Consider the following 114,735-nt stretch of genomic DNA (forward strand, 5'->3'; position numbering starts at 1 on the left):
GACCATGACCACCATGACAAAGTTGTAATTTTTTATTTCTTTTATTTTCAAATAATTGAAACAAAAATTTAATTTCAGCTGGAAATGGAAGACGAGGACACCATCGACGTGTTCACCCAGCAGACCGGAGGAAATTAAAAAAAAAATCAAAAACTTGTTGTACATATCACGCCCGGATGATAGACCAAACTTTTTCTCTCGTTTGAAGTTTACAAGGAGTCCTTCGCGCGATCTCAACTTTTCCCGCGAACTTTTTTCTACATTTCTCTCGTGTTCTCGTGTGTATTTTTTATAAACTAAAAGTAGAAATAATGTCCAACTCTCTTTCGTTATAAAATATTTTTCTCGGAAAATTATTAGTGTAAACTTTTTGTTCTTCGTTTAATTCTTGTTCTTTTCTAGCTTAAACGAAATAAATTTGAACACAGTAGTGATTTTTTGCGCTGTTCTTTTATGTAGAACAGTTTTGTCTTGTGTAAAAAATTGTCTTGTGTTATTTAAAATTTACATTAAAAATGTTCAGATGTTAAGTGATTTTCTCGTGAAAATTCAGATTATTATTTTTTGATAAATCAGGTTTTAAATTTGGTTTTTATTCTTCAAACTTACTTGATGAGGAGTTCTAAAATATTGTTTTTTTTTTATAAAATATTCACAAGAAATTTGATTAAGATTGATTGTAAACTTAAGGATACTTATTAAGTTGTTGAGTTTAATGATTACAACTTTAATATAGTAATATTGAGAGTGGTTGCAGACAAAACTAGTAAATTAAGATGTAGTTAAAAATCAATAAATTCAATTAAGTATAAAACATCAAGATTTTGATTTAAGTTAACCAGAAGACCCTGATGAAAAAAGTTGACGTATTTAGCGATACTAAGTTACTGTAAGAGCAAAGTTACATCGCTGCCAGGAGTTCGTATAAATTTATAATAGTTTATTATGCCGTTATGTTTAAGATTTATTCTTTGTACCAGTAGCCATATGGAGTTTTGCAGTCTCATATAATATCTGGGTCGCCATAAGGTCCGGAAAATCTAAAAAAGACAGAGGTTAGGAAAAAATGGGCTTTTTGAAAGAAGGTCAGGAAATTTAAGAAAAAGTTAGGTATTGGTTGTTCAAATTTACAAAACTTCTTATTTTCTAAATCCTTCAAATGGTAAAAATCATTTAAATTTTTTTATTTTAGACTAAAAATGAAAGTTTTCCTAGAAATCTACTTAATTTCCAATGCTTTCATCTGGTATAAATTAATAAAATATCCTTTATAAAACTGCCAACTTTTACTATTAACGTATTGAACAACTACCCTACTTGAACAAGCATTTTATTGTATGCTTTTTGGTATTGCCTATCTGTGCAGGGTTGCCAAGAAACCTGGAATTTTTAATATAAGTTAAGTAGTAGTGAAATTTAGTTTTGAATCAAAAAATCTATCATATTGAAAAAATTTGATATATCAGTTTGACAAAATTTGTTTGTCATCATAAAATTTTTTTTTTATTAAAAAACACATTTGTAGAAACATTAGATATCTTTTTAAATTGTTATACTAATTAACACAGTTTATAGCTTAAACTTAATTTCAAACTTAAAATAGACCCTAAAACGTGTAATTTTAAAAACTTGGAGGAAATTTGACAAAAACATTCGGCAACCCCGTCTGTGGCAAGGAAACTTAAATAGTGAAACTGATATATACCCAAAAGTTTATACTGCAGAGTTTTAGAATTGAAGTGTTTTTTGTTTATGTAAGTAAAAAAGTTCTTTAATAATTAAGCACTAAGTTCAGTATTTTATGTAACAAGTTTATGTGTATAATATACCTCTTCATAATTTTTTTAGTTGTTTAAACTTGAAAGAGAGGTATATTCCATTGTAAATTTTATAGAACATCTTAAATTTGTTTCAAGTTTTATAATAAGTGATAAGAGGAAATATATTGTATAACAGATATATAGTTAACATTTTTATGTTTTTTTTACAGTTACTGAAGTATATTGTTTTCTAATTAATTTTTAATTTTCAAATTTTATAATACTTGGTTTAGGTAGTATTTTATTAAACTAAGTGAACAATTTATATAAGTTTACATGCTTAAGATAAGTATTTTTTATTATTAGATCTAATTACTTTTAAGTTATTTTACAACTTTTATTCATAGTCTGACTATATTTTGCTGATAGAACTGTTTATTGAAAATACATTAATCATACTCAAATGATGTGATGGAAGTTAGATGATTGAGTTCATCAAAAAAACAGTTGTTATAACCTGCATAAAAATAAGATTGATAGCGTTATATAGTTTCAAGTGTTTAATTATGTATTTTAGAAAGTTTAAACTAAGAGCTTGTTTTAGAAAATTCAGGAAAATGTTAATAAAAAGTCAGGACATTTTTTCAGCTTAATCTGTGGCAACCATGTAATACATTTTAAATAGTCTATTAAATAAAAATTGTCTCCAAAAACATAGAGGACCAAAAACAATCTATCCATACTTTTGTAAAGGTTCGACTATCTAAACCAGTATTTTTCCGGACTCATTTTGGTTGAATCACACTTTTGGCAGAACTACAAAAACCTCATTTATTTTTTATATTGTTGCTTAACTAGATGATAACCCGTTTCCTTTTTTTCTACCTTAAATCAAATATCGCTAACTTGGAAAACCCTCTTCTAAAGGAAATAAAGCATGTCATTTACTAATTCTGAATTTAGATTACAATTAAAAAAGAATTATGTTATAAAGCAATGGTTGACTTTATAAAAGATCTTAATTAACAATTTAGACCTATGGCTGTCTGCTGGCTTATTTTAATTTTGTTACAGAAAGCATTTTTGTTTAAAAATATAATTTTAGGTTCCAGACTTGGCTTTGGGGGTGGCAGTTTTCTGATCACTAGTATAGACGAACAGAACAACTAGCATGGATTTTTTTTACACGAAGTTTTTAAATGATAGAAAGAGAATTACTGACATCAATATAGAGTATAAACAGGTTTTTATGGTTCGTGAAAACAGATAAGTTAAAAATAATTAAGACATCGTTAGTGATCATCAGGGGTATTTTTAAACTTGTTTTTACTAACAACGGGTACTGAGACCGACTTGACCTTTTCCATGCTAATTTCAAACAAAAGGCTATAAGGCTACTTAAATCATAAATAAATAATCATAGCTGTCGTGAGACTGTTCAAAGTGTTCAAGCTCCTCTAGTACCGCCGAATAAACCTAAAGCTAAAATACCTAAAAATGATGTTTCCAAAATTTTTGTCGTTCTATTCTACATTTAATAGGAAACAAGTGCAAACACTCATGAAAGCGAGCAATAAGATTCAGTTGATCAAGAGATTGAGACAGAAATTAAGTTTTTCTTTTGACTGAAGAAAGTTTATCTGCAGAAGCCTTGAAGACAAACAATAAAAAATACACACGTCTTGCCAGGTTTGCAAGAAGGTATCTTTCGGCACCACCATCTTCTATTTATTCTGAAAGGATATTTCCAGAAGCTGGTAACTTGTTCGAACAAAAGCGAAATCGATTGCTTCCAAAAAGCGTCGAAAAACTTTTATTTCTTCATCACAACTTAAAAAAAAAACAGTAAGTTTCTTTGTAGCTTAATGGCATTGATATGAGTAAATATTGTTTACTAAATTACTTACTTTTATATATTCAAACAGTTGCTAAAGAAATTGTTGTTCATCTTATAGTTCGAATTTTTGTAAAAAAAAGTATAATGTAAAGCTTAACATAAAAAAATAAATAAAGATCGTTTTTTTAAAGCATTGTAACATTTAATTTCTTTTACGTCATACAACGTACAAATTCAAGTTTAGTTGTATAAATAACTTGAAATTTAACATTTAAACTGAGATTTCGTATAGGTAGTTTTTTTTACAACGTTCTTTTTCCTAGTGTTCAAATGAAATATTTAGACATTAACATTGTTTTTTTTAAACAAAATATTTGTATTAATTTTTTTTTACTAATTAATGGTATTGTAATACTTAATTTGGTTTTTGTTGAAACTACAAAAAAATTCAAACAATTAGGGATCCGACCAGATCTTAATTTCTAAAAATAAACCCGGATCCGACCGGATCCTAAATAGTGGGTCCAGTAGATCACTACAAAAAACCCTCTTAAAGTTTTCTTATATAGCATGGTTTTGGTTAGAGCCAAATTGTTATACTAAGAACTATTTTTAGAACTTGAACTAATTACTGATAAAATCAATACTATAGACTTTCAACCTATCTTGTAGTAAATATTACTTCTAATATTTTTTTTGCTAGCCACAATTTTTCAAATTAATTGTACATGGGACACAAACAACAATCTACAGCTTATACAGAAAAATAAAATGAAAAAGCTATTCACGTTGTACAAATATATGCCAATACTCAAGACCAAGCCGGAGTCCATAAAAAGGTTAGTGCATGCAATTTTACAAAAAAAAAATTGTAAACTATTTTTTTTTTAAATAAATTTAATTTTACGAAATAAAAAAAACACGATCACAAAAAAATAAGAAAACAGACACAAACAAAATTTCACTTATGATTGTTGCTAAACAGTCCATCGAGCTAGATACAGCCTAAATATTTGAAGACCTGCAAAAATAACTGTTATAAAAAAGTTTGTTTGGAAAAATTAATGTTAAATGCGTTAAAATGCATGAACGAATCTGAGTATAAATGAAGAGTTGAACAAAAAAAATACAGCTAAAAAACCTATTTTGTTTAAAGCTATGTAGCTAAAATCTACCGATACATTAATTAACATTAGTTGAAAAAATCTAACCTGCCCCAAGAATTATGCTGGTGATTTATTTTAGCATCATCGACTGTTAAATGGTTTGTAGCAGAATGATTTGCTAAATTTAACGGGTAGATTCCCTTACCTGAAAAACAAAATGTAAAAGTTAATCTGACGGAAAATGAAATTAAAAAACTGTATGATCAAAAGAAGCTAAACTTGGGCTTAATAATCTGGGTAGTATATTGATATCTGCAATATGCAAATATTATGTGTCAGGTTGTTTTTTGAATTAAAAAACATTTTGTTTATAAAACTCATTTATCATTGTGCACATACAAGAATGCATCAAAACTTTGTTAATTTGCTAAATTAAGTAGAACCGGTTATATCTAAACGTTTTACTTTTAAGTTGGTTCATGAATAATTAGATCATTTCTACTAAAGCTGATCTAACTTAGTGAATTTTAACTTTTCTATTTTAAACATATACGTTTTTAACTATAGTTTAAACTTAAAATCAATAATGAAGCAATTGTAACCTAAAATAAAAACAAAAAAAAATTATTTTGATTTAAAAATAGAATTAAAGTTTTAGGATAGTACAACTTTTATTATTAAATTATTTTTAGTTTAGGATTTATTTAATTCAGTCATAAAATAATTCAAAATATAGAGTATTTTAACTTAAACTTAGTTAAATTTTAATATTATATTCGCATATTTCTAACGAAAGTTGAAGTAAATTAATTGATAATAACTTAAGTAATAAAATATATGATCATAAGTACGTTGGAGTACAACAACAACAACTTTTAAAGTACTCAGTTTATTTAAAACAAACGGCGTTTTTCTGTGTTTTTTTATTTAACAAAATTTATCAACTACTCTTTATATTTAACTCTTTAAAGTACTTATATTTCTGAGAATTCCGTAGAACTGTGCTAGTTACACAGAGAATCGACGTTGGTTATTAATATATTGAATACTTTTAGTTTTTTTTATCTTGTTGTGATAAATTTTATTAAATTCTAATGTAAATTCAAATGAATAAAATAATAGTTTGTAAAAAAACTCGAATTTTGCATTTAACTTACAGATAAAAAAAAAACTAAGAACGTACGAAGTTAAATATAATAAAATGTTTAACAAAAAAAAAACGAGTAAAAATATCAAATAAGAAAAATATTGAGCCAAAAATGTGAAGAGTTAGAATTGATTGAGTTAGGAAAGTAAAATTTATAAATTAACAAGGTAAAAAGTAAAAAAAAAATTATACATGAAATAGATATAACCAATATCAATTTCGGCCATCATTGTAGGACGTGTGAAGTTCATTATTTATTATATGAAAAAGATATGAAAGTGTCAGAAACGTTAGAAATTATATTAGACAGTAAAAATATTATACCTCCACTTATAGTTTAAAAAAACATAAATATTTTTGACTAAAACTTTAAAGCGTTTTGGTAAAGTGGGTTAGGTTACAAAGGCTGTTAACATACGTTTGAATAAGTGTACGTCTGTACCTACTTTACCAAAAATTTCAAACTTAAAAGCTTAACTCACACCCATCTTATCCAAAAAGTTATAAAATAACAATTTCAAAAATCAAAGCATTTAGTACATTAGTAGCAGGTAATCTAATATTATTGAAAAATTAAATACAATAAATTTAAATGCAGATTAATAATATTTTTATGCTCATTTAAGCGCTTAAAAGCACGCCTGTAAAGAAACCCTTCACAAAACGAAAAAGCATAATAATATAAGTACAAATAAAATGAACCACCAACCAGTAATGCCGTTGAGTATGGCGGGCTTATCTTGACTTTTGTGGCAATAAGAAGAGTTCTTCAACAGCCGCTTGCTGAAGTTCGATGAAGTCATAACGTGGTTTGATGACGTAGGAGGTAGGAGGAGGTTGTTGTGGTGCGGCGGTTGTCTTTTGGCGAGATTAGACAAACTCGCGTTCATTGACTGCTTGTCGGCATGCTGAGAATACAAAAGAAATATTTATGAAAATGTTGAAAATAAATACTGTTCATAAGCTGCTTACTTAGGTCTGGTGAAAAAATATATAAACAGTTGTTTTTAAGTTTTTCAAAAGAGAAAACATTTTACACCGTATTGATTTTGTAAAGCATCTTACAGTTTGATAAATCGGTTTTAATTAAGTATTTTTAAAATTTTTTAAAAACTATTTGTTTACTTACGAGAAAAAAAAAACTAAACTGTCAAGTTGATCAAAGCTATTGAATATTTTTTATAATATTTTTTCTTATTATATATATTTTTAATTACAAACACAAAACTAATACTCACTCGAAACGAATGTGTTGTGTTGGGTCTGGAATAATTTGATGGAAAATTTTTACTCATTTTAGGAATTGTTTTGTTGTCATCGACCAAGGCGCTGGATATTCTTGTAAAGACATTACTGCCCACAAATCTTCGTTGCTGTTCAAAAAAAAGATGTAAAAATACATAAAACTTTTAGTTATTTGAGATTAAATTATGTTCATACATATAAGTTTGCATTAATGTTTTTTTTTCCTAAAATAAAATTTCCTATAGTTGCAAGATTATCTTATGTATGTTAAATTTAATTAGACATTTGAACAAATTTGTATATTATAACTTAAAACTAGAAAGTTATAAACCATGATACACTTGTAGTAGTTAATAAAATCATTAGTAGATCAAGATATATTCTTAAAACTTTTGATAAATAAAATAAAACATCAGAGATTACATTTTTAGTTAGAAACTCTTTTATTTTTTTAACTTTTCATTGTTTTGGTGATTTAAAAATGTTCACCGCATTATAAAAAATAAAACAATTTGAGAGAACTTTTGTAGGAGATAAAACATTAGTTCAATTTTAAAACTTTTCAAAACCCATACAAAAATAAAAAAGCTTTAACAATAAGCTAGTACTACATATACTTCATTATATGGACTATATTTTTTTCATAAAACATGTTTTAAACTCTTCAAAATTCAAAATAAAACAAATTTTCAATATTATTATAAAATAAATAAAACAGATTGCACTTTTAAGTATTTGAACTATTGTCAAAATAAAACATATGTTTTAGACGTAAAGAATTCTTTAAACATGAGAGAACATTGACTATTTGTCATTTTTAAAAAATCCTTAGCAAAAAAAAATTAAAAATTAAAATAGAATATTTAAAAAATTATCTGCAAAAATTACGCGTTCCAACAACCAAATAAACGAGTCACGGACCTGGTCGACGGACAAGTTGGCGAAATCGAGCGTTGAGTTCTCGTGGAGGGACTGGAGGTGTTGGTTGATGGGCGGGAGACGGTTGTTCACCACCCAACCGTCGTTCAACCTTCCTCCTTGGTGGTTTACTCCTGACTGCCTCCTCACCTGAACTCCTCCTCCCGCGCTCCTCTGTCTCCTCTTCCTGAAAGTTTTGTTGTTGTTTTCAGTGTTTGTTGGATTTGATGTGTAAATAAATGATAATGTGCTTGAAATAAAGACTCGGTTATTTTTTTAAAGTGTATTTTTCTATACATGGTAGTGGTTTATAAGAAGGTTAGGTAATGTTGTTAAGTAAAAACAAAATGTTTATTATAAGAATGTATAGAGTCAATGCAATTCTGCTGGTAGAATATCCTTTTAGAGGTGAAACTGCAATTTCTGAGGTGATTAATCGGGTATTAAAATAAATATACCCCAGTTTTGGTTATATGCTTGCCTTTTAACTTTGTTTATAAACCTCGTAAAAAATCCGAAAACAGACTGAGGTGGTGATATAAGGTGTTGTTTTAAAATATTGTGTAACATATTAACGAAGTTGAAACAAATAAATGTAAACACTAAAATCTAACAGTATTCTTTATATTTTATATAAAATCAAAAAAAAAAAAATCAAAAGCAAAAGAATACTAAATTATTAAATTTTTCAGTTTTTTTCATATAACTGAACTAACGCAAAAGCGAACTGGTCGTTCTGCTTCCTGCCGTTCGGGCTCAGCAGCGCCCTCCCGTGGTGGCCCCCGGACGGCGTCAGCAGCCGGCTTCCCGCCATCCCGTGGTTGAGGAAGCGCTGGGAGTTGACGGTGGACGGCCGCTTGGTGGCGTGGTTGTACCTGGCGTTGGGATCGTTCAGATCCCTGAGGAGCGCCGAAGACGGAAACAATCTGGTCGCCTCGTCACTGAAAGAAAATCAAATATTTATGCTAATTTCTTAACTAAGTTAGTAAGTATTTAAACAATTTTTTTAAATTTTTTGAAATTGTGACTTTCGTTGAAAAACATTCTAAAACAGTAAATCGTAAAATTGTGTAACCAATTAAATAATAATTAAACTATTCTTTACTAAACAATAAATAAAAACTTCAATTTACGCAAAGTAACTTGTTGTAAGTTTTAAACATATACCTATTCTAATTTAAAAAATATTTTAGAAGAAAAAAAAATCAAAACAAGTGATTTATTAAACTAGAAAAGCTCATTTAAAAAAATATAGTTCAATCACGAACACATGTTTGTTTTTGAAAGCTTAAATACACATTTCGCAATAACAAAAGCAATCAAATTTTTCCTTATTGACTCAAACAGACAGTGTAACGTTTAATCAGCAAAACAAATGTTTATTTCCTCCACAAATAACACCAAAATCTCACCTGCTGTCGCCGTCAAACCCGATACTTTTCTCGTTCTGAATGTTCCTCATCTGCAGCTTCTTCTGGCTGATCGTCATCAGGTCGTGCAGTTGCTGCCTGCCCTCACTTCCGCCGTACAGTGACGTCATAAAGGAGCTGCTAGAGTTGGACGGCGCCGTTGGTGTCCGCTTTTGAAGAAAGTGACAGTTAAATTCGTTGTAAACATTACTGTTTAAAGTTAAACACTAAAGTTGTGTTACATTTATTATTTTTATAAGGTCTTATTACTAGTTAATGTTGTTACAGCAATTTAAGCACGAGTTAAATACTGATGAGCGTTGTCGAAACGTACTTCTATTTATTTGCTTATAACTAATAAATATTAATAGTATCGGGTTTCGTATTATTATAATAAAACCATTGCTTCAACATTATAAATATAAGTAAAATGACTATGGATCAAACAATCAACATGCTTTCGTTGATCAAAATAAGGAATACATAGGTCGATCCTATGGATGATTTATCTCGTACAGCATGAATTAAACATTTATAAATTTTTATAAAATAGGCTAATATTTCTAAAGAAGTATTTAGTACACTGTGGACTTTTTTGTGCTTGATGATTTAACTTTTAAGATAATAAACGTTTCGTCAATTCAAAAAAAAATTCAATGTACTTTGTAATGAATGTGTCTGGATCTGGTGTATAACTTAAAATATAAGCTTTTACAAAAATCTTTTGTATGCTTCAACTTTAAAAAAATTAATAAACTAAATTGATTGCATAAATTCCATAAAAATTAAAATATTTTAAAAAGTCTACAATTATAGAATCAATTGTAAACAACAATACAACCAAAAGTTAGGTGCAAAAAAAAACAGCAGTGCTTTCATTAAAAGATTTTAATCCCAAAAAGTTAATAACAAAAAGACTTAAATTTTTTTGTAGTGAAATAGCTAAATACAACTTTAAAAAATATAAACCTCGTAATTATATGTATAGATACTAAGAAAAAAACAATTTAGAATAGAATATGTTGCTCTAAACCTAGTTGTTTTTTTAAGTTCGAGTTTAATATCATTATCAGCTTAAAAATTAGGAAATATTAGTAATAATGTTTAATGCAATACTTGTAAATTAATGTGAAGAAATTATTCACTTTTAATACTTTATTTGCGACATAAAGTTAAAAAAATAATTCAGTGAAAACTAATATGCATTAAATTAAAAAAAAAAAGTTATTTATAAACTCACATATTTTTATTAAAAAACATTATTTAAAAGCCGTATATGTTTAACAAAACTCAAAACTTTCATAGTAGAACTGTGTAAAAACAAAAGTATGTACTAAGTTTTATTTTGTAACTACTAAAATATTAGTTTTGTCGTTTTAGCAACTTATAAATCATCTGTAAGAGTAGTCATTAACATTTAGAAAGCAAACATATAGGCACGTAAATAAAATATAATTGTCCGATTTAGATGAATTACGACTAAAACAAAAAACAAATACATTCTTAGTAAAGAAAACATTCTAAACAATCTTCTGGTTTAAGCCACATACTTTTATGTTGACACAGTTACGTTTTCAGTGTTAACCGTTAAATAAGTTTAAGGGTTCGTTTTAATTTACATACAAAATAATACTAAACTAAATAAATGCATTACCACTATACAACTTAACTAATTTAATTACTTTAAGTTTACTAACTTTTGTAATTTTATTGATTGTTCTTAAAATCTTACTTCAAACTTAAATTAAATACATTTTAGCTAATTTAGTTAACTGTTTGTTCACAACAAATGAAAATTACCGATATAAAAAGTGGATAAAAACAATTTTTAAGTTTAAATACTTTTAAATGTTTTTTTATAATTTAACTGTAAGTTTTTATCATACTAGTATAGTATAAGTTTAAATTTTATACACTTAAAAATATAAAGCAACATATTTTGAGTAGTTTCAAGTTATGTAAACATAATTTTTGTTTTGAAAATATTCAATAAAAACTCATAAAAATTTAATTTAAAAGTAAAAAAAAAGTCCTCAAATGGTTTAAAAACAGATAATCACTTTAATTTAATGGTGTGAGAGTCAAACTTACACGGAGCGTCATTTTAGCAAGGTGACACTATTTCATTCCTAATTAACAAGTATTTAACAAATAGCTAATGGAATCTCTAATGTTTTTTATTTACAACTGAAATAAATATTTTAAATTTAAATAAACTAAAAACAATGCTAATTTAAAGAAAGACTTAGGCTTTATCAGATAAACTAATTCATCTGGCGTAAAACAACTTTTGAATAAAACCAACCATAAGAAAATCGGGGGGCTGCAAATTTCGATTGTTGGTGCGATGAACCGACGTTTGCTGGTCGAATTTCGCCAGCAGAAGTGAATTAAGCGGAGGAATATCTTCGAAACTGTTGTCATTTGTAATGAAACCTGCAAACATAAGTAGAAAGTTTTCGGCTCAAGTTAATATGATCATTTACAAACACTCAAAAAATTACTTGCTATCAGTTTGTTAAAAAAGATCTTAATGAAGCAACCTCGTTGGAGTATACAATATCTACAACAATTTGTACAGTGCTTATTTTATTTAAGTGACGTGGAACTAAATTAATTGTTTAAAACAGAGAAACGTTAGCCAGTTAAATGAATATAAGTAATGTGCAAATGTTGTTGTTATTATTATCACTTTTATGATCTTTCTTACAAAAATACTACTTTGCTAAAGACTACACATTTATAAATTTAAATATGTATTAAGAATATTTTTTATATACCATTTGCAACTTATTATTAACAAATTACTCATTTTGACATATTACCTTCCTATAATATTATTAAGAATAGTTTAAAAATAATAATAAAATTAATTTTATACTAGTTTTAATAAGAACAAAACTGAACTATTTATGTAATCTGCTGCAAATAAACTAAAATATCTAATAATACTATATATTTTTGATACTATGTCATAATAAATCAAAAAATTAAGGTTTGAAATATAAAAGTCCTATATGAATTGTCTTTTTTTAACACATTTAAAGTACTAGTTATATAAAGTATAAGAATAAAATTTTTATATCTAAGATTGCACAAATGAGGTTTTAAATAATACTGAATTGTCACTCTATGATGCAAAAAAAAAAAAAAAGCCTGAGTGACAAAAATCTATACTGAGTCGGCTGAGTTTATGAGAAAATTTTAAATGTAATTAATGTAAGCAAAAGATTTGTATCAAAATAATGAGAAAAGAAACTAATAAAACAACATTTATATTAAAAAAAACATTCAAATTATAAAAAGTAGTATGAGAATCGGGAATTTTATCCAAACTAGCTTAAGTTTTTAAATTTTTAAAACTATCCTGAGTTATTGTGAGTGTGTGGCAACCCTACTAATAGCTCTATGTTAAACAAATAGCATAAAATAATAACTCTTGTTTAAGAGAACAAAACATGAAAACCATAACAGTGTACACTAAATACTTATTAATAAAATAATTTAGTAAAAACTTTTAAAAGTGCAAAATAAAGTAAAGGGTACAGTTCTTTTTAGCTTAAAAATATTATCAAAATTACTCTTTTCTCTCCAAACTAAAGTAACATTCGTTATAAACCTTCTTTGTTAATAACTTAAAACAAAAAAGTTAAATAACTTTTATTAAATTTTTTTTAATGATCAAATAAGATGCAATAGTTAAGCTTCATTGCGCGGAAAAGGAAAAATTCAGAGGTTACAAAGCTCTTTAAAGTGATCGAGTCTTTATTTTAACATTATATGAAAACATTTAAGGAGCTTGGTACATTTAAAAACCGTCCAAGAAAAAGGAAGACCCTCCTCGATCGAAGAATATGATTAAAATTTCCTAAGAAAGGGTAAGGAGTAATCTGAAGAGATCTGAAGGAAAATGGCTAATATAAAATATGAGTGTGACCTCAGTATAAAGAACCATCAAAAATGATCTCAAACTGCAAGATACCGTAGAAATTTTCTTTCGCACCTGTCAAAAAGAAAAAAAAAGTATTCTCAATGATTTCAAGACTGGCAAAGCGAGATATCACTTTATTCAAAAAAACTATTCACAATTGAAGTTTCTTATAACTATTAGAACGAGTGTATGCAACTTTTCAGCAGTCATTGCTGAGTCCGTGAGAAGAGCCTGCCGCCTACCAAAATATTTTCACACATGGTATCGGCTGCACTTAAAACTTTAGAAGCAGTTTACATTGCTAGCCTCAAGCATGACTTATGTAAACAGAAGATATTTGTTTGTTTATACAACCGATTTGATTAAGTCTATAAACTTTGTTGTTGTAATTATTTATAAATGTAACTAACTTAATTTTATTAGTACTAACCCGCTTAAGTTTTAAATGACGTGGTTTTGATTATTATGTAATTTTGTTACGATCTTTATTAACTTAAATACTTATAGTGTAACTCCACTGATAGTAACATAGAACAAGAGTGGCGAAAAAAATTTATAATACATTTAAAACTGTTTAGAAATTGAATTACTATAAAACAAAATCTACAGTTTAATGTAAATTATTAATTAGTTTAATGGATAACATTTATCCAACTTTAGTATCTTTTATGACTTTCTTTAAAGTTAAAAATATGATACTAAAATAATACAGCGTCAAACAAAGTTACACAAAATTTATTAAACTTTATTTCATGCTGTTTTTCTTTCATGATCAAAAAATAAAAAGTATAAACTATAAAGAGCATGTTAAAAAACAAACCTAGTATTATACCACCAGTATTTCAAAGTAACCTGAAGTTTAACTAAAAAGAAATGATAAGAATAACTGAGTGCATTTTAAAGCAATTTACTTCATATAGGATTTAGTATAAACTAGAACACTAAAAAGTTTATGTTGAAAAACGCTTGAATAAAAATTAACAAAAAAAAGTAAAAAAAAAACTCTAAAATAAACTAATATCTATGTTGTTTGGTAAACAACTATAATATAAAATTTGATTATTTAAAAACCCGAAAATATAGTAAACTATTATTTTTCACTTTTTATATCATCAATTAATACTATATATATCACATATATATAATTCTACCATTAAATTGTAATGTAAATTTAAAATCATTTTTTGCTATTTATAATAATAAAAGTAGATAAACTAAAATATTAATTTTGTAAAAAAATAAAATCTGTAAAAACTTATCGCTTTTTACAAAAAAAAAATTAGCCATCTGATTAAATTTAACTTTTTAAATGAAAACTTTATAAGTTGTTTTATTCTTTATTAGCGTTAAAAATTTAGTTACTTTGTTTCGTATACAGCTTAAATTATTTATGATTTTTTTTATCACATTTTGACACTTTGTACAAACTTTTTTATCTAATCTAAGAATACTTTTTGTGTATATGTGGTTTAGTTTTAAACACTAGAATATTAAAAAAACTGTAAAAATACTAATAAAAAAATATTTGTTCAGCAAAGGATAAATTGAAAATAAAAACTTTACGTTAACATATTTAAATTAAGTAAAGTTTCCATTAGAAACTAAGTAAATTTATAAAAGGTTTTCAACTTTAAAAAAGTATTTTATGATCATTAATGTACAATGTACATACTTATTATCTAAGTATTTTTGACACTATTTATCTATAATTAATGGCTAAATTTAACTTCTTGGTCAGTAAAAACGTTTTTATAGATGAATAAAATGTTGTTTTATTTAAATCAATACATATAAATCATGCATGACAACTAATAAATAAATTAGCTGTACCACAAGCTCTAAAATAAAAAAATATATACGTCTTGCAAAACATAACAATTCAATACGATCTGTTTAAAGCAGTTAAAGTTGAAAGTATTACAAATAATATAGTAGCAAAACAACAAACCGTTGTCGTCAATATCGGTTTTTTCAAAGAACTGCTTGCTTGCCACGCTCAACACGTCATCTTTGGGTGAATTTTGCGAGCTGTCCTTGTTGTATGCGGCCTGGCTCTTTCGCAAGCAACACGTTAAACGCTTTAAAAGAAAAAAAAAGTGGTAAACCGACCACAAATATTTAAATTTGCAGTAAAAAATAATTAAAATAGAAAGAAAATACATACTATACGCTCTAAAAACATTGCTGTAAGGGAGTGAGTGAGTTTTTTTTTCCATTTTTTATTACTCATTGCAGTTTTTACTTAAAAATCCTGCCTTAAAAATGTGTATCAAACCTATATAAAAAAATTGAAAACACCGAAGTTTACAGCTTCCTAAAATCAAACGTGACAACTCACAAAATTATGCAACAAACATAGGCGGAACCGAGCCACTTAATAAAATTTAAGAATAACTAAAAAACTATAAACAAAAAAACTTTTTTTTGAAACTAGTTTCCACGTTACTAAAAAACTCATCGAATTACTTCAAATTAAAATAACAGTGAAACAAAAACCGTTTAATTAATTTCGAACCTGGAGCAGTGACGTCACGTCTTGTTCGGAAACGGGAGTGGAGGTCAACTTGTTGATGACGTTGGACCAAATGACGTCGAACAATTGCTGCAGGACCGTCTCTCTGGCGCACCTGACGGGAGTGACGGGGGGAAATCCCTGCTTCCGGCGGTGGGGGACGTGGTACCTCCGACCCTCCTCCTCACTTTTGCAAGAAAAAAAGAAAGAAAGTGAGCAATTAAAAAAAAACATTAATTCCTTGTAAAAACTTTGCTTGAATGCAATCTTTGATTTTTTGGAAATCTGAACAAACTTCAAAGAAAGTTAGAAAAACTTTAAAAATTAATGCAGTTTGAAGCTCTTTGTATAAAAGTTATAAGTTGTTTAAATCTAAATGTTATAACAAAAACCGGATAAAATTTAAATAAGACTAAAAATTAAATAATATTTGAGATAAAATTGAAAACACTGAAAACAAGTTATATTGTGAATTAAAAGTATTAGTAGTTAGGCATAATAGAAACATGAACGGATTACAAGTGTAAAAGAAAAGATTTATAAATAAACAAATAAAATTTGTAATTGTAAAAAAAATTAAGTTAAATTTTTTATACAAAATATTTATTAAAATTAGCAAATAAAGTAATTGGTGATAAAAAAATGTTGATCTAGCAATTTTAAAAAGTTTATGTTAATAATTGTTAAAACATAGACTTTGTATTACGATATAAGTCCTTAAACTGATTTTGATACTTAAAGCTTAATTAAGTTATTTAAAAACTTATTAAATTCTAAATGTTTGATATTGCTTTAAAATAATACATTTTTTATATAAAGGGATTGAGTGTTTACTATTTTTCATTATAAATCAAAACTGTTGAAGTTATTTTTTAATTACTAATTTGGTACTATAATTAACTAGTTTTTTGATTTTTTTTAATTATTATTGTTATAACTATTACTGCATCAAACTTACATTTCAGTAACATTGTAAGCAATGAGTTCTTCCACAACTCCGTCTTTCACAAAGACCTCCTCATCATTTTGAAGAAGCTGATCTTTTGAGGGACTCAGTATTATTTGCTTCCCACAAATATTCAACCTGTAAAAATAGTCGATAAAGCTCTGTATTTTATTAAACAAGTAGAAACATGTAAACATGAAAAGTATAGATTAGCAAATATTTATAGTGTATCTTTATAAAGCACTATAATGTTTAAAAGCTGCAAAAAAATTGACAGACACATTGAATCAATTTTTAAAATTTTTATTCTAGGATAAATAAAAGCTACTAGTAAATACAGATGTATGTATTAATTTATATTATCGTAACAACATTATAAACATGATATTTAACAATAAATAAATCATTTTCGTCCTATTGAAATAATTTATTAAACAGTTAACTCTAGGTTTAAAAAGGTAAAGGTCTTGTAAGAAGTTATTAGATTTATCAAATTTATACAAGGATTTTTCGTTGTATAAAAAGTAGAACTTATTTTTGTATGAATAAAAACCTTTCATTTTAACTTTGATTTAAAAACATAAGATTTAAAAATTGGCATTATTAAATCTTATTTATTTATTTTCAAACTAGAAATTAAACATTTAAATGTTTATTGTTTTGTTGAATTAAAAATTATCAGATGATCAAAAAAATCATTAACTTAATTGGATAAACTTTAAAACATACAACATAAATTTATTGGTCAAAATTACACTGTAGTGAAAATAAATAAGCTTTATTTATACAGTGACCACAAAAAGTTTTACGGTCCACTTATATTCATAGGATTATAACTGATAAAGCGAAAGCTAAAAAGATACAAACAATCAAATGCGAATTTTCAAAAAACTTCATGGTCTTATTCAAACACAATTGATAAACCTCAACTTTTTGCCTCTTGTTTTCTAACAAAAAAATACCTCTCCATATTGATTATATTGTTTCCAATAAGTATTTTATACAGTTATACTAAAAAAGATTGCTCGGTTTACTGAAATGTAAAGAGCTTATTTAAATAAAGATGTGCAAACTAAATATTTTATTTACAGCCAGGTTTCGCTTACAACCAGGTTTACAATTAGTATTTCATAAAATTATTAAACTAAATATATAACATTAGCATACACTTTGCAGATTTTCAGAAATATCCTACAAGCAACAGATTGTTTATTTTCTACCAAGTAAAACGTGGAAGTTTTTGAAACAAGGCTTGAGAATTAATTGGAATAAATTATATCATAATAAGAAAAATCTTGACCTTTGTAAACTTTTTTAATAAGCACATTTCATTTGAATTATGTCTATAATTGCATTTCAGTTAATCAGTTACAGTTTTTTGAGATAATACTACAAAACTCTGAATAAATAAAGATGCGTTTATTTTTATAGACTGTGATTAACATATGATTTCTGGAAAAACTCAACCAAAATTAATACCAAAGAGTAATCTCGAAACAGGATATTAATGTAAAAGTTTATAACTTAAAAATTTTTGAAAAGAAATATCCCTTAAAATAGTTCACAAGAAGACAGCAAAATTAAAGACTAGGAAACAAATCTACTGATATAAGAAAACAATACATTAAGTACTGATTAAAACTTTGTTTAGTTAAAATGATAAGCAAAACATTTTTTATTTTTTATTTATACATATTAATTATTAATATGCTACCTTACTTTACGTATCTTTTATTTTTTGTTATTTATTCTATATTTTATCCACATTGTTAGTTCCATTTATCAGGCATCTATTCCTGACTTATAAAACGATCTCGCTCGTAAGTATGGTGCAAAACTTTTATGTTTTAACTACATAGCTTGAGCTCGATATTTTACTAATTGGGTTAAGGTTTGTTTTTGATTAATTTTTACCTGGATAGAGCGTCTTAAAAAATATAATCTAAATATAGAAATTTAGAATTTTTTAACTTCTAACTAAAAATATTTTTTCTCAAGAAAAAAAAGAGGATAACTTTTACCATTTTGGTCATGATTTTTATCTAATCCGCTTCCTACAAACTGTTTGTATTATTGAAAAGAAAATTTACAAATTTACAAAACTGTACATTTTGAATTCACACTTATTAAAACTAATCGGAGAACTTATTTAATCTTAATTGAAGTAAAACATAAATGCAATTATTAAAGGGCATAGAGGAATAATATAATTTTTTCACAACTTGATCTTATTTTCTAGAGTTTTAACTAAGATACAAGGTGCTTTTTACAGACTTTTAAAATTCAAAATATTAGTTGAAATATAGTCGATTAAATTTGAACAGTACAATAGGTTCCTTATGGGAGGAGAAAACTAAATCGGCGAATAAATAGAAACCACTAAAGATACGCCTCATACGTTTTTTGAGATAGATACCTCGAATTTTAAGGAAAGTTTCCTTGCAATATTTAAAAAAATCTACTGCAACAAATTTTGAAAAAAAAAAAACTAAAATTTTATGAGAAAAAAAATACAGACTAGTATTTTGGCTACCCCTATACTAATGTATTAACTCTTTTGAAGATTTTTTGTTGACATTGTTTTAATCTTTTAAGTTAAACGCAAGAAATGTTCTTTAGTTGCACAGTAACAAGTTAGTTTTAAAATTTATATTAATCGCCACCAACTTAAAAATTTTACAAACTACTTTAGAATTTCTGTTAAAAGTGTTACAATAGATGTTGCTTGATATGAAATAAATAGATTAATATCTTTATAAAATATTGTAAACCTACAAAAAAAGAACTTTTAAAATAAAGTATTTCAGTGTAGTAATCAAAGTCAATCAGTATGTTTTTCTCAAATTAATATTGTGCCGATTTTTTTGCATAAAATTAAAAAAAAGTCAAATATCAATGGAGTTAAAATAAAAATGGTTAATTGTGCGTTTATTTTAGAAATGTACTATTTTTTATTCACAAAAACAATTTCCTAATCCATTTAAGTTTGAAAGGAATTCAGGCTTTTATCCTAATAATTTGGATTGTACAAAAATTAAAGATTCTAAAATAATATTTTCTCTTTTTATTATTTCGTGATTTTCATGGAACGATATGTATTCTTTTTTTTGTTTTTAGCACATTTTAAGTCAAAACAATCTCTAATCTAGTCTTTAAAATATAATAACTTAGATCAAACCGTAGAGTACCATGAAAAACAAACTTCACATTAAAGTGAAAACCAGACTATGTTTATATGTAATTAAAAACTTTGTATAAAATAATTAATAATTACTCAACTATAAGAGTTTATAATTCTCTCAAATTTTATTTTTCCCTTGTGACATCACAATAAACTCTCTCATTCTTCTAAGCAACAATAAGACTCGCAGCAAACTGTGGCTTGCAATTATTGTTTATATACTCAACAGTTCGTGGCAATGTCCAGATCATACTTTTAAGGATCATTTCTAAAGTGTGTGTCTCACGAACGTTATTTAACAATGACGGTCAACCAATCACGATGAAGAATTGTGGAGTGGTTCTCTGAGCAGGAAAATGACTTCAGCTAGCTGAGTGTCGTAATGACTATTCTGCTGCTGTCAAGGCAACAGTTGAGGGGAATCACTTTTTCTGAGTGACTAGCAACAAGCTTTGAGGGGCTCTTTAATACTAGAAATAATCAATTGAATCGTAACTCTTTATGAAGCTTCTTTAAACTAATGTTTAAAACTTCAAAGTTCTTGTTCCTTTTAACAAACTTAACAAAGTTTTCTGAACACTTGGACGGTGATCAGAATAATGTTTTTAAAATGAGTGTACTCACTTTGATGTACGTTTGGCTAAAAAAATACGCTTGTTATTTAAACGATGATCCCCAGGCTACATAAAGTATTTGATGAGTGTGCATTAAACTTAACCACCTACTTTTAGAACTCCAATCTACCAACAAAACTATTACTGAAATTCAGAAGGCTTTATCAGCTTTGAGTAAAAAAAGTTTCTAAAGAACAGGAACTTTGGATGTTCATTGCTTTAGGTCAGGTGATTATGATGCTGCATTTTAGATCAATGGTAGTTGTATAAAATGATGATTATCGGCTAACAAATTAGAAACTTGCAACATTGTCACTGTATTAATTTCATATCTTAAAACATTTTTTTAAAACAAAGAAGGTGAGATTTGTGTATGTCCTAAAGTGTCTGAGATTCTTAAAAATGAACTAGTAATTGATAGGTTTCTCATACTTTTGTTCAAATCAAAAGTTGTATAGCTGATGAAGCCAATTTAAGTTAAAAAAAGAAGTAGAAAGGAAAACTGAATTTGTTTAATTCTATATACCGTCTAAGAACTTTAATATCAGCACTGTTATTTTAGTTTGTTTTCAATATGTGAATACTATCGCTATACTGTAATTTTATTGTTTGCTATTAATGTTCTTGTTGTAAATACTATATTTTTAATGTCAGATAATAAATTTGGGCGTATAAAATGGTGTTACACCATATTTTGGAATTATTTTTAACTCAAAACTTTTAGCAACTTTTCTGTCGCAAGCTTTATAGATGAGTCAACCCAACCAAAATATTTTGTAAAGTTAAATACAATTTAAAAAAAACTGTAGTCAAAAATCGAAAAGAACGTAACACCTAATGGTAAACATATTTATGCAGAAGAAAATAAATAAAAAAGTTATACTACAGGGATGTATTTTTTTAATATCATAGTTTTATTGTTTTTGTTATATAAGTTTAATAAAATATAGTTTTTTGAATACATTTCGCTTTTAGTGAAACCACAAAAAAGAAGTGGAAAGTAGGAAAACAAAGGATTACGTAAGAGTTGAATTTCCGAAATTCGTAACTTAACCTCATTTATTGTTATTACACTTATAAGTATACTAAAAAGCCCCTCAAGACTTGTTGCTGGTCACTCAGAAAGAGTGATTCCCCTCCACTGTTGCCTTGACAACAGCAGAACAGTCATTACGACACTCAGCAAGCTGAAGTCATTTTCCTGCTCAGAGAACCACTCCACAACTCTTCATCGTGATTGGTTGACCGTCATTGTTAAATAACGTTCGTGAGAAACACACTTTAGAAATGATCCCTAAAAGTATGATCTGGACGAGACAGTGAACTGCTGAGTATATAAACAATAATTGCAAGCCACAGTTTGCTGCGAGTCTTATTGTTGCTTAGAAGAATGAGAGAGTTTATTGTGATGTCACAAGGGAAAAATAAAATTCAAATTAAGAGAATGTATGTTCTCATACTATTTTGCATATTAAACTTTAATACTTTATTTTTAAATACTAACAACCATGTTCATGCACACACCTTAAAGTAGGAGACTGCTAAAAATATATCAAGGTTTTGTTGTGTGCAAAAGTAAATACTGAATCGTTAATTAATATACAAAAGCTACAAAACTCTTAAAATAGACAATTTAATCAATATTGCTTGCATGTATATTTACAGTTCCGAATAAAATTCTCTTTAAACTAAATTTTCTTAAATTGAACAACTCTTAAAAAAAATATACAGCTTTAGAAATTACGCCTCAATGTATTATTTCTATAAAAGAACTCATACCTTGCATATATCTTTTAAGGTTTTTTTTTCAATTAGCTTACAAAAAGAGTGGCAGATATACAAGCTCTGATTGCTAAAAATTATAAACTTGTTTTATTTTAATTGTGCAGCAAAAATAACTGAAACATCATAACATAAGAGAGTGTATGTGCAAGCAAAATAGTTTCAAGTGCAATGCAAATATTTTAACTCATTTGCTAAAAGTACTAAATAAACTTTAAAACAGTAACAGTGAAAATTTTGAGCTTAGTCAGTGGCTTTAGCCTTGAATATTTTTGCCAAAAAAAAAGAAGATGAGCTCAGAAACAGCTTGAAACATAGAAAATTATTATTACTTTCGCTAATGCTTCACAACGTTTTATAATTAACGAACAATTATTACCGTTAATAAGTTTTATTAATGGTCTTTCGAAAATTTTCAAAACTAAATTCATGGATTTTCCTGAGTTATATGAATTCTGTGATGACATAGGTAATAGATAACATATAAGGTTGGAGTAGATTAAGTTTCTTTAGAAACTTTCACACATAACTTTATTTTGACAATTTTGTAGTGTAATAGCCTTTGTTTATTTTCAATGAACTTTACTTTACAATAATATTTTCAGGAAATTTTAATAAAAAATTAAGTGATACAAAGCAAGCCTCGTATGTTAAACTTGTTTTGTAACACCATAAATCTAGAATAACAAACGTTTCACTGGCGTATGGTGAACTCATTGCATCCAAGTCGTTTATTTTTTCAAAACTATCAGTGAGTTTGGATACTTCGTTTGGTTTGCTTATGTACTGAAACCCTTCTTCCTTCGAAGAGATGACCTAAAAAAAATAATGTTAATAAACGAGCAAAATAAAACTAAAATACAAAAACGTTTTCAAAACTGCTGACTGTAGTAGTATTCGTCAAAATTGGTTTCTGTTTTTTCTTAATTTAATTAAATTCTAAGTTTTACTTAATTAATTAAAAGTACTATTATTTGTAGTTTGCTTGGGTAGGTGGGTTAAAAATATAAGTTTAAATGTTATTACAGCACTGAAAATTTACAAATGTATTTATTATTTGCACAGATGTGCTTTACATAAAATGTCTGAAACGAACGCCCAATACAGTACAACTGCAGACATCTCTTTTCTACAATTATCATTTTGCTTAACAAAAAAGATCTTTAAGATGATAAAAAAAAAACTTTTAAGTAACACCTGAGAGGCGCTCAACCGCCATTATTTTATGTTATAATATAGACCCGTTAGATTCCTTGGCAACAATAAACTACTTTGCCAAGTACTGAAAAATTCTAAAGTAACATTTTAAAAACCTGAGAGCCGCTCAGCCGAAGGTGTGGAAAGGACTTCATCCAGAGCCGGCACTCTTTCTGCAGCGGAACCGACACTCCTACCACCTTGCCACCGAAAATCATATTGTCTATCTGGTGGAGCATCTCGCTGACCACTTGCGAAGTTTGCTGGTCCAACTCCTGTTTGTTGTTAACATCTTGGCTTAAATTTCTTGGCCCAAAAGTATTTTGTTAGAAAACTGGAGTTGTATAAACTCCTGTTTATATTGTTGTGTGTAACTGGGATTTTTGTAAACATTTTAGAAAATTGCTTAGCATATAAGCAATAAATGAAGTTAGTGTAGCAACTTGCTTAGGGATGCAGTTTTTTTAATGAAAATAGCTAATTATTGTATTATTTAACTTTTCAGTTGTTTAAAAAAATAAAAACTCTTGTTTGTTTTGTTGTGTGGATTTTAAGCATTTTGTTGAATTCTTAGCATAACAGCTATTTACTTGAGAACTAAGTTTTTTTTTATATAAACATATTGCTTTATTGTTCTTTTATAAACTTTTCAATGGGTACAAAAAAAGTATATGATCAAAAACTCTTTTAGCAAGATGATAAATTAATTTAATGATTAGTAAAAATTACTTTGACTCTTTTTATTGGTTGATATTTTATATACTGATAAATTTTAAGCTAGATAATGGATACAGAGCAACTTATATATAAACCTAACAATTCTTATATAAAATTGATTAACCAATCAAACAACCTGCTTAATTACTTTCTTTTAACTACCATTATAATAATCTTACACAAAATGCTTCAATAAAACTAGTAAGAAAAAAAAACAAAAAAAAATTATTAAACCAATTTTTTGCGAAAAGTTTAAACTTTTAATTAAGGCTAGTACTAAAATATTGAGTTCTCATTCAAATAAATTCGCATTCAAAACTTTTCCAGGTTTTTTAATAAAGAACTAGTTTTTAGGTCTAGTTTTAATATAAAACAAAATAATATATAATAAGCTGTATTGAATAGTATAACAACATTAAAATGATAGTATACATGCATTTAAGCTGCTTTAAATGTGTTTTTTAGTAAAATAATTTTCAATGATACAAAAAAAAACTAAACAGTAGATTTTCGTTACCAATCGAAGTTTAATTACTTTACATGTAAAATTAGTTTAACATACAAGGTCTTTTAGTGATTTTTGTTTGAAATTACAGGCATTTTCTGTTTTATATTCTCAAATTAATTTTTTTTTTGCCTAAATTGTTAAAATCTAGGTTTTTTCAGCATTCCAGACTTTCTGGCAACCCTGTACATACTAAAATGCTGTTATTATAAATGTGAAATTCCAAAAAAGTGCAAATGGATCTTATAACACACAAAAGCCCCCAATTGTTTAATTTTTAATGGAACATTTTTAGAATGGCAATTAAAAAACTTCGGTTTTGTAACACATATGCTTACACATAGTAAATTACAACTGCTTAAACCAGGTGCAAAGACAAACGGCAAATGAAAATAGAACTTGTCAAATTAGATAGTTTGTTGGTATTATTATTGCGTTTCAAATGAAAACCTTGGTTCTTATTTTTGGCATCAACAAGTAATTACGAAAGTCTAAAAACTGAAACTAGCTTTTATTCAAAAAATAACTTAAATTAACTAAACAAAATAAAAAGAAACTTTTTTACACCTATAATTAGACTTACTAGTTTAAAATATTGTTTTGCTTATATTCTTCATGATAAGCTCAGTTAATTTTTTTTGTGCATAGTTTATAGCGCTACTGTTTTAAAATAAAAACAATTTAACAAAAATTATTTGAATTTAAAAATCTAACGTCATCGCCCCACGAAAACAGTGAGCTTCGTTCCGTAGTGTTGCCAGTAGTCAGGCTGTTCCCTTCGGACCAAAAGTAGTTCGAAGCACCTGGAAAATATCAGCTGATCAAAACAAGAACACCATTTCTCACAGTAGTTTACAAAAATTTTTTTTTTGTTTTACTTTAAATGTATAACGTCGTTTCGCTTAAAAACAGCTCACCAGATACAAAACAGCTGAAAAACAAATGCAGAGCGATGAAATTAAACTAGACTTGAAACAAAACTAATTAAAACATGTCTAAGCACTAGTTTTTTTTGTTAAAGTAAGTTATAAATTTTCAAGTCGGGTAACATACATAATCTATATAAAATTTTAATTGTAAGAAAAAACTAAATTTAAGGTATGGTTGTAATTTGTACAGTTTACAAATGTTACATACCGCATCCGTTTGTGATTGTTTCGTCATCGTATGACGTAATAGAGGGCGTGCTGTTTTGCGAGCCTCCGGTTAAAGTCGATTCGTCGCCACTGTCGTAATTCTGTTTGTATGAATTTTTATCAAGATCTATATTTTTTTTTCTAAAGTGGATGTCTTTATCTAAATTATTGTTTAAAGAATTATCTTATGTCTAAAACTTTAATCACTGTTTTAAAACAGTTTTATACCAACAATATAATTGCAGTTTTTATACTTAGGCCCAACGCTAAAAACAGCATTATAATATTTTATCTAACAAGTAGTATTATTAAATTATGAATATATTACACTTCCTTTTAAAATTTATATTATATTTCTTATTCAGTAACTCATGCTCTTCAGCAAGATAAAAATGCTATACAAAAATTAGAGTACATTAGTTCTTATAAATCCTACTATTATTGTTTTATAAGAATCTTGAAAAAAATTATCTGTTTATAAAACATGAAAATATAGCCAAGTGAAATGATTATCTTTATTAATATGATGGCTATTTTGTTAAAAATAGTTTAAGCCATAAAGGGAAGTAAAGAAATTTAATACTATCAACTTTTAAATTAAAACTATAAGTATGAATAACGTGATTAAAAAATGATATATAGACAGTTTTGTACAACGCTGCGTACATACAAAGTTATAAACTGCTATTTTTCATTGTCCAATTTTTAAAAAACTACAAAATCTTTAAAAGTAAAACTATTTACATTTTTTTATTGAGCTATAGGTTTTAAACATTCACGTAATACCCCTAATGAAGGAGAATATATATTTTTATTTAAATATTTTTTTTTCGCGTTTTTGGTTTGCCATCCATTAGGAACCTATTGAGCTCACCAACTGTGATCGCTTATATCTCAAAAGTTTTTTTGAATTTTGTTAAGAGGGTTGCCACAGATTAAGCTAGGAAAAACTTCCTGACTTTTTACTAAATCAAGCTTTTAATTTAAACTTATTCTAAAATACATAATCAAACACTTTGCGTTAAAACGGAAGCTTTTATAAATACTATATAAACTATATAAAGCTTTTAATTTTATTTTTATACTAGTTAAAACAACAGTTTTAGTTGCTGTAGTCAATCATCTAACTTCCATTACATCGCTTGAACCATCTGTGTATGATTGATGTATTTGCAAGAAACAGCTCTATTAGCACAATACTTTTATTTTCTAACTTATAAACACATGGAAGTGTGCTTGCCACAGATCATCAATACTAAATAGCATACAAAAACTGCTTGTTCAAGTAGGGTAGTTGTTCAATATGTTAATAAAAAACTTTGCAGTTTTATAAAAGATATTTTATTAATTTTTACCAGATGAAGGAATTGGAAATTAGGTAATTTTGTATATTTATAGGAAAATTTTGCAATTATAATCTGACTTGAAAGGATTTTTATTTATTTTTTAAACATTCGAAGGCTTTGGAAAATAAAGAATTTTGTAAGTTTTAACTGACAAAATCTGACGTTTTTTCAAATTTCCTGACATTTTTTTTTAAATCCCTATTTTTCCTGACTTTTGTCATTTTTTTAGTTTTTCTGGTTAAGCGGTTAAAAATATATGATAGCTAACAAAAAGTTCTACAAAACAAGACCAACCTGTAAAAACTAAAATAAACTGTAAGGTCACATTTTAAAATCAAATTTTGATAATAAGAAAGACTTAAACAGGATTTTCTTAAAAATTAAAAAAATCTCATTTTTTGAATGTTATATTATAACTTTTCATATATAAATTTTTAGTCTTTTCTAACTCTATATATAAAAACTACTTATATCTAACTCTATTTTTGCTAAAAACAAATGTATTATATTATCTTTTTAGTACTAAAAGATACAAACACTAAACACACACATATATAGATCATAGCTAATGTAATTACAGACAGTTTAATCATTAGATACCTTCATGGGATCATCTTCAAGAAGCATTGACCCGTAAAAAGATGTGGAGTTGATGTTCTTAGCAGCAAGTATGTTGGATGATGTTGGGTTCACGTGGTTCATGGTAGCAGGTTTGAACTGCTCAGACGAGCTATCGCGCGAAAACCCTCGTCTGTGAGAAATTTTTAGTTTAAACATTTAAGTACACAAAGTTTTTATGAACAGTCATATCTCTAAACTCAAAGATATATGAAGTGCATTTAAAAAAAATACTGCTTAAATGCTTTGCTTGTAAAAAACATTTAGATATATTCTACTTCGATAACAAAGTGTATTGTACAAATCGAAAATTATTTTAAAAATTTAGACATGTAATAACCACATCTATGAATGAAAAAATATTCCAGATTAGTTATAGTTTTCTATTGAGTAAAACTAGATAAAGTATTTTAACTGCCATCACACTTATGTAAAAGACATATAGTAACAAATTACTATAGCCTTAAGTGGGTAAAACTAAAACATACTAAGTGCTGCTTTTAGCTTGAAACTATAAATACTTGATATCAGTTAAATTGATAAATAAGTATTTTTTATTAAAGGCTTACTGAGCGATAAGGACATTTTTTTAATTTATATTTGCCTACTCATATAAGCTTAAAGTATAAATTATAACTCAGTTTTTATACAGCTTAAAATTTCAGTTTACTTATATAATATATTCAATTTAATAAATAAATAATAATACAAATTTATGAACAGCAATTCTCTTGGAAAATAAAAAACTAGAAATCTATCAACATTTTCAAAAGCTAGATACCTTAAACATTAAGGAAAAAATAGTCAAATTGAGTTTAAAAACTGAAAAAAAAATTTAGATACAAAAAGTAATCGTTTTGCAAAATAATTACCTCTTTATTTAAAAGCTAGTATAAAATTTTTTCTCTAGAAAACTTTTAGTAACAGTCATAGACCTATTATATAATTTAAAAAAATATTAGTTAAAACAAGAAGATGTGAAGACATTATTAGTGTTTTTATTTTTCCTTTTTGGTTTGCGTTGTTTTTAGCAACCTATTGAACTACCGATTTTGATTCCTTGTGTAAACTTATGTATTGCGATTAGAAATACCTGTTAGCTAATATTAAGTGTACAGTATAAAATAAACTGGTACAAAACAATGTGAATTCCCTATGCCTTTAATAAATTTAAAGTATTTCTGTACGTTTCCTATGAAAGACAATTTATAATGTTATAATACAACTCAAAAAAAATTCTTCATTTTGAAATCAATGATTAATTTAACAAAAAATAAAAACAACTTAAAGATTTTTCAAAGGCTTCAAACTATCATTAACCATAAAACATTTTTATGTGTAATATCTTACAACAATCAAGAGCTGTGTTTAAAAAAAAGTGCATATTAAATTTTGTGAGTAACTAAAATACTTATAGAAAATTTTATTTTATATCTTATAGCAGTGGTCGGCACGCTACTTCGAATCCGTGAACCCTAAATAACAAAATTAAAATTCTGTGCACCCCAATTTTCATTCTTTAGCGCCGCTAGTGTTTAAGAATATGTAAACACTTTTAATCGTTTTTTTTACTAATAATTCGGTAACACCCAGTTAATTTTACACACTAACTTTAAATTTACCAGTTTACGCTATCCATTTCAATAAACTTTTAATATCGATGATCTAATTTTTACAACAATATTTTACTTGTATCACCCAGGTCTAAAATACTAACCAGAATTTTTACATAATGTAACAGAATAGAACTAGGAGAGTACAAAAATGGTCGTTTTATTGACAACAAAATGGTCAATTAGATATCAAGGTTGAATATGTCTTAAATGTAAAAAGATTTAAAAAAAAACGTTAATTTAGTTTCTGCGCGAAAAAAAAAATCCATGTACCCCAAAATAAGTTTCACAAACCCAAAAAGTCTCGGGCACACTAAAAGAAATTTCATGTACACTAGTGTGCACCAGTGTACACCGTGCCGACCACTGTCTTATAGTATAAAACTTTTTTATCAGATTTTTACATGTCTTAACTTAAATATAATAAATTGAAACAGCTGATCCATATTAAGAGTAAAACGTTTTTAAAACGTTTGAACTCTTAAAAGTTTAGTGTTAAAAGGTTTGTTTTTCGCAATCTATCATACACAAGTTCCTATACTTATTCAAAAACCACTTTTTTATAGGTTTTATATCATCTCCTGAATAAAACTAAACTTGCACAAAAATAAGCTTAAAACTTTTAATACACTTTACCAAATAAAACAAATATCTACAACCTGTTTTTTAATTGTTTTTTATACTTTAAAATTTTTAATTAACAGTACTAGTAAGTTAGACAAATATAACTAAAGTAATGAAATCTTTAAGTATTGTGTTCATAAGTTAAATATAACTAGGTAGTTATTTATGCTTTCTAAATTATGTAAAATGTTCATTAACAACATGAAAGTTGGTAATCAAACTCGAGTATTTTAATTAATACAACAACTGAAGTATAAACAATTACCTTGCAATTTGCATTGGTTATAAAGGACTTTACTCATTATGTCTAATTAGCCACATAAAAACTCGTCAATTATAGCTTAAAAACTTTTTACTTACATTTCAAGATCATTTGAAAGGTGTACCTTGAATCTTTCAGACATTTTATGTAAGATTTTTGTAACTCATCTTAATAACAGTTTCCATAAGATATATAACTATTTTTGGAATATTTTTACTCTAAAAGATATTACTATCAAGAACTAATTAGCAATAAGTATAACATTTTAATTTAATTTGTGTTTTCGAACCATGTCTCATAATTTTATTAACTGTTACCCTAATTGCTATTTTGGTTTAAAAAATAATTAAATTTAAAATACTTTTTGATTAAATCATACTTCAACACTTGATAAAAAACTACAAATTCAAAGTAAAAATCATAAGCTCACAGTCAAGAAAAACTTTAGTATTGAAATAACTTGAAAAAAAAACAGAAACAAGGAATAAATTTTTTAGTTGATTATTCAAAAACTCTATTTTTGATAACTTATGAACTTTCAGCTAAAAAGTTTTTAATAAACAGTCATGTTCACAATGTTTACTTCAACAGTTTCATACTACTGACATGGCTATTCAAAATTAAGAACTTGAGGTTCCACCCCACTACTAAAGTTGTTGTTGCTTGGAGTATCATTTTGAAATTGCTGCATTTGCTTGAAAGCAGAATAGACACTAAAAAGCAAATGAAGGGACTGTACTCTGCTTTTGTACACCGGAATGTCAAGAATGCTACACACAATGTCAATGTATTCTTGGAGTGAGCAGTTCATGTCTGCTGATGGAATTTTCATGTTTTTAAACATTTCTTCCATCTCTTTAGGCCATTCTGACATCAAAGAGTCTACTTCAGGCATGTTTTTAGTGTAGTGAACAGTAGGTGGTGGCTTGGACCTGTGCAGCTTTTCTATACTTTCAATCCAAGTTTCTACAGCTCTTGGATTTTTTTCAGCATTCTTAACACTTCTGACCTGGTGAGCTTTGACTCCAGTTGTTTTTGAAATGTTCCTGAGCTGAAGGTCAAGGACAGTAGGGTCAGACTGCTTACAGCACGGCTCATCAAGTACTTCATACCCCAAGGAGTTTTCCTTGTTATCCGGGCGTGGCACTTTCAAAAACGCATCAATGTCACCTACAGCCGGAATGTACTCAGGATTGAACGGTTTGAGTTTGTACTCCAGCTCAATAGTCTGTGGAGTGTACCTTGTAATGTACTGGAATAACTCTTTGATTTCCTGAGCCACTTCCAAGCCCTCATAGTCTGCAGGGTCATACGCACCTTCAAGTCCTTCCATGTCGTTTTCATCGTCAGAGGAATCCTCTTCAGAGTCTCCTGTTGTGTAGCTGCTCCTCTTTGAAGACTTGGCGCTTTCCCCCTCATCTTTGAGAGGATATCTCACAAGAGGCGGAGTCACTGCACCTGATTCCATGCTGGACTGCATGTCGCTCCTCAAGTCTCCCAGTTCGGCTGCTGTTTTAGGCAAGTTACCAGAAGTTCTTGGTGTGGGGCTGTAGTATGAAGTGACTTCTTCAGAGTCTTGAACTTCCAAGCTTTCGTCGTAATGCTGGTTTGAAACGAGTTTGGTGTTGGAGTTGTTATCTGCTGACATGGTTTAGTTTAACTATTTAGAATTTCTGTAAAGTATAGGTACTGTTTATTAGCTCTTTTAAGCAGAGTTTAATGTTTTTAAAGTAATGCATGAAAAATAAAATAAATTTTAATGGGTTCACTGTAAAAACTTTAAACTAAAAAAAAACAAAAATGTCTATAAAGAGTCTAGAAAACAAAAAACATACAAATAAAACTAAATAATGGTAAAATAAAAAACTATATAAATATATATTTGTTTATTATGGTTATTACTCTTAAAAGAAAAAATAAAGCAAACAGTACTCACTAACTAAGTAGCAAAATAATTAAATTTGATCTTAAATAATAATTTTAAAACTTTAAAACTTTAAAATGAACAAATTAAAAACAGCCCTAGAAGGATAAAAAATATTAAAAAAACAACATTGGTATTTAATTGAAAGCTCAAGCATATACAAAAAAATACTTTTTATAGAACAAACAAGTATTTGATAAGTAATAAATGCTTTTAAAAGTTCTAGATAAAAGCATATGGTTAGAAAAGTTTTCATCTTAACAGAATTTTACAAAATTACTAAGAATCTATATTGTTTTGAATTGAAAAAAAAACAACTTATAGAAGGCAAAACTAAAAAAAAAACTATAAATTTTATAAACAAAAAGTTTTGTGTACTGTAAAAGAAAAAGGTTAAAACTAAAAATCTGTTTACTAAAGGGTTTTTATAATCTAATAAAGGTTTCACTGAGAAAGTTTTAAAACAACTGCTAAATAACTTTTAGTAAAAAAAATATATATAGCTATAAATATAGTTTATAACCTTTCATAAGGAAATATTCAAACTGTCTTATTTTTATCATTCATATCTTAAAAATTACTTTATTTTTAAGCAAAGTAAAAAACAAGAATAATTTAAAATAAGTGATTTATCTTATTGTTGTCTTAGTCAAGTAATGTAACTTTATTATAACAACAGAAAGACTCCAAGCAATTGTATTAAATAGAAAATTATACTGCATTTTGGAAAAAAAAATCAAAAAAGTCAGTCTGAGTTTTTTGATTGATTTGAATAAGTCATACTAGCTTGGCTCAACAGTAAACTTTCAAAACACTCTATTTATCTCAATTAAAATATTTAATTCTGTTTGAAAAACTGGTCTTACTAGAGTTAACTTATGTATAAAAAAATGATGGACCACCCAGTCCCCTTCAACTACTAACTTGATATTACTATTTACAAGCATTATTGTAACTGAACTTCAGATTGTTCTATGTACTACAAATCATGAAACAACTTCTCAAAAACAAACAACTGTGGATTGTCAGTTGGTCAGGTGATTATGTTGCTACATTTTTGTGGTAATTACAAACATAAATAATGGGTAACCTAAAACAACTTGCAACAATAACTGCTCTGTTTTAATACTTTTTAAATATTAATCAATTTAAAGAAGGTGAGATTTCCTGAACTTCCTGAGCTTCTAGAACAACTACAGAACTTAACAAACTTTATAGGCTGAAGAATATAGATAAAAAAAAAATTAAGAAATATTAAAAGTTTAAGGACAGTAATGGTGCCATCTAGCTACTATGTTATAAATAATAAGCTAAACTTAAACCTTCACTTTTATTAATTACAAAAATGTTAGGTGTAACATCAGCACCACAATTCTTTAAAGATATAGCTTTTAAAAAGTATGTTGTAACATAGATATCTTATATCTTTATCATTTAATACATTGCTAATAAATTCAGAAAACAAAGAAAAATATAAATACTCACAACTATAGTCAATGGATTGTTGTAAAGAAAAACCTTAAAGTATTGAGCTGTACACCATTTGCTTGTAAACACTGTTTTAAGCTAATTTTATAACAACAAACATAAAACATTAAGATTAATTATATATATTTAGTAAGTAAATTATTAAAGTAGTAAATTTAACTAAAAAACAATAAGCACCTTTATGTTCTTAAAATGACAGCAGAGTTTTTCTAGAAAGAACCTCTTTGTAAATAAACTGCAATTACAACTATAAAATTTTAAATACGTAATATAAAAGACTTTTAATTTGTCTTATCTAAGTTTAAAGTTGATCTATTCATTTATTTTGACCCAAAAACAAAAATATACTTTTAGCTAAATATCTTACTACTTCCAAAATTACTAAACATGTAGCTATTTGAATTGATACAAGTTTTATAAATAGCCTTTTTTCAATACTTAAATAAACAATATATTTAAAAAAAACTTTATTTTTTAATTAAAAAAAAATCTAACACCTAACAAATTCTAACAAAAGTTGCTGCACATTTAGTAATTTAACTTTTTATAGGTAGTATTCAAAACCTCTACTTCATACTTACTGAAAATCAACTTATCTGTTTAGGTTTTATGACATTAAATAATCTAACTACGCTCAGCAATAAGGTCTATAGCTCCTATTTTTAACCATTAATACTAATATTGATCATGAAAATTATAGTCTACCATGGGCAACACACTGTCTACTCAAGGGTTTCCCAAAGTGGGCTGTACCGACCCCTGGGGTTGTTTTCAATAAGTTGAGGGGCAATAATTAGTAAAGGGGCAAAAATGGGGGGGGGGGGCATTTAAAAGTTTTAAAACTTACACTAGATTTCCTTGAGTTGCAGATGAAGAGTAAAAAAAAAAGTCCTATGTTTTTCAAATGGTAGTCTTGTTGGAAGGGGCAAATGCCTTTTTAATTTTTTCAAAGGGGTCAATTTGAAAAAAAAAATTAGGAAACCTTAGTCTAATCCTTTATATTTCAATATTAACAACCATTTAGGTTCACACTTTTTGTTGCTTTTTCTTATAGCTGTATCATTTTAAATTAAATGTTACTAATACAATCAGGACCACTATGCCAAAAAAATTACTGTATCATCAGCAAATAAACTCATTTTTTTATTAAATATATATTATGACATGTAAAAATATTTAAAACAAAAGCTCTTTGTTCAAATTTTACTTAAATTGCAAGCACTTAATTTATTATCAGGATTTGATGAAAAAATTAGACACTAGGTTGTGATAACAAAAGCTTGGTATTAACCAAACAGCTGCATAACAACTATTTAAAAAAAAATAAAAAGTCCAATTTGTTAAGTTGCTAAAGTCTAAGCAAAAAAAAAAGGTTTTTACAAACAAACAAGCAGCTTAAATGTTTTAAAATATTCAAACTCTAAAAACATTAACTTGAACTTCTTTTAAAATTATAAGTTAAGTTGTTCATACGAGTAGGTTAAAGTTACTAGCTAAATTAAACAAGAACTATCCGCAGAAACCTAAGTGAAAAATTAATAATCTTACCATAAAAATTTATTTATATTGTAAGAATATTCAACACTATTTACATCATATAAAAAAAAACTAAAAAATAGAAAAGTATTTAACAGAAAAAAGGAATTAACAAAAAAACTATACTCAAAACTTTTTTGTCGAAATTAAATATCAAACGTAAATCTTTGTTAGCTAACAAATGTAATAGACTAAACGAAATAAGGCATTAAGTCCTGAACGTTTAAACAAGTAAAGCTTGTCAAAAAATAAAAAAGCTGATTTTTTACTAAAATATTTTGTAGACTGGCGGAATTTTGCTGCCCACAAAATATTTACAAGTACAACTCTACAAAACCTGTAAAATCATTGTTCTTTAGAAATAGGGTCAGAATATTATGCAAAATACACTTCTTTTAAATAAATATATTCATTGTATGCGTAAATAATATCTCGTTTCATTTCAAGCTTAGTAAATAGTGCTTTATATTTAAAAAAATAGCTAAGTAAATATTAATTAAAGTAGGCCAGCGCCAGGCACTAATTCTAACGTGTTTCGGGCTTTTGTGCTTTATGCACAAGCTCTTTTGCAGATGATTATTTGACGCAAAATCAGTAGTTTTACAAAAAGAAGGTAAGTTGTTATCTAGTCAAGTTACATTACACACTGCACGTCAATATTTTGTTGGTTCAATACGTAAAAAAAAAAACTTTGTTTGACACTGTTTATTTAGTAAAGGTTGATAAAAACAAGTACATACTTACAGGGATTAAAAAACTACCAACATCTTAAAGAAAACAAAACTTAATAAAAACTTTAAAAATATTTTTTATATATTTGTCTCAGTTTTAAATTTCAAGTTACTAGCGTTTATAAATTTCGCAAAAATTTTTAATAAAACAAATTTTTCTTGTTTTGTTTTTGCAATTTTAAAAAAAACTTATTGTTTAATGAACAATATACTTTTTAAGAATTTTAAATGTAACACCTAAAAATTTTTGATTTTTTTTAGTACTGACCAGACCAGCTTTTTGAGCGAAACCTAATTTGAAAAAATGAGTTTTAAAAAAATATATATATAGTTCTCCTTCTTTTTGTCCCTTACCTAGTAAACTTTCTAAGTTTGTTAAGATCACCAAACAAAAAATGATATAATTGTTATCATCAAAAAATCTAATTCATTAAAAAAAAAAAAAAATGTTTAGTTAAAGCAGTATTATCAAATTAATCAACTTAGATTAAAGATTCATGAAAAAAATGTCTAATACGAATTCAACCAGTTACTCAGTAACTGTTAAGCGATAAAAATTAGTAACTGTCTGATTTTGTAAAATACATATTTTTCAGTTACACTAAAATCAACAAAAATTCTTACTACTAATATTTTATTTTTAACTACACCTTTTCCTATATATGTACACTGTTTTAGCCGAATCAATGGCATATAAAATTTAATTTAAATAAATGTTTATCATCTTGTTATTAAACCAAAAATGTTTCATTAAATATCTTACAAAAATCTAAACAAACTAACTTGCTTCTTTTTTATAAATTTTTAAGTAGACTTATTTGTAATAAAAATACATATACAAAAATATAAATTTGCTATTTTATGTCTGGCAATTTTTGTTCTAAAAAGCTTTTTTTTTGTCTTACTTTAATTTTCATCAAATATAAAATCTTTGGCGAAACTAAAATAAATTAATTAAATTTATAAATATCAAATTTATGCGGAGATTAATTCTATGTTTCAAGTGAAGCGCGTTTTGGGTCAAATACTAAGATAAGTAGTAAACAAACCAAGCATCCTGTTGTCTTAAAGAACAAACATACTTGCCTACATTTCTTATTAAATTGATCTTTTGTAGCTCTCTAGTATAGATAAAACTGTTTTGTTAATTGATTGAAATGCAAAATAAGTTTTTATAACTTTTTAATTTTAAACTTGTTTTCAAAATGTCTAGTTGGTAGTAAACCACCGTTTATTTTGTTTAAAGTGATAGTTTTTTCTTAGAAGTCGAAATGCAAGTCATTTTTTATTTTATCACAGTTACAGGATAAATTGATTGAAATAATTAAACTAATCTTTTATAAAACGAATGAAAAACTCATTAATAACTGTCCACGTATTTTCTTTGGATGAAAATTTTAAGTTTAATTTTAGTATTGGTTACGTTGCTCATAGAATTTTTTTTATTTCAACAAAAGAAAGGTTGTTTTTAACGGCATATAATTTGAACTTTGTTGTTTAAGACAAACAAAAGCAAAACGTAGTAAAATAACTAACGTTGTTTTGAAAAAGTTCCAAACAATTTTGAATAAAAAGAAGAACACACTAATAACAAAACACAAAATTGCTTGTTCTTTACTTAAACTTTAAGATTGACCACTACGTAAATTTTATGAAAAGCCTTACTGTACTCTAGACCTTCCATAAAATAAAGTTGATATGTGTTTGTTTATCAAATCTTAGATTAAAGTAGTAAATCAATAGCTTCTTAATTGAACGGTTTATGTTATTTACACTCCATTTGTTTACAACAAGCTAGTAATTTTAAAAGCACTTGTTGCAGTTGTACTAGTCTTGGTATGGACATTTTATACGTCATTTATACACATATAAACTATACTCATGTGGTACGCTCCCCTTTTTTTTTTTCGCCGGACAAGTTTATAATTTGGTAGGTAATAGTGAAAAAATTTAAACAGTTCCTCATTAATAAACCTAATCTAAGACTTTTTCAAAACCAACATAATTTACTCAAGACAGAAATTTATGACTTTTATTTGACTTTATACTGAATTTTAGCAAAAAAAAAAACAGTATCAGACGTCAATTTTGGTGCTAAAAAGTTGTCCAGTCAAGTAAAACTGTATAATACTGCTAAAAGAGACCTTAGAAATAAAGGAAAGTTATATTTTATTGCACAGCATTTGAAAGTTAAATTGTCAAGTGTGAAAACCTAAAAAAAAGTTATAACTTTGATGAAGTATCTAGAAATATACGCTAAAAAAATCTAAGAGGTTAAAGTTTAGGAAATTTTGGAGCTACTTAAAATATTGAATGTTTGCGGAGATACAGAACAGTTATACATTTATTTATTGAAACGGGAACAGCTCAGCACAACTTCTACCGGATAAAATCCGAGATCCGCTTACCGACCAAGTGTAAGTGTTAGGGGCAAGTAACAAAAACGATAAAAACTAAAAAAAAATTTTGAATGAATTTCTGAAACACTGTATGGATAAGTTTATTTGTCAAAAAATTAATTAAAAGAATGTATAAGGCAAGAATCAAATACAGTTAGAAAGCTGAGAAAATTTTTATTAAGTCTGAGATTTCTAAAAACAATGAATATGTAATAAAACTGGGAATAACGATAAAAACCTACACGATAATTGGCTAAGCTTAAAGTTGGCTTAGTTAAATCAATTGGTTAAGTACATAGATAAAACTGAAAAAAAAGAATTGAAAAAAGTTGAGTAAATTTAATATTTTAATAGTTGAAGTTGTGCGCGAGTGGAAATTGTAACCAAATTAATTTACTGTAAGTGTAATATATAAAAGTAAATACAATTCTAGTGGTTTCAAGAACATACAACTAATTAATCTTTAAATACTAAGTATTTTTATGAGCTACAATATATAACTTTTTTTAGATCATTAAGATCGATTGCTTAGTAGTTGTGTTGTTACTTTTTGAAATGTTAAAGCTTTCCGTAGAAAACTAAACATTGAAAAAAAAGAATTTACCAAATTAAAACATAACATTTAAATGTAGCTTTTAAAAGTATTACATAACGCATAAACTTCAAAACATTTTTAAAGTACATCTAGCCTATAGTTGATATTAAATATGTAAATTAAAATCATATGTCATTTAAAAACTTTTAAAACAGGTTTTGCGTAGTTTTGTATAGAAAAACCAGCTTCTGTCAAAACTTTTTTTTTATGTAATACCTTCATTTAATACAGGGATCGGCAGGCAATTGGTTCTCGCGGGCCAAATTACAACTTTAAAAATTTTCCGCGGGCCGCAGTTTTAGTTTTAGTCAGACACTTTATGATAAAGTGACGATGTGCTAAAATGACGCTTCGTGCTAAAGTGACGGTGTGCATACTGACCTACCGTGCTAAAGTGATGCCGTGCAAAAGTGACGCACCGTGCAGTATTGACGCCATTAAATTTTGACTCGCTTTTGTATCTTATGTTTAATATTTAAACAGAATAGTTTTAATTCTAAGAACTATATGCAAAAAGTTTAAGTTTTGAATTATCAAAAAAGTAAACAGAAATAAGCGCATTTATCTTAAAGATTAAAAATTTGTTAGTATTATACTGTGATAAAGTTATATAACTGTTCGAAAATTTTCAAGTTCTTAAGTGTTTAAAAGACTTTTTTTTATTTATAATAAGCTAACTAAAAGGTTTATCATTAAAATAGTTTTCAAGACTTGTCTAAGCTACATGATTCTAAGCCAAAAGTTGTACAAGTCTTAAGTGAACAAACAGTTTTCAATAAAATAAAACTTATAGGAATAGTTTTATTAAAGCAAGTCGAATAAGTATAACATAGTTTAAAATAGATAGAACAACCAAAAAGTGTGTAGTGTAGAAGCAAAAAGTAATTTTTAAAATACTTTATATTGTATATATAAACTAGGTATAATTATCTTTTCAAAATTAATTAAACTTTTTGTTGTAAATAGTTTGGTCTGTATTTTACAGAAATTCATTTTTAATGTGCATATCGTTTGAAAATTAGGCGATCCGATGCTTTTTAAAGCATCAAAATAAAACTAAATTTATTTACTTTTAAAACAAACAAAGTAAGCAAGCTGCACTTATTGTTTACTTTACGCCTACCTACTTGCTCATTACCAAGCAGCTAATAAGGGGAGCGGGTCAGAATGACACAGCGACAAAATGACACGGTCGTCAAATAGACACGGTGCGTCACTTTGGCACAGCGACAAAATGACACGGTGCGTCACCTTGGCACAGTGCGTCAGTTTGGCACGGAGGGTCACTTTGGCACGGCGACAAAATGACACGGTGCGTCACTTTGGCACAGAGGGTCACTTTGGCACGGCGACAAGATGACACGGTGCGTCACTTTGGCACAGCGACAAAATGACACGGTGCGTCACCTTGGCACGGTGCGTCACTTTGGCACAGAGGGTCACTTTGGCACGGCGACAAAATGACACGGTGCGTCATTTTGGCACAGAGGGTCACTTTGGCACGGCGACAAAATGACACGGTGCGTCACTTTGGCACAGAGGGTCACTTTGGCGCAGCGACAAAACGACACGGTGCGTCACTTTGGCACGGAGGGTCACTTTGGCACAGCGACAAAATGACATGGTGCGTCACTTTGGCACAGAGGGTCACTTTGGCACAGCGACAAAATGACACGGTGCGTCACTTTGGCGCAGCGACAAAATGACACGGTGCGTCACTTTAGCACAGCGACAAAATGACAAGGTGGTTAATAAGGGAGGGAACGATTTGTTGCGAAACTTCAATCTTCATTGGTATGGACAACGATCTTATTTTTCTAGGAAACTTTTCGGTTTCCTGTCTTCTAACCGGTTTTGTAGAATCAGCAACAATCACATTGATTAACTTTAAAAACAAAGACCGCAGGAATTTTTGATCGTGACTTTATAAAATAAAGTGAAACACGTAATGTTTATACCTTCTATTCTCATCGTCGTACTTATAAAAAACATGCTCGTTTTTAAGCAATAGCAAGGTGTTAGGTGTGCTTAAAAGCTGTGCTTAATAAACAACAACTAGTTGTTTATACCAAACAACGTTCACAAAGATGCAAAAGCAGCAATTTTTTTAACAAAATACGACTGCCAAAATTAACGAAAATTTATTTTTGATTACTTTCGAATGGAAAATCTTAAACACAGTTTAGTACAAGAACTTGAAACGAGTAATAAAAATTAGAAAATGACTTGCCATTTTACGACTAAAAAGATAAAAACTCATATAAACATATTATTTAAACTTCAGCAACATTCTGATTTAAAAAATACAATCTTCATTTTAGATCAATCATTCAGTACATCAAAACAATAAACTAGTAGATGTAAATACAGAGGAAAATTTGTTTTATAAACTAAAACTCAGACGTTATCGAAAGCAACTTTTCTGCTGTTGTAATTCTAAATTCTAATGCGGTTCTTATTTTACGTTTTTATGCTTAAAAAAATTAATACTTGCGCTATTTTGGCGACTTAATAGGTTGCAAGATTAAAAATAGAAAACTAAATATTATTTTCATAACAGAGTTAAGACAAAACCGAGTTTTTTAAAACTTTGTAATAAAACTCAAGAATATAAAGTAGAAGATTTTTTACACGCAAATTAAAATCTGCTTTTACTGTATCATTATGAAATTTATTTACTGATTTTGTATTAAATATAAATGTAATTAAATCCTTATATGCAATAAAATACTATAATATCTGTCGTACTCTAAGTTTATTTTTTATATTTTAGACTAAAAAGTTTTGTAAAAATAAAAAAGACTTAAAGTATTAACTTTAATAGAATGGCTGCAGCTTTAATTAGAAGGCTGCAGCAGCAATATTGTATGTATAACCTCGTCTAGTGATTTTTTTTAAAGTGATAAATATATAAATGCGCATGAATGGTTGCATCAGACTCTTAATTTTCTCTCAACTGTTCATAATACTATTTTTAACTTTTTCATAAATTTAGGCTCCAGGTCCGTTTATTTTAATTATTTGCTTTCAGACGAGTTTATTATATATTTTCAATACAGAGTTTTAAGTAAACATCCTAACTTATTAACTTTTGTTAAATATAAATATATATACATATTTAATATAAATGGCTAGTTACTACAAAAGCAGCTTAACTCTGTATTTTTAAAAACTACAGTTAAAACACGCATGACTTAAACTTACTACGAAATAACTCTGTATTAATTTAAAATTTAGTTATTTTTTTAAACAATTCCTGATAATAATTAATTAAACTTAACAACAAAAAGTACTAAATTTTATTCATTACATAAATATGAAAAGTCGTGAAACGTAAAAAACAAACTTAAGAAATTTATGTTTTTATACTATGACTTAAATTTTAAAGCAATGTAACATATATAGTTTCAAATGTATCAAGCTACTATAGTTTGGAAAAAGTATAATAAATCTTTTGTTTAACTAATTACTATCAAAATTTAACAATTAAAAGTTATATTACTGAAGAAGTTTAGTTTTGCATATAAGTTTATTAATCCATGCTATCGTGACGCACCGTGTCATTTAGTCGCTGTGTCAAAGTGACGTATCGTGTCATTTTGACGCTGTGCCAAATTGACGCACCGTGTCATTTTGTCGCTGTGCCAAAGTGACCCTCCGTGCCAAAGTGACGCACCGTGTCGTTTTGTCGCTGTGCCAAAGTGACCTTCTGTGCCAAAGTGACGCACCGTGTCATTTTGTCGCTGTGCCAAAATGACGCACCGTGCCTAAGTGACGCACCGTGTCATTTTGTCGCTGTGCCAAATTGACCCTCCGTGCCAAAGTGACACACCGTGTCGCTTTGTCGCTGTGCCAAAGTGACGCACCATGTCATTTAGTCGCCGTGCCAAAGTGACCCTCCGTGCCAAAGTGACACACCGTGCCAAGATGACGCACCGTGTCATTTTGTCGCCGTGCCAAAGTGACGCACCGTGCCAGAGTGACGCACCGTGTCATTTTGTCGCTGTGCCAAAGTGACGCACCGTGTCATTTTGTCGCCGTGCCAAAGTGACCCTCCGTGTCGAAGTGACGCACCGTGCCAAAGTGACGCACCGTGTCATTTTGTCGCTGTGTCATTCTGACACCCACCCCTAATAAGCAGGAAGCTTTTATGAAGTCATCAGTTAGTCAATCTGCTTGTAAGCACAATAAGCTTTCTTCTTTTTTAATACGCTTGTGTGTTGTAAGCAGCCTTATTTGTTCGTAAGTAATGTAAAGATTAAATGATGTATTAAGTTTTGTAGATCAGCTGCACAACAAACTTTTTTTTGTGTTTATAATTCAAAATTTCATTGCTAAAAAATTGATAAAAAATGTGTTTTCAGACAGAACGGTTTACAGGATTTGTTTGTTTTGCTGCTCGTAAGGCAAGTATTTTAGAATCGTTAATTACATCATTCGTAGAAGATAAATATGAATAAAATTTAACGCTAAAACTTTAAGCAGCCTGTTTATAATATCAAGAACTGAATACAAATAAATAAATAAAAGTTTTAATTGCAACTACTCTGTTATTTTACACCAGGGGTCGGCAGGCAATTAGTTCTCGCGGGCCAAATTTCAAGTTTCATGCGGGCCGCAGCTTTAGTTTTAGTCAATTTTTATTTTCAATCGGTTTTAGTTATATTTAGCTACTTATAAGGGTCTGGCCAGGCCAATTTAAAACGTTTTTTTTTTTAGAATATAAAATGAATATTTAATATAATACTTATGTCCTAAAACTATTTCTACCGTTATTTATATATTTATTTCAATATTATAACAATTTTGTTCTTTTCATTACTACCTAACTCTTTAACAATGAAATAAGCAATCTATCAGACGTTTTGTGTTTGAAAAAAAATTACACGTTACACAACAATAAAAGATCAACTGCAAACACAGTGGTGCAGTAAAACAATTAATAAAATTTGATATCCATTTCCTATTCTAGTTCAGTTTCATATAGTGTTGTTTTTTCTCTTTTTTTTTTAGTCTTTTGCATTTTGTAGATAGTATTTCACGTAGTCATTTACAAGCAACTCTTACTGACATCTGAAAAAAAATTAGCTTAAAAAAAGATTTGGATCACTTTGTACACTTTTTATATAATAAACTTCTGTTTATTTAGTTATTATTTTATTTTAAATTTTTGAAAATAATCTTTATATATTCAATACATTACACATCACATGTTTAAAGTTACAGTTATTTTGTTAAGTTAAGTAAAATACAAACAAAACTTATATTATTAATTTAATTTTGAACAGCCCAAGTTTTTCTTTTAAAACCCTTAAATACTTTGATAATCTATTTAAAGTTTTTCTGTTTGCAACTTTTTGAAACAAAAAAGTTAAAATCAGTTACATAAAATTAGTCAGTGTTTTTAAAGGATAAAAAAAATGTAAAAAAGCCAAGATTCAAAAACTTTGCCATTTAAACAAAGTAATTTACAAATTAAAAAAGAAATTGCTGAATATTTTTTGATTTCTTTTAAATGTTTCTTTGCAAATTTCACTATAGTGATAAAATAATTATGAAAGAAACATTTCTATAATTACATGTCAAAGCAAAATACCTAAATCATAAAGAATTGACATGTTAGTAAAATACTGTAATATTTGTGCACATAAAAATCTTTATACTAAATAAAATTACTTATTGCATTGTTAACTTACTAAAGCTAAAAAACCTTCCAATGCAAGTACGTAAGCTTTTGTATAAACTCCAAGGTGTTGTTATTTGAAAAGAAAGTCAAAGGTTAAAATTAAAAAAAACTGCTATAACTGCTGTTTGTCTTAATTCACATATTTAAGCTTAAGCAATGAAGATAATAAGCGGTTTTTATACGATATCCAGGGACTAAAGGTAATAAAAATACAGTTTTTTTTTTCAAAAAAGTCAATTTAAAATATAGTTTTGTTTAGCGGCCCAAATTTATATGTTCGAGGGCCACATTTACATGCTAGCGGGCCGCAGTTTGCCGACCCCTGCAATAAGGTATAGCGGCACTCCTTTTGAAGTCAATGATTTTGAAAGTTTAAAAAGATAAAATAGATTAGATATAGCATTTTTGTTCGGAAGTATTTAAGCTATAAATTTATTCAAAGATAGTTGAAATCGAAACTTAAAATAAATTAGTAAGTTAAAGATATTGATGTTAGCTCAGCTTAATAAGTATTTTAAAAAAATATTAGACTGATAACTTTTTTCTATGATTCACAACTTTTAACTATTTAAACAAATTAATTTGTTTATGAATTTAACTTTAAAGTTTATTCACCAATTAAGTCCCATATTATAAAATTAGACTAAAAAGAACCATTAAAAATTAATTTTAAATTAGATTTTTAACTCAAAAATGTGAGTACGATACTCAAAAAGCCTGACATATATTTTAAGAAAAAAAAATATTAGAAACTGAAAACAGACTTAAAAGTACAATTTTTTGAATTATAAAATCAACAGCAGTACTGCAACTTAAATTTAAATTGCTTTTTTTCTTTTAATTGTTATGAGTTCACTTGTGAAACAAAATGTAAAATGTATATTTTTTTGCTGTATGTGAGCTTTCTAAATGATTAAAGTGTTTTGAAATTGCAAGTTTAGAATCATAACTGTTTAGCAAAAACTTTATTTTTAATAAAAGCCGTTTACATCAAAGCTTCTTAGAATTTGGAAACCAAAAAAATAGTTTTTTGCAAACTTCAATCAAAGCTATAAAAGTGGCAAATTAGGTGTAAGAAACCATATCATCTTAAATTCTTAAGCCGCTAGATTAAAAAAAATTAAATTATGGCAGCTGTGTATGTAAGTAAAAATTCGGTCTATTTATTTCTCACTAAAACGATTGCTTGATAATGAAACTCTTCCAAAAAAAAATCTGACCTTTTTTCATGGTTTCCATGTCGACCACCCCAACATGCTGATTGGTCCTTCTCCTTTGCCACTCGGACACCGTCGTGTGGTACGGGTTCCTGACAATCAAAATCACGGCCGAATAAAGTTTGCTGACGTCTTTTTGTGAAGGAACGTCGCCTGTTGCGCCAAAATAATGGTCTTTCACAACGACTGTGTCAGAGATTGTCTCGCCCAAGTATCTTGTTTTTTTTTTACTGAATGAATAAATTTTTGTTTGAAAAAAACGATTCTGTTATAAGAGAAAAAAAGCTAAATGAGGCTTATTTAAGCTTGTGCAAAAGATGAATTAAAATTTAAACCGTTTACTTTAGACTAGGGGTGGGCAACGTTTTTCAATCAACGGGCCGGATCCGAAAAAAAATAGTCTTTTGCGGGCCGGAGCAATCCGGATCCAGCCGAATAATGACTTTTTAGATCCGAATCCGACTGGAAACTAATTTTAAGTCGAGATACGGATTCGGTCGGATTCTAATTTAAATAAAAGTTTCGGGTCCTGCCGGAATCTAATTTTATGGATACAGTTGATCACTTTTTTAAATCCTTCAAATTCAAAAAACTTTCTCAAGTCTGACAACTTAAGATGTAGATTAAGACATGTCAGATGTTTAAATAATGTCTATAAATAGAATTGACATTGTAATTGACAAAGGTACGTAGTTAAATATCTTACTTAAAAAATCGTACTTAAAAAACACTTTGCTAGGGGTAATTTTACAAATAAATATTTTATCTAAGTTAGAACAACAACAAAATATTTGGTCAAAATAGTGTATTTATTAGTACACATTAATTTATGATGTAGTTTTTTAGCATAGTCAAGTTCTTTGAGTTTTGTTTTGTAAAAATATGATACAAAGCTTTATAAAAAAAATATTATATTGACCCTTTGCGGGCCTGTAAATTCGCTCGCGGGCCGGATCCCATTAAAATTTAAAAAATGGTCGGGCGCCGGTCATTTTCACCCTGCGGGCCGGATCCGGCCCGCGGCCGTACGTTGCCCACCCCTACTTTAGACTTTTTGGTTAACATTTTTTCAGTAAAGTCATTGGTCTACATATACGCTGGAATAAAAGTACTATGTAGCTTTTTCAAAAAAATATCGAGTCCAAGTGTTTAAACATGAAAAAGGTGAAATTAAACTAACTTTTGATTCTTTTTCCATTTCGTTTTTAATTTTGTTTTAATGATAAGACAGGTTAGATTCTTTTTTAGTTAACAGCTTAAGTTGCTTAATTAATAATAAAAACTACTTTTATTGTTTTTTGAAAAGCAAAAATTTTATTAATTGCAAGAACATGTTCAAACTTCATTTTAAGTTACTACAATGCATAGAAGTTAAGCTTCATTGATTATACGCCTAAACTATATGAATAACTTATAATCGTTACTTAGGATTAAGTTTTCAATTTAACTTCTTTAATTAGTATAATTTGAGATAATTGTTAAGCCTAAGTTGTTTAAAAAAAGTTTATTATCAGCTCTTATTTGTATAAATCGTTACAATTTTTTATTTAACTTAGTTAGTTTTTCTTTTTACAACATATTAACATTTTTTATACAATAACTAGTTAACGATAAACAATAGTTATAAAGATAAATAAATATCTAAGTCTTGGACAAGACGTGCAAAGGTATCCGTGGTGTACTACTCGATAACTGAAAGGTTTTTCGTGCACCAGGTCCCTAGGACCAAATATGTTGAGCGTTTTTTACATTATTTAATGAATAAACTTATGATTAGTCTCTTATACTTTAGGCTTGTTTTAAAAAAGTTCATCAAATTAACTTTAAACTTATAACTTAGACAAATATATGCATAACATAATGTATAATGATAAATTTACAGACTTTTTATATAGTTTAATAAATTTTAAAGTTAATAACGTATATATTTTTATTTTAATTATTTTTCAACTTGATGATTTTTTACATATTTTTAAAAGTCCTTTTTAACATAAATTCTTGATGTTTCTTTGACCCTTTTAATGTATTAGTTTTAAATACCAATTTAAACTTTTTATGGTTTATCGTTTATCCCCATTTTAGAATATTGATACTATTTATTATTTTAGTTAGATTATTTGTCATTTTATGTAATCTTATGTTTAAAAGTGTTATTGAAGTGATTACAAAACTTTTTATTTTTTATAATCAGTTTTATTAAGACCAATAATTTTTATTTTATTTTTCACTTAAGTATTACAAGTGTTTTATATTGCTAAATCAAAGTATACTAAAACAAGTAAGAAAAATGGCTTTTAGTTTTCAATAGCAAATAAGCTTATTTATTTTTGATGGGACGAAGCATCTCAACTCTGTTGATGGTAGCCGAAATAAATACTGGTTAATCTTGTATGTGCATTGAAAATTTGTTTATTTTTTGTTTAGTTGATGCTGTAGAAAAATCACAAACAAAAAATGACTGTGTCCTGAACAGTGTTAAGCGTTATATTTAAATATTTTATTTAGTAAAGCCAAAAAGATTCGAAACTAAATACAAACATACTAAAATACATTTTCAATTTTAAACAAAGCAGCTGTAAATGGTAAAAAAGAGTTCTAAAGTTAATTGACAATATAATTTTGCAGATGATAAACAGTAAAATGAAAAAAAATTATTCATTGAAGTCAAACATAACCGCGGTTTTATGTTTCTTTATCATTGATCTTAGCTTTTATTTGAGTAAAAAAGTAGATGATACATCTATTAAAAAGTAAGTGACTAATGTTTTGTAAAACATAATTCACTTATATTTATCATATATTTTGTAAAAGTTCTATTTTTTAAAGCTTTTTCATTCATTTTAGTTTGTTGTCGTAACAAATTAAACCTTGAAATAAGCAACCAAATTAGATAAAGAAATATGAAGTAGAACAGTCGTTTGTGAAGTTTAGTATTTAAATACGATAGTTGCTGAACTACTAAAAACATGATAAAAGTGACCAATATATTTGAAAAGAAAAAAAAAGGTATAAATTTTACAAAAACGTTTTAAATTACTAAAATTATCTTTTTTTAATATATATTTAAGATAAAAATCTTGAGTTGCTTTATTTTATCAAGCTAATTTAACAAAAAATCTTGAGGTTTTCTGTGATACAAAAAATTTCTTGAAAATTTTTACCTATCTATTTTATTTTATATAAGTAGTATAATAAACATATAAATTCTTTAGAAAATAGTTAGATTACGAACAGGATTTTTAGATAAACAGTAAAAAAATTTAACTATTGAAGTTTAAAAAGAAAATTGTAAAATGTAAAATCTTTTCCGCTTGGTTTTGTTAAAAAAACATTTTTTAATTTCATTTTTCTGAACTTTTACAAGAAATTATATTTAAATAACAAGTATTAAAACTGATTTTATAATATTATTAGTATTGATATTATTTTTATTTGTAAAAAATAAAATTAAACATTAGTCCAATATCGCTTTATGTTTGTCTTTTTATATTTCAACAGTAGTTTATCAAAACACAAACAATGGAAAGTTCATGTACTGAGAACAATTGCAAGTAAGAAATGTAAACAACTAACTCACTATAACACAATTGTAAACCGTTAAGTGTTGAAGTTCGATATTAGACAAACATAACGTTTTGTTCAAATTCTATACTTGATTAGTGAGTCTATAGAGTATAGAAGACAGTAAGAAGGTAGTATTTTTAATTGCTAATCAAATTGAAAAATATAAAAATAGCGCAGTACTTGAGACTTTATTTGACTAACACTTGATATTTTATAACAGTTGAAATCTTTGTCAGAAGTTTAAATTTTAAGATAAACATTATTTTTTATCTTTGTGTTTGAGCTGAATAAAATAGTCTAGGATCGGTACTAAGCGAGAAAAGTATCTGAAAGACATATAGCAGTGATAATAGTTTTGTGTAAGTTAGTTTTTTGTTACGGTTTAAATTTTATTCTCAAATTTAAAAATTCTTGTTAGCTTTATACTTAATAGTTTGCCTATCTAACAAGAAAACTTATAATCGTTAATTAAGATTAAGTTTTTAGTTTAACTTCTTTAACCAGTAAAATTTATAACAAATTATAAGCCTAAGTTGTTTAAAAAGGCTTATTTTCAGGTCTTATTTGTATAAATTGTTATAATTTTTTTGCTTACCGTAATTAAATTTTACTGTAATTGAGTTAAATACAATAACTAATAAACAATAAACAATAGTAAAAAATTTAAATAAATATCAAAGTCTTGTACTAGACGTTCAAAGGTATCCTTGGTGTACGACTCGATAACCTAAAAGTTCTTCGTGCACCAGGTCTCTAGGAGAAAATATTTTGAGCGTTTTAGTGTCGTTCAATAAAGTAACTTACAAAAAGTCTCCAATACTTTAGGCTTATTTTTTAAAATTTGACCAATTTAACTTCTTACTTATAACTTAGACAAATTATCACAGACTTTTTATTTAGTTGAAAAATTCATAACATATATTGTTTTATTTTAGTTCTTTTTTAAATCAATGATTCTTTACTTATTTTTTTTAATCCTTGTTTACATAAGTTCTTGATATTTCTTTAACCCTTTTAATGTAGTAGATTTAAATACTAGTTTAAACTTTTATGGTATATCGTTTATCCCCGTGTTAAAATATTGATATCATTATTATTTTAGATAGTATATCATTTTATTTTTGCTTTAGGCTTGAAATTATTTATTGGAGTGCTTACAAAACTTTTTATTTTTTCATAAACAATTTTACTAAGACCGATAACTTTTATTCTTTTTTTAAATAAAGTATTATTATTGTTGTCGTTTTTGTCGTGTTTTTTATTTAATTAACTTTAAGGTAAAAATTTCTACTATTTTAAATGTTTTTGTTTTAGCAAATTTGTCTTATAAATTACTTCAAGTTAGTTCAGTACAGCTCTATTCTATTTTTCAAACTTTTTCTAAACAGACTTATATACTTTATGACGTAACTATTTTTTGTTAGACTATTCAAATTCATTATATATATAACTAAAATTACTCTACAATATTCTTAGTTTTTAGCAATGTTATTCCGAAGAGAGCTAAACGAAATTAATTAATAAACTTTTTTTCGAAAATGAGTCAGTTACGTTTAAACTTTTTAATTAAAACCAGTACCAAAACCAAACTATTCAAATAAAGTATTATAAGTGTTTTATTCTAAAACAAGTAAGAAAAAAAGCTTTTAGTTTTTAGTAGCAAATAAACTTATTTATTATTGATGGGGCGAAGCGAAGCATCTCAATTTTGTTGATGGTAGCCAAAATAAATACTGGTTAATCTTGTATGTGCATTGAAAATTTGTTTGTTTTTTTGATGCTGTGGAAAAATCACAAACAAAGAATGACTGTGTCCTGGACAGATTTAAGCGTTGTATATAAATGTTGTGTTTATTAAAGTCAAAAAGATTCGAAACTAAAGACAAAAATACTAAAATACATTTTTTGTTTTAGACAAAGAAGCTGTAAATGGTAAAAAAGAGTTCTAAATTTAATTGACAAAATAGTTTTGCAGATGATAAACAGTAAAATGAAAAAAATTACTTCATTGAAGCCAAACATAACCGCGGTTTTATGTTTCTTTTTCGTTATTCTTTGCTTTTATTTGAATAAAAAATTCGATGATACCTATTGAAAAAGTAAGTGACTAACATTTTGAAAAAATTAAACAAGTTATATTTAATCATGTGTTTTTTTACTTTTGGTTAAAATACCATACACACAGTTTGGTTTGAAAAATATTTTTTTGTTTTTTTTATTAAAAAGCTCTTATTTTATATTTAACGTACTTTGACAATATTTTTTGTTGTCGAATTGTTTATCTTGTTTAGTCAGAATAATGTCACATAAACTAAGTTAAACTAGTTTTAGAATAATACTCTAAGTTTTTAAAAGAAAAAAAATCTATGATATAATAAGTTCATCTAATTCAAACCAACTGTTTTGATACTCTGAATTGAAAACTTAACATATTTTTTTAGTTCTTATGTTGTTTTTTACTGATGAGTCGAGTAAACATACAGAATAACGTTTCAGCAACTTTGAATCAAAAACCGTGGACATTTTCACATCTGATAGTTTTTACACAAAAGAGGAAGAACAAGATTTAACTTCAAAGGAAAAAAATGCCGCCTCTACTAATTTAGCTGAGACAGTCAACAGCTTCAGATGTGAAAGTGAGTCTGTTTGAATCAAACGAAGTAAAAAGCAAAAAAAAAGTTTGAATGCCTATTTATTTTTTTGAAGACCTTTAAGAATTTTTTACTAACAACTCAAACTTCTATCAGTACTTTTTTGTGATAACTAGATAGTCCTACTAGATCAAAGTGTACTAAAAATAAGTTTGTATTCAAGTAAAAAGTTTTGTTTCTTACAAAAAAGTTAACACAACTCTCTAAGATTAACTAAACCAGCAAAGAATTTTTTGCCTAAACATTATTTAACCTTCTACTCATTAAAATTTCATTAATGTTACAAAAAAGCTGTAAGTAAACTTTTATAATGTTTATAACAATAAATAATTACTAAATAAAACTAAGTTACATTAAAATAAATTTCAAATTTTTAATACTTGATTGACTTTTTATTTTTCTTGTTATTGAAGTCGTAAACAAATAATTTTCTTATTAATATCTACTTAATACAAAGTATTTTTAACAAGTAGTTAAAAACATGAATAAAATTCAAATAGTATTTTTTACTAATTAAGACTTTATTATGCCAGTTTTTTTTAAGGGTTAATTTGTTTCAGAAAAGCCTTTTATTGTTTAGTTTTTTGTTATGTTAGTTTATAATAAAAATTTAATTTTTTTTTTAAACATTGTAATAAGTCTACAACAAACAGTTTAAGAATAAGCTCTTATTAAAAACCTAATATTAGATAATGCAACATCTCAAAATTTAAACTTTTGATTTCTAAACATAAAACATCAGTTTATTTTTCAGTTTTAACTTGTTTGATAACAACTAAGAAAAATATAAATATAATAATAAAATTAAACTATAGATAACTGCACGTTTCTTTCTGTAAAAATCTTGTTTTTCTCCAAATTTAGTTTTCTTATATTCAGCTTTTAACTTAAAGTCAAAAAAAAAGTTTTCATTCAACTTAAAACAATTTGAAACACTTTTCAACAAAACAGGTCAGCATTTCGGATGTTTTGAATTTAGTTTAAACAAAAATTTTGCCACTCCCGGAGACTGGCAGCCCGGGAGCTTGGGTTCCATCGACTTGAAAGAAGAGGCAAGCAGAAAAAATTGCTTAACGTACTGCTCAGAAAGGTAGAGAACACTTTGTCAACCGAGTTTTACGTTACAGTTCTGAATATGTATCTATTAAGTAACTTATCTTAAATAACTTTAGTACATTTTTTTTGCTTTTGTTTTTTCAAATTCCGAATTGATTATTTATCTAGTAACCTGCAGAAAATGACTTGAAATATCTTCGTTTTACTTTTTTAATATTCAATCATACCTTAAATGAACTCATAAAGATGTATGGCTTTCGGGTAGAGTTTCTAAAACTTGTTTTTATAATCGTCAATTGACAGAGCTTTAAGAAATAATCGATCCCAATTTTTAGATACTTACACTATACTACTTAATTACCAATTTAATTTTTGTCCCCTTATAAATTGTTTCCCCTGCCAGCTAAAATTGCCCATAAGGTGCAGAATATACCGAATTCTTAAGCTCTACTGTAAACAATGAATCAAAAAATTAGTAGCTACTTCATTTAATTCTGATTAGTGATTACTTTTTTTAGAATGGTAATGTATACTTTGATCAACTAAACAGAAAACAAAACTACGCCGGACTGAGGTACACAACATGTTATTGTGCAAATGAAGTAAAAAAGTTTACAAGCATCAAAAGTGTCAATAGTTGCGATACAAAGTGTTCAGGAAATCCAGAAGACAGTTGTGGAGGAGACAGTGGCGTAGATTTGTACTTTATTACGTCACAATGCGCTAAAAGTAGTTTGAACTCAAACATTTTATAATTATAAATAAGTAGCTCAGGCGATTAGTAAAACAAAATGAGTAAAATCTTTAGGTAGTGGTGTGTTTGTGCAAGTTTTATTATAACTCAAACATTTTTTAATATTTACTGTCACACAAAAGCATATTCAAGAAGTTGAATAGCTAAAATTTAAAAATTTCTAAGCAACAAAAACGTTTTAAAACTTATACATGAGAAAATAACTATCCGAAAGTTTTACCAGTAACAATTGCTTATTTTTTCTAAACACAAAATATAAATAAAACAGTTTTTTTTAATGTACCTTCAAAACTTAAAGTCGTCAGGCGTTTAAACAACAAAAAGTTTTTATAAGATATAAAGAAAGCGTAACTTAGATATTATCAATTTTTTTAGCTTCAATATGATAAGAAGGCATTGTAGGATTTGTTTTCTAATTAAAATGCGTCAAATTTATTTACGAATTATTTAAATTTAAAATAAGTATATTAATTAGCCTAAAATACAATTAAAAGCTCTCAAAATTAAATGCTATTTGTTTTTAATTTCAGAGTCTTCACTTCAAAACAATCTGTTAGGATGTTTTAAGATCTACGAAAATGTCATAAAATCTTTTGAAGAAAGATGGACTATGTCTCAACAATCAACAACTTTATCTTGTTTCATTTATTGTAAAAATAAAAGTCAAGTTGTTTCAGGATATAGAAGTTACGATGAACAGTGCTTTTGTGGAGAATTTACATCAAAGTAAGATTTCAAATTTTGAAAGAAACATGAGTTTTAAAATTTTCTAATATAAAGTAAAATTATAAAGCCGTTTTTTAACAGACTCGAAAATGTTTTAACAGACTCGAAACAGTTTAAGTTATAGTTTTAAAAGTTGTTAATGGAAATAAATAACTAGTTTAAAATGTTATTTATCTTTAAAACTAAATTTAATAAAAACTAAAACTATTTTCAATAAAATAGTTGTTTCTGAGTCAAGCATCACTTCTTATTCTTTAGAAACGATCACACTTTTTTAAAATAGGGTTAGTGTATTGTTAATTTCATTGTATGTACTTCATTTTTTATAACCTTTTTTGATACATTTTTATCCAATTAATTCAAAAAATACTAAGTTTTCAATTTACAGCTGAAAATAATTGTGTAGTCTAGAACAGAACCTTTTTCTTCTGAACCTTTTTCTAGTGGCGGAACCCTTTTCCAAAGTTCAACTATTCCGCGGAACCCCTAATTTTAATCTTACATAAAATGTTTAATTAAATTAATGTTATTTTTTAAATTTCGAAAGGCTTCGCGGAACCCCTGAGAGGCGTGGCGGAACCCTAGGGTTCCGCGGAACCCCTTTTCAGAAGCACTGGTCTAGAATCTATTATGGTATCCCTTAAATAAACAATTTATTTTAGATTTTCATAAAGTTTTTTTTTTATACTATTAAAAAATTTTGCCCTTAAATACTTTTGCAATGCTAAATTTATATTTCTAAATTCTATTCTAAATTTCTATACATGTTCTTGTAGTTAATGAAATTTTTGTCATTCCGAAAACAGATATATTAGTTTTTTGATTAATTAAACAATGTAAAAACAAAAATTAAATGATAATTATTAAAGTTGATTTATCAATATATAAATAGTTTTAATTAGAACAAAAGTGAAATAAAACTAAGCAAATATTTGAAAAAAATAACTTACATTTAGATTAAACTTGGATCAAAAAGTGTCAAATACGAATTGTTCATTGTATTTAGAAGAAAATAAGCAGCTTGAACCAGTAAACTTTTGGACTTTATTTAAAACATCAGTAGAAGACAAACGCTGTTCAGAAATGAAGTAATGTTTTATTTATTTGTGTTTAATTATTTAGAAGTCAAACCGTTTTAAAAACTGTGTTTCATGTAATGACTAATTTCCCCAAATACACGTAAAATAAGTTTTTCTAAGAGATATTTCGTATAGTTACTTGCCTTAACTAAAAAAGAATGCTCAATTTACTGGGATGTAAAGAGCTTATATAAATAGATTTATGCAAATTTCATATTTTATTCGCGACCGGTTTCGGTGGCAAGAGATTGCGACCTTTTCAAGCAAAAATAAAATATGAAACTGCATATAACAATGTTAGTCAATTATACTGTTGTTTAAAAACTTATTCATGCGTGAAGAATATAAACAAAAACAAAAATGTTGCATATTCGAAAATTCAAGCATATCAGAGTATATTTAGGTAAAATTGGTACTAGTTTTTAAAAAAAGGATTGAGTTAATATTAATATAATGAGTCAAATAAAAAAACTGAATCCAGAGCTTTTCTTTAAAAAAACAATAATAAAAATACTAAAATATTTATACCTTTTCTTAAAAAAAAAATAATAATAAAATATTTATACCTTGAAATTTATCTAAATGAAATTAAGAATTGTCTAAAATTGTGGTTTTGAGCCAAGAGTCAACAAAACATTAATAAAACTCAAAGTCGCTGAAGATTTCAAAATCTAATTTGTGTCAAGTTAACATAACAGTCAAAATTTAAACGGATTTAATAACTATCTAAAAAAAAATTCTAAAAATTTATCTAAGTTGAATTAAGAACTGTCTAAAAAAACTTTTTTTCCAATTTAAGTCAAATGTCAACAAAAACTCAATGAAAAAATCAAGAAAAATAATCTATTTTTTACTTTAATTATGATTTGGTTTAAGTTTTGTCTGCTTTCCAGTTTATTAGTAAAAACCTGTTTCTGTGTCTACATGAGTTCATTAATTCCGTTCTTTTGTTGATGCAATTTGTACCGGATTCAAGGATTAGTAAAGCTTCTTTTAAGCACAACCTGCATGTCATAATTCCTGGTTTTGGTTTTTTCTCCCTTTGTAATTTTTTCCAATTTATTTTGTATTTCTTATTTTCATTTTTTAATTTATGGGTTAATTTTGAGAGTTCAGTTGCTTGTTAATACTGGAGGTAGTTTTTGTCATTTGGATTGCTTTTTATTGTTGTGTTGTGTGTAGATATGCGTTTTTTTAGTTGATTACCACTTAGTCCAATGTATATTTTTGTTAAATTATCTGTTTCTATTGTTGCCTGGTAGATTACATTTTCTGCCCTACATTCTCATATATTCGCATAAATCTATTTAAGAAATACTTCGCAAAATAAAAGCTGTTAACTAACAAAAATACTCAAAGCTCTCTTATTAACAAAACAGGTTGAAAAACGGAATAGGAAAAGAATCAAGAGTTGGTTTGATTTCACCTCCTTCGTCTGGAAACACTTGGACTCGATATCTTTTGGAAAAAAGTTCAGGATACTTCACTTCCAGCGTATATGTAGATCATGGACTTTACTCAAAAGGTTTTTTACTCAAAGTTCTAAAGTTAACGGTTTTAGTTTTGATGACACTTTTGCACAAGCTTAAATAAGCCCCTCTTTTGTATTTACAGCAGTATTGTTTTTTTCAAACAAAAATTTATTCATTCAGTAAAAAAAAAAACAGGCTACTTGGGCGAGACAGTCTCTGACACAGTCGTTGTGAAAGACCATTATTTTGGCACAACAGGCGACGTTCCTTCACAAAAAGACGTCAGCAAACTTTATTCGGCCGTGATTTTGATTGTCAGGAACCCGTATCACACGATGGTGTCCGAGTGGCAAAGGAGAAGGACCAATCAGCATGTTGGGGTGGTCGACATGGAAACCATGAAAAAAGGTCAGTTTTTTTTTTGTAAGAGTTTCATTATCAAGCAATCGTTTTAGTGAGAGATAAATAGACCGAATTTTCACTTACACACATAGCTGCCATAATTTAAGTTTTTTTTTTAATTTAATGGCTTTAGATGATATGGTTTCTTGCACTTAAACTGTCAATTCTATAGCTTTAATTCAAATTTGCAAAAAAAGAATGTTTTTTCTAGCCTCTAAAATCTAAGAAGCTTTGATCATAACAGCTTTAGTTAGAGCAAAAAAAAATTCTGCTAAAAAGTTATGATCTAAAACTTACTACTTCACAACGTTAAACTTCACTTTAATCGTTTAGAAAGCTCACATAAAATAAAAAAAGATACATTTTAAGTTTTTTTTTTACTAGTAAACACGTAACAATTAATACACAAAAGTTATTAAATTTTGTGTAGCTGTGGTTCTTTTGACTTTATAGCCCGAAAAAGGTTTTAGATTTGAATCTGTTTTAAGTTTCTAAATAAATTCTAAATTAGTGAACCGTTTTAAATAATTTTTTTTTTTTTTTTAACAAAAAAATCTACAAATTTATTAGTATTGGTTATATTGCCTAAAGTACTTTCAAATTCTTCGTGAGTAGGCAATTAGAACTGATTAATTCAAAATTTTCTTGCATATAAAAGTTTAAAAAAAAGGATATAATGACGTAACTAAAACTTTTTTTAAACTTTTATATGCAAGAAAATTTTGAATTAATCAGTGCCTACTGAAGAAGAATTTGAAAGTACTTTAGGCAATATAACGAATACTAATAAATTTGTAGATTTTTTTCTTAAATAAAAAAAACTTTTTTATTTAATACGATTTTGATAAAGATAAAAAAATCACGAAGAACAACACACAACCAAGGGAAGATTTGAGATACTTAAAACTAAAATATTCTTACTGTAAATTAGTATACGTCAGTCTTTTTGAGTATTGTTTAAATTTCATAGTTTTCATTTTAAATGATTCTTTTTTATTTAAATTTAAGATATGTGAGTTATTTAGTTATAAAATTAAAGTTAACTTCATAAATATAATGCATTAATATAGTTTAACAGTTAATTTTTTTTTTTTAATGAAAGAAAAAGTTATCAATATAATATTATTATGAAACACTTATAAAGCTGAGGTAATATCACTACTACCTTTAACTTACTAACTTATTTTACATATTTCTTTAAACTATACTTTGAATAAATTTATAGCTTTAATACTTATCAACAGAAATAGCAATACCTAATCCAATGTATCTTTCTAAACTTTCAAAATCAATGACTTCAAAAGGAGTGCCGCTATACGTAATTGTATACGAAGACCTCGTTAAAGATCCCATTGGTGAAATTAGAAAGTTATTGACAACTTTTGCACCTTTAAAACCAATTCTTCCAAGAAGTAAAGAGCTTGAAGATAGGTTGATGTGTTTGTCTTCTGAGCTGACTGGTCTTTTCAAGAGAAAAAAGAAAAAGTTGGGTTTCGATCCGTATTCAATAGAAATGGAAAATATATTAAATAAAGACATTAAAGAAACAAAAAAAGTTTTGACAGAAGCTGGTTTTTCTATACCAAATTACACAAAACCTGTTTTTAGAAATTTATAAATGACACATGTATTATAATTTACGAATTTAATATTAACTATAAGGTTGTATGTACTTTAAAAAAAATGATTGAAGCTTAGGCGTTATATAACACTTTCAAAAGCTACATTAAAATTTTATATTTTAAATTAGAAAAAAATAGTTTTTGAATTTAAGATCGAATAATCTAAATAAAGTTTTAATATTTTGAATGGTAACAAGACACATACTAAGTAATCAATTAAAACAATCTAAACTTATAAAATAACATTTGCATGTCTTTAAAAATCATTTTAACAAATAAGTGTGATATACTCACAATTTCTACCTTTTTTATAATTTTACATTTTTTTGTTTTAATATTTACTTATTTTAGAATGTTTACTTGTTACTATCACTGTTACACTTAACCCTTACGTTTAGTCAGTAAGGAGTTTCTGATTTGTGCGAGTTGGAATTGTGCGCGGGTTGGAACTGAGCGGTTAAGGTTTTAATAAATAAACGTATAACTATTCAATATCCTCGCAAACGTTCCATATTTTAAGTAGCTCTAAAAACTTCTCAAATTTTTTTAGTGTTTATTTCTTTTTTTTCGTATATTTAAGCTTAAATAGCTACTTTATTTTATTAAGGTTGTCATGTTTAACAATATAACATATATATATATATATATATACAAATGTAAATAATATAATAGTCCTAACATTCTACAGTTTCATTTTTTAGACTAAAAGTTTGATAAAACTAAAAAACATCATCAAGTATTAACCCTATTCAACTAAATTGACCTTATAAATTTAATTAAAGTGAACGAAAAACTTTAACATTTTTCATTATACTTTTTGAAACAACTATGTTTTTTCGAGTATTTAATTTAATTTCATACAACAAAAACTTGTTTAACATTAGATGTAGTCTTTGTTTTTGAACGTGAAAATAAATTCTTAAACTTATTATTTTAAATAACTTCTGAATAAACGTGTTAGTTTATAGAAATTTTGTACAATAATAATTCTTGTTTTTTATTAACCAAATAACTATTTGATAAGATTTATAAAGTCATAATTTATATAATTTAGTATGTTTACTAACACAGCTTCCGTTACAACTCTAAAAATTATGTTGTTGTCGATAGTAATTCTTGCAGCAATTAGTTAATTATTTAACGTTTGTTTTTAATTGTATATCCTTGTTTAGTATTTTATTTTTATTATTTCTGCAACATTTTTGTTATAAGCGTTTTAATACAAAAATATGAAAAGCGATGAAACATAAAAAAAAAAAGGAATTTAAGATTTCTTTATGAGTGTATGAATGTTGTCTATTAACTTGAACTTTTAAGTATTTAAAACTAATGTGTCATGCAACTATATTTTTAAAGTATTAAATTAATTTTTTTGTTGTAATAGTTAACATCAAAGCTAAAATAGTATAATTAAAAATTTAATAACAGAAGTAAATTTAACTTTGTTTTAAACTTTGTAACATTCTAATAATAATTTGAGTTGACAGTGTATTGTTTTAATACAGTAAAACTAGTTACATATTGAAAAATAATTCCAAGTTTTTAGATTGTAGTGTTTGCTTAATCTTTAAAATTATATTTATTTATCAAACTTTGTTGTATATACTTTTACACCGTTGTCAAAAATACTTAGTAATGCACTTTAAAAATTATAAAAATACTTCCAAAAAAAAGTTGTAAATTAAGTTTGAATTCTTTACGAAACTATTACGTGTTTACTTTTAATTTTTCAATTTAGTTTTTAAACACATGTTTTATATGATACAGAGTTCTAAATTTCTATAAATAAAAATAATATCAAATAAAATGAAAAAAATGTTCAAAAAGACTTGGTTTGTGCAAAATAACGCGCAGTCCAAAAAAAAAAACTTTAAATAAACGGTGCAAAAATGACGCTCGGTGATAAACTGACGCCGTGCAAAAGTGACACTCCATGCAAAAAAGACCCACCGTGCTGAAGTGACGCAGTGCAAAACCGACGCACCGTGAAAAAGTGACCCACTGCACTAATGTGACGCACCGTGCTGAAAAGATGCCGTGCCAAAGTGATCACCGTGCTAAAGTGACGCCGTGCTATTCTGACACCCATCCTCGCCTTTCGGCTCGTCAGCTAAAATTAATGACTCAAAACATGTCAATAGATGTTAAAAGTTTACTTGAAGCTATAAACATTATGACTCAATTTAGTTTTGTGCAATTTGTTTACTCTATCTTGCAAAATGAGTTGGTCACACAGACGTTTTGCACATGACAATACCCTAAAAGTAGTTTACGGTCATTAAATCAAAGCAAAAATGTCCTACCCTCGTTTTTACGTCCAGAATGACAAGCTGGTCATAATTTGATGTTTTGCTTGTCATAAGAATTAGCTGTAAACAATCTTTTACTTTCTCATCGGCATATAGCCTGTGAGCATGCATATTAACGAGGGTTTTTGTAACATTTCTGGTGTGAAAACGAAGAGTTTGTATCAAGTTTGTTTGCATCAGGTTTTATTTCCACAGAGTGTATAAATGTGTTCCTTGGAGCAAATCTTATACTGTGTTCCCTACGTTCGTAAACTAAAATTATTTTTGTTAATGTATATTCCAAAAAAAAACTACTATACCAAGAGAACGTAGACTCCTTTTTCTCTTATGGAGCCTTGACCATCAAGATACGTCTCATGAAAACTGCAGCATCGTCCTTTGGACAAATAAACTGAACATTTAAGTTTAACAAAGAAGTTTCTCTTCCATCACTAGCAATTAAATGTATTTAATTTTAACACCAGTTGTCGGAGAACGGGCGTTCTTACTTCTTAGGTTGTTAAATGTTAATTTTTTACGCTTTGTTTTGACAAACTACTAACTTTCAGTTTTTCGGTACAACATCTAATACCCTTGCAACGCAAGAATTAGTAAAGCTGTGGCGGGGAAACACCTTTTTGGCTGAGGGCTGCTCAGATTAAGGCAGGCGGTGTTAAGTGACAAAAAATTGACAAAAAATGACTCATGCGTTTGTACTTTTGCCAAACAGGTTTAAAATCAAAACCGTAAATGTCGCTTTTTGTGTAAATAATCCATAAAATAATAAACTTCTAGTACCAGTCATACTTAATGAACATATAGGTATTGATAGATTAAAACTTTTAAAAGCTGTAACTTACATGTAAAGCTTTCATTAGGTTTGAATACATTAACAGATTTAAAGTTATTTTTCTTATATTTACCAAAACAACCTAATAAGCGTATAAGAGCTTCTTTCTTAATTTATATTAGTTTATTAAAATTAAAAAACATTTATAACTACACTCGAGAAAATATAGTACCCATAAAATTCTAAAATTATCAGATTTGTTTAATATATTTGTGATGTAAGTTACCGTTAATAAGAAAAAAAATACACGATTAGAAATACAACCAAAAGCTTGGGTAGAACTTAGCCTTTTAAATACGTAAGTGTATATTTAACTGCTAAATATTGTGTAATTGAAAATGTAATTAACTTACAAGATTACCAAGATAAATTTTGTCTCAATTCATTATCAATGAATATAACAACAAAAAGTTATTATGCATTTAAAGAATAACTTAAGTTTTTAAAAGTATTTTGTATTATAACTAATTTAATGTATTAGAACATATTTAATATACAGATATAAAATTATATATTTTTTTAACAATTTTGTTTTGATAAATTTTACACACCGCATATAGTTTTTTAGATTCAAACTGTGGTGGCAAACGGCAAAGTTTCAAAATAGAAACATTTGCGCAACGCAGTTGTAGTTTAAGCTCTTGTTTTTTTTAAACAGAGCCGAAAGTATGAATTTATAAACTTTTTAAAAAATCTTTAATTCAAAATTTAGGATATCTATCAAGTCACTGTATGTTAAAAAACTCTCTTACGAGAGCTAAGTTTGCATGCTCGCGTATCGCAGTGTAACCTTTCATGGGCTAAACCACATTTACTTTTGGCAGACCGCAGTTTGCTGATCCCTGGTCTATACCAGTAACTTTTTGAAAATGTTTTAATTAATTGACATTTTAGTTTAAAATCAATTATAAAAAAGTTTAATTTGAGTGAAACTTTCTAAAGTAAAGTGTTGTATTATAAAGTTTACACTTAAAGTTTTTTGCTTAAATAAGTTTTGAAATTTGATTTTTTTTTTTTGAAAACTGAACACTTGTTTGACATTTTAGTAGATTATTTCAATAAATATATACAAGACTCAAATTTCTTAACAATATATATTCCATGCTTATTTTTTCAGTTGTTTACTAAGCAATAAAAATAAAGTTTCAAGTCAAGCTTATATAGTGAAATGTAATCAACTTAAAAGTAATGATAATTAAGCAAAGGGTAATTAACATTGCATAAGTACTCCTAATTACAATGCACCTAAAAAATAAATATCACGTATCATACGTAACAACTTATAAAACAATTTACAAAAACAACGAAACAGTTTAATCAAAGTCTTTATGTTTACACAAGTCAGGTTTTCTTAACAAAATACATATTGCCTTGAGTTTTTTAATATTTTTAAATCCTTTCAAGTTATAATTACTCGCACAATGAAAGTTATAAACTAAGTGTTCTGCAATAAAAGATCTTGTTGAAGCATTTACTACTCTAATAAATTTACTTTTCTTATAACTCGTTTTACAAAATTCATCAATACTTTTCGAAATATGCTCCTTTATCCTTTTGCCAAATTGCCTTGAAGTCATAACTTTCTTCACAGAAGCAGTTAAACTGGTTAACTACCATACTTATTTTATATTCTGATACCGGATATTTGCTCCCAGATCTAGTCATTGGTCTGGATAAGAAAATAACACTCGGTTTTGCTGAGTGATAAGTTTTAATTATTAATTGTTTGATATTTCTCTCTTTAATTCTTGAGAACTTACTTACTCGTTTTTATGCTATAGTAACTGGGAGTGTATACTCTAACTAAAGGTCAGTCGATTTTCATTTTTTCTGAGTCAGCAAAATATTTTAAAACTTTATTTTTGTTCATTCCCTTATCCCTAACCCACCTACCTAAACATATTACAAATAATTTAAAATCTTAGTTGTAAATATCAAAGTAGTAAATAACATGAAAAATGCGTTTTTCACTCAACAAATATGCAAATCAGAGAGACATTTAAGTATACTAGCCCTCAAAATTTTAAAACTTACTAATTTTTTTGACTAAAATAATATGTATTAAACTTTTGTTAAATGTTCTTGCTTCATTTTCTTATGAATCCTTTATTGTTAAGTATGTTTAAGTTATTGTGTAAAATGTTGATTGCAAAATCTGGATAAAAGTCAGCTGTTTCAAAAACGACCATAGATTTTCAGAATACCTCAATTTTTCTCTTTTTCTATTTTAGTCTCACTTTCTCATAGCATATCTTTCTTATTATTTATTTTAAAACCAATTTTTTTTTATGTTTAGTTGGACGTTTCTTTGACTTTCAAACAGAGTAAAAGAAAAATTTTATTGGGGCTTACTTTTGAAGCAGCGGCCCTTTGAAAAAATGGTCATTTTAGCATTATTTTTCCCTTTGCAGTAGAAATACCAAAAAAAAAAAAAAATAACAATTTTTTTTTTTTTTAAATTAAAGGTCTTTATATTATCTCAAAGTTATATTTAATTTTTTTTTAAATTTCAACTTAAAATGAAAGATCTGGGCAAAAATATGTTTTTGTGTTTTAGCAGCACTTAGGACAACACTATTGTTTTACCTTATTGAGACAAAAATATCAAAGATATTCTCTTTTTTTTTATTTATTCTTGCTAATTAAGGTTAAATTAATAGGTTATTGTTTTATTTTTTTTCTTAACCTGTTGTACTTTGTTTAGTACGACCCCAAAAAATTTACCTTTTTATAAAATATCACTTTTTTTCTGCTGATTATTCCACAAATAAGTCGCTAATTAGGTAATTTCCCAATTATTTGCTAATGACAGATTCTAGTTGTAAGTTATGAAACAAGTTATCAAATATAATAAAATTTCAGGTCTATATTGGTGCAAGATTAAAAAAATAAATCAAATACAATTTAATTTCAGCTTGATATTGTGGACATCATCCTATTTAATTAAAAATGGACTTTGGTTGTAATTGTTAAAAGTTAAAATAATTAATCCATGAAAAATTATTCTATTAGTTTACATTAGTTTGTTACACTGGTAATACTTTCTAAAAGACTAATGATTTATGACCAATATCAAGACTAAATAATACCTCTCCCCCTTTGACCGTAAGATTTAAAATGAGATATATTTTTTTTTGGTTAGATTACTAGATAATTCAGGATTCATTGTGTTCATAACTTTGTTTTTTTATGTAAAACATTGTTAGAGTACAAACATTTTGTTTTGTCACATCACAACCACAATTTAAATAAATTTTATTACAAAACCTAAAATTACATGAAATTTACTTGCCGTTTTTACTCAAAGCTATGATATATGCCAAAATTAATTTTTATCAAAAAATATGTTTATTCCCCCCCCAGCCTATGGCCTTTATAAAATTATAGACATAAGTATTTATTATTTGGTTATCATACTTGTCAAGCTTGATTTATTTGTTAGCATACTCCTGAATAAGACTCTAATGGTGTTATATCACCACTTAGACAACTTAGTCATGTGCATACAACAAAGTTTGTTAACAATTTTATAAACATATAATTATATTATTATTCATTTTAAAATTATATCAATAATTTTGAATAATAATACATAATTTCAATTATTGTATAATTTAGTTTTTATTATCAGTAATTAATAATAAATTTGAATGATATTTTTGAATTCTATATAAACTGGCTTGCCGTTTTTACTCAAAGTTATGATATAATTGCCAAAATTAATTTTTATCAAAAAATTTGTTAAACCCCCACTCAGCCTATGGTCTATCATACTTGTCAAGCTTGATTTATTTGTTAGCATACTCCTGAATAAGACTCTAATGGTGTTATATCACCATTTAGACAACTTAGTCATGTGCATACAACAAAGTTTGTTAAACATTTTAATAATTTTATAAACAACAAACCAAAATAACAGTGATGCTTATTAGCTTCAGCTGAATAATACAATTAATATTATTCAACCTACTAGTCTAGGGGTGGGCAACGTACGGCCCGCGGGCCGGATCCGGCCCGCGGAGTGAAAATGACCGGCCCCCAAACCTTTTTCAAACTTAAATGGAATCCGGCCCGCGGACAAAATTGATCCGGCCCGCGAGTAGATGATCCGGCCCGCTAAGCATTTTCAAAATTTTTATGAAATCCAGCTAGCCAATGTAAATATTACAAAATTACTACAAAACCTTTTTAGAATTATTTTCATAAAACAAAAACGTAAGACTTTGATCCTGAAAATATTTGTAAAATCTGGTTTTTATTTTTGTGGTGATAAAAACACTCTTTTGTTAAAGTATCTTTTTCTGTTTCGAATAGAATGAGTTGAAGTAATACTTTTACAAATTATCTAAAAACAGTTGTTTTCTGAACTAATTTTGATGATCTTACCTACCATAATGACTTTCATAAAAAATGTACGTGTTAAAAATTGATGTCTTTTCCAGATGTGTAGATAGTTGTTTTTATACTTCTTTAAAAAAGTAAAGATAAGTCTTTTTAAACATTTACATTTATTTTAAGTCAAACTGCTCAACATTAAATTTTAGTAAAATATTTCAAGTTAAGACTACAACTTGCACTCTTTTCTGCTATTGATTTTTTTATTAATGTCTTTTAGATTAATTATATTGTTAAGTTCAGTAGTGTAATTGATAAAAATAGTTTCACTTGATAATGAGTTTGGTCGTTGTTTTGCAGACTTTAAACAATTAATAGAAAATTTTGATATTTTGTCATCATAGTTGACGTTTGACACCAAAAATGCACTTAGTAATATACAGTTAGAACTGTTAAACTTTAATGTGACAGTACACTAAAAGAAAAGTTCTAAATTTTAAAATTTGACAGATTTTATACCCTTCTTAACAAGCGAAAGTTGTTAATTCAAAAAAGATGCCAATGTAGTTACTTGTTCTGTTTGGGTCTACATATAGTTGCGAACAAACATTCTCAACCATGTATATAAAGAAAAGTAAACTGCGTTCAAATCTTACTGATACCAATCTGTAGTCATTACCGAGAATATCTACTTCGAATATACTTCCAGATTTTAAACAACTTGTTTAAAACTTTGAAGATCCACAAATGTCTTGTTGACTTCTTTTTAGTGTAATTATTCTTGCTAAACTTTTTAATCTTTACATTTAAAATATAATATGACAGTTCTATATGTTATTTTTTCGTTTAGTAATATTTTCATTAGTGAAAATGATCTTAATCTAAAAGTCTAGCAAATTAATATGGTTATCATGTTTAAATATAAAATAATCTCTGTTTTATTTTAGAATTTCGTTATTTTTTGTTATTACTTTTATGAAAATATTTTAGATGAGTTGTTTGATAATGTAGTATTGAAAGTACATAACTTAGTTAAGTTTCACAAATTGATCATTACTGTTTGATATTTTGAAAGTAAAAGTATTAAAATTTTTAGCCAAATTAAATTTTTATCTAGGTTTAACTGTTTTTTAAATATGTTGATATAAAAATTTTAATCAAACATATAATTTTTGTTGATTTTAGTAGATTTTTAGATAGATTTTATGTATTATTGAACGAGCGAAACTTTGTCAACTTCAAAATATGACCATGAAACTAGTTTTTTTGTTCGAGACTTCATACATTTGATAACAAACATTTCCGACCATAAACATCAACAAGGATTAGCTAATTTCAGACCTAATAGGTATTCCAGTGCACTTGCAGATTTTCCCAAACCGTAATGCAAATAAATTTAAACAACTGTAATATATGATTGACCTTAAGTGTTTCATCGAGATGTTTTAATTTTGTTTTCTTTTTTTATGGTAAAACTGTTTATTATATCAGAATTATTTGTTGTTTTGTTACTTTTATACCTGCAAAAATATGTAAAGAATTTTAGTTAGTTTGTTTAAATTAAAAGGTAGTAGTTTAATATTGGAAAGTTAGTTAATTTCTGAATTAAATTATTAATGAAAACTCCAGCCAAGGATTAAGAAAGTTAAATAATTTCGAATAGTTAACAACTTTTTAATGTTTTAGCTTGAAATATTAGGCTCGAGTAACTTTTAGTAAGTAAATTATGGTTTTTATAAGACTAAATAGTCTTAATTCGGTCCAGAGTTATGAATACTTAATAAAAATTATCATAAAATTTCATACTTAAGAACCTTGGTAATTAATAAATTGTATCAAAATTTTGAAATACCCGATCAATTAGCATCCAGCCGGATCCAAATATTTTTCAAATCAGCTTCCATTCGGATTCAGATCTTTGTCTTTAATTAGTATTTAGCCGGATCAGGATAATATTTTGAAATTAGGATCCGGATCTAAAAAAGGATCCAGCTAAATCCAGTAAATCACTAACTCGAGATGCTCCGGCCCGCATAGGACAATTTTTTTTTGGATCCGGCCCTTTATCTATTTACGTTGCCCACCCCTATACTAGTCAATGTCACCAACGCAGAGGTTAAGCATCCTTGACATTGATCATGCAGTAACTAAACAAAAACACATGCAAATAATAAAACAAATAACCATAATTTTTTTTTTTTTTTAATAAGATCTATTATTTTAACTAATAGTAACAAAACACATTAATCTAAACTTATTATTTCAATTTTTAACAAATGCCAACAAGCAAGTTATAGTAACAAAACATTTAAACATAATTTTTTTTTAAATGGCAACTGGAAGTAACAAAACAAACAACTCTAAAATTTTTATTTTTTTTTTTAATATAATTTTTTTTTTTTTTTTAATTGCCAACTGGCAAGTTATAGTAACAAAACAATTGAACACAATTTTTTTTTTAAACTGGCAAGTGAAAGCAACAAAACAAAAAACTCAAAAATTTTTATTTTATTTTTAATTTATTAATTTTTTTTTTTTTTAATTATTACCAAGTAAAAAAACATATTTACATAAAAGGAATAAACAAAAATATATATAGTACTTAAAGTAGAATCATATCAAAAACTTTAGTTGAACAATATTCCCAAAGCAATTTCTGCAACCATTTCCTTGCGGATTTGTGGTAAATTTTCAGTGATAATTGATAACTTTTGTGCTCTTGATATTTGTTTGGCAAGTTGGCAGACGTAAACACCACAATTATAACCAACTATTTGTTGCGGTGTTGGTGGAAACTCAAAATGCCACACAAATTTATCAACACCCGAAAAGTAATTTGATGACATTAAAAATTGTTTTACGCCATCACAAACACAATGACACAACTTATTGCCAGGATGAATGGAATTGTAATAATGAATTTTAGAATCACCTAAAAAAACAACCACAAAGGCCCAGTGATTACCACCTTGATGTATAGGTATAAATATTAAATCTAACTCAGTTAAAGAGGCATATGCCTTTCTAAATTTAAAAATAATATTTTTATCAAGTTTATCCTTGAAATTACACCAAGTATGAGAATCAACAGCAGTATATTTAACATTATTCTTAACAATTAATTGAAAATATGAGTTTATAATTTCGTCATTTAACCACTGTTCCCCTTGTAGTGTTTTTATATCTTTACCTTTAGGACAATAGGAACCTATTGAATTAATTATTTCACTATCTAATTTTTTCAGGCTATTATTGTAAATTTGAATTACATTGTAATACTGTTTGCTGTAATTCCGGTTAGCACAATAATTATGGTCATTGTGAATGCAATCAAAGAAATTTTTGTCCAACTCTAGTTTTTGATAAACCGGTTTAGTTTTTGGAGCTATATAATACTTAGTTTTAATAGGCTTTAATGCAGGAGTCACACATCGCTTTTTGCTCCAGTTTTCCTGAACAATGGATGAACAAGTTTGTTCATCCAACGGTCTTGATCGAATAACTTTTGTTATTTTTCTTTTTCTTACAGACGTTGACTCCTGCATGTAATCATTATAAAAGGCTAGTCTTTCATATAAACGTGTAGTTAAGGCATTATATAGAATTTCAATAAAATTTTTCAGGTTGTAACGTTTGTTTTCAAAAATGGAATGTTTAATTACTCTAAACCAATTTTCCACATGGCCGTTGGTGTCTCTGGTTTTATTTAAATTAACCATGTGTACACCCGACCATAGTGAAAAAATTGGCATATACTTATCTAACATAAAATTAAAAATTGATGGGCAGTATAAAATATTACGTTTACCATTGCTATGTATTTTAGCTGTCTGCTCAGCGACAAAATGCACTGACTGGAAATAATAATAAAAAGGTGACCCTTTGCACAACCCTACCTCAAAATTTGAATAAAAATTGTTATTTTCAACAGTTTTACTATCAATATCAATTTTTAAGTCATTTAAATTTAATGTTGGATTATTAATTTGCTTATTTATTTCATTTAAACTTTCTAAAAAATGTTTAGATTCAAATTCTGAAAGAAAAACAACTGCTACATGGTAATAAAATTTTTTGGCATTTACTAAATCAGTGCAATTTTGTAGCCTTGCAAAACAAAATAAAAATTTATTTTTAATAATTTATTTTTTGGTTACCTTACTTAGATTAGTTGCTATGGATTTTATTACATGACTACTACATAAATGTATTATAGTGAAAAAAGAAAAATCTGAAACTTCTTTGACCTTTGTACATACCTCACATGATCTTTGTAAATATGACTTAAGGTCACATTTATTGAAAATCTCAGTTGAGGCATGTACAAAGGCCCAAGAAAAATCCACCTCAATTTTTTTAACGAGGTGTGAACTACGTAAATTTAAAACAAGTAATTGTAAGAATTTCCCTAGCCAAGTTTTTATAGAATGCGTTGAATGGTCAGTGAGTATGGCATCTGCCACACTCACTTGAGGACAAACCTGGGAAGAAACATTAACACTAGGCAAGCATACAGAGTAATAAAAAGGTTGTTTTTCTTGAAATTTATTTAATAGACTTCCAGTACAATCAAGATGCAAAGATAAAAACTTTTTATGTTTTATTTCTTGTTTTAAACATTTAAATGCATCTTGATGTACCAGACACAACCGTAGAGGTGTGTGGCATATTTCTCTTATAAATTTATTTGTATTTAATTGTTCTTGTAGCTTTTTGAATTTAATTATTTCTAAAAAAAGGTCCTGATCTAACTTAGATTTTTTAAGGTGGTCACTCTTAAGGCTACAAAGTTGCTGTTTGGAAATGAAATCGCTTTGTTTAGCATTCTCTGTATGTTTGCCTGAAAGTTCCTCTAGTCGACGCTTTTCAAGCAAACTATAATAAACCTGGCTAGGGTTTTTAGCTTCTGACAGCTGTTGTCTTAAATTGTCTTTAGCTTCAATTGTTAAATTTTTAAGAACTAACTTTTTCTTAAATTGTTTTTGAAATACTTTATTATGTAATATGTTACCAGTTTGATCTACTTTAAATACTAAATCTGTATCTGATAATAAGTTAGAATTAATTAAACTAAATTTATAGGTTGCTGGACAACCTTTGTAACAGCAATTAAAATTAATAATAGCTAAGGGATAAGATTCTTTAGTATATTTACTATAAACTACAAGATTACATAAATTATTGATTTTGGAAAAAGTTCTATTTACATTTACAGACAAGTTTTTATCAAAAATATCTTTAACCAAAAAAATTTCGTGAAATTTGAATTGAATATTAAAACTTTTAGGAATAACTAAGTTCGGACCATCAAAGTCTTTGCTGAGTTCAGCAAAGACTTCTTTATTTTTATTGTGTAAAAAACTTTTGACTCTATTAATTAGTATTTTTAATTTTGAGGGTTGTACATTTAACGCTAAATTATAATAATTAAAGGCTACTAGCTTATAACATTCACCCACAGGAAGGGTTTTTAAATTATTAAAATATTTAGTTTCAATAAGGGATTTGCATATTTTCTCTAACTCAATTGGACTTTCTCCTTTTCTTCCTCTCTTTATTTTTTGGAAAGGCATGTTGAAAATAATTTAATGTAAGTAAAAGTAAATTAACTAAATGAAATAAATTTTAAAGCAGCTGTGATTGAATTAATTGTAATAATAATATGAATAATGATAATATTTAAAATGCCTTTGATAAGTTAAACACAGCCACTATGACATTTTAAATTTGAAAAAAGTGTCATTAGAAACTGGATGGGAAATTCCCTAATCAATAATTTGTGTTTTGCAAAACTTAAAGAGGCTGGTTTAGAAAATAATTTTGTTGTACTTTATATTTTTCATATTAATTAATTTTCAAAAATTTGTGTATTGAATTTTATTTATAACTAAACTAAAAAAGTATATATACTTGTTATCATAGGACAAACATTAATTATGATACAAAACTTGAAGAGGCTGGTTTATTAAATAATTTTTTGTACTTCTCACTAAATGTAATATACTATAAATGTTTTAGTATAAAGACCTCTATTATATTTTTATTAGCTTCAATAACTATTTCGAAGCATTAATTTATATTAAGAAATTAATTTCATTTGTTAATATACGACTAACATTAATTAGGATGTAGTAACTAAGGATAATAATAAATAAATAAATAAACTAAAATTTACCAATTTTTATAGTTTTAATATCATAAAGTTTTTTTAAATTTATGTATTTTAATTTATTCAAAGTTAAACTAAAAACGTATATATACTTGTTATTATATAACTAACATTAATTATGATTAATAACAAAGGATAATAAAAATAAAATGAAGAACATAAATTGAAATATATTCTTAAATGTTAAATTAATAAAAATATGTTAGTATAATCAATTATGTATCTATTTTGTAAACATAATAAAAAGTCTGAATCGACAAATGAATTTATTTAGTTATTACGTTTTTTCAAGTATAATTCACGCTATTTTATTCACCTATTTTGTTATACAAATGTACTTATGCGTTTTTTCGTCAAAAAAGTATATTAAATGTACGTTTATATGAAAAACCTGATTGATTTTTATTTTTTTGTTTTTTATGTGAAAAGACCTCAATTCAATTTTTTTTTTAACGTTGTTGTCCTAACTTATACTAAAATTTTTTGTTATCGCTAAGTTTTTTCCATGAAAACAGCTTAACTTATGAATTAAAAAAAATTGTTAGAGACTAATATCTGATAAAAAAAATTTGATATTTACATATAAAAAATTGATATTTGTTTGACGTATTAACGATGTTTTTATGTTCTTTTCAAATACAAACTATATTTAATGTAATTATTTTAGGTGAAAATAATTAAGTTATAATGTCTTATTCTATATCTTTAATTTATTGTTTTTTCTTAATTTTTTTCTGAGTTTAATTATTAAAGATTATTCACTATTGATTTTTATATAATTTTTTAACTAAGAGTACGTTCCTTTAGTATTTATGAAAAACATCAATAACACCTATCGGTTTTTATTTAAAATACAAAAAAAAGAACTAACAAAATTATAACTTAAATTAGTTCATTAATCTGCATAAAAGCACACAAATATTGTTAAATTCCTTCTAACATTCGAAATTCGCAAGTGTATTTTTAAATAAAGTTATTTAAGATTTTTAATTAACATTTCTTTGCTTTTTTAGTGTTATAGCATATTTTCGTCGCTGCTTTCGTTATAATTTGAAAAAATTATAAAACTTTTTTTGCTCTTTAGCGCCGCAAACTTTTGTCGAATCAGTGACTTATTTGTGGAATAATCAGCAGATGAAAAACAATGATATTTTATAAAAAGGTAAATTTTTTGGGGTCGTACTAAACAAAGTACAACAGATTAAGAAAAAAAAAACCAATAACCTATTAATTTAACCTTAATTAGCAAGAATAAATAAAAAAAAAGAGAATATCTTTGATATTTTTGTCTCAATAAGGCAAAACAATAGTGTTGTCCTAAGTGCTGCTAAAACACAAAAACATATTTTTGCCCAGATCTTTTATTTTAAGTTGAAATTAAAAAAAAAATTATATATAACTTTGAGATAATATAAAGACCTTTAATTTAAAAAAAAAAAAATTGTTATTTTTTTTTTTTTGGTATTTCTACTGCAAAGGGAAAAATAATGCTAAAATGACCATTTTTTCAAAGGGCCGCTGCTTCAAAAGTAAGCACCAAAAAAGTTTTTCTTTTACTTTGTTTGAAAGTCAAAGAAACGTTCAACTAAACATAAAAAAAAATTGGTTTTAAAATAAATAATAAGAAAGATATGCTATGAGAAAGTGAGACTAAAATGGAAAAAGAGGAAATTCGAGGTATTCTGAAAATCTATGCTCGTGTTTCAAAACAGGTACTTTTTGTGCTTAATAAAGGGCTTACAAGACGCCCCTATAAAAAGTAATTGGATTTTTATAAGCAAACATTAAAAAATATATAATTATGTATAATTGTTGATGTATACAATTCAACAACTAACAATTTCTATTCAAACATACAATTTCCATTGATAAAGTTAATCTTAATTTTCTAATTAAAAAGAAAGTTGTTGTTTTTGCAAGTATAAAATCTTCAAGGTTACTCCTGTAACTTGTCACTGTAAAAGCCACTGAATATAGATATAAGGTAAAGTAAAATTTCATTAAAACAACTCTACTCATAAACAAGGTTGCCAAACAACCTGAAAACCTGGAATTTGAGAAAATTTGAAAAAAACCTTGGAATTTTTAACAATTTTAAATATGTTCAGTAGTAAATTTTGATTTGACACAATAAACCTATCAAATAGATAAAATTATTTGTGATCATCAAAAGTACTTAAATTAATAAAGATGTTTAAAGTAGCTTTATAGTATCTTTATAATGTTTTTTTAATATTTAACACAGTTTCTTACCTTAAACTCAACTATTAACTAAAAATAGATCCTAAAATGTGTACTTCTAAAAACCTGGAGGAAATATCATAAACCTAGAAAAATTTTTCAAAAATATTTGGCAACCCTGCATTAAGTTTTTAATAAATCATATGAGCTGGTTTTGTTAAACAATCTTAAGTTTATAAACTATAAGTATGCAAAAATTGTTTAGTATTTTATTCATTTTAAATAAGCAGCTACCAAAAACAGTTATTAAGCTTTAATATAGTGTAATTATTACATAAAGCACTAGTTCCAGTGTTTCTGAATGGAGTAATAGCTTAAAAATTAGTTTAAAAGTTTTTCTAAAGGTATCCCAATTAAGTTGTTTAATTTAAAACTTAATTAAGTATTATCATCTAAGTTTGATAAACCTACTACTGTTAAAAGTATTAAAACTAAGTCACTTTTAATTAATCTGCCAGGGACTAATACAGGGTTGCCACTCACTCAGGGAACTCAAGTAATTTTGATTCTTTTTTTAAGCTTAGGGAAACTCAGGGCAGTTTTGATTATTTCTAAAAATTTTAGGGAAATTTTAAGATTTTTAAAATATTTCAGAGAAACTTTATTTCTAGATCTAGAATGAAATTTAGTTAATCCAGTTTCAAAATTTTGTTCGAAACAGTTAAATTTATTTATTTTTAAGTCCTTAGTTTGAAATTTTTAAGCCTTGCGGCCATTTTTTCAATATTCAGGGTTGCCACTTTACCTGGAGTCCTGGAAAAACTTTGAAAAACCTGGAATTTGACAAAAATAACTTAAAAAAACCTGGAATTTGAGAAATTTTGAAAAAACCTGGAATTTTAACAATTTTCAGATGTTCAGTAGTAAAATTTCGATTTGACCCAAAAAATCTATCATATAAATAAAAAAATTTTCTCATCATTAAAATTTTTTTATTAAAAATCATATTTAAAATAGCTCTACATTATCTTTTCAGTGTTTTTATACAATATAACACAATTTCTTACTTTAGACTTAACTTTAAACCAAAAATAGACCAAAAAATGTATACTTTTAAAAACCTGGAAGAAATTTTGAAAACCTGGAAAAATTTTTGAAAAAAAAGTGGCAACCCTGAATATTCTTACAATTAACATTGTAATTTTTTAATAATTGATAAATTTTTTTAGGATTTGAGGAAAAACTCCGGGAAACTCAGTGAAATTTAAGATAACTCAGGGAAGATTTTAGTCACTCAGGTAAGATTTTTTGACCCAAAGAGTGGCAACCCTGCTAATAATCTAAAAAAGCATTTGTTGTGATTAAATTTATTTGCACATTTTTTTGTCTTTTACAGTTGTTTTCACAGGAATAAGTTTTTAGTTTGTTTTAAAAATTTCAACTATAGAGTTCTGACCAATGATGTCATTTAACCAATGAAACTAAGAATGAAGAGCTAAGATGCCTCTTTAATCTCCTTTATCTAATTTTATTAAAAAAGTAAATATTGCTATTGAATTAGATCTAATAAAAAAATTCAATGACATTTGTATTGTTAATTATTGGCATCAAAATTAAAAGTTGAAAAAACAATTAGATATTTGCAAACAAAGTATTATGGATAGCTGTATAATTTGCACAAGTGTACAAATTTGCGCAAGGGTACAAAATTACAAGAGTGCACAAAAATGCACGAGTGCACAAAATTGCTCAAAGATACTTTTGCACTAAAATTAATTTGCACAATGGCTCAAAAGTGCACAAAGTTAAAATTGCACGAAGAGTCACTTTTGTACAAAGACATTTTTGCACTAGTAAAATTTTTGTTATTTTTTATAATTTCTGTATTAATTTTTTTTTTTAATTTAGTTTCTTTTTTTTACTATTACTTTCACCCCTAACCCTTACCCTCAGTCAGTAAAATATATATATATTTTTTTTTTTAAATTGAAGTTTTTAATTTTTTTTTACTATCACTGTTACCTCTAACCCTTACCCTTGGTTGGTAGATTTTTTTTATTATTTTTATTAATTATTTGTTCGTTTTTGTTTTTACTATCACTGTTGCCCCTAACCCTTACCCTTGGTCAATAATTTTTTTTTCCTTTCTTTTTTATTTTTTTAATAATTTTTTTTTTGTTATGTTTTTTGTATTTTCTACTCTCGTACAAAACTGTAACTTGTGCAAAATTGACCCTTGGTGCGAAATTGTCTTTGTGCGGTTTTGTGCCCTTGTGCAAATTTGGCTTTGTGCAATTTAGACCCGTTCCCAGTATTATAGCCAGACATATACAAAGGGTTGCTACACACTCAGATTGACTTATTTTAGATTGAAGTTTTTGAAAAGCAATTTTAATTTTTTTTAAACATCAATAAAATAAATATTTTTATTCTTAATTTTAGTCTAGTTTTTTGACAATATGTATATTTGTATTGAAAGTCTATTATTAAGTCTCTTTATTATTTAAGTTTAATTTACACTATATTTTTCTTTTTTGACTAAAATTTTATTTTTTCAATTTTCTTATAAACTCAAGCCAACTCAAGCTATCGTAATGTGACTCAAGCTTTCTTTATAAAACTCAGGCTAGCTTTTTACCTCATAGATAGATAACCATGAATAAAAATACAAGACTTTAGTTTTTTTTAAATATTGTTTTTTATGTTTGACTTCTTTTTTAAGTAGATGTTATGTTAAATATCTTGAATGTTTAGTTTAAAAGTAAAATTAACATAAGTACTCTTTTAATTGCTTAAGTTTTTGGTTTAATTTATTATCATTAAATAATTTTATAGCAACTAATTCTTTTTGCATAAGAAGTATAGGCATTTTGTAAAGATTAAATTTTGCAGAAATGAACATTTAATAACAGCACTTAATGCTTTAAGTAAAGATTACAAGTAATTAACCACTATCTAAGTGTTTATTATAAACTTATTTTGTACTCTAAAAAGAAGCAAAACTTTTCTCTATTATTATTTGTAATCTGATGTTCAAATAAAACATATAATGAAATTATTAAAAATACCAGTTGTAGCTTAAAACTTCTAAAAAAAGTTTAGCTATTTAAAGCCATTTTTTCATGGTTAGCATTGCAATAACTTTTTATACAAAGGTTCATTTAAAAATATTCTTGTGTCTTGTATAACATTTGTATTTTAATAACATTTAAAAAATTTTATTTTAAAATGAAGTTTGGGTTGAAATGCAATAAAGGTCATTAAAAATCATAGGACAGTTCAATTTTATATTTCTATTTAAATCAGTGTTGTACCTTTAAAGGTACATAAAGAATATTTTTTTAAATATACAAAAAAAATATTGTTGGTTAATTAGCTTAGAAGTTAGTAAATCAGTTCCATAAAATATTATAAAAACTTTCAAGTATTTAATGATAAATTTAAATTAACTAGTTGTTACTTTTAGCTAAATATTTAGTAAAAAAAAGTCAGAAAAAAAAACTTAAAAGTTAAATGACAAGTTTTAAGTTAAGAATAAAATGTACTAGTGCTTTGTTAAATCAAGAGAGCTATTTTATTCTTATATGTGTACAAGGAATTTTGGAAGGTATAATCCTCAAAGCCATAATCAATTTAGTCTACACCTATCTTAGAACAGATAATGAATAAAAGTTCAAATAAAACTTAGATTTAAAAATACTTCCACATATTTAAACTAATTTTTTTACAAAATTACAAATCGGATGAAAATACAATTTAATTTTAAACTGAATGAAAATGTCTTACAAAAATAGTTTTTGACTATATTTAAAAAATAAGCTTAAAATAGGTTTTATCAATTAACATTACCATCTTAATCTACTGATACATAAATTATTAAACCTAAACATTTTCCATATTTTGTAGTTTTTGTGATTTTGCTTTTTATTTCTGTTTTAATGAAAGCTCAATGTCAAAATAAATAACACATATATTGCATTTAAATAAAATTAAATGAGTAGACTTAATTTCTAACTTGAACAAATATTTTTAAACTTGAACTAGTTCTTACTCCATTCAACAGTTCTGTGTTTCTAAAACTCTCACAACATGTTCAACAAGCGAAATAACTTATGAAATTCATGTAAAAACACTATTTAATCATAGAAATTTGATAAATTAAAAGCATTATGAGCTGGTTGTTTGGAAAGAGAAAGTCTGCTAGCGAAATGCTGAGGGAGAACCAGAGGTTGTTGAAGAGGACCATCAGGGATCTGGACAGGGAGAGGATGAACATGGAGAAGCAGGAGAAGAAGATCATTGCAGACATCAAGAAGATGGCAAAAGACGGGCAGATGGTATGTTTAATTTTTCTATATATTGTAGTATTTAACTTTGCTCTGCTCATTAAAGAGCAGGGTTTGTCTAAAAAAAGAACAGTTGTAAAAAAACACATTTTTAATTATTTTGAATAACTTTAGATGGTGTTTGATTTATATATACATATATATATTTATTTATATTTATATGTTTGTAGTGTTTTGATAAATATTTTTTAATATTTTAACATAAGGGGACAGATTAGCTTTAAAAGATAGCACTAAAGATGGCATGTTAAATGTTGTTTCATTTCAGTATTTTAAAGCAGGGGTTAATAAGTCTAAAAAGAAATTATTTTATATATGTATATAAATATTTAAATTTGTTTTTGAGTTTTAGGGAATAGTTTAGTTTTAGAATAACTTTTTAAATAAACTTGGTATTTATATTAATTTTATTTTAAAAAGATGGTATGTAGAATTTGGTATTTCATTTTTGGTTGAAAAGTGTAAAAATAACAATGTAAATACTCTTTAAATGATATTTTAGCTTTTTTTTTTTTAAACGCTTGGCAAATACTAATAGGTTACTTTAAAAAGATTTAAAAACATAGCACTAAAGTTTTGAAATATCAAAAAAAAAAAAAAGTTTTGTTAATTAAAAGAAAAAATTGAGTTTGGGTTGTTGGCTACAGTTTGCTAACTCCTTTATTATTGTAAACTCATTATTATAGGTTAGTATAATTTGTTTGGGTGTTTTAATAGACATATATTAGACACTAATCAGCTTTAATTAATATTTATGTTTATAAATATTTCTTTAAAATGTTTTGAACTTAAACCCTTTATATAAATTTTATGTTTAAATCTTACAAATTTTTTATAATTTTAAAATAAGTAGTTCTTAATGTTTTTTACACTTAAAGCTTTTGTAAAAATTAAAAAATATAACTCTTGTTTAACATTTTCTAATTGGATTGCATGGAGTTTTCCAATAGCATATAAAAGATGCTCGCTGTACAAAACATTGATCACTACAATTTTTACTAAAAACATATATTATTTGCCTAATTTTTTTTAATAATTGATGTAAATCTATTTTCAAAAATATTTTTTTTAAATTTGGTTTTAGGTCAGATAAAAAATTAAAGATGTGCAATTTTTTTATGTAAAATCACTTGATGATTTTATAGGAAAAAATATTTATTTAAATTTTAGTTTGTGTTTGTTATTAATAATAATAAAAGTTGCTTTTAAGCTTTTGCTGAAGTATTTAAAAATACTGACTTTAATTTTTTAGGTAAACATTGTGTGTAGTTTTTTGTATAGTTCAGTTTTTACTGTTATTCAATAAATTAAGATATTTCTATTAAACAGTTAAAGTTTTAATTTAAGTACTGTATTTCATGAAATAAAGTTTTTTTCTGCAATTCTTAATTTTGTTAAAAAATTATATAAAATAGTTAAAATTGTTCTAGAACTAAAAAAATAAAGTACATGCTTTTTAATTTTAAAGTTGTTAATTTATCTTATGATAGAAATATACATGTAATTACTTATAAATTTTTAATAAGTAAAACAGCATATCAAAACTTTTTTTAAACAGTTTTCTTCTAGTACTTATTAGAAGAAAGCTTAAAAAATAAAAAAGTCATTTGACTGTTTCCTAGAATATTTCAAACAGATTTCAAATAAAATAAACTACTTTTAAAGTAAAGCAGATAAGTCAGTATTAATAACAAACATAGTAGTTTTAACAATTTTAAGAATTAAAAAAACTATGTTTTTCTTATGGTACTAGATAACTGTTTTAGCTATATAGTTGTTCCTGCATAAACTAAGTTTATTTGTGAAAGTGTGTGTAATCTACTAAAAAATAATCTTATTATTTAGAATATTTGAAAATGTATAAACTGTAGCAGTTTAGTAAAAACAATTTTTTACAACCAAACATCAATTGCTAAATAATCTTCTGTGCAAAGAATATTTCCTCTTTTTTCCTTGCTCAAATTTTGAAACAAATGAGAACCACTAGTTTGTTAATTTATGAATTAATATTAATATTTTGATCATTCAAAAGTTTTGAAATATCTATACACTACCCTAAATGTTTTAGTTTTCTCAAAATTTGCCCAGCAAACTAAGTTTTGCTCAAAGAGCTCGTAAGTGCATTAAATAACTTTAAAAAACATATATTTTTTTCTAACAATCACTTATTGTTTTAGTGCAATATGTCAATATCAACGTTTGAAAATTTGCAAACATTTGAAACAGGACGCAGTCAAGATCATGGCGAAGGACCTGGTGCGTTCGAAGAGGTACGTGAAGAAGTTCATAATGATGAAGACGCAGATAACGGCGGTCAGCCTCAAGATTCAGACGCTGAAGAGTCAGGACGCCATGGCCAACGCCATGAAGGGAGTCACCAAGGTTCGCTGTTGTTTTTATTTTTTTTTTGTTTAGATCTAAATAGTTTACCTTTTGAGTAAAAAGTACAATTATGATGATGTAGGATTAAGTACAATTCATTGAAATTTATTTTTTAGTAATTTTTTTTATAAATTGAAAAGTTTGGTTTTGATTGAGAGTTTTTGATAAAACACTTAGTATAGTTTGACATTCCAGTCAAATTTGTTTTGTTATAAAATGTTTATATGTAATAAAGTTAATTAATTATAACGGAGCTTAACTCTGAGGTAGCACATAGTATACGAGAGATGAATAATAGTTCATTCTATGAATGGTTATTAAGTTAAAGTGAACTAATATAGATCTTATTTTATTCCATTACTTAAATCCAATTTATAACGTGATCTTTGTTTAACTTTAAGCTTGAAGAAATTTTTACGCCAGGAAAGTATTAAGAATTTTGCAGAATTTAATGTTTCTACCAATTGCTTAACCCTTGGTGTACGGAATCTCTATAATTTAGCCTTTTTAAGATTTTAGCTTAAATATGTTAAATAAAATAAAAATAGAAATACTTTCTTTTAAGTGATTCTAATACAAAAATTGACAACAAAACTTGATAGAAAAGTCTATAAATGTTCAATACTAACTTCAGTATATGTGCAAACAAAAATTCAACGAAGCAAAACTTAATTTCCAATGTTTTTACTCAAAACAAGATAACACCAAACTAAAAACTAGTGTCATCAAGTCTTTATAGTCGATAGAAATAAAACTTATTAAATTACAAATGTGTACTGATAACAATAGAAAATATCTTTTTTTACAATGTATATGTGCAAACAGGCAGGATGAACAAAAGTATGAAATTAAATGAAAATTAAATAAAGATAATTTAAAAAATAATATAAGCATGTACTACTAAGTGTATGTATGAAGTAAAAAAAAGACGAAGAAATCACCTTTTTTTTCTACAATCATTTAATATAATGCGGGCGACGCGCAAAAAAACATACAAAATAAAAGTCTTCCAACTCCAAGGTGTGTACTATTAATTTCACCTCAACTGTCAACTAAGTGTTTAAATCACCGGGAAATCAGGGTTGCCATTTTACCTGGAAACCTTGAATTTGATAATTTAGGCCAAAAAAAAATCTAGAACTTGAGAAATTAAAAAAAAAAAACCTGGAAAGACCTGGAATTTTTTGAGTTTTCGTTAGTTTTTGTAAGATTAAAACAACTTTTCATCTCACACACAGGCGATGGGAAGGATGAACAAGCAGATGAACCTGCCGCAGATGCAGAAGATAATGATGGAGTTCCAGAAGCAGTCGGAGATGATGGACATGAAGCAGGAGATGATGGAGGACACCATGGACGACGCCATGGAGGGGGAAGACGACGAGGAGGAGAGGTTTTCAGTTAATGTTGATAAAATGTTTTTAATAATGACTTATTTTAAATGACCCTGGCTTGTTTGGTTTCTTTTTTTGGAGAAAGAAAGGTGTTTGTTTGATTGCTGTTTGGTTATTAGATTATTTTTGCGTGATATTTTTACAAACGTTCATGCTGACTTGACTTATTTCTTTTTTTTCTTAAATTAAAGTTGGTATTTTTGACTTAATTTTTTTTTTTGAAAAAAAATATTATTTTGTTTTAATTACTTATTTTAAGATGATAAGGAATAGAAGTGAGCTTGTTTTTGTCAAGATGGTTGTTTTTACACACACACAGGGTTGTCACAATGTTAGGAAAGCTAGGAAAAACTTTAAAAATCACAAAAGTCAGGAAAAAATAGGGGTTTATGTTAAGATGTTATGTTTTTATTATGATCTTGTTTTTGATGTGTTTTTACGCACATGTTCGGCAACTCTGGCTTGTTTGGGCATTAAAAAAATGTTTCTGTTAAAACCTGATAACAATCATTTTATTGAAATACAGTTTAAATTATTTGTTTATTATAATTATTTTGAATTTACTTTTTTTAGACTTGAATGTTTTTTTGCTTATCTCAGGGTGGTTATTTTTTATTTGTTTTCTTTTCGATGGAAGAAGCTATAAAGGGTTAAGGTGACGAGAAAGAATTATCTTTAGTTTGAACCTTTTACAAAAAAAGTTAAAAAAAAGTTAATTTCCAGTGAATGAATACCAACAATACCAAATTCCAGTGCTTGTCTTTGTTAAGATGGTTGTTTTCACACACATGTTTAGCCACTCTGGCTAGCACTAAAAAATGTTTTTGCTATGATCTTATATTTTGCACGTTCAGGCCACTCGAGCTTAATTGTCTTGTTTTAGATGACTCAGGCTTGTTTGAACGTTGAAAAACTCCAAACTAATTGATTTTTTTACGATTTAGGCTTGTTTCAACTTTTTAAAATGATTCAGGTCAGTTTGGATATTTTTCCTAAATCTCAGGTTGGTTTTTTTACAAAAAATATTTTATTGTTTTTATAATTAGTCAAAAATACCTGTTGTTGATTTTTTTAGATAATTTGAATGATTTTGTTTATTGTAAATATTATGATAACTGTTAGAAGGATATTTTGATAAATATATTTAAATAAAGTTATATATTGAAAATATTTTTGAGTTGATCATTTGTTTACGAAATATTTTGATGAAGTTATATTACTATACACTGTTTTTTTTACATGTTAAGTTAAATACTATATTTTCCTTGACAAAAACAGGTTTCGTATCTAAAGTAAATGATATTTAAACAAGTATAGCTAGGTGGTAACGAGTGATTTATTCTTTACAAGCTTAAATTTCAACATCTTATTTCTAATCACAGTATATTAAAAAGTGTTCTGAGTAGTATAACTAATTTATGATTTATTCTAATACCACATAATAAAAACATAAAATCTTCTACGTTCTGATAAAAGTCTGTGTCTTAAATTTTATACAGAAGAATTTGATTATTTAATTCAAGCAAAAAGCACTGACTGTCATTTTTATTTATTTCAATTATAAATTAAGTTTCTATTTGACAGTAAACATTTGTCTTACTTTTACTCTTCGTGTGTCTTTTATTTTTAAGTGGCTCGAGTTTGTTGCCTGATTCCAACCTGCACAACCACAATATTATAATACAAAGTTTTTAAATAAGAAAAATCTAAAAAATGAAAGTTATTAATAACATAGAAGTTAAGAATAATATAATACAAACTACACCGTGAGAAGATACTGGAAAAAATTAATATATATATATATATGTCTTTGATGTTGAAGCTTAATTTTTGCACTTAATATTTGAACTGAACAATATTTAATAATTACGTCTTAGTGCTTTTTTAAATATTTTACATCTATGTCTAGCAAAGTGCTGTTTATTTCAAACCGTGCTAAATGATAGTTAAAGCAATTAGCTTTATGAAACATACGTTCTGTTTTTTTTTATCGTCTTTTTTAAATAAATTATATAAAAGCCCTTTAAGTGGAAAGGGTTTAAGTTTATTTAACCACATTATTTTCTACATATATATGATATGATATAACTAGGTTTTATAATCTAAATGTATATACAACTATAAACAATAGTTATATAACTCTTTACAATAACAAACTAAAATAATTTTTACTAATTTTTACAGCGAGAAGATAGTGGCGCAGGTGCTGGGCGAACTCGGACTTCAGCTGAACGAGGAGCTGGGAGGAATCCAGATGGGAGCCGGTCCGTCGTCCGCCCAGCCGCAGGTCAGTGACAGCGCCGCGGCCGATGCCGACCTCGAGGCCAGACTCAACAACCTGAGGAGAGATTAGATATTTGTTGCGCACTTCCTACGTTCAATGTATAGAGTTTTTGAATAAATCTTGTTAAAGTTATTAGTTTAAACGAAGTCCATATATACGTTGTCTTCATGTTTTTGTAGGCTTTGCTTTTGAAGGTTGTTTTTCAACTTGTTCTTTTAATTTTTATTGATCTTGTGTTGTCATGTGCGTTAATTGAAAAATCTTAAAGTTTTGCATAAAACATTCTTCTTAAGGGTCATAGTAGTAACAGAACTGGTGTTATTTTTATTAATTGTTATTAATAAGTTTTAAATAAACAATTAAAACTGGTTAAAAAAAAAGAAACTGTTTTATTGAGCTTGTAATTATGTGTAAACCCTAGTGTTGTAATACTTAAACTTCTACCACATTTTTTTACTTTTCTGAGACACAATATTTTTATTGTCTTTCTATATATAAAAATGCTTGGTTTTACTACTTTTTTGTTTATTATTTCTACAATCTATTTTTTTCTCGCTTTTATTGCTTCTAATATACTTTTAAACAGTATACAAACTTTTTTTTTGTCGACTTTTAACTTAAATGAAATGCTTCAACATTCAAAATGTAATTTTTTAAAGACTTAAAAGTTTGAAATAAAACCCACTAGACATAGCCAGGTAAGTGTTTATACAAAATTTTAATTAACAATACAAACTCATTCAAGTGTAAACATCCACACCTCCTAATACAAAACAAGTTATCACTTATTGTGAGGCAACTTATTGTTGTTTCTTTATGGTTATAACATCAATACAATTATTATCTACAAAACTTTAATTTTAAATTGTTAATACGTAATTACAAGTGACATTTCATCAATAATTTCCTTAAGAATTAATAATTTAAGTTTAAAGTTTGTTATGTTAGGTCGAGAAAATAAATATTTAGATAAAATAAACATGATTGGTTCTTACAAATCAAATAATGCTTAGAGATTTGTTGTTTTTGGTCAAATAACATAAACTACTGTAGATCATTTCTAAACATTAATCATTAAAAGCAGTAATATTTAAGAATACAAAAATGCTTTAATCAGTTGTTATGTTGTATCTTACCTAATTATTCTGATAAATGCTTTATACTTTAGCAACAACATTATACTTAAGGTATTTTAATTAATTGAAAGATATGTTTTATTTTTATAAAATTTATTAATTGCAACTAATTAAGATTAATTAAAATGTTATTGAAAAATAAATTGGATTAATAAATTAGAAATCAGTAATTGAAAATTTAAAACGTTTTTTTTTTTAATATTAGTTTGTGTCTGTTAATCATGATGGTCTTATAAACTAATGCATTGGATATTTAACTGATTATTATTTAATTTGTTGTAGGACTGAGTAATTTTTACTAGTTTCATTGGCTTTAAATAAAAAACATAAAATAATAAAAATTCTAAACGAAAAAAAAGTTACTGACCGAGGATAAGGGTTAGGAGCAACAATTGTAGTAAAAATAAAAATTTTTATAAAAAAATGAAATAGAAATTATTATAGAAAAAAAAGTTACCGACCGAGGTTAAGGGTTACAGTGATAGTAAAAAAAGATTCAAAAAAAAAAAACATCCCGTGCAAAAATTTCTGCTCGTGCAAAAGTATCTTCTTAAAATTTTGTCCTCTCGTGCAAATTTGACAGCTACATGATTATATATAATATAAATATATAGAGTTGTAGTATAAAATAATGCAACAAAAAAATCTAATACTATACTAATACACAAATTAAAAAAAACATAAATTATACAAAAAAGTTATAAAATTTAACCATGAAAAATGTGACATGAATATAAAAAGTAGATACTTTTTGCTGTTAATAATAGATAAGAGCGTAACAAAATGTAGAAGTAGATAAAATTGTAAAATAGAATTCTATGCGGTTATAAAAAAAATGTTTTTGTCTATCAAAATTTTACAACTGTTATGTATATCCAAAGACTCAACTATAGCATTGGCCAGCAAACTGCGTCTCTGAAATCGAAGTATGCGACCCGCTAAATACTATTTAGCTAAAACATACTGTTTTAAAAACAATTATTGTCTCTAACAAGTATTATATCTTTTTAGTCTCTTTTAATACTATAAATAATTACTATTTTTTAAATGCCTTTTTTATCACAATTGGTTTATAGTATTTTAAAGTTGTAATTAATTTAAACAATTTTTTCACGCGGCAGTCAGTGCAACCCGCAAGCAACTTTTTTAGGATAACTGGTCCGTTATTAGTAGAAAACTTCTACCCACTGAAATTTAACAAGATAAACCACGTGAAACAGCACGTAAAAAAAAAGAAGCTGTTTACTTTAATAATTTCTTTATGGGAAGAAAGTACCAACTAAAAACAGCAAGAAATGACATTTCTCCTACTGATGACAACTTTCCTCGCCCCGGATAGTCTTCCAGCCATCGCGAAACATCGCTTTGCTCACGCATTTGTAACTAAAAGAATATTTGGCTTCAATCATAGCTAATTGGTTGTAAACTTTAAATTAGCAGAGGAGTGTTAGGAAACCAGTCGCGACAAAATTTTTCCATGGGTTGGCTTTGTTTAAACTTTATATTTGTTATAAAACCAAAAACAACAACCTACAACTGTTTTACACCTAAAAAATTAAGCTGTGTAAAACAACCTGTTTTTTGTTTTTATTTTGAAATAAAAACTTTTCGCTCTGCATTGAACACAAAGTATTGACCATCGGGTATAAAGTTTAAATACAACTAAAAAATATTAACTACATTTAAATTTTTACTTTTATTATAAACTTAGTAAAAAATATTATCATTTATCTTTTTACAAAAGTGTTATACTAAAAATTTGATAAATATAAAAAAATAATTTTTTTTTCATTGAATCTATAATGGATCAACGCTTTAAAAACCCAATCATTAAACTAAGTAAGATCTATCCTTAGGTATAAAACATTAATATACGTATGACATTTATCTAGTCAATTTATTTACCAGTTAAGTATCCTTCAGATCAACCTGGAAGCTTCTAATACGGTCCTAGTCTTTAAAGTAATCAGGTATTTAAGTCCTTAGTTTACCACCCTGATAAACTAAAAACTTATATCTATTGCATCTTTGTAAAATAATATTTGAAAAAACCTGGTTGAAAGTTTTATGTATTTTATCTAAATTAAAATAAAACTTGAATTTAAGTTGTAAAAAACCACATACAAACTTATATATTAAGACATCTGATTCATATTTACACAATTTTTAAGCAACTATTATTATTTTTTGTTAATAATTTGATTTCTTACATTTCTACGATATCTTTTATAATTAATATTTTTAGATTTTTTATTTATAAGTAATTTGATTTCATTGATTCTAGTTTTATTACTTTTTCCTCAAAACAACAAACCGTATCTAGTATAGATTATGAAAACTGCATAAAAGAATAAATACATATATTTATAATTAAAAGTGTATCTTGACTTGTATGAAATTAGCAGTTGTTCTACATTATTTAGTTTTTAATGCTTTATTTAGGTTTTTTTTATTAGTTTATGTACTTTAAGTTAACATTAAGTTTACATACATATAAATAAATGACCTGTCACAAACTTATTTTGTTGTAGTCACTTCTTCATTTTAGAATAAAAGTATTGACTATCTACTTAATTAAACAAAATATAACGTACATCATGGATCAAAATATTTTTAATCTGATAAAAGTTAAAAGCTTAAACACACAAAAAAAAAAGGTTTTTACTGCTAATGTAGTACTAAACTTCTAAAAATAATTTAAATCTGTATAACTTTATGTTTAAAAAAAACCTTGACTATTGTTATTTTTTGAATAACAGAAGTTATAGTTCTTTAATACAATTTACTTTATTTTTTATAAAAAAGTTAGCAAGCATTGAAAAACTATTTAGCTTATATTTTGTTTTTGATTAATATAATAGCAATAAAGACAATTAAAATTTAAAGTAAAACTTATTATTTAAATATCAAAGTAAGCCAGTGGCATGCTTTTGTTGATAATTGTTTTAACTACCGTAAAAAAAGTTGCTAAGTTCATTCGACATATAAATTTTTCTTAACAAATTATTTTTATGATAAATTTACAATTCATAGTTTTAAAAATATTTTTATTTAAAGAGTTTTACAACCCAAAAAATAAAACACTAAGTAGTTATGTTGATGCTTGTATCAGTAGATCATATTTTCAATTAACAAACGTTGTTGTTAGTCTAAAATTCTTTTTCTACTTGAAGAACAAAAACACATCAGTGAAAAATCTTACAGAAATTTATAGTCTTATCTGTACTAAAATCAACAATAGTTGTTTTTTACAATGTAAAACAGAGAAAACCTAAATGCATGATTTTTTTTCAAATCATAAGGAACTTGCTTAAAGCAAATACTGTATTAATTTTCTTACAGTCTGAGAAAAACTTTTATGAAACAAAATGTGTAAAAACTCCAGAGGTTTTTAAGAGTATCAGATGACATCGTATCAATATATATATATAACTGACTAATGAGTAATTCTACTAAAAAAAAAATTGTATTAGGTTAGCTGTAGTGTTTTTAAAAATTTATGAATGATATGTTTATAAATATTTGTAAAATTATAATCTGAGGATTGTCACAAAAATGTGTTACTTTAATTTTATAGCTAAAGTAGTAAATTTGTAATAAAATACAATTGATAGTTTTTATTTAATAAAACTAGCTAAACTTAAGTTTATAAGTTGATATAAATACTCATTTAGAAATGCATTGAAAAATTATAAAAATTAGTGAAACTTGATGTTTTTTTTTGTTTAAATCAAAAAATTACTTATAAGATTTTTTCATTATGTTAATATTTATTAATTAAAAAAAGTTGATAATTTAATATAAAAAAAAAGTAAACATTAAAGAAGATCACGGTACTTTTAATATAACTTATTTGAATCGAAAAGACACTGTTATTGTATTTAAAACAACTCTATACAAAGAAAATGAGCATCTATTTTTCTTGTTTTCTATAAAATGTCTTGTGAACTTTCAAAGTAATTATAGAAATTACATCTATCAAAGGTGTATTGTAGTACAAAATACATATTCAAATTCTATGCTCTAAAAATTTAAAAAGTTATTATTCAAAACTTGTAGTTTTTATAAGTTTATTTACTTTTGTAACATGGCGAGACTATAAAAAAATTAAGTTTTCTTTTTTATCCATTGGAACAGCTTATACACTTGTCAACTATTAAAAAAATGTTTTATATACAAAAATACAAAAATCAACGATTCAGTTGAAAACAGATCTTGATCTTTTTAAAAAGAAACAAATGATGCAAAATTAATTTATCGAAAAAGTCGAGAGTAGAGTTCATAAACAGTACAAAAACAAAAGCTAAACCAACCATCTAACTGAAAATACTTTTACAAATCATTTGTTTTTTTGTTCACCTCAATTTTCTCTAGCTAATTTTTTTCCTAAAGTAAAACGATGAAAGCATAATGTTTATTAAAGACATCAAAATAGTAGATAGAAAATAACCATTGACATTTAAAATAATAAAACTGTCGAATAAATAGCGCACCAGTCGTTATTACGCAAAAATTTTTACTAATTTACACACTTTTTCACAATGTCACATCTTTTCTGGTTACTTCAAAACGATCCTCTCATACAGAGAGAGGATGCGATCTCTCGTCGATGGGAAAACCCCTGCTTCAAGACACGGACGAAATGGCGTTTGTCGGACTTCCCATCTGGGTGAGGACCTTGTCGAGCCACTGCAGCGGTCCGTTCAGGTGTATTTCGACCCAGCACGGGGTGGAAGTGACGTCTTGGCGGTGGTACTCGGCCCCCCAACCCTTTGTATGATTAGTTTGTTACTTATTGACTAAACAACACAATGTATAACTAAAATTTTTTAATCTAATTTCTACAGTATGGTTATATAATTAAATTTAAATTTGATAAGTGTCATGTTTACACCAAGTTACAAATAAGATATTTAAGTTACAAAGTTTGTCACACAATCTAGTTATCAGTTATGTCAGCAATAGGTTATAATGTTAACCTTTGCTATAAAACAAAAATAGATGTTCAGTTTACGTAGAAATGTCAGATTTATCAAACTTGTTTAACCAAATATGTTGTTTTTTGAACGCATTTAAAAGTTCTGACGGTGGTACGCATTCCCTTATTCCTTATATAATTGATTCATTATTTACAAGTTAATTAAATATGATATACTTTTTCGGTTACTAAATTTAACACGCTTTAAAGATTTATATCTTTTTATTTATTTAATGTTTTCATAAATGTCATGTTTACAACTGGTCATTATGCTCAAAAGTTTAATAAGCAATCTAAATATTAGTAGGTTAACACTTAACAGCACCTAATAATATCCATAAAAGGTTATATACTTTTACTAAAAACTGTAAATTCTTGTTAACATTTACAAAGTAACGTCAGATTTTGTTATAATGTCACGTGTGTTGTTTTAGGACTGCATTTAAAAGTTTTTAGTACATTATAGATGTCATAGAAAACTATATTTAACGTGTAATGTAGGAATATTTTTTTACAGCTAACTTTGATTGAAAACACATTTAAATTTGTTTTAATGTGCCAAATTTTTTTAATTATTTAACAGTTTAAACAAGTATAAAATAAAGTTCAAAGCTTGTATAAAATACAAATGATATCATACAATGTTTAACTATAGATTTAAAAAGTTGTTTTGTGTTATATTTAAACGTCCTATAGAAACAGTATTGACGTTAAGAAAAAAAAAAGTGAATACATTAATAATAACCTTATTTTTAATTAAATGTAAAACACTAGTTCAATCAAAAAATATTGTAAAATTTCATCAGTATTTTTTTGAGTTCACAACAGTATATAATGTTTTAGATGTGCTTTTAGAAGAAGAATAAAACTTAATATTTCTTCATCAAAAAGTGTTGTAGCCATAGGCAAATAAAACCATAATAAGGACTATTTACATTAAAAAAACAATATATGTGTATTAAAATGATTCTCTAATGCAGAATTTTTTAGCTATAAACTTAGTAATAAATTTTTGTTTTTTATGTAAAGGTTATTGTATGCGTAAACATTTTTTCATAACTCAATAAGAAATATTTTTCACAGTGGAGTTTAAGTACGTATGACAGTTTAAATAAGTTGTCTTTTTATTTAAAAAAGCTTTTTTAGTAGTTGAATGTAAATAAATTTCAACTAAAACGGAAATTTTTTAAAATTTGTCTACTAAGTCAAAGCAAATAAATTAAAATTTAAAAAATTATTTGCTGCAAATAGCTTTCACAACTATAACAATTTAGTTTTAAATATCTGAAACTAAAAATAACTTTTAAAAGTTTCACGTCAAAAACATAACTAAAAATATAAGATACTTATCAATTAAAAAGATATCGACGTAAATAGTTATTGTACCTCAGAATTCTTTTAATAAAAGTAAAATTTAAATCAAAATTTAAGTTTAAAAAAAAATTCTTAGAACATAACTTTTTAAATCTATATTGTGTAAATTTGTACAAAATTAAAAAAAAAATACATACTTTTTTAATCTAATGTACTAATAAAACAAGTGATCAAACAAGCTGTTACCTTGACGAAGCTCATTCTGATGGTGCACATTTTGGTCAATTCGTAAACTGCCTCGTATCCGTGGTTGACCGACTGAGAGAGCAGGGATGCAAAATCCTTCAGATAAAAACAAGTTATTGTTTAGAAATCATATATGTATTTTTTATTTACGATATAACGTTTAAAAGGAGGAGAATTGAAAATTAAACTTGTGTGTAGTAGCAATGACTTTTTGTAATTTAACCGCTAAATGGTGCAAATGTTTCGCAACTTGTACAAGCAATATACCTTAAGTAAGGTTTATAAAGTTTCATAAAAACTTTCAATTAAACTTTTTGACATTTTTTTATTAAAATGTATATGACCAATTACGATCAGGTTACAGTTGCAGCTATTAATCAAATAGCTGTGCAACTTTGTATTTTAATACTAAAAACAAAAAGCAAACAAAAATAAGAAATTAACTTGAGCTCTCAAAAACAAAAAAACTTATTAGTATTCGAATACTTCAAGGTTCTTTGGGCAATAGGAGCTTAATAAATGTTAAAACTTGAAGTCAAAAAATCAAATTACCAAAAACTTTTTCTAAATACAAACACTTCAACCAACCTGGTTATTGAATATTTTAAGCGCGCAGTTGGGAGGGATCTTGCAGACGGTGGTCGGGTGGAAGCCGTGCTGGTAGTTGCAGTTGCGCGATTGCACGAATATGGAGGAATCTGAGAGGCACTCGGCGTACACCTCCCCTCCCACGTAGTACAAATGCACTCCTGTGTTGAAATTGTTTTTAATTATTACTGAAAAAAAAGTTGTTTTAAACTTTGCTCAATTATTTTATAGTTGAAAGAAATTTTTTATACATTGTTGGTAATGAAATTTTCTTCATTCAGTATAAATTATATATATATAATTATATATACAATTATATATATATATATATATATATATATATATTATATAAATCAAAGTATGAATATGACAAATATATGATGTTTTGTTTGTATATATTTAAGATTGTTTTACTATGATTAAACTGTTAAAAACTACTTAGTTCAATAATAAAATATTAAACTGTTAATTATATTTTAGATTTTTTAATCACATGAAAAATATTTTTTTAGTAGAGTCATGAACTTTTTAAAGACATTAACAGATTATTAACTTTTTTGCAGTTTAAATTTAACTCAAATACGTTTAAAAAATTTTGTTGGTAAACGTTATCGTCAATTTGTAAGATCATAATTTTTGTTTTAAGTTTTTTCATTTGAATTCAAAAGATACAACTCTAGCTTAAAACTAAAAATAATTACTAAAGCTTTTAAAGTTATAGAAACAGATTTTAAAATAATTTTAAGCACAAGAATTTATGTTGATATTCTATCAAACACTTTTACACTTAACTATTGTAATAAAATAAAAGCACAAGTTCTCTTTATAATTGGAATAGGGTTGCTTATGACAGCATTATGACACGAACAATTTATATTTTGTAGATAAAACACGATAATGTAATGGTTCTGCCTTCAACGGCTGTGGCACTTCAACAACTAATTGAAAAATAACTTTATTAAACTTGCCATTTTACTACCAGTGTAATAATAGAACGACGATAAATGTCTTGTCGTGAACATTTTCTTACAAGCCACTTATAAAGTGTTTGTTGTGTAAATTACTTTCGTCACTGAGAAAAATAAAAACATAAACAAATTTACAACGTTCTGAAAAGCGAAGGCTTATATCTTTGTTTGGTAAAATGTAGCTGGTATTGGCAAAAGTGAAATCATAAACAAGGTTAATTTCAAATTGACATGCTTATCTTTATGAATACAACGATGTAGGTATTTTAATAAACCTTTGTTAGCTGTTAGAATTAAATAAACCAAGTCTAAATACCTTTGAAATTATGGGCACTTATCTTGTTTTGTTAGTTTTAGAAGCTAACTGTTTACATTTTTGTATATATGTACCATATATTATATTGTATGGAAAACTGTTTAATTTAAATGAATCAAAAATGTGTTTTAGGTTTAGGTAAAGTTATAACTAGCTTACAAAATAAAAAAAAATCATTATTTATGTCACATAAATACATGGTACTATTTTAAAATATTTACTAAATAATGTGCTTTACAAGTAAATAAATATTTTAGAAATATTTTAGATATTAAATGTTTTTCATAAGTATTAAAAAAATTTTTTACTAGCTCTAATATTAGACTAGCTGAAAAAATTTTTGCCATGACTATTTCTTTTAAATTAAACATTTATTATTCAAAAGAAAGAGGAAAAAACTGAAACTAACTTCATTTCAAAACAATAAATTAAAATATATATTTAAAAACACAGCATTGTTTTTCTACCCAAACAAACTTGATATATCATTAAAAGATTTTGTTTGTATTGTTACAAACGTCATACTAAAAAAATAACTTTATTAGTTTTATAAACAGTAAAATAATTTCAGTGTGTTTATTCAAGTTTAACAACTTTAAAGCTCTACTTTTGCATATATTACGGCGTTAAAAAACTTGTAAAGTGTAGTTTTTTTTACCTATATAAGAACTATCATAGAAATGAATTATGGTTATAGTTTTAAAAACAAACTATACTTAACCTAGTTTATTTGTTGTACTAAATTTTCGTGTATTTTAAATTTTAGTGGAAACTCTAAATGTTTTTTAAAATATACATACTTAAAATAAGTAAAAAAACCTTAGATGTATGTGAGTTAATCCATTTGAACCTGACAAAACTGTTCTTTGAGGAATATTATTATTCAGTTAAAGTTAAGCAAAAAGTAAAACGTTTTTTTATCTTTTATTTTAGTCTTTTTCTATTAAGTCAAACTAAGTATTAGACCGACTTAACCTTAAATTAAATCAATCAAATGACAACCAAATAAATTGCTTCTTCTAATAGCTTGAAAACAAAGATTTTTTTAAAAATTTCATGTAATTTTTTTATTAAGAAAATTTTTCGAATATCGTTGTTTATATATTGTTCTATCTGTGAGTTGACAACTATTCAAAACTAGCTTAATTAGTCAATTTTCACTTTTAAAACCTTGTTTCAAATAAAAAATTAAAAGAAATCCATATTTTTATCGAACTTTAGAAAATTTGCTAAAAAAATATTTTCAATGTTAGTTTTTTTTTAATACTTCAAACATTATCAGCTAATTCATATTTAATGCAAAAACAAATAAATAAAACACTCTCTCAAGTTTTTCTGTGATAGTTTATACGTATTACACTACTTTTCGTCAGAAGTTTTTTTTTTCTAAAAGTTAATAGTAATCCGTTGAAATTTATACTAGGAAAACTTACAAGTAATGGACGTTCAAAGTTTAGCAACTTATCTTAGATTTATTTCAAGATAGTAAGATTAGCTTAAAAAATTAAATAACAAAACATTTTTTCAAAGCAGTAAACTTTTGTATATAAGAAGTCATGAGAAATCACATTCCTGTATAATAAAAATAGAACTGAGGCCTTTAATAAGTTAAGTTCTATATTAAAAGAATTCTTATAACTTAATAAACTCAATAAATTGTAATTTTATATATTTATAGTCCTACTTGATGACGGTTAAAGTGAAAATATATAAAGTTACTTAGCACAGTTTATTTTTTATTTATTTTAATTCCAAAAATAGTTAAAAAATATTTCAACTATTTATTCATCAATTTAAAATTTATAGATAAACAAATACACTAAAAAAACAGTTAATTGTTTTTAAAGTTTGTACAACTCTTTTCAATGTCTTCCGATTCCTAATATAAAAATGATCGTCCAACTTTTTAAAAATATCTATATTGGAAAAATAAAGACCTTTGAATAAGTTTTTACATAGTTTCTACACTTTTTCTAGTGTTTTCTTTTAATGAACCTCTTTTAAAACGTTACGCATATCTTCTATAGTTCATCTTGTTTTTTTTTAAACAAACTAACAAACATTTAAGCGTCGAGAAGCTCTTTGACCCAAAAATCCTTTTACACACTTTTAGTCATTTGACCTAAACTTTTAGCGCTTATTTCTCTATTGTGTTCGATAAACTTAAAACTCACAACTTTCTTTCACAAATAGATAACAAGCAAATATCTTTTCAAGAAACATTTCATCTGTTTTATCGCAGCTCACCTTGTTTCTTCACAACTTTTCAACAAACTGTTTCGTCATAAACAAATCAAGTAAGAAAAAATAAACTCATTTAACCGACACGACATCAACTTTTCAACCACAAACGCATAAAACTCGTAAAAAACTTATCAAAAAAAAAACATATTTTCTACAGACCTTTCCCGATGTGCCGCCTGGTGCTCTCTATGGTCGAGTTCCTGTTGACGTTGGACACCTGTCCCAGGCAGAAGCGGTTCGAGTTCGACGACGGGTTGGTGAAGCCGTCCACGATCACCGACGTCACGCTCGCCTGGAATATTTCTCCCACCCGGTTGTTGAGCTCGTAGTAGGCGATGTTGCACCAGTGGTTCGGCTCGCTGTAGTGCACCGACGACACGTCGCTCGAAGCTGTGGATTTCAGGCAGATTTTAGTTGGTGTTTGCAAGTAAGGGTTCTTTTGAGTGTTTTTAAAGTCAGTTGCGTTTTTTTGAAATGATATGCAAAACATATGTAAAAATTTGAAACTTTACAAAAAAAATTAGCTGAAAGTTTTCAACTAAATTGCGCTAAAACTTTTTGAATGCTTATTTATTTATATTGATTATATATAACTTTTTAGTTCTTTTACAAATATTAAAAACAACAAAATATCCCCACCGTGTCTCTGCTGCTGGTTGTTCTGCGGGTTCTGCTGCCCTGGAATCCCCGCTGGAGTCCTCTGGCTGTCCATCATCTCCCCCTCCGCTTGCTGGCGCTGCTGATCGACGCTGTTTGGCGGCATGTAGGCGGGGGGAGGGGTGTCGGCGGGCAGGTTGTAGGGGGAGGAGGGCTGGGACGGGGGAGGATCGGAGTTGGGGGGCTGGGGGGAGGACTGCTGGTAGGAGGGGGAGTAGCACCCGGGCTCGGAGGAGTAGGGGGAGGAGGGAGCGTGCCGGTTCATCGCTGCTATTCTGTTAATTAAACTTATTTACTTTTAAACTAGATTTTATTAAAAGTTTACTTTCAAGTTACAATCTTTGTCGAGCTTTGAAAGTTAGTAGCAATTTTAGTAGTAAGTATTTGGAATTAGCTTTATTTGTTTGTTTTTAAAGTTTATCAACACTAGTTAGTTGTATAATTATTTTAATGAATTTTAGTAAATATAATTTCTAGATTTTCAACCTTAATTAAACGTGTCATTTTCGTGTACAGTTGTACTTTTTTCAAGTTTGTGATCGCTTTTGGTATGTGCTGTTTCGGTTTAAACTAATAGCTTTTTTGTAGTATTTTTAGTGAAAACTAAAGCTTTTTTGAAATTTGATGAACTTATTTGTTTTAATGTAAAAGTTAATGACACCGTCTATAAAACAGTAATATGACTTTTTGCTATGAATAAAATTGAAAAATAATGTCTGTTACTCCTTTTTAAAGTGTTTTGACATATATTTTTTGGTAATTATTGCTTTAAGAAACATTTGTTTTGTATTTAAAACTTAATTAAAATCTTATTAAATAATACAATGAAATACTCTTGAAAAAGTTTGTAAACATACTCTTTTTAAAACTTACTACAAATTATTTTTAATACTTGTTGTTAAAAACTATAATTAAACGAGTTTTATTTGAAGTCTTTGCAAAATGTTGTAAATTACTGTTTATTTAAACATATAGATTTTATTTATTTATCTTTATTACAAAATTTGTTTTATTTTTACAAATATTAGTAATATAAAACTTAATGAATACTTAAATTAAAATTCGATTTATATGTTGTACAAAAAAAAAAGTGTTTTTTACATAAATTAATAAATTTTACACTATAGTCATTTTAAAAACACATTGTTTTAACATTCAATCGTTATAAAAGCAAACAATAGCATTATTTAAGTTAATAAAAAATTAATGTGAAAGTTTCTACAATTCAGAAAACTCTTTTACACTTATACATTTCATGCTTATAAAATTCTTTTTTTTTGCATTTTTGATGAAAGTTATATTTAATGTAGTATGAGTTTAGTTGTTGTATTAAAATAAAAATTGCATACTATTTCTAGAATAATTAGGTTTCATTCTATGTTAAGTTTCATATAAGTTTGTTTTTACGTATAAACTTTTAATGCAGTTTTGCATGACTGATAGACTTTTTTATTAACTTTTATTGGAACTATCAATACTATAAACTCTTTTATATTTTTATTCTTACCCTTAAAAAAATTAAAATTTTTCAAACCAGTTAAGATTTGAATTCTGACAATAAGTGTTCTATTCTTAGTATTTTGAAACTATATTTTCACTAAAAATAAATAAAGTACATATTATTTAATTTTAAACATGTTTAAATTGTTTTACAAGATGTAAAAAAACTGTGCAACAGTATTGAATTTCCAAGTATTTGTATTGAAAACTTCGTGTTATTGTTATCAAATACTCTTAGATCTAAAGTCTAGACACTAATTTTTCATCATGATCAAAACGTATAAAATTTCGTGAAAAAACTAAAACAAGATTAGTTATTGATGACAAGCTATTAACAAGCGAGATACCACCAATGGAGTTTACAAAATAACTTAGAGGTTTCATAAAGCTAAGTGATGAGAAGCTTCTTCAATATATATGCCCTCGTAGAACGGTAAAAAGTAAGAAACAAACTTTTGCATAATAAAAGAAACCTTGTGTGGTCGCTCTATTGAGCTTATTTATTATTTAAACATCTGTTAAGTTATTGACTAATGCGTCATTTGTGTATTAAACAGATGGAAATAATAAATGGAATTTATAACGTTTTTAAATTAGATTAGGTTTACAGAGTAAAAAGCATAATAAAGTGTTTGTTTTTTACAAACTCAACTTTGTTAAACAAGATTGTAAACTTAAATAATCAAGTTTAAACCTTAATTCATTAAAATTAAACACATAACTTCTTAATCTATCAAATTAATACTTAAACTAATACTTTTTTACAAGTTTTATCAAATACTAGATTTTAACTTTATGATTAACATCTTTGGTAGCCAACAATAAAAAACTTTTTTTTTCTTTTAATCGAAAATAATGTTTGCTGTAAATGTAAACTTGAAACAAGTATAAAGTCTAAAAAGAGTACGTTGTTTAATGTTAAGTATTTATTTTAAAGTAAAACTTATCAGGACAAAACGTAATGCTTTTTTTTTCTTTTTTTTTTTTAATTGTTCTTTAGAGTTTAAATGAGGTGTAACGGGTACTACTTCTATGTACGATTACTGATAATAAAGAGCTTTGCGATTAAATCAACATAAATAGTCAGGCAAACTTCAACTTTGATGTTTGTTGTTTTAAGTGTTGTATCTTAAAAGCTTTTAACGAAGTTTTGTTTCGGTTTTAGCTTGTGTTTTGTTATTTCAATAAATAGACATTTAACTTTTCATTAGAACGAAACTTATTAAAAAATATAATTAACAAATTAAACCTTTATCAAACACTTTTGTTTGTTTAAAGATAACTACTCTGTTAGAATTTAACCAGAAACTAATAACAGAAGTAATTGTAAACTATTACGAGGTAAACTTAATTTTTGAAATATGCTAGCTTGAGTTAACTTGTTATTGATGAAAATTAAAAAAAAATACCAGCAGCAAGTAAACTTTTGGCAATTAATTTTTAATTATACTTAACATATATATTTTTTAAACTTTTATATTTTTGCAACATCAAAGTTATAGGATAAAATATTAAATTAATTATTGTTATTTAAAAGTTTAAACACTTATTTTCGAAAAAAATTTATTAATTAATTTCGTTTAGCTCTCTTCAGAATAATATTGCTAAAAACTATTAATATTATAGAGTAATTTTAGTTATATAGAATGAATTTGTAAAGTCTAGCTAAAAATAGTATAAAAGTCTGTTTAGAAAAAGTTTGAATAATAGAATTGGGTTGTACTGAACTAATTTGAAGTAATTTATAAGACAAAATTGCTAAAACAAAAACATTTAACTAGTAGAAATTTTTACCTGAAACTAAATTAAAATTAAAATTACTTTATAATATTAATAGTTTTTTGCAATATTATTCTGAAGAGAGCTAAACGAAATTCATTAATAAACTTTTTTCGCAAATGAGTGAGTTATGTTTAACCTTTTTAATTAACACCAGTACCAAAACCAAATTATTGTTATGTGTATAGTTTAAAAAATAGATCTTTTGTACAGTTTAACTATGACTTTAAACATGTGTTTATACTACTGTTCAAATTTTTATTTTCTATAAAACAGTTTAAACTAGTTTAAAATAAGTTTTGCTTTTTGTAATAAAGTCACATAATTAAAACCAAAAACTTTTTTTAACGATCTAATAAGATTTTGTCGAGAAAAATTATTTTAGACGGATCTCATTTGTTTTATTGAAACCTAAAACCACTTTTTAAGCTATTATTTAAGTTTGTAATTTTATGTTGACCGACATACCGTTGCTTTTTAGTAAATATATCTATTTACACCTACATTTGTGAAAGCCAACATTTAGAGTTATCCTAAAAATTCGGTTAAACAAACTAATTTTTCTTTATAAAATATCTTTGATTTACCATTGATGTTATATCTGGACCTACATTAGCTTTGAAACTAAGCCAGTAACAACTTACAAACTCAAATTTTGTTGGTTATTTTTTTTTTTTGATGGTTAGAATCTAAAACTTCCACTATTTTTTAGTAATCAAACTAAAACTGCTTTTACAGTTCTTCTAGTTGACACAACTTTGTAAAAGTGAATAAAAAAATGGATGGAAAAACTAAGTTTAAAAAGTTCGAACCTGTTATTGAAAGCGGGGTTGTTGGGATAGGTGGTGTTGGGGGGCATATGGGAGGCAGAGGAGCCCCTGTTGCCACCAGATAGCAGCAGAGAGTGGGAGGGAACAAAATCGCTGTGACGAGGCACCAGGACGGGAGGTAGAACTGAAAAATTGTAAAATTTAATCGAGTATTTTTAGAATATTATTAGAAATTTAGAGTTATTAAATTAGCCTCAAAGGTTTATTTTAGTTTTAATAAAGTTTACAAACAACTTAAATAAAACAGTATTAATTTTCATGCTTAAAATTGTAACTTATAAAAGTAAATAAAAAACTAAGAGCCCTGTCTGATTAACTGATAAAACTATCAACAACTTCAGTAGTTTAATGTAGTAGTTTTTAAATGTAGACAATTAAAAATTAATTACAGCCCAAGTAGTGTTCAAGCATCTAAATATTTAATTTATTTGGAATTCTTTATTTGTAAACACTTATTAATGTTAAGAATAACTTCACTCTGAACTTTTGTTGTTAACATTTTTTTATGTTAAAATATATATATTATTATAAAATAAAATTTTATTCTTATAAATATGCTATAGTTTTCTTTTTTTAATAACTGAATTTCAATCGTATTAACCTTATATTTTTGATTATACTGATTTCTTTTAACTTAATTGTAAACAATTGAATTAGTAAACAATCTACTTTAACTAAATTGAAAAAAGTCTTAAACTTCAGATTGAACTTAATAAGAAATAAAAACCTCATTAAACTTTTAAAGTTAAGAAATACAATTACACTTAAAGTGCTTAAAACTGAAACATCAACTAGTAGATTATCAACTTTTTATAGACTTTTATAAGCATTAAACCTGGCGCGATTGACAATAAACAGTTTTAATATTACATCATTAAGTAAAAGAACGATAAAAAAGTTGAGCTGAAAGTTAAATTAATACAGGAAGTTATTCGGCTGATATCAGAAAATAATATTTTCTTACTGATAGATATTTAATGTACCTAAACCAAACTTTTTAGTTTACAGTTTATACACTTCTTTTTGTTTTAATAGCCTTGTCAGTTTACAATTAAAAATCTAGTTATAATTCAAAAAATGAAAATCTCTAAAATAAACTACAATATTTTTTTCTATTTCTACTAGCATTGAATTTGACCTTTTCAGGAAAAACTATAAAAAATGTGTAACTCATTGGAAACTATGTCAGTATAATAACTAAGAAGCTCATTAAAAATGGTAAACAAGTGTAAATAAGAAACTTTTATTTCAAAAAGAAACTGCAATACTTTTTAAAGCCGTTAAATTTTTGCCCTTCAATTTTTATAGTTAAAGTAATAATTATTATATCTACAATAAACAGTAAAACTTAAAAATCCTCACACCTGGACCGTCAGAACGTTTCTCATAAACAAACAACAAGTTCCAAACGAACTGTTTTAAAATTTTAACCAAAGAATCGAACTACTCAAAGATTATTTTAGAGTAACACTTACAAATAGGCTCCAAACAAAAAACGATTGGGGTAAGGGCTGTCAGTGCGCTTGTAATGGTAAAAAAAGATGTCCTAAAATTTAAATGAGATAAAAGTCTTTTGGTGTTTTAAAACAAAAGAGATATTTTAAAAACATTCAAACAACGGCTGTCGACGAGCTTTTAGTGGTAAAGAAAAATGTCCAAAATAAAATTGAAATTATACAAAAACTAAGTGTTTCTAAACAATAAATATAAACAAAAAAATATCACAAACCAGGGCTGTCGACGCGCTTGTAATGGTACGGGTTGATGCAAACGTCCTTGTGCTTGGCGTCGAATGGGAAGTTGCAGATATCCAGGGGCTTCAACTCGTGGTGGCTCTGCAGGTCGGGCCACCGCCACACGCGGCAGTATATGACGTGGGGAAGCCCCTTTCTGTGGGAGACCTGTTTAAGAATGAATGGGGGTTGTTTCTGATTGAAAGTATAAAATTTGTGGGCGAAAAATAAAGTTTGTGGTAAAAGTTGTTTTCGGAAGGTTGCTAGCTCAAAACCTTTTATTTTGGTAATTTAAACACTAAAAGAAATAAGGGTTTGTTGTGGAAGAGAAAAGGGCTTGTTTTTGATTTAACATAAAAAAATTGTGGGAGAAAGAAATCTTTTTGGAAATAAAAAGTTTGTGGTTGAAGTTTTTTTCGATGAGTTGTTTTATATTTGAAATATTGAGGAAATGTTTGTTTTATATCTTTAATTTAGTTCTATACTTTAATTTTATTTCAAGTTTTAACTGATATTGTTACTTAGCAGTTTTAGTACTTATAGAAACATTTATTAAATTTTTCAAACTAAATTTTATTATTTAGTGGTGTTTTATGTCTTACGTTTTTTTTGAGTAATTTTTTATAACACTAAGCCGAGTTTAAAGCTAAGTTTTACGTATAACGCTCTTAACAACCAGCAAACATCTAAATCAAAAACATTCTTACCTGAAGCCTGCCGTCCAAGCTTCTGGGGATGGTGACGCACTTGCTGGGTTGACCCGGGCAACTCAACGCCTTCTCCAGAGCCTCCATGGATCCCTTCTTCTTCTTCAGCTTCTTCACCAGCGAGTCCACCGCCTTCTCCGCCCACTTCTCCTCCTCGTCACCTTGTGTTTTATTTAAGTAAGTTTAAAATAAAATTAAATTTAAATCAAACAAAAACTTTCTTTACATTTAATTACTATTTCTAACTTTAGCTTTCTAATAAATTTAACCTCCGTGATCTAATTGGTTTTGTAATTAACGAAACTCAAGCAAAAGATTATTTGGTTAGTTAAACTAAGTTTATTTAAGAATTTTCATTTTTATTTTTGTTTAAATCAATCAAAAGCTTCTACTTTATAAATTTTTATGATAATAAAATTATTGTGAGTTTTTGTAACAGCAATTAAAAAAAATAACCGTTTAAGTAGCATTTTAAAACGGTTGCAATTACTTAAATTTGACATTTAATCGGCTCACGTAGTAAAATGTTAGCTCATAGTTTAAAACAAACAAAAATTATTTTTATTGAAAAAACTTTTATAAAGTAGAGTAAGAACTAGAAAAATATATTATACCTTGCTTCCACCCTAGAAGTCTTTTTACCGCTGGACTGGTAAAACCAAATAGACTGGTCATAGCCATTTTTAAATTTTGTTTGATAACTGAAAAAAATAAATATGGTTTAGATACATGTTTTTTGAACATAGCTAGTTTATTAATTGTTTATGAACTTTTAAACTTCAAAGTTTTTTAATTAGTTCTGTCTTTTCGTCTATTAAAAGCTGAAAAAAACGTTAACCAATTTTTGTTATAAACGTTTCTAGTAATTATGAAAACTTAATCGAACTAAATTTAACTCCTCATTGTTTTTAAATATAAAATCCTCTGTATCAATACGACAAAACAAATAATATTTTTTTTACTCAAAACACTATTTTATAACTGTTTAACATATTTAATTGAAGGTTAGTAAAACTTTTTTAAAGAAAATAGTTATAAACAAAACAATAGTTTTAACAAATAACAACAATAAACTTATGCAAAATAGTAATTAATAGTTGTTGTAATGACAATAAAATTTGTATTTTATTTTCTAAAAAAAAAGAGTTTGTCTTACTAAATGAAGCTAAACTAGTATTTTTTCGTTACTAATGAAAATGTTTAACAATAAAATCCTTGATACTGTAAAAATAATCGTTTTACTACAAAGCAGTCCTCAAAACACTTTTAGTAAAAGAAAAAGAAAAAAATCCCAACTCCAGATAATAAAACACTCTAAAATCAACTTAACACGAAAAAGACTAGCACGAAACAACCAGTTGAAACAAAAAACAAAAACTTTTCATTTTTTTCCAATTCAAAACTCAAGCGCTGACAAATTTGTCTGTGTGCTCAGAAAAGCAAACAATAAAAACAACCGAGCAGCAAAAACGCTCCTGGCGAAAAGTAAAAGTGGATGGATGAAAAGTCGCTCGGGCGTGACCGGCTCCGCGCTGTCTCTCTCGTTTTTCGCTTCTCTCGTTTTTGTTTTCGGTCGCAACAACTCCCGCTGCTCATTTGTAAATGGAAAATTTTGCAGCAAATTTTCAGTAGGTCGTGTCGGCTGTCACTTAAAGGCTTGACTCGGTGGATGCCTGCCGCCGATGACGAGGTTTAATGTAAAATAAGAGCGCTCGATTGTAAGAGGCTGACAGAAGCAGACTTTTTGATCGCTTTTGTTTAGCGTTGTCGTGGACGAGAGAACGATGTTCAGTGAAGCGTTTCTGGTTAATGTATTAAAAGAGTTTTGATTTTTAATGGGTCATCGGTTGAGCTGCTTATCTATGAAGTTTTATATGGTTTATGTGTGAAATTGTCAAAAATTTACCAAAGTTACAAATGTAGTAACCACTTTTTCGTTAATACTTTTTTAATTGCCAAAATAATCAAAATCAACCAAATTTATAAAAAAAATAATAAAAAAAAGCACGACTTTAAACAAAAGTCAAAAACGAAAGTCAACGAGAAAAAACAAAAAGCAAAAAACTTCAAAGTTGATCATTTGACAGCGATTTCAAACTGACACTAGCTCCTTCCCTCTGCGCTCATTGAATTTTTTTATTTACCAGTCACTCAGGTGCCAGCAAGTCTCACTGCTTGCCAGCTTAAATATTCATCCGCGTGCTTGATTTGCCCCCATTGCAACGAGTAAAACAAAAAGTTTTTTTTTTTTGTTTTATTACTTTGTTTTCAAATTAACCTTGTGCTTTTATTTGATGAAAAATATTTTTTGGCCTGAGTTGTGAAGTTTTCTTATGCGTAATTCTAATTTCGAGCAAAAGGTTTTCAAGTTTATTTTAGTTTATAAAACCATCGATTGAAACTATCTCAGCGTTAAAGAGTTTTTGAAATAAAAAAAGTACTTAGTTTGAAAATATTTTATTTTTTTTTATTGCGTGTTTTATGGAATTAGTTTTTGAAGATTTTTAAATATTAATGACAAATTTGAAAATTAATTTGAATGTTTATTGTAAAACACTAGATTATAAGCAGAAAAAATTAAATTTATTTTTTCCTACACATTAAAATACTGTTTAATTGAAATTTATTGTTTTTTTTCTCAAACGTTATTTTTTCTGAAAACTATTTAGTTTTGAGAATTATTATTTTTTTATTATGTGAGTTAAAGCTTAAGAAATTATTTCATATAAATAAATAACTTTTTTTACTTTTACTGTAAAGAAATAATTTATTAGTACTTAAGCACTTTCATAGGTAAAAATAAAGTAGCTTTTATTCTATACATACACAATTTGTACTAATAAAAACTTGATTTAGCAAGAGCAATCGATCAAAAGCAGCTAATTAGTTTTTACAGTCATAAGTTCATTTTAACTTTATTAGAATAAATAGGCTGAAATTGTAAAGTTTTTTTTAAAGACGTTACAAACTTGTATTTAAACAAAACAAATTTAATTTCACGATACTTTTTTTAATGAAAAGAAATATTAGAGCGTAACTTAAAAAAAACAAGTAAGTGGCTTTTTTTTTAAACAAAAATCAAAAAAAGTCTTACTGTTCTAACTTATAAATTTTTCAAACAAATTAAAAGCTAAACTACCACACTGTACAAACTAACCTGTCCGTTTGAGTCGTTATAAAACTTTGTTGTATAAAACTAACATAAACAATACTACTGTCTGCGTATTTTGTTTGTTTAAATGGGTTGCTTTATAAAAAAAACATAAAACTGTTTTGATATTTAGGTCGATTTAAGTTTGAGTAACGAAGATAGTAAAAAGTAATTAAACCGCTCTAACCTGATTGATGGATCGGTATTAAATAAACAGCATTTTCAAATAGGTTTATATTAAAGTTTAACTACATTTAAATATTTATACGTTTAATACAAAAATAAAATTGTTATTGTTTAGACTGTAAAAGTTTTAATTTTTTATAGAAAACAATGGTTGGAAATTGAAGCTTTATGTTATGAAAGTGTAACATTATAGCTTGGTGTGTGAAGTATACAAAACAAACAAAACAAAAGAAAAACCACAGTTTAAAAACTAGAAGAAAGTTAATTCAGCACGCTTATAATTTTTTCAAAGTATATGTTTACTACCCAAATGATAAATTATATTATTGATGTATTTTTTTATAAAAAAAACACTTTTATCTTTTCGTTACTTTAAGTCAAATGAATTTAAAAAAAATTTTGAAAACATATTTCAATAATTAACAGACTTATAAATAGTAGTTGTGAACATAACTAAACGAGATTTTAAAACAAGCTTGAAGTAATTTTATACAAAAGAAAAGTTAAAAGTAGAAAAAGCAAAATTCATACCCAGTTTATGTTTGCCATATTTCTAGTGCGTCTGTTTACCTTACATTTAAGGATACTAATAAAAAACATATCACACTTTTATGTTGCAAAATATAAAACCTTAGTTAAAATAAACATTTTTGCTAAAAAGTTAGAAGAGAAACATATTATAAAGAATATTACAAGAAGTTTAATTCCATAAACTTTAATAAAACTTAACAGTTAAAGACTTTAATAATGTTTTCTTTTGTTTAATCTAAACGTTTGTTATTAACCTGAATTTTTGTATATTATGAAATAGGATACAACTTTAGGAATTTTTACATATAGTTTTTACTGATTTATATGTATACTTACCGAAAATATAACAATTTCTTGATTATAATAAATCTACAAACTTAGATTGTTTGAAAAGGCGGTTTTAAGTTTCAATAAATAAATGTAGTCGTTTAGGACAGTTTTCGAGAATTAGCTTATTGAACTGATAAAAAGTTTTTTATTTTAATTAAAACTTTTTAAATTTCATGACTTTATTTTATACATATGCAAACTTGTTTATAGTTATTTTAATACTAAATGTTTTATCTAAAAAAATTGTTTTAGCTAGATTTTTTTTTTACGTTTTGATTGTTTTCATTTATGTAAATGATACATAACAAATAAGTCTGTTTATATAACCTTTTATTTTTTTTTTTAAATTAAAAGCTTTTAATTAAAAACTTATTATAAACTAAAAGAGCATGAAATTTATTTAGTATGTTAGACTCAATGAGTTATACAGTTTAAACTCTTGTATCATAAAAATATTAAACAAATACATAAAAAATCATACCTTTTTTATAAAAATAAAAAATAAAATAAAACTTAAACAAAACGAAAGCCTCTAAGTAGCATTTTAGCAAAAAACGTTAAGTTTATTAAACATAAAAACTAAAATCCATGAAACGTTTTAATTGCTAAAGAAAAAAACAAAACTAACTATAATGTTTATATTTCTTCTAAGTTATACTTTTTGATTCTATTACACTTATCAAAAATTGATAAATCTTAATTTAATCTAATTATAGATCTTATACTTGAAATTGTAAGTTTTTTACCTGCATAATTCATAAATAACATCTTTTTTTATAATTTCTCAAGCCTTTTCTGTAAAAATCTAAGATGAAATATATAAAAAGTTTTTAAATTATTAGAATTAAGGTTGCTACCATTTAAAACTAGTTTAGTTTGAAATTTAAATACTTTTTTTTTTTTTTTTAAAGTTGAAATAAAGTTTTCAAAATAAATTTAGTAGTGAAACAGATTTATTAGTTTTAAATTTTTTTTTACTATATCACAATTTACAACAAAGTTTTTATTTTTACATTCTTAACATGTCATAAGTAAATTGTGCACAAAAAAAAAATTACATCATAAAGCGATAAAATCTTAAAGTTTTAAGAACTAATTTGTTTATGCTCACTAGTCAATAGTCTAAAGTGTACTTTGAAATGTTTAAACTTACACAATCAAGCTTAACAATATTGTTTGATATCTAACTCTTGATCTAGTATTTATTAAATAAGCTAGTATGTACGTATATACATCGTCTCTGAAATTAATTTTAATTGTAAACGAAAGATAGCTAGTAGTATTTATCTAGTTATGTATACAAAACTATTATAATTACTGAAGGTAGCTTTTTGTTTTAAAAAAGGACATTTATTCGTAAATTTTTGAAAATTAACGTAGAAACATTTATTTTTTTAACTAGCATTAAACTTAGATAACACTAGTGATCGTACAAAAAAAAAACCTTTAAAATTAGATATCTAGTACTACTATCACATAGAGTTTAAGAAAGGTTGGTGGAAACAAATTTTTGTTTTGATTACAGCACTAAAAAAGGTTTTTTAGTTAACACAATATTGATTTGAACAATAATCTAATGAACAGGCATTTAAAAAGTAGTCTTAATTATAATAGTGATAAAATAGTTTAACTACAAGTTTAGTATTATTATTGTTTATTGAACGGCAAAATGAAAACGCTCAAAATATTTGGTCCGAGGACCTGGTGCACATGGAGGAACTTTTCGGTTATCGATGAGATTTTATGTTCTAGTAAAAAGAATATATGAAATTTCTTTTGTAAATAACAACAGTATATAAAGTCAATAAACTTAGACAACTATCTTTTTGAAATTTTAACTTAAGCAACTTTTATGAATGTAATCAAGATTAAAGTTTTGCAAACTAAGTTTTGAATGACAGGAAACAAACAAACACAAAATTACACAGCTCTAATGAAAATTGAATAAATATTTTCCGTGAACAATTGTGACGATTGCTCAAAGCACTTTTATTACATGGATCACGCTTTATAACTTCAAGTATGTTTTGAATGTTTTTGCTACTTTAACGTAAGATGCCTTAAATAGTTAAACTTAAGGTAAAAAATTAAAAGGTTAAAGTAGCTATGTAGATAAATTTTTATCAATTATAACTATTTTATATTTTTTCAAAAAAATTACTTAAAGAAAAAAAAATAGTATGATCATTTTTTAGTGTATTAAAAAAAAAACGTTGCAAATAACTTCTAGTAAAAATCAGTCTAAGAGTTTCTGTAAAACTAATATTATCTTTTATGCCGTTATTTTCTACTAATTAAACCAAATTAAAAATACGTAAACAACCAGTTTTATTTTAATAATCCTTAATAGTTTTAATCTAAATTTAACTTAAAAATATATTTTAAAATAAAGAATTGAAAAATTTGATTCAAACTTTTTAAGTTTTTTATTTAATGATTTAATATTTTTTTTTATCCAAAATGTTTTTTCTTTTATTTATTTACATAATAATTCTAGATACAGAAAAATAATTTAAATACGTTTATAATATGGCTATAATTATTAGCCTTAAAACAATTTATTTTACGTCGAATATTAAGGCTTAAGGACTTAAGGTTATTAATTTGTAACAAGTAATGAACAATTTAGATAATAAAAGTAAAATAATTAAAAAAAAATTATACTTTGTTGAATTTTAAAAATTTAGTTTGTATAAAAACTTAGAATTTTCATGATCTTATTAGTGATAAAACGTTTTAGGGTTAAGGTTTTTGTTTTTGAAGTTAAGAAATTGTAGTATAATTTTCTATTGTAAATCTTATAAGTAAAAAATAATTGTCAGTTTAAAAAATACACAAAAAAAGGTTATTGTAGTAGTTAAAATACAATTAAAACTTTATTATATAGGTAACAAACGTTGTTACTTTCTGTTTTAAAATATTTCAACTTAAAATTTAACAGATTTAAAAATATATATTTTTGTTAATAGACGTCCTAAAATGGATATTATATTTATATGTTACTTTTTAAAGTTCAATTCATTAAGAAAAATAAAATACACAAAGTTTTTGAGATATTTTTGAAGTTTTACTTATTTAGATTAAAGTTTTTTTTTTCGTTTGCTTTCAGTTGTTACTTGTTTTGACAAAGTTAAGCTCTCTTAAAGAAATTTTAAAATTGTTTTCAGATTAGGTGCATTTTGTTACATTTCTTTTTTGATTTTTCTCAGTGGTAGATGGGAAGAAAGTATAGTAGTAGTAATCTATCTTATAAACTCAATCAGCCTGCTTATGTTAATATCAATGGTTTTTTAGTCCTGAGTCTTTAAAGTAAAATTGATCTCATTAACAATTAATTTTTAAAAAATTAGCTAATTATTTATGATGATGTTGCACCAATATCAAACTGAAAAAGAATTTTTTTTTTTCTTATTAACCATAAAATTCATATTTTTTAAATACATAATAAAATTAAACTTGTATATCATAAATTAATAAAACTAACTAATTAATTGCTTTTATTTGACAATATAAAACGATTATATCAATACAATAATTTGTATTTAATAAAATATTTTAAAATAAAGTTGATAAAATATTTTAGTTTATCATAAATAAATTTAATTCTTACTATGTATTTATATAGATTTTCTAATTAAATGTATTTTTTTAGATAAAACATAATAGGCTAAAAACATTGATAAAAATTGAAGTCATATACTTTTTTTGAAAAGCTGTGTACATAATAACACTGAAAAACTGTAAACACAGGTAAGTGCTTTTACAGGGTAGGTGTTAGAAAAGCACAGCTTCACTTTAGCACAGAGTGACACTTTAGCACTGAGTGTCACTTTAGCACAGCGTCACTTTAGTACGAAGTGACATTTTTGCACGTAATAATTTAAAGAATTTTATAATGTTTGTTTAAATAATGCTAAATTATCTAAAACAATTAAGTCAACAAATAATTGAGAAAATTAGTTCTAATATTTTTATAAATATTCTCTTAAATAAAAATTAAAAATAAAGTGGATTAAGAAAGATTTTAATCTTTATATTTCTAACTTTTTATTTAAAACTTACGCAAAAATTTAGTCTTATTAGAATTAATTAAAGCATTTCAAAAAAGTTTTAATAATCTTGGAGCTTGTATTTATTGCTAGCTTTATTAAAATAGTTTTATGTCGAAAACTTGAAAGTAAAAGTGTCAAAATATTTTCATCTAATATTAAATAGTAAAACAAGTTAATAAAGTTTTTAAATTTACTTTTGTCATATTTTTAAGTAAAGCCTAAACTTGTAACTCATTTAAAGCCTTTGTTTTTAGATTTTTAAACAATACAGTACCTAATGTGGTGTAAGCAAAGAAAAAAATGCAAAATTGTATCATTGCTAAAGTGACGCCTGTGCTTAAGTGACGCTGTGCTAAAATGACACTGCGCAAAATGACACTGCACGCTAAAGTGTCACTCCATGCTAAAGTGACGCTGTGCTAAAGTGTCATGCTGTGCTAAAGTGTCACTCTGTGCTAAAGTGTCACCCGGCTTTTACAATCATCAAGTTGCTTTTGTAAGAAATTAATTTTTCAAAATATTTCCTGAAAATAAGATGTATATGTGTTTCCTGATTGCGTAAGTGTGGTAGTGATAACCAAAAGGTTTTTTGTACCCTAGGGTCCATGGACCAAACGTTTTGAGTACTTTTTGTTTACTAATAAGCTATTTATAAGAAAACTATATACATAGAACGGTGTAAGATCAAAACCCAGTGATCAACACATCTTTTAAGAATGTATATATTTATTGCAAGGTATACATTACAGCCTCTTCAAAATAAATCAGGCTAGTTTGATTTTTTTAAAAATCTTGCACTAGTTTTTACAAGTTTATTTTTTTTGTTAAAAGTTATATTTTACTAATTTATTTTATTATTATTTAGGAAGAAGCTTGATTAATTTTATTATTTTAAAAGTTTATATCATTTAGGTTTTATTTAATTTTTTATAAACTAAGTCTAGCTAGCTTTTTTTTTCTAAAGAGTTGCCACCCTGATATTGTTGCAAATGGAAGAGGTTGAGACTAGTGTTTTCAAAAGTACATATATATAACTCTTAGTTAGACCAAAAGCACAATTCTTACTAAAAATAGACAAAAATTACAATGGCCATTTCATTATATATTATTATTTTTTATTTATATAAAATCCACTAAACTCAAAACTTTTGATTGACATACTTGCTCTATTCACACATAATAAAATTTATATGAGGTTGTTTAAGATAAAAAGTACTTTAATAATAACTCAGATCTTAAAGCACTTATAGAACAAAGCACTATAGAACAAATCACTATGATTAAACCAAGCTGCTTAACAAAAATAATGAAAGCTGAAAGAAAGATTATTTTTACTATTTACAATATTTTTAGAAAACCTTTGATAATAAGCACTGAAAACATTCTCTACTAACAAGCATCTTTTTAAATTCAATTTCATATACTACTCTTATATTGGATAAATTAATCTAGTAATATTACAAGATTACCATACATTCAGACTACTCAGGCTAGTTTGATTTTTTTTTTAAGTTATTAAAAAAATCAATCTGACTCAGGCTTGTTTGACGTTTTATTATATTAGTTTCTAGATCATCATTTTCTAGATCACAGGCTAGCAAGGTGGCCTTTTTACCTGCAATTTGGTACTTTTTCCAAAAAACCTGAAATTTCAAACATATTTCAATATGGTTGTATAACACTGAAACTTAGATTACACAATAAATAGACATTATAAATTATTAAAAATATATATTTAAAAAAGTTATAATTGATTTAAATGTATGGTTTTAGGATAGTTTAGTTTAAAAAGAATTGACAAAAAACTAAGTTGGGTAGTTTGCTTCATAAGCTGATAAATATTTTGTTCTACAAATTTTTACAATCACCCAGGTTAAAATGTCACATTGTCACATATGAAAGCAATTTAAGCACTGATATTGTAAAAAAATTGAACTTTAAACTGAAATATT

General features: G+C 26.4%; 6 protein-coding genes and 2 non-coding genes across 8 annotated transcripts in view; 4 read left to right on the plus strand and 4 right to left on the minus strand.

Annotated features, from left to right (window-relative positions):
• The window catches only part of LOC145843979 (small ubiquitin-related modifier 3-like), a 3,266-nt gene extending 2,832 nt beyond the window's left edge, over nt 1-434 (plus strand). Inside the window, exon 5 of the mRNA XM_082951279.1 lies at nt 79-434. Coding sequence (XP_082807405.1) covers nt 79-138 — 60 coding nt within the window. The 3' untranslated portion in view covers nt 139-434. The remainder of the gene's footprint in view (nt 1-78) is intronic.
• A 4,147-nt stretch (nt 435-4,581) lies between these two features.
• LOC145844299 (uncharacterized) lies at nt 4,582-30,626 on the minus strand. The gene is made up of 17 exons (XM_082951690.1): nt 30,505-30,626; nt 27,890-28,040; nt 25,945-26,044; nt 25,522-25,610; nt 23,702-23,860; nt 23,080-23,204; nt 16,824-16,949; nt 15,869-16,052; nt 15,302-15,431; nt 11,728-11,858; nt 9,426-9,592; nt 8,730-8,954; nt 8,017-8,200; nt 7,089-7,223; nt 6,560-6,758; nt 4,809-4,908; nt 4,582-4,618 (listed from the first exon to the last, which is right to left on the minus strand). Exons 1-17 carry the CDS (start codon nt 30,546-30,548, stop codon nt 4,603-4,605), a joined length of 2,265 nt encoding a protein of 754 aa, XP_082807816.1. The 5' UTR covers nt 30,549-30,626; the 3' UTR covers nt 4,582-4,602.
• LOC145845292 (small nucleolar RNA U3) lies at nt 20,236-20,432 on the plus strand. Its single transcript, XR_014370336.1, has one exon. It is a non-coding gene; the product is annotated as a small nucleolar RNA U3 (small nucleolar RNA).
• Nucleotides 21,720-21,916, minus strand: LOC145845278 (small nucleolar RNA U3). The gene has a single exon (XR_014370323.1). It is a non-coding gene; the product is annotated as a small nucleolar RNA U3 (small nucleolar RNA).
• A 72-nt stretch (nt 30,627-30,698) lies between the features above and the next one.
• On the minus strand, nt 30,699-32,075 carry LOC145844013 (intraflagellar transport protein 46 homolog). The gene has a single exon (XM_082951323.1). The coding sequence runs from the start codon at nt 32,052-32,054 to the stop codon at nt 31,017-31,019; it is 1,038 nt and encodes a 345-aa protein (XP_082807449.1). The 5' UTR covers nt 32,055-32,075; the 3' UTR covers nt 30,699-31,016.
• Nucleotides 32,076-49,501: 17,426 nt separating this feature from the next.
• Nucleotides 49,502-59,304, plus strand: LOC145844933 (sialate:O-sulfotransferase 1-like). The gene is made up of 9 exons (XM_082952351.1): nt 49,502-49,533; nt 52,043-52,182; nt 53,149-53,287; nt 53,804-53,982; nt 54,538-54,733; nt 55,690-55,821; nt 57,192-57,337; nt 57,480-57,692; nt 58,931-59,304. Exons 1-9 carry the CDS (start codon nt 49,502-49,504, stop codon nt 59,302-59,304), a joined length of 1,551 nt encoding a protein of 516 aa, XP_082808477.1.
• A 19,977-nt stretch (nt 59,305-79,281) lies between these two features.
• Nucleotides 79,282-86,305, plus strand: LOC145843762 (charged multivesicular body protein 2a-like). Its single transcript, XM_082950982.1, has 4 exons — nt 79,282-79,468; nt 81,704-81,859; nt 83,098-83,252; nt 85,438-86,305. Exons 1-4 carry the CDS (start codon nt 79,301-79,303, stop codon nt 85,604-85,606), a joined length of 648 nt encoding a protein of 215 aa, XP_082807108.1. The 5' UTR covers nt 79,282-79,300; the 3' UTR covers nt 85,607-86,305.
• Nucleotides 86,306-90,585: 4,280 nt separating this feature from the next.
• Nucleotides 90,586-105,230, minus strand: LOC145844041 (SMAD family member 5-like). The gene is made up of 9 exons (XM_082951370.1): nt 105,148-105,230; nt 104,534-104,694; nt 103,823-103,994; nt 102,076-102,217; nt 97,967-98,259; nt 97,487-97,717; nt 93,800-93,960; nt 93,212-93,307; nt 90,586-91,443 (listed from the first exon to the last, which is right to left on the minus strand). The coding sequence occupies exons 1-9, from the start codon at nt 105,212-105,214 to the stop codon at nt 91,300-91,302; spliced, it is 1,467 nt and encodes a 488-aa protein (XP_082807496.1). The 5' UTR covers nt 105,215-105,230; the 3' UTR covers nt 90,586-91,299.
• Between the last annotated feature and the right edge of the window lie 9,505 nt (nt 105,231-114,735).

The sequence above is a fragment of the Thalia democratica genome, chromosome 9, assembly GCF_965202585.1.
Source record: "Thalia democratica chromosome 9, ktThaDemo2.hap1.1, whole genome shotgun sequence".
Lineage (NCBI taxonomy): Eukaryota > Metazoa > Chordata > Thaliacea > Salpida > Salpidae > Thalia > Thalia democratica.

Excerpts from the sequence above, each read along its gene's own strand:
- LOC145844933 (XM_082952351.1), top strand. The coding sequence starts at position 49,502 with ATGGAAAGTTCATGTACTGAGAACAATTGCAA. Across the intron at positions 55,822-57,191 it reads AAACGCTGTTCAGAAATGAA|GTTGAAAAACGGAATAGGAA; the intron begins GTAATGTTTTAT and ends TTAACAAAACAG. Across the intron at positions 57,693-58,930 it reads CATGGAAACCATGAAAAAAG|AAATAGCAATACCTAATCCA; the intron begins GTCAGTTTTTTT and ends ACTTATCAACAG.
- LOC145844013 (XM_082951323.1), bottom strand. The coding sequence starts at position 32,054 with ATGTCAGCAGATAACAACTCCAACACCAAACTCGTTTCAAACCAGCAT.
- LOC145844299 (XM_082951690.1), bottom strand. The coding sequence starts at position 30,548 with ATGTCTGAAAGATTCAAGGTACACCTTTCAAATGATCTTGAAAT. Across the intron at positions 11,859-15,301 it reads AACCGATATTGACGACAACG|GTTTCATTACAAATGACAAC; the intron begins GTTTGTTGTTTT and ends TTATGTTTGCAG. Across the intron at positions 9,593-11,727 it reads AGCCCCCCGATTTTCTTATG|CGGACACCAACGGCGCCGTC; the intron begins GTTGGTTTTATT and ends TTTCTTCAAAAG.
- LOC145844041 (XM_082951370.1), bottom strand. The coding sequence starts at position 105,214 with ATGGCTATGACCAGTCTATTTGGTTTTACCAGTCCAGCGGTAAAAAGA. Across the intron at positions 104,695-105,147 it reads ACTTCTAGGGTGGAAGCAAG|GTGACGAGGAGGAGAAGTGG; the intron begins GTATAATATATT and ends ATAAAACACAAG. Across the intron at positions 103,995-104,533 it reads GCTTGGACGGCAGGCTTCAG|GTCTCCCACAGAAAGGGGCT; the intron begins GTAAGAATGTTT and ends ATTCTTAAACAG.
- LOC145843762 (XM_082950982.1), top strand. The coding sequence starts at position 79,301 with ATGAGCTGGTTGTTTGGAAAGAGAAAGTCTGCTAGCGAAATGCTGAGG. Across the intron at positions 79,469-81,703 it reads TGGCAAAAGACGGGCAGATG|GACGCAGTCAAGATCATGGC; the intron begins GTATGTTTAATT and ends CATTTGAAACAG. Across the intron at positions 81,860-83,097 it reads CCATGAAGGGAGTCACCAAG|GCGATGGGAAGGATGAACAA; the intron begins GTTCGCTGTTGT and ends TCTCACACACAG.